This window comes from Oryx dammah, unplaced genomic scaffold (genome assembly GCF_014754425.2).
Source record: "Oryx dammah isolate SB20612 unplaced genomic scaffold, SCBI_Odam_1.1 HiC_scaffold_23, whole genome shotgun sequence".
Classification (NCBI taxonomy): domain Eukaryota; kingdom Metazoa; phylum Chordata; class Mammalia; order Artiodactyla; family Bovidae; genus Oryx; species Oryx dammah.
The window spans coordinates 112,641,875-112,750,316 of record NW_024070207.1 but is presented as its reverse complement, the minus strand read 5'-3'; the positions used below and the strand labels follow the sequence as shown (position 1 = coordinate 112,750,316).

The 108,442-nt window shown below is 39.4% G+C and overlaps 3 protein-coding genes and 1 pseudogene across 4 annotated transcripts in view; 3 read left to right on the top strand and 1 right to left on the bottom strand.

Annotated features, from left to right (window-relative positions):
* The first annotated feature begins 9,004 nt into the window (after positions 1-9,004).
* Positions 9,005-54,990, top strand: MBTPS2 (membrane bound transcription factor peptidase, site 2). Of its 2 annotated transcripts, XM_040266663.1 has the most exons (11): positions 9,005-9,210; positions 12,251-12,399; positions 14,237-14,444; positions 24,778-24,881; positions 26,824-26,951; positions 35,747-35,865; positions 36,770-36,950; positions 44,770-44,864; positions 45,218-45,413; positions 50,740-50,815; positions 51,897-54,990. In XM_040266663.1, the coding sequence occupies exons 1-11, from the start codon at positions 9,136-9,138 to the stop codon at positions 52,117-52,119; spliced, it is 1,554 nt and encodes a 517-aa protein (XP_040122597.1). In that variant the 5' UTR covers positions 9,005-9,135; the 3' UTR covers positions 52,120-54,990. The 2 variants fall into 2 exon arrangements, with proteins under 2 accessions (XP_040122597.1, XP_040122598.1); XM_040266664.1 differs by lacking the exons at positions 50,740-50,815; positions 51,897-54,990 and adding an exon at positions 45,836-45,981 and having other exon boundaries at positions 9,007-9,210.
* Positions 16,606-18,740, bottom strand: LOC120882490 (annotated as a pseudogene).
* YY2 (YY2 transcription factor) lies at positions 29,466-31,853 on the top strand. Its single transcript, XM_040266665.1, has one exon. It carries the CDS (start codon positions 30,636-30,638, stop codon positions 31,794-31,796), a length of 1,161 nt encoding a protein of 386 aa, XP_040122599.1. The 5' UTR covers positions 29,466-30,635; the 3' UTR covers positions 31,797-31,853.
* Positions 54,991-108,010: 53,020 nt separating the features above from the next.
* SMS (spermine synthase) overlaps positions 108,011-108,442 on the top strand; it is a 49,474-nt gene continuing 49,042 nt past the window's right edge. Inside the window, exon 1 of the mRNA XM_040266661.1 lies at positions 108,011-108,308. Within this exon, the coding sequence (XP_040122595.1) occupies positions 108,260-108,308 (49 nt within the window). The 5' untranslated portion in view covers positions 108,011-108,259. The remainder of the gene's footprint in view (positions 108,309-108,442) is intronic.

Here is a 108,442-nt window from a genome sequence, read left to right as displayed (position 1 = left end):
TAAGAGATAGTATTTCCTATAATTGGACCTGAAAGATGGTCAGGCGAATAGAGTGAGAAGAATTCAATGAAGGAGGTAGAGAGGTTGCAAGAGAAGAAAGGGGAAAAGTAAGAAAAAAATTGTGAAGGGATTTGGGCTTGACCCTGAGGTCAAGGAAAAGTAGGATTTGTTGTTATTCTCAGTTCTTCACTCCATTCATACTATAGAAGTGACCATGGCTTCACAGTAGGCAGAGTGCACATCTCTGCCTTTGGGTTTAGCAATGTGACTCATTTTGGCCAATGGAAAGTTGGCAGAGAAGGCCAGAGGAAGCTTGAAGGAGCTCATTCAATTGGACTCCCCCTCCTGCGGTCCTGAGATCAGCTAAGAAAAGGATATGCTTTATGTAGTTGCTGCCCCTTCAGCCTGGGCCTTAGGATGACAGATACTTGATGAACTAGACCTAAATCCAACTAGAAGTTTGGGGTCCTACCCAGCTGAATATAGCCTTGGCTAGCTGAACTGCCACCAACCTACAGACCTGAGAGTGTGAAAACATTATTTCTTTTGGTAAGTCACTGAGACTTGGGATTGTTATATGGCAAAACCTGACTAAAATACAAAACAGTGGCACAGTCATAATTATAATTTAGAATGCTCCCTGGCTCCATTATAGAGAAGAGACTAAAGGAGAGAGAACAGGTTAGAAGAGGTGGAGAGACCAGTTGAGAGATGTTTTTGTTAATCCAGAGAGAAATGATGGTGGCCTTGCCTAGGGTGTCAGCAGGAAAGAACAGAGAGAAGCGCTGATAGCTGTTTGATATTCCTTTAGTGCAGTGTTTTTGTTTTATGAGGTTTTTTCTTTCTAACATAAAACCTATTTTCCTCTAATACCATGATAAGCATAATCTCTCTAAGACATTAGAACTCAACAGCCTGTTTAGCAGTTCAGCTTCACTTGTTCATTCGGATATTTATTCTACTGGCTTTTGTTGAATGCCTGCTGTGTGGCAGAATAATAAGATATGACATCCCTGCCATACCAACGCCCACAGTACAGGAAGGCAAGACAGACATATAAACAAGTAATTGCAATAATATGTTGGAAGTACTATAATAAAAGTGAGAATAAAACGTACAGAAACAGGACTTCCTTGATGGTCCAGTGGTTAAGAATCTGCCTCCTAATGCAGGTGATGTGACTTCGATCCCTGGTCAGGGAACTAAGATCCCACATGCTGCAGGGCAACTAAGTCCACACCCCACAACTAGAGAAGCCTGTGGGCCGCAACCAGAGAGAAGCCCACGCTCCGCAATGAAGACCCAGTACAACTAAAAACCAACAAACAACAACAACAAAAAAACCTACAGGAGCATAGAGGCCAGTCCTTTATTAATGTCCCTGGAGTCACTTATATTCATTCATGTGAGCAGGGGGGGTTGTCTCTTATATTCACTAATATATGTCAGATACCTAAAAGAATATGCCTAGCACCCATATTTAGTAGATGATTAATAAATATTTGGGTTTTGTGCTTAGTTTCCCAACTTTGGCTCAAGTTCACCCTCCCATCTCTTTCCAGTCTGGACTACCTCAGATAGCACTCCCGGGAACCCAGGTGGTGGTCAACAGTTTTGAGTAACAAAGAGAGTGTAGGAGGAAGACTGAGAAGACATCACATTGGGCCACCAGGAAACTGCTAGTGAGTTTACATTTTTTAAATTTATTTATTTGCTGTGCCAGGTCTTAGTTGTATCACGTGAGATCTTTCCTTGCAGGGCACAGACTCTAGTGGCACTCCAGCTCAGTAGTTGCTGCACGTGGAACCTGTTGCTCCTCAGCATGAGGAATCTTAGTTCCCCAACAGGGATCAAACCCGCATCCCCCCGCATTGCAAGGCAGAGTCTTAACCAGGGGACCACCAGGAAAGTCCCTGCTGTTGACTTTTGAGGCAGAGTTTTGAGAGAGTGCTGGGATAGGAAACCACACTTCAAGTGTCTACATCCTGCTGCTTGTAGTCTTATGTTCTCCATCAGTAGGGATCAGCATGCTTGCCATATGAACTGTAGATGCTGGAAAGAAGGTACACAGCTGAGAAGGGCTTAATGAATCCACCCTGGTCTAAGTCTGGCTCTTTGTTGTTACCGTCTGTGAACTTTCTCTCAGAGATCCTGATTCACACTAACCACAAGGGACAAAATCATACATACGAATATGCATCATGATTAATTTTTATTGAGAAATAATAACTATTTTGTGGACTTGTTTTTTCTTAACTGTCTGATCAGTATACTTTTTCCTTTAAACAAGCTACATGGTGTGTCTATTTATCAGAAGGTGGCTTGAGGTATATGGAATTGGAGCAAAGAAAGAGAGTTTAAATACAATTAGGTTTTCCTAACCTGATTTAATTTCATGAAGTGTCAGGCCTCTTGGGGGTATTTATTGAAACTTCCAGAACTGAAGGTGTACTGAGAGTACACAGGCTGCGGCTGGCCTGAAGGCACGGTGGGCTACTCATTCTGAACACTGCTAGCCAGAAAGAGCTGGGTCATGTAGTTAGCATGCTTCATTTAGTCAGTTTTAGAGACTGTCTCCTCACGACAGTGTATTAAAAGGTACTGCCCATATCTCCCTGCTCACCCTGTTTTTTTCTAGGGCTCCATTGCTGGCCACCCTTCTTTTTTTTTAATGTGTTTATTTTTCATTGAAGGATAATTGTTTTACAATATTGTGTTGGTTTCTGCCATATATCAACTTAAATCAACCATAGTTATACATATGTCCCCTCCCTCCACCCTTATTTCTGATTCACACTTGGGTCTCTATGAAGCCTCTGTAGGGAATTCACTCCATCAAGGCCCTGGGGCCTTCCCATGTGGAATGCTTCAATACAAAAGAGTAGAATAGGTGGATAAAATTTGTTAAAAGGAAAAAACAGCAAGCGAAGCAGTGCTAAATAAATGAAAATTTTGCTGGCTCTTCTTATAAAGCTGGATGTAGTACTATAAGGCTGGCACACTGCTTTTTTAAATTTGTTTATTTATTTATTGGCTGTGCTCCCTCAGATTCTTATAGCTTATGGAGGCTGCCTTCTCCAAGTGGATTCAAAGGTGTACCCCTGACCCACGAATTTGCTTCCTGGGACTAGAGTTAACAGGAGACTCTATTTCACATCCTGGCCCCAGCACATAATTGAGTTACTGCCTTGTTTGAGGTTTTGCTTACAAGGAATACTTTTTTGCTATTTCTCTTGAACTTTGGAGTTGACGCAGATTAGGGGCTGGCATTCAGCCATTACCTATAGATACTACCAGGCCAAGTAGCCAGTACCTCCATGGGAATATGAGTTCATAGGCCAAAATAACCAGATATCTGAAGAAGATAGATACCTCAGAAGGAAAATGACAAACAGGAAACCAATGCCGAAGGTCATGCAGTGCACCCCGGCCTCAGGCACTCCCACTCTGACTTTGCAACCCCATGGACTGCAGCACGCCAGGCTTCTGTGTCTTTCACTATCTCCCAGAGTTTGCTCAAATTCATGTCCACTGAGTCAGTGATGCCATCCAACCATCTCATCCTCTGTCACCCTCTTCTCCTTCTGCCTTCCATCTTTCCCAGCATCAGGGTCATTTCCAATGAGTCTGCTCTTCACATCGGGTGGCCAAAGTATTGGAGCTTCAACTTCAGCATCAATCCATCCCATGAATATTCAAGGTTGATTTCCTTTAGGATGGACTGCTTTGATCTCCTTGCTGTCCAAGGGACTCTCAAGAGTCTTCTCCAGCACCAAGTCTAACAATATGGTAAATTCAGCTCTGCTTCTGTTCAATTGTTGAGAGATTGTTGTTTCACACAGCTCTCAACATACTGCATTCTGATTGAAGAACTATTCACAGGATGGAAAATTGGTTTCAAAACATGTCAATTGTTATGGATAATAGAACAAAGATGGTAAAGGCTCAGTGATTTAGGGATCATAAGCATACAATGTCTTGTTCATATACCCTTCAGTAATGTAATCCAAAAGCAATTATAACTGTCTGTAAGCAGAAAGATAGTGGGCCACTACATCATACTTCAAAGACAAAAATGCATGATGTCCAAAGGTTTTAGAATAACTTTGTCATATATTTAACAAGATGTTTTAAAGAAGATGGAATAGCAGCTACTAAATGTATGAAAGCCATCTAGAACAAAACCAAAATAACATGCTTTTTAGGTGAAAACAAGGTATCTTATTAAAACTGCTTGCAGAGAAAATACTTTGTGGAACCTGAGGCAGTTCAGTCCAGTTCAGTCACTCAATCGTGTCCAACTCTTTGCAACCCCATGGACTGTAGCATGCCAGGCTTCCCTGTCCATCACCAACTCCTGGAGCCTACTCAAACTCATGTCCATCGAGTCGGTGATGCCATCCAACCATCTCATCCTCTGTTGTCCCCTTCTCCTCCCACCTTCAATCCTTCCCAGAATCAGGGTCTTTTCCAATGAAAAAGACCCCTTTTCTTCACATCATGTGGCCAAAGTATTGGAGTTTCAGCTTCAGCATCAGTCCTTCCAATGAATATTCAGGACTGATCTCCTTTAGGACTGACTGGTTTGATCTCCTTGCAGTCCAAGGGGTTCTCAAGAGTCTTCTCCAACACCACAGTTCAAAAGCATCCATTCTTTGGTGCTCAGCTTTCTTCACGGTCCAACTCTCACATCCATACATGACTAGTGGAAAAAACATAGCTTTGACTAGACAGACCTTTGTTGGCAAAGTAATGTCTCTGCTTTTTAATATGCTGTCTAGGTTGGTCATAACTTTTCTTCCAAGAAGCAAGTGTCTTTTAATTTCATGGCTGCAGTCACCATCTGCAGTGATTTTGGAACCCAAGAAAATAAAGTCTCTCACTGTTTCCAGTGTTTCCCCATCTATTTGCCATGAAGTGATGGGACCAGATGCCATGATCTTAGTTTTCTAAATGTTGAGTTTTAAGCCAACTTTTTCACTCTCCTCTTTCACTTTCATCAAGAGGCTCTTTAGTTCTTCTTCACTTTCTGCCCTAAAAGGGTGGTGTCATCTGTACATCTGAGGTTATTGATATTTCTCCCAGCAATCTTGATTCCAGCTTGTGCTTCATCCAGCCTGGCATTTCACATGATGTACTCTGCATATAAGTTAAATAAGCAGGGTGACAACATACAGCCTTGACGTACTCCTTTCCTGATTTGGAACCAGTCTGTTCTAACTGTCCAGTTCTAACTGTTGCTTCTTGACCTGCTTACAGATTTCTCAGGAGGCAGGTCAGGTGGTCTGGTATTCCCATCTCTTGAAGAATTTTCCAGTTTGTTGTGATCCACACAGTCAAAGGCTTTGGCATAGTCAATAAAGCAGAAGTAGATGTTTTTCTGGAACGCTCTTGCTTTTTCGATGATCCAACAGATGTTGGCAATTTGATCTCTGATTCCTTTGCCTTTTCTAAATCCAGCTTGAACATCTGGAAGTTCATGGTTCACATACTGTTGAAGCCTGACTCGGAGAATTTTGAGCATTACTTTGCTAGCGTGTGAGATGAGTGCAGTTGTGCGGTAGTTTGAACATTCTTTGGTATTGCCTTTCTTTGGGATTGGAATGAAAACTGACCTTTTCCAGGAACCTGAGGCAGAAGTAATCAAATCGACCTTTTCAGAGTACAAGTATTTCTTACACGGTAGTGATTGAAAAGATTCTATTATTCTACTCCAGGAAGATGCTGATATTAGTCTACATGAAACAAAACTGAAACAGAGAATGAAAAACCCAGATGACTGGTTTATTGAAAGCCAATTGTATGAAAGAGAGCATCTACTTATGTGGTAGGTGACACTCATGTATATTCCAGGTATATTCTTCTCTACTTCTAGGTATACAGAGGATTATACTCCTTCTGCCCTTTAAGTGAGACAAATCTATTTGACTACTTTAGGTTCATGAAACAGAAATGGAAGTAATGTGTGCATGTCTGGTCATAGGATTTTTCTGCCAGTGATGAACACTCTAGTCCTCTTTCTCTGCTGCATTAAATCCTGAGCCTCACTTTGAGAACTGGGCATGATAAAATGGAATCTGCATCAGTCTACCAATTCATGTTGGATATGTAGCACAAACAAAAAAAAAATCTTTGTCATTTTAAGCCAATGGGATTTTAGGGCTGGTTTCCCAAGCTTATCTTGGCTGATATAAGTTAGTGTCATAAATGTAGAGTATAATGACCCAAGAAGTTGATGAGAAATAAATATTCTTGAAGGGAACACCAAACTCTAAAAATCTGAATACTTATATTTAACAACAAAATTGTAGTATTTTAAAATTAGTATTATCTAATATTTATAGTTCATGTTGATCCTGGTATCTCAGAAGTTTATTATATGATAGTGATATTCTGCTTCAGCCAAATACTGATTTTTAACATGTAGCTGTTTTTTTTCAGGGGGGTGGGATCAAATCCACGCCCCTTGCAGTGGAAGTGTGGCGTCTTAACCACTGGACAGCCATGGAAGTCCCTAATATGTAGCTATTTTCCATTCAGCCAAAATGTATACTTGGTGCCCCTCTAAAAATATACACTATATAAAATGATATGAGTAAAAGCCTGACTGTGCATTCTTTAAGACAGTTACTTGACAGAAACCTGAAACTATTTGTAAAGTAGATCACATTTATTCTAAGGAGAATACCTTGATCTTCTGGAATACAGATGGTTTTTACTGCCACCTTGCATCCTCTATCTTGTCTTTTCTGCTGCCACCAGCTGCCTTCCATGACTGATAAATTCCAGAAACCAGCAGGATTCTATTCAGTGTTTTGTTTTGACTGCTGGATCCCTAATGTGAACATCAAGTCAGTTGAATAAGTAAAAATTTAGGTTGGGAACAGAAAAACACAATCAACTCATTTCCTACATATTTTGGATAATCAGATAGCCACAAAGTATCTGGTTTTTTTCCCAGCAAGTGGTCCAGACAAGGCTTTAGGCTAACAAAAGAGAAGTACTTTAATTCTTAATTTTCTCATCATAGGAAAAAACAGTTAAAAACTACAGTCCTTATACAAAAGCAAACAAAAGTCAGTTCAAATACAATAGTGTAGCAATAGTCTTAGTGTAGTTTTAAGCTTCAATAACTTCAGAAGTACAAACTCTATGAACTTACACATAACATCACTTGAAAAATAAAATTATTTAAATTTCTTTCATGTTTCTTTGGTCTCAGAAATTTTTGAACAGTAAATATAATTCAGTTTTTTGTTTCAGTCAATGTTTGCCTTCCTCTGAACTAAAAAATTTGAAATTTAAAATTATTCAAAATTCTCCAAGTTAAATAACTGTAAAAGAAATATAAATAAATTTTCAAGTGATGCTTTTTCAAGTTTGTAGCATTTATACTTCTGAAATTGTCAAAACCTAAAACTGCATAAAGACTTTTGAGATACCTGTACATGGAAAACTGTGACATCACAGGGTGCTTGAATATAAACTTTTATAATTATACTCAGCTTTGTTTGGCTCAGAGGTTAACGCCTCTGCCTGAAATGTGGGAGACCTGGGTTTGATCCCTGGGTCCGGAAGATCCCCTGGAGAAGGAAATGGCAACCCACTCCAGTATTCTTGCCTGGAGAATCCCATGGACGGAGGAGCCTGGTGGACTACAGTTCACGGGGTGGCAAAGAATTGGACACGACTGAGTGACTTCACTTGTTCAAAATAAATTGAAACATTTTATAACAACATATATGCAAGAAGATGTAAAACTGAGTCATAAGGTTTCTTGAAGCTTGGAAGAAATGGTGCTAAATTATTAAAGCTTTAGGGAAAGTATGAAAGAGTGAGGCAAATGAGTAGCAGTATCTCTTATACAGGTTTCTTGTATTCACTATATTTTTACTTTGCAAGAGGCTGAGGGGGCATTTTTATTTGGAATTCTTAAGATGGTATTCTCAATATTTCGGTATTATTATTACTATTGCTGCTGATGCTTTTCCAGAGAGCTAAAACAAGTTTAACTTTTAAAGGCTTGGGCATTAGAAGAATGCAAACACACACACACACACAAACCCACAACTCCATAAATATTAGTTTTCCTTCCCATTAGAAATCATCTAGTTGACTGGTTCTCAATCTTGCCTGCAAAGTAGAATGACCTGTTTAAAAAACACGGGGGCTTGGGTCCCATTCTGAGATTCTGATTCAATTGGTCTAAGCTACAGAACGGGCATCAGGAATTTTTAAAGTTCCCTGGTGATCCTAATGTTACAGCCAAGGTTGAGAACCACTGCTCTAGGGCAATATATAATCAGGTACATGTCAACATACAAAAATATGTAAGAGTGTTTAGAGATTTTTTTTAACGTAGCACCAATCTCAAATTTTATAATGGAAAAGGTTGAGAAATGAACCTAAAGCTCAAAAACATGTTGAACAAAATAAGCCAGACACAAAAGAGTACTTATTGTATGATTCTATTTACACAAAGTTTTTACAAAGAAAACGGGGGGGGGGGGGTAGGAATGGGCGGAGGACGAGAGGGTTAACTGAGAATCGAGAGAAGAAAATTCCCGAGATGGAAACGTTCTCTATTTTGATTAGGGTACATGGAAGTTATCAAAACTCAGCGAAACAGTTGAAATCTGTATTGTGTTTTTTCTATGTGTAAATAACGTTTCAATAAAAAGAACGATTGAACATAATTAATTTAAATCTGGATACCTAAGACAGTCTGAGTGGCGGAGACGATTATTATTTCGGATGACCCCAAACTCTCACTAGATTAAAAGCAACTACACACCCCAGACCAGAACCAGAGAGAATGGAGACCAGACAGCAGGGAGGGCCAAAGACTAACAAATCGCTAGAGGGCTCAAAGCCGTAAGCTAGCTGATGCCTAGACTGTTGGCGCCCAAGTGTTCCGCGAAAATAAGCCCCCGCGCACTTTTCCGGTGCGAGCATTGCGGGCCGAGTGTCCCACCAGAAGGATCCGGAAGGAAACGAGGCCACTACGAGAAGGGAACCCGTGGCAGCTTGGTCCCTGCTCAGATGCTGCGGCTGTAGGCGCCGCGCGGTCAGCTGGTTGCAGCTCGCAGGGAGGACGCCGGCGCTCGCCTTCCCTGCGCTGCCCCCGCCGCTGCCATGATTCCGGTATCGCTGGTGGTAGTGGTGGTGGGCGGCTGGACTGCCGTCTACCTGACCGACTTGGTGTTGAAGGTGAGGGCCTCGGGCCTAAGGCCCAAGCCCGTGGTGCTCAGGGTCAGGGCGCGGGACCCGAGGTCTTTTTCCCTGCCCTGTGCCTCCCGGAACGGAAGCCGTGCGGCCCGTGTCCACTTGCGGCCTTCCGCGTGGCGCGCGGTCCGGTGGAGTAAATAAAGCACGGCTGGCTGCGGGAAGGGAGTGGCGACCGGCGCGGCAGCCGCGGTCGCATTGCGGGGCTCCCTAGGCCCCGCAGCCTTCGGGGCCTGCCCGGGAGGCGCCGGTAGTGGGCTCAGGAGGGCTCGCCAAACCCCACCACACTGCCCCTGAGAGGAAAATAAAATGTCTGCCTGAGAAAGGCATTGTTTGCCCTCGTTGTCTTTAAGATCGCGACTCTCCAGAGAGTCTGGTAAATCAAGGTGTGATTTACATCAGTGGTTTCAGACTTTAAAGTGCGTACGATCGTCTGCAGTTCCGGTTAAAAAGCACATTCTGATTCAGCAGATCTAGGCCGGGGGCCTAAGATTCTGCATTTCTAACCCGTTCCTTACTGCTGCCAATGCCGCTAGATAACTGACCGCACTTACAAGCAGCGAGGATTTAGATAACTATTAACTACTCGAATTCTACTTTGTATCTTAGACGCCGTTTCTTCACGCTAACCTCCCCACTCCGCCGCCGCCCCGCCACTTAATACCCGTCCCCCTCCGCAGCCACAGACCGCTCGTACGCAGCCCATTCTTAAGTTACTTGGGTATCGGATATTAATTGTCTGACCACAGACTTCAAGCAGCCCTTTGAAGTTGCATATTGGGGGTGGGGGTATTGTATGCGAGGAATGAAATCATGTAACTTCTCTAATATTTAATGAAAGTTCCAATTATGACTAGTTCTAACCTTCATGTTATGAATACCGTTTTAAATAGAATACTGTAGTTTAGTGTGTTTTAAGTTTAATGTTAGAATGAAATGATACTTAATGTTACTTTGTTGCATTTAAACTTGCAAAGTGTGTTAGCCACTCAGTTATGTCTGACTAATGTAGCCCGCCAGGCTCTTCTGTCCATGAAATTCCCCAGGCAAGAATACTGGAGTGAGTAGCCATTCCCTTCTCTAGGGGATCGTCCCCACCCAGGGATCAAACCTGAGTCTCCCGCATTGCAGGTAGATTCTTTACCATCTGAGCCACCAGGGAAACAAAACTTGCAAAGTGTAAAGATAATACAGTAGAATCCTTAGAGCACGGGGCTGGGCTTTGCCACTTCCTAACCATTGTGACCTTGGGCAAAAATTCTCTCTGTTCCTCTATTTAAAATAGGTGTAATAGTTGTAAAGACTTCCTGATATTGTAGAGAGGATTATGTTATTCATCCACATAGAGCCCATTGCCACTCAAGCTGAGATTCAAGGACTGGCAGCACTTGCATCATCTGGGAATTTGTCAGAAATGTAGACTCTCAGGCCTCATTCCTGACCCACAGGATCAGAATCTGCATCCTTGTAAGATCCCCAGGTGCTTCCTCTGCACACATTTGGCATAGTGCTTAGCATGTCATAAGCATGCCAGTGCTTATTTACACAGTGATTTTGTTGTTTGGAAAAAACAAACACATGATTTCATGTTGCATATGTGACAGAAATCCAAAATAAAAGTAAATTTTTCAAACCTTTATAGTCTAGTCCAGTGTATGAGGTGATCAGGATGTCACTTTAAGTTCAGTAACAGCCCTTAACTCCCTAAGAAAGCACTATTCCTTGAGCAGAAGTCCTAACTCTCATTCAAAGTATCTGCCTGGGGAATGGAGAAATCTTGGGTTTTAGGAGCCTGCACCTTTAGCTTCTCTGCTCCCAGCTTGGTCTGCTGTTTTACCCATAGTTTGTCTAGGATTTCCTCAGTAGACACTTGGAGGGGTGTGTCACTCTCCGTTTCCAAGTCCTAGAAAATAAACAGGTTTAAAACTTCACCTGAAGATTGAGAGCAGAGAACATGGATCCAAAGGCAAACAGATACCTATATTCACACTCAGATCATATTTTATGACTGATAAGACTGAAATATCCTCTAGAGACAGAAATTTCTCAAATGGATGGGCATCTATATGACAAAATACTTATCATATTACTGTAACAGATAAGAGGTCAGTAGCAGTGTATATAAAGCAGCCCTATATTGTCCCAAATCCTACATTACTCAAGGACCTCAAACGTTCCTAATGATAAAACTGTTTGTTGAGCTGCATATAAGCAGCTGTCTCCCCAACCCCAAAGAATGTTAAGGAATTGCTGAGATTAAGATGACTTTAGATAAATTTTGTATTTTTACATGGTCAAATCCAGGCTAAGTTCTTAGGGTTGTTGCTCAAGAGAGTATAGAAAGCACTGATTCCAAATAACCTGTCCCCTCTGTTGGATCGGCTGGGGTCTTTTTAAATTATAACATAAGACCTCTTGCTGTGTAACAAGGCTTTTAGACCTGTGCTGTCCTATGTGGTAGCCATTAACTACATGTGGCCATCTAGCATTTGAAATGGGGCTAGTCCGAACTGAGATATGCTCTTAAGTGTAAACTTGACATTGAATTTCAAAGACTGAGTGCATAAATATGTAAGAAAACAAATAGAATGTGAAATATTTCTATAATTATATTGATTATATTTTGAATGATAATATCTTGGTTATTTTTAGTTAAAAATACTTTAAAATTAATCTGTTTCTATTTGCCTTTTAAATTTTCTTGGCTACTGGAAAATTTTAAATTGCACATGTGACTTGCACTTGTAGCTCACATTATATTTCTTTTGGACAGTGCTGTTCTAAGCAAACATTTTTTGCCCATGGGCCGTAGTTTGCCGGACCCTGAGCTCAGCAGACCAGCTAGTCCAAGACTTACACATTAATAGCCTGAAAAAAATAGATAAATGTAAAGCTTTAAAAGTTATAAACATTTGATTAGTCACTATCTTGCTTTCCTGTAGAAAAGCTTCTTTTTTAAATTTTTCTTAAACATTATAAATTGTTCTTCAAATTGAGTGATGTGGAACTTTTCTTTCTCTCTCAGTCATCTGTATATTTTAAGCATTCTTATGAAGACTGGCTGGAAAACAACGGATTGAGCATCTCCCCTTTTCACATAAGATGGCAGACTGCTGTTTTCAATCGTGCCTTTTATAGTTGGGGACGGCGGAAAGCAAGGATACTTTACCAGTGGTATTCTTCATTTTCTCTTTATTGGTTTAAATTAGTAATTGTGATCCTGAGAAATACATGTTAAATGAATTGTTTCCATCGTTCTCAGTTTACTGAGTTTTAAAATGTTGTCCATCTGTCTTGATCTGGGTGGTGGACACATGGGTGTACGTACATACATAAAAATTCAGTGAGCTGTACACTTCAGACTTACACATTTTACCATGAAAGTTATACATCAATGGAAAGGCAAAACACATACGGAGCATTTTCCACCAGGAAAACAATCTTAGAGAATTCTCTCCTCCATCATCACACGTAGAAACAAGGGTTGTGAGAGTAATAGGGCTTCCAAAAGTCTGCAGGCTTTCCTCTGTACTTCGTCTGTGATACCCATCCAGAGGAAGGATATTCAAAATATTTATCCTCCTGTAAGGCATATGCACAAACCAACGCCAGCCAGATTGCCGCAGCAGGGTCCTGGACTCCCTGGCTATGCTAGGCCTATCCCTTTAATTTAAAATATTTAAAAAATCATAGTTTATAGTGTTTATGGTTAGGGGATTTATAATGCTCTCTGGGACACCCTAGAGACTGACAGTTTCTGTAGCTGAAGAATTTTTAGTATGAGAGTAGAGGGCCTTTGTCTAAATTCCTTTTTGTTAAAAATTTAGCTCCAGCTGGAGTAGAACTAAATATCAATAATGAGGTCATCAAAAAGCAGAAAATGCAAGAGCAAATCAAAGCAGACAAAACAGAAATAATAAAGAGCAGAAATCAGTGAAATAGAAAGTATACAGTAGAGAAAATCAACAAAGCCAAAAGCTGATTCTTTGAAAAAATTAGTAAAATTGATAAACCCGTACCATGACTGATCCACAGAAAAAGAAAACAACTAAAAATCAGAATTGGAGGAAGAAATATTACTATAGATTCTGAGACTCTTTTATTTATTTTGACTGTTCTACACAACTTGTGGGATTTTATTAATAGTTCCCCAAGCAGAGATTGAACCCAGGCCCTTAGCAATGACAGCATGGAGTGAGACTCATTTTGAAAGATGAAGGTATTGTGAACAGTTCTATACATATAAATTTGACAATTTAAATGAAATGGACAAGTTCCTTGAAAAAACACAGCTTATCAAAAAGTTAGAAAATGTAATAGATTATTCCCAACTATAGAAGAATGACTTGTAATTATTAACAGTAGAAGAAACTGTTCTTAAGTTGTAAAACATTACTATTTTAAGCCCATGACAAAATTCAACTAAAATAAAATCCAAACAGTAGAATCAGTAGATAAAAAAGAATGGATTTCTATAATGTCAAAGATCTTTCATAACTATGTGAGAATAAGATAAAAACAATGCTATGTAAATGAGAAAAACAATATGATTGGGAACAACATTCAGCCTCTTCAGTTATGTGCCATGCTGTGCCTGCTTAGTCGCGTCCCCAACTCTTCACGACCCCATGGACTGTAGGCCATCAGGCCCCTCTGTCCATGGGGATTCTCCAGACAAGAATACCGGAGTGGGTTGCCATGCCCTTCTCTACGGAATCTTCCTGACCCAGGGATTGACTCCACGTCTCCTGTATGACAGGTGGAATTTTTACCACTGAGCCACCAGGGAAGCCCCCTTCAGTTATGAGAGAATTGTAAATTAGAACTGCTTAAAGAGCCAAGTACCTGTGCTTCAGTCAAGTATCTGAAGTTCAGGTAGGAAAACAAAGCAAGAGTTATTGACATTTTTAGACATTGTTTTGAAGCTATGAAATGTGGCTGGTTAACATATTTTTTAGTCCGTGGATTGTGAGGGACTGTACATTTATGTAATTTTTTTTCCTCTTGACAGGTTCAATTTTGGAATGGTGTTTGGCGTAATTGCCATGTTCAGCTCTTTTTTTCTTCTGGGGAAAACGCTGATACAGACTTTAGGCCAAATGATGGCTGACTCTTATTCCTCCTCCTCCTCCTCTTCCCATTCTTCCTCTTCTTCCTCTTCTTCCTCCTCTTCCTCCTCCTCTTCCTCACTTTACAATGAACAGGTGCTCCAAGTTGTGGTAAGTGCCTTATGACTGCTCTAAGTAGCTTTGTTGAAACATAGATATAATATATTTCTTCTGGATAGCATAATTCCTATCCATAATATAGTGAAAATATATCAAAAGTCTTACAATCTCTCAAATTAGTTGCTTAAACAAAATCATTAGTGAGAATATACCAAAGAATTGGGGAAGAGTAGGAATAGTAATAATAGAACAAATGAACTAGCACCAAGACTGTGAACAATTACACAAGTATTAGATTTAATTCATGTTTTTTTCCCAGGGCAGATTTGTTTTTTTAATTGAAATATAGTTGCCATACAATACTATATAAGTTATAGGCCTGCAATACAGTGATTCACAATTTTTAAAAGTTGTAATCCATTTATGCTGCTGCTGCTAAGTCGCTTCAGTCATGTCCAACTCTGTGCGACTCCATAGATGGCAGCCCACTAGGCTCCCCCGTCCCTGGGATTCTCCAGGCAAGAACACTGGAGTGGGTTGCCATTTCCTTCTCCATTTATAGTTATTATAAAATATCAACTGTATTCCCTGTGTTGTAAATCATATCCTTGTAGCTTATTTTATACCTAGTTAGTAATTCATGTTGTCTTCTTGAAGTGTTGAATAATTGTTACCGTCAAGGAATAAGCATACTGATTTAAAGTCTCTTTAATGTAGAAATAAATTGCATCTTAATCCTGTGCAAAGTGTTCCCCTTTACTCTTCATGGCTTTCAGACTGTAAGCAATAATATCCTTTTAATTAAAGGTAAAAGACCTTTTGAATGATCACTGTGATTTCTTGATGTGAAGAATAATATACTGAGTTGTACTTCTTTGACTGTAAGCTACTTATTATAATTCCCACTTTAAAGAACATGTGTAGACCTATACCCTATCAATTCATGTTTCCAGAGTTTGAAAGGGTACTTTACCACCAAATACCTTTTATTTTAAATTTTTTTCATTAACAGTTTCCATTTCCATGAATCATGGATGTTACATTTTTAATGTAACAGACTGTTGCTGCTGCTGCTAAGTCACTTCAGTCATGTCCGACTCTGTGCGAACCCATAGATGGCAGCCCACCAGGCTCCGCCATCCCTGGGATTCTCCAGGCAAGAACACTGAAGTAATTAGTGACTTTTAAAAATTGAAGTATAGTTGATTTACAATTGTGTTAGTTTCAGGTGTACAGCATAGTGATTCAGTATTTTATTCTCATAGCAATCTAGGAGTAAGTATTGTTGTTATCCCTGATTCACAGATGAGAAAATCGAGGCACAGAGCTGTTAAGTCACTTGCCTGTGGTCACAGCTAGTAAATGATGGTTCCATCATTCTCTACCAATAATTTCTCAAGGAACTATAAAGTAACTTTTACTTGTATCTAAGAGATATATGGTGGAAGGTATAACGTATAGGAGCTAAGATGAGATATAGAGGCAGGGTCTGGTTTATGAAGGGCCATTCTAAAAAGTTTTTATTTTATCTGTATATAACAAGTCTATGCAAAATGGACTGGAGTAAGGTTTCACTGGAGATGAGGAGGCCATTTGAGAGGGCATTCGGAATAATTCATGTCAGAAGTTATAAAGATCTAAACTGAATTAATGATAAGAAGAATTAAGAGCTGGATTCAAGGGATCTTCTGAAGTGGAGTTCTCAGACCTCAGTGATTAAGTGAATGTGAGGCTGGAGGGAGAAGAAGGAGTTGAGGATGACTCTCAGGCTACATGATTGGTTATTGTTTGCCAAGGAAGAGGATAGTAGAGAAAGAAGCAAGCTTAGAGGAAATATGATCACTGGCCTATGACTGCTAGGATTAGAATAGGAAAAGGTTTTTTGTTTTTTGTTTTTCCTGCGGCTTTTTAGTTTTATTTTAGTTTAACGAGTTTTTTTTCTGGGGGGGGGGTGTTTGTTTGTTTTAAAAGATATTTATTCAGCATCATAATCAGACTATTACATTAGGCAATCAATAGCTTGGGTACAAAAAAAACTATGTTAAAACTCTTTATTGAAATACTTTACACTTCTCACAGATTAGAAACTAAAATAGTTTGTGCAATTAGTCACAAATACAGTCCTCGAGGTTTTCTTTTTTGCCCATACACATGAGCATTGTCTAAAACATGTCTTCTTCGAATCAGCAGGCCCCTGCCACCACTGTGCTTGACTGAGTTTACAAATCTGTTGTAACTTGTAGCTTCCTGGTCACTTCACTGGCTCTCCTCTCCTGCTAAGCTTTGTTTCCTGGCAGTAATTAAAACCTCCCACTGCCATAGCTACTGCTGCTGCAGGAACCACTATAGCCACCTTGGTTTCATGGTTTGGCAAATTATTGGCCTCTACCACCATAGGGGCCAGAACTTCTGCCTCCAAAGTTTCCTCCTTTCGTGGGTCCAAACTTTGAAGATTGATTGCTGTAATTGCCAGAATCATCATAGCTTCCGCCACCTCCAAATTGCTTCCATCATTACCAAATCCATTATAGCCATTCTCACAGCCACCGTATCTATCACCACCATGGCTGCCACTGAAGCCACCTCAACCACTGACATTTCCTCCACAACCAAAGTTGACATTCCCACCAAAACCACCTCCATGACTACCACTAAAGTTTCCAGAACCACATCTACGTCTTTGGCTGGATGAAGCACTAACCATCTCTTGCTTAGATATGGTTTTCCTTATTTCACAGTTGTGGCCATTCACAGTGTGGTATTTCTGAATGACAATCTTGTCTACGGAGTCATGGTCATCAAAGGTTACAGAAGGCATTCTTTTTGCTGTTGCCTCAGTCACTTTTTTCCTCCCATACTGTTCAAAATAACATGTTAGGCACTGTTTTCATTATCTTCTTTAATGCCACCAACAAAAATCTTTTTCACAGTTAAGTGGGCACCAGGTCTTTGAGAATCTTCTCTTGAGACAGCCCTCTTTGGTTCCACAACTCTTCCACCCACCTTGTGTGGTCTTACGTTCATAATCAAATCCACCTCCTCCACTGTGGTGTACGTGACAAACCCAAAACCTCTGGAGTGCTTGGTGTGTGGACCCCTCCTTACCACACAGTCTGAGTGTCCTCCAAAGCTCAGAATGGCTCCTCAGACTCACATTTGGTTGTTTCAAAGCTCAGACCTCTGATGAAGAGCTTCCACAGGCTTTCTGGGCTCTTTGATAGACTCCAACTTAGACTTGACTGTAGTGGAGGAGACTTCAGTGATGCTTATGTGGCATCATCCACAGGAACAAAGAAGCTAACAAGCTTTTTAAATTAATTTTTTATTTGATAAATTTGACATATTATAATTTGTAAATTTAAGGTATACACCATGTTACTTTCATACATTTATTTATTGTAATATTGCCATTGGAGCAATATCTATTAGATTATATTATTATAGTATAGTATTGTTGATTTTACTCTTTATACTGTACATTAGATCTCTGTGGCTTATTTGCCACTCATTACAACTTTGTACCCTTAAACGCTCATTCTTATCAGCACCCCCTATCTTCTGGTAACCACCATTTTATGCTCTTTTTTTTCTTTTTAACAGATTGGACTTTTTTAGATTCCATATGTAAGTGATACCATTTAGTACTTATTTTTCTCTGACTTATCTCACTTAGCATCATGTGGTCAAGGTCTATCCATGTTGTTGCAAATGGCAGGATAGCTTCCCTTCTCATACATGAATAATATTCTATTATGTATGTATATTGCTACATTGTTTTCATCCATTCATCTATTGGTGGTCATTTGGGTCATTTCCATAATCTTTGCTATTGTGATAAACATCAGTTCAGTTCAGTCACTCGGTTGTGTCTCACTCTTTGCGGCCCCATGGACTGTAGCACGCCAGGCTTCCCTGTCCATCACCAACTCCTGGAGTTTACTCAGACTCATGTCCATCAAGTCTGTGATGCCATCCAACCATCTCATCCTCCGTTGTCCCCTTCTCCTGCCTTCAGTTTTTCACAGCATCAGGGTCTTTTCAAATGAGTCAGTTCTTCACATCAGGTGGCCAAAGTGATAAACATAGATATGCATATACCTCGTCAAAATATTTTCATTTCCTTTGGGTGTATACCCAGAAGTAGAATTGATTGATCATATGTTAGATCTATTTTAACTTTTTGAGGAACCTCCATATTGTTTTCCATAGTGGTTGGACTAATTTATATTTCCACCAACAGTGCATTAGGGTTCCTTTTTCACCACATCCTTGCCAACACATGTGTTGTGTCTTCTTTCTTTTTTTTTTAAAAATTTATTTGGCTGTGCTAGTTCTTACCTGAGGCATGCAGGATCTTAGTTTCTGCTTGCGGGATCTAGTTTCCTGATCAGGCATCAAACCCAGAACCCCTGCACTGGGAGCACCAGGGAAATCCTTCTCTGCTTGATGATAGCCATTCTAACAGGTGTGAGGTGTTATCTCACTGTGGTTTTGATTGGCATGTTCCTGATGATTAGTAATGTTTAACATTTTTTCATGTGTCTTTTGGCCATTTTGAGATCTTCTTTGGAACTAGTTAATCAGATTGTTGAGGAAGGGGTTGTTTTTGTTAGTTGTTTATATATTTTGGATATTAACCCCTTATCCAGTACATGGTTTGCAGAAATTTTCTCACATTCTGTGGGCTGCCATTGATTGTTTCTTTAACTATACAGGAGCTTTTGAGTTTAACATAATCTCATTTGTTGATTTTTACTTTTATTGTTTGTGCTTTTGGTGTCATGTCCAAAAAAAGTCATTACCTGAATGGCAAAGTGATATTTAGAGGAGAAATTATTTCTTTTGTTTTCTTTTCTGCTTATTCATAGAGCTCACAAAATATTGACTCTGTTAGGAGAGCCATGCATTGGAGCCATTAAGAAGTCCACTGCCCTCTGTGTATCTACCTGGCATGTTTTTGTTTAGGTTTGTTATATCTCCTGACTTTGATATGAGCGCTTGTAGCTCAAAGAACTAACTTTCTGTTTATTCTGTAATTATCTATGGCCTCATTCAGTATTAATTCCCAAAAACCTGACACTCTATGTTATTGAGAGATCAGTATTCTGGTACATTTAATGCCCTGTGTGATCATGGCTGAGACAGATGGGCAGTCAAGTACCACTGCCAGCAAATAAGACCTACCATCTGTTGGTATAGTCAGATACTCAAATCCTTACCTTATTTCATTATTAAACCCACTGACGTAATAAGGAAAAGGAATCAATATCCTATTGGATCAAGCCTACTGATATATTTGAAATAAAGGTAAGATAACCTGAATAATTTATGATATAGAGGAAATGTATGAGAATCTTAAGTACATCAATTTAGAGAGGTATCAGAGATAAGGAAAGTATAGGTCTGAATGGACAGATACCTGGCAACATGGGAAAGGAGCAGATATGTAGAAAAAGGTACACTGATGTTGGCCTTGGAGTACACAGTGAAGCAGGGCAAGGGCTAATAAAGTTTTGCCAAGAGAATGCATTGGTCATAGCAAACACCCTCTTCCAACAACACAAGAGAAGACTCTACACATGGACATCACCAGATGGTCAATACTGAAATCAGATTGATTATATTCTTTGCAGCCAAAGATGGAGAAACTCTATACAGTCAGAAAAACAAGACCAGGAACTGATTGTGGCTCAGATCATGAACTCCTTATTGCCAAATACAGACTTAAATTGAAGAAAGTAGGGAAAACCACTAGACCATTCAGGTATGACCTAAATCAAATCCCTTACGATTATACAATGGAAGTGACAAACAGATTCAAGGGATTAGATCTGATAGACAGAGTGCCTGAAGAACTATGGATGGAAGTTTATGACATTGTATAGGAGGCAGTGATCAAGACCATCCCCAAGAAAAAGAAATGCAAAAAGGCAAAATGGCTGTTTGAGGAGGTCTTACAAATAGCTGAGAAAAGAAGAGAAGTGAAAGGCAAAGAAAAAAAGGAAAGATATACCCATTTGAATGCAGAATTCCAAAGAATAGCAAAGAGAGATAAAAAAAAAGCCTTCATCAGTGATCAGTGCAAAGAAATAGAGGACAACAATAGAATGGGAAAGACTAGTGATCTCTTCAAGAAACTTAGAGATACTAGGAGAACTTTTCATGCAAAGATGGGCAGGTCCTTGATGCATGCCCAAGGACAGAAATGGTATGGACCTAACAGAAGCAGAAGATATTAAGAAGAGTTGGCAAGAATACACAAAAGAACTATTCAAAAAATATCTTCACGACCCAGATAATCACGATGGTGTGATCACTCACCTAGAGCCAGACATCCTGGAATGCAGAATCAAGTGGGCCTTAGGAACCATCACTAAGAACAAAGCTAGTGGAGGTGATGGAATTCCAGTTGAGCTATTTCAAATCCTGAAAGATAATGCTGTGAAAGTGCTGCGCTCAATATGCCAACAAATTTGGAAAACTCAGCAGTGGCCACAGGACTGGAAAAGGTCAGTTTTCATTCCAATCCCAAAGAAAGGCAATGCCAAAGAATGCTCAAACTACCACACAATTGCACTCATCTCACACTCTAGCAAAGTAATGTTCAAAATTCTCCAATCCAGGCTTCAACAGTATGTGAACTGAGAACTTCCAGATATTCAAGCTGGATTTAGAAAAGGGAAAGGAACCAGAGATCAAATTGCCAATATCCGTTTGCTGGATAATAGAAAAAGCAAGAGAGTTCCAGATAAATGTCTACTTCTACTTCATTGACTATGCCAAAGCCTTTACTGTGTGGATCCCAACAAACTGGAAAATTCTTAAAGAGATGGAAATACAAGACCAACTGACCTGCCTTCTGAGAAATATGTATGCAGGTCAAGAAGCAACAGTTAGAACTGGACATGGAACAACAGACTGGTTCCAAATTCGGAAAGGAGTACGTCAGGGCTGTATATTGTCACCCTGCTTATTTAACTTATATGCAGAGTACATCATGAGAAATGCCAGGTTGGACGAAGCACAAGCTGGAATCAAGATTGCCAGGAGAAATATCAATAACCTCAGATATGCAGATGACACCACCCTTATGGCAGAAAGCGAAGAACTAAAGAGGCTCTTGATGAAAGTGAAAGAAGAGAGTGAAAAACTGGCTTAAAACTCAACATTTAGAAAACTAAGATCATGGCATCTGGTTCCATCACTTCATGGCAAATAGATGGGGAACAATGGAAACAGTGAGAAACTTTCTTTGGGCTCCAAAATCACTGCAGATGGTGACTGTAGCCATGAAAGTAAAAGATGCTTGCTCCTTGGAAGAAAAGTTTTGACCAACCTAGACAGCATATTAAAAAGCAGAGACATTACTTTGCCAACAAAGGTCTGTCTAGTCAAAGCTACAGTTTTTCCAGTAGTCATGTATGGATTGAGAGTTGGGCTATAAAGAAAGCTGAGCGCGGAAGAATTGATGTTTTTGAACTGTAGTGTTGGAGAAGACTCTTGAAAGTCACTTGGACAGCAAGGAGATCCAACCAGTCCATCCTAAAGGAAATCAGTCCTGAATATTCATTGGAAGGACTGATGCTGAAGCTGAAACTCCAGTACTTTGGCCACCTGATGCAAAGAACTGACTCATGAAAAGACTCTGATGCTGGGAAAGATTGATGGCGGGAAGAGAAGAGGACAACAGAGGATGAGATGGTTGGACGGCATCACCGACTCAATGGACATGAGTTTGAGTAAATTCTGTGAGTTGGTGACGAACAGGGAGGCCTGGCGTGCCACAGTCCATGGCCTTGCAAACAGTCATTCAAGACTGAGCGACTGAACTGATGTTCTTGAAAAGAGCTGCTTAATAGGGTCTGAGTAGAGAGAACTTCAGATAATGAGCATCATAAAAATGTACATATCCTCTGACCATTTATTTCCACCTCTGGAACTCTAGGTTAAGGAAATAATTCCAAATTATAGAAAAAGTAGTATTTATTAAGCTTTTTATCCTAACCTTTATGAAGAATTGGAAACAACCACAATACATAATTGAGGATTACTAAAATTATGGGATTGTCATTCAGGGTAATTTTATGAGTACATTTAAAATGATGACTACGAAAGCTAGTTTCTTAACTAGAGAAAGGACTCTTAGAATCAATGAATTTAGAAAGCAGTCCAAGCAGCATGGTTTGAATCTCTTCTTCAGTTACTAAAAAAGGCTTCAAAGTGAAATTCCTTTGTTATACACAAAAAGAAACTGTAATTGAATTAAAATTAAACTGTGAAATTAAAAAAGACCTTGAAAGGAGAAAACTCAAGTTTCTGTTTATAGGAACACAGAATGAGAAAGACATGCATAAAATTAATGGCAAAACCATGACTATAGCTAAATTTGACTACATAAAAATTTTTATGTATAAAAAACCAAAAGCAAAGTAAAAAGACAAAAAACGTGGGACTACATCTATGGCATGAATCACGGAAAACAGATGATTGATAATTTTAAGTGATCTTACAGTCAATAAGAAAACACAATACTCTAAGGAGAAAAAGAAAATGGACAAGTCAGGAGTAGGCTACTCAAAAAAGATCTCCCAGTGGTCAAAAAGTAGGGGAATGGGTGTTCAACTTAATAAGCATCAAAGAAATAGAAATCAAACAATGGGATGCTTTTTATTCCTCTGAAATTGCAGATTTGAATAAAATGAGTTTGCCCAAGGTTATGGAAGGGTCTGCTTTTGGAGAGCAGTTTGATCTGTGTCAAAATTTTTAAAGTATAATTGTTTTTATTACCTCTCTGTTAGGCATGATGTAAATGGTAGACAAGGATTATTTCTTGCAATCCTCAGAATCACCCTTTTAAGTAAATAACATGGTTATTTCCATATTAATGATGTAGAAATTGAAGTGTTGGAAGAATAATCCAAACTTCTTCAAGGTTCCTTATATAGTATAATGGAGCCAGAACATCAGACACACCTGATGTTGTCCCCAGAGTGTGAACCAACATGCTTGCCTAACAGTTTATCCCCTAGATATTTATGTATCTAAGACGGAATATGTTTATCACAGTATTTTGTAAGAGCAGAAACCTTTCAAAACAATTGAAATGCCCAACAGTCTACTCCATGGAATACAGTGCAGGTATTAAAAATCATATTGAACCAGAAAATATTCATGGGAAAATGTTTGTAATACTATTAAGTGAAAGGGGCAGATTTCAAAACCTTGTTTATAATAAAAATATAGTTTTTAAAGACGGAGAAGCTCTTTTGCTGACGGAGAAGTCAGCAAAAATAAGACCGGGAACTGAGTGTGGTTCAGATCATTTTCTCAGTCAGCGGCAAAGAATTGATGCTTTTGAACTGTGGTGTTGGAGAAGACTCTTGAGAGTCCCTTGGACAGCAAGATCAAACCAGCCCATCCTAAAGGAAATCAGTCCTGAATATTCATTGGAAGGACTGATGCTGAAGCTGAAACTCCAATACTTTGGCCATCTGATGTGAAGAACTGACTCACCGGAAAAGACCCTGATGCTGGAAAAGATTGAAGGCGGGAGGAGAAGGGGACCACAGAGGATGAGATGGTTGGATGGTGTCACCGACTCAATGGACATGAGTTTGGGTAAACTCTGGGAGTTGGTGACGGACAGGGAAGCCTGGCGTGCCACAGTCCATGGGGTCGCAAAGACTCAGACATGACTGAGCGACTGAACTGAACTGACTGATGTTCCATATGGCTTTCTTTTTGCATTAAACTTCAATTTTAATATATTTATGTGTCATTTTGATAGTGCTTTTCTCACCAATGTACTAGACAAACTGATGAAATAGAAAAAATGAAGGGGGTGGTGCTCCTACACCAATAAGGCACTTTTATTATGCTCCCTTTAATGATCAACTCTCATATAACTTGATAGTAGTAAAATGAAACTGACTGAGGAGGGGGTGGAGACTTCCTGTATCACTCACATAAGTACTTGAAACCTTGCAATAACACTTTGGCGGAAGGACTGGGAATTGTAACAAGAATTCCCACATCGGGCTTCCAGCCCTGAAGGATGAATCAGCTGCTGACTCCTTCACTGTCCCTCTGACTTTCCTGGCACTCTGCCAGGTTCCCTAATTCTTTCCCGTGGTAAAGAGTTTGGGAAGCTAATATTTCAATGTTTTAATCTAGTGTTTCCTATTCGCTTTAGATTGATGTTCTTAGTTTAAAAAAAAATGGTGTTTTTATTTTTATTGTGATGGAAATGGAGAAGTGGACAGTCAGTGTTTATATAACTTTTAGCTTACAGAACATTGGATTTGGAAGTTTAGATGTTAGTACAGAGTGAACATCCAGGTCTCTTGGTGCCCAAGTGTGTATTTCTCGTTGTTTCTATGAACAGGTTCCTGGCATTAATTTACCTGTCAACCAACTGACCTATTTCTTCGCTGCAGTCCTCATTAGCGGTGTTGTACATGAAATTGGACATGGAATAGCAGCTATTAGGTAATATTTCCCTCTTTCTCTATATATATACAGGATGCAAAAAAAAGCATTTCATTTAGAAGGACTTATTACTAAAATCTGGGACTTCCCAGGTGGTGCTAATGGTAAAGAACCCACCTGCCAATGCAGGAGAAATAAGAGACACGGGTTTGATCCCTGGGTTGGGAAGATCCTCTGGAGTAGGAAAAGGCAACTCACTCCAGTATTCTTGCCTGGAGAATTCCATGGACAGAGGAGCCTGACATACTACAGTCCATGGAGTCACAAAGAGTCGGGCATGACTGAAGCAACTTATCATGCACACATTACTAAAATCTGCTACATTTGCTACTTTTTTCTTTCTGTGACTACTGCCCAGTGCATATCCACCATTATTACTTTAAGCTACCTTCTCTTCTATAGACATTAATATATTGATGAATATGCTTAGTTAATTGTGCACATCTATAATCTGGGTCTTTCTATCCTTTGTCCTTTGCCAGCATGGTTATATCCTCATGGTGCATCACTATTTTCATCCAATCCCGAAACCTAATCTTTATATTCATCATTGGATCGGAATGATAACCACTGCAGTCAAATCCCACCCACCTGCCTTCTTAGTACTTACTTTGGTTCATCATCTGAAATACTTTCCTACTTCTACTCATGGCCTCTGCTGCCTACAGCAAGAACACTGAAAGCTCTGGGTTTGTTAACAAATATCATAGCCTGTCTAGAAAACCAAGTGGGAAAAGATAAGGGAGGATGAGACCTGGGACTTGCTTCAAGTATCATGCCCTGTTCTTGTCTTGACTCTCCAAGTATATCATTGTAATTATACCTGAGCATTTTAAAGTCTCCAAATGTGTGAAATTGTGGTAGGGGAGAGAGTGAGTCACAACTCCCCTTTATTCCTGATAATGAACACACATACTGATGTGAATGTGTTTCATCCTTTGGGTGTGTGGACCACATAAAAAGTTTTAAAGGAGAAGATTTAATCATTTCTTATTACTTTCCAGTTGCTTATGAAAAGAGTCTGTTGACTCTCATCTTGACAGAGAGTCTTGACCCTCATCTTGACAGAGCATATACTGTTACACAGGTGTGCCATGTAGTGGTTTAAATGGGCGGCTAGTTTTTTTTCTCTCTTTCATCTTTGCTTCCTCTTCTTTAGCTCTGTAGCTTTGAGGGTTTTACATAGAAAAGTATTGTTATTAACAGTTTAATAATTCATAATGTGTTTGTGAAATAGTATGGGTAATTTTTTATAAAATCCCAGTTGCTGAGAAAAAGTGAATTTTACAGTCATCTTAGATATTTAATGCTAGGTGACAGCACAAAATATTTAGATGATGCTTTTTGTCAGAGTAGCTGTGTGGTCTTATGAGGCTTTTAAATGTAATTCCATTTTTAGAGAATGAGTTGATAAACAGTTCTCTTGAGGACAATCTGAGCATTATGTATTTTAAAATGTACTTAACATTAATTCAGCAAGAATACATTTAGATAAAATGCCATCTTTACAATAGCTAAGACAAATATAAATATTTAAATTATTTATTAATATTTGAATTCTATTTTCTACCATCTCCTTCCCTGAAAATAATTCAGTAAACCATAAAAATTTTTTTTTAAGTTTCTCATAGAAATACTATTGCTTTGTATTTGTGACTAATTTTAAGTTATTTGCTCAGCATATTGGTTTCTAAAAATTTTGAAGTTATAAGTCTATTTCAGAATGCCCTGTTTTACAAAACATAATTTCACTGATAACTAAATCTGTATGCTATTATAAAACTATGATATACATGTATATCATATATAATTCTTTGTCCAGAGAGACTTGTATTTTAAATAAGAATTTGAATCACATTGGGGCGTTTTATGATTACATGCATTATTAATTTGAAAAGTGTGATACTAGTAGTAAATTCCTTTTTCTTATGTGATTTCTTAGGGAACAAGTTCGATTTAATGGCTTTGGGATTTTTCTCTTCATTATTTATCCTGGAGCATTTGTTGATCTGTTCACCACTCATTTGCAACTTATATCACCAGTCCAGCAGCTAAGGATATTTTGTGCAGGTAAAAGATTTAAATTTCTTTATATATCTGTGTGTTATTAGTGGTTTTATGGAAAGTACTCACATCACAAATGAAAACATCTCACTTTGTGGTTGATAAACTCAGATTATAAGACTTTAAGTTTGAAGTAGTAGAGCAAAATAATTTACATTCCAGTTTTTTTCCCATTTTTTAACATGAGTTATTTTTAAAAGATTAAAAGTAAAATGAGCAGAGCATACCATGAAAATATGGCTAAAGCATTGAAGTAGACATGTTCAGTTCAGTTCAGTCACTCAGTCGTGTCTGGACTCTTTGCGACCCCATGAACCACAGCATGCCAGGCCTCCTGTCCATCACCAACTCCCGGAGTCCACCCAAACCCATGTCCATTGAGTCTGTGATACCATCCAACCATCTCATCCGAAGTAGACATGGGAGGTCACTAAATAATCATAAGCAGTATAATCCATGATGAAAATGTAATCATGCGTCTTACTGAATAAAGTAACAAATCATCAAAACAAAAATAGAAAAAAGTACCAGGAAAAAACACAAATGTAATAAAGGAGGCTTGTCTCTCAGCAGATGGCAGTTATGTACAAAAAAGTCTTTATCGTTGAAGCTCTGATTACTAAGATAAAAGTCAATAGTAATGTCAAACGCTATACCATGACAGTTTATTTTCAAGTGCCCAGGAAACTAATAAAAATTGGCCAGTTAAATTCAAAATCATAATTGCAGTATTTTTTAAAATGGTAATGAAGTAATGTGTAAAGTTTTGCTAAAATGAAAAGTCACTACCTTAGGTAATTGTTATGAAATAAGAAATGAAAGTAAATCAGTTAAGTAGTCAACTAAAGAAATGAGAAAAGAACTATGAAATAGGTAAGAATTGATGTAATTAGTATAGATAGATAGATACAGTTGGTCAATCATGTCCAACTCTTTGCGACCCCATGGACTGTAGCCTGCCAGGCTCCTCTGTCCGTGGAATTCTCCAGGCAAGAATACTATATCAGTTCAGTTCAGTTGCTCAATTGTGTCTGATTATTTGCGACCCCATGGACTGCAGCATGCCAGGCTTTCCTGCCCATCACCAACTCCCAGAGCCTGCTCAAACTCATGTCCATCAAGTCAGTGATGCCATCCAACCATCTCATCCTCTGTCGTCCCCTTCTCCTCCTGCCTTCAGTCTTTCCCAGTATCAGGGTCTTTTCCAATGAGTCAGTTCTTCACATGAGGTAGCCAAAGTATTGGAGTTTCAGCTTCAGCATTAGTCCTTCCAATGAATATTCAGGACTGATTTTCTTTAGGATGAACTGGTTCAATCTCCTTGCAATCCAAGGAGCAAGCATCTTTTAATTTCATGGCTGCAGTCACCATCTTCAGTGATACGGAGCCCAGGAAAATAAAGTCTGTCACTGTTTGAATTGTTTCCCCATCTTTTCACCATGAAGTGATGGGACCAAAGGATTCTCAAGAGCCTTCTCCAACACCACAGTTCAAAAGCATCAATTCTTCAGCGCTCAACTTTATAGTCCAACTCTCACATCCATACATGACTACTGGAAAAACCATAGCTTTGACCAGATGGACCTTTATCTGCTAAGAATACTACAGTGGGTAGCCATTCCCTTCTCCTGGGGATCTTAGCAACCCAGGGATCAAACCCCAGTCACCTGCATTGCAGACAGATTCTTTACCATCTGAGCCATTAGGGAAGCCCCATAATCAGTATGAAAATACACAAAAAGTGTAATAAATTAGAAAAAAACTTTTAAATTTAAGAGTTCTTGGAAGAACAAAGAAAGATTAAGCAATAGAGAAAACATTTATACAGAATTAGTGAGATTGGGGAATGACAACTGATACAGAGAAATTTTAAACAATTATAAAAGTGTTCTTTGTTCATCTCTGTAAAAAATTTTCACAAACCAGGATAATTATTTTTTAAATAGCCTAAATTAACCCCAGCAGAGATAGAAATATATATATAAATAGGATGATTCAGTTCAGTTCAGTTCAGTTGCTCAGTCGTGTCCAACTATTTGCGACCCCATGCATCACAGCACGCCAGGCCTCCCTGTCCATCACCAACTCCTGGAGTTCACTCAGACTCACATCCATTGAGTCAGTGATGCCATCCAGCCATCTCATCCTTGGTCGTCCCCTTCTTCTCCTGCCCCCAATGCCTCCCAGCATCAAAGTCTTTTCCAATGAGTCAACTCTTTGCATGAGGTGGCCAAAGTACTGGAGTTTCAGCTTTAGCATCATTCCTTCCAAAGAAATCCCAGGATTGATCTCCTTCAGAATGGACTGGTTGGATCTCCTTGCAGTCCAAGGGGCTCTCAAGAGTCTTCTCCAACACCACAGTTCAAAAGCATCAATTCTTCGGCGCTCAGCTTTCTTCACAGTCCGACACTCACATCCATACGTGACTACTGGAAAAACCATAGCCTTAACTAGATGGACCTTAGTTGGCAAAGTAATGTCTCTGCTTTTGAATATGCTATCTAGCTTGGTCATAACTTTTGTTCCAAGGAGTAAGCGTCTTTTAATTTCATGGCTGCAATAGGATGATTACCACAGAAGAAATTAAAGAAGTTGAAGAATGGTCCTGAAAGGTCAATATGTAGAATTATTTCAAATCTTGAAGAAAATATTTTTCTTTTCAATTCCAATTTAGCATAAACTTTCCAGATTACATATAGAAGGAAACCAAGAATTTTTTTAAAGTCGGTGTACTAACACTGCTGTATCCTGTAAAGCACACAAAAAAATTCTATAGACAGTTGGTGTATCTAAACAACACAAAGATGGCTTAACATTAGGAAACGTTATATGTGAATGTGGTAAACACTGATTACCCTTAAGGGAAAAATATCACCTTAGCAGATATTGAAATGGGTATTTAATAAAATTCAACATCCATTAATGCTTAAAAAACAAAAATCTTTCGTAAAAGTGGAAATAGTTGGATATTTACTAATGGTATAAAACTTAAAAGCATTTCTATTAAAGCACTGGTCTCTAACCTTTTGGGAACCAGGGACCAGTTTTGTGGAAGACAAAAACCAGGGGTTGAAGGGTGGATATGGTTCAAATGGTAATGTAATGTAAGTGATGGACCAGTGCTAGTCTATGGCCCAGCACCTTGTATTAAAGGAAAAGACGGGCATTCCCACTATCACTGATACTGTTAAACGGTCTATAAATGTGGGTCAGTGCAACTAAATTTAAAAAAGCATAAATATTAGAAAAGGATAGGTCTTCTCCTCCCCCCCACCCACCCCCGCCATACTCATACAGGTGGTGGGGTAGAAGGGGAAGGACAATTAAAATCAATGAAAATGAAACAGAAAAAATTATGCAGAGCCTGGTTGCTATACTCAAAAGAAACACTTGCTTAGCACATGTACCGGGGCGGGAGAGATGGCGCACGTGCGAGCGTACAGCTGTGGGCACGTACTGGATTGTAGGCACGTACAACTGGGGGGCGCCTCAGCGTAGAAGCGCCTGTGCAAGGTGCCCCAAAGCGCATGCGTGCTGCCCACCCAGGAGCACTTGCGCCTCTTCCGTCTCGTGCTCTGCAACCACGCACACTTTCTTGCACAGCACACGGTTTTCTCCTTTCAGCTTTTTTTTTCCGCGGCCTTTTGGTCACCAATCCGCTGATTAGTAGCCTCTGAAGAGCCCTCAGCCATGGACTCCCACGAGTCATTCTACCTCACAGACGACCTGGAGTTGTATCCGGAGATTGTGGGGCTGCAGCAGATACAGGTGGCGCCCGTCTCTGAGGAGAGCCTCTATGAGGAGACCCCCGCTGAGGAGAGCGTCTCTGTGGAGACCATGGGGACGGAGGCGATCAACGAATACAAGGATGTCGCCAGCAATTGGTTCCACGGTGGCCACAACTATCCACCTCTGATTGCGCTGCAGCCTCTTTTTACAAACAACCCAGCCCAAGGGGATTGTGACCAAGAAGTCATGGTGCAGACGCAGGAGGAGGTGGTGACCTGCTCCCAAACCGAAAGCCTTCAGGCCAGTGACCAGACTATCATCCCAGGCCTCGACGACAGCTACTTTGAGCAGACCTTGGCTCCTCTGTCAGGCTCCACGTCTTCCTTAGCCTGCAACCGCACCAAGAAGCCCAGCAGCCACGGCCAGAAACGTGACCAGAAACGCAACGGTAAGAAGGGTTACCCGGGCGGTGAGGCGATGGCGGGAAGCAGCTCCGGGGCAGGCCCCAAGAAGTGGGAGCAGAAGCAGGTCCCGATCCAAACCCTAGAGGGTCAGTTCTCTGTCACCATGTGGTCTGCAGCCAATAAGAAAGACCCTGAGGCTGGACAGACTGAGAACTCAGTTCCTGATTATTCAGAGTACTCAACGGGTAAGAGGCTGCCTCCTGAGGGAATTCCTGGCATTGATCTCTCAGATCCCAAACAACTGGCCGAATTTACTAAAATGAAACCTGAAAAACCCAAAGATGATGTGCCGAAAACAGTAGCTTGTCCTCACACAGGCTGCTTGAAGATGTTAAGGGATAAAGCTGCTTTGAAAAAACATATGCACACCCATGGTCCCAGAGTTCATGTCTGTGCAGAATGTGGCAGAGCTTTTGTTGAGAGCTCAAAATTGAAACGGCATCAACTGGTGCATACTGGAGAGAAGCCATTTCAGTGCACCTTTGAAGGCTGCGGAAAACGCTTTTCCCTAGATTTCAACCTGCGTACCCACGTGCGAATCCATACCGGAGATAGGCCCTACGTGTGCCCGTTCAGTTGTTGTAATAGAAGGTTTTCTCAGTCAACTAACCTGAAATCTCATATCTTAACACATACTAAGAATAAAAATAACCAGTAACAAGAAGGGAGGACTCTTCCCAGGCTCAGAAAGCATCTTCCAGTTGTGTAATTGAAATTGAATATACCTCTCTTTCGTATACTGTTTCTAGAAAAGAATTTTGTGACTAAAAAAAAAAGACTAAAAAAAAAAAAAAAGAATTTTCTGACTGACTCCAATATATCTAAGGGTTAAGTTTTGATAGATTTAGTAAAAATAAAAGGTTAAAAAAAAAGAAAAAAAGTAATTCTTCATATAACATTGTTAAGAAGTTTTGTCTTGTTCTGTAGTATTGTCTTGTTCTGTAATACCATTTGAAAAATAGGATTTTGTAATGCTTGCTCGTGAATCTCACATCAAAAGACTGCTCTTTAAAAAAAAAAAGACTGTTCTTTATCCAACTGTGATAAAAATGGGACTTTTCACACTACTTTAAAAATGAAGTTTTGCCTATTGTTTCAATTTTTGAAGTTCTGTATTTTCTAAATGTTCATGTTTATACTTTTTAAGAATATGTTTAGTACTAAAAAAAAGAATATGCTTAGTAGTTCTGTGTATGGTTTTTCTGGAAGTAGATAACTTTGCTTGCAGGTTTTCTTTAAATGAGTGAGCAGTTACATGTATATATAACGTTTTACAGTTTAAAAAAACTTATATAGGTTTTGTTTGCTATCTTAATTTTGGTTGTATTCTTTGACGTTAATGCATGTTATATAACAGTGTTTTAACTGCATTGAATTAGTAGTTTTGAATATTAGATAAGTTGTAGTAGTCAGTTTAAACCTGTTTTAGTCTTTAGTCTCCCCCCGCACCCCAAATACTGCCAGGTGCTGTTGTTTAGTCCTTTCTTTGCCTGTTCAGTTAGGGAGTGGTGCTCGGCTGTGGAATACATTGTGTATGTAATGACTTTTACCATTTGGCATGTAAATCCTTTATAATAGACAAAAAATAAAATACCTGTTCTAAAGAAAAAAACTTGTCTTTATAAGTATTGTAGCCAGAAAATAGAGAAAATGGGGAGGGTGCTAGTGGCATCTGGTGGGTGGGTAGAGGCCAGGGTTGCTGCTAAACATTTTACAATGCACAGGTCAGTCCCCTACAGCAAAGAATTATCTGGCCCCAAATGCCAGTAGTGCCACTGTTGAGAAACCTTGCTCTAGAGAAAGTAAAAACTGTAACAAAATTCATTTGGTGCACTGAAAAGCAAATCATTAATGAAAGAGGTTGTTTAAATAAAGGAAATAAAGGTACCCACATTGCAACTTAGCAATCATTGGCAAATGTGAAATCTAGCAGGGTGGTCTGGTACCAGCTGCATCCCTGATAAGAGATAGGAGGCTCCCCAGAGGGTCAAAGAATCAGTGTGTCTATGTGCCCCTCTGAGTGTTGCTTGGATGAGAAGAGCCAGGTTTCTATGGTGGGGTCATCCTGGTAAAGAAGAGGTAGGGTATAACATTTAGGCAGTTCTGTTGGACTGTACCATCGTGAGTAGTTGAGGAGAAAGCTGAATATAGCACATGGGAGTGGTGGCAAATCTAACCAGTGGGGATGGATTTTGTAAAATTGTGAGACTAGTGACAGGGTGTGGAGTGATGGGAGGGGTGGAATAGCTGTATTCCTAGATTAGTTTCACTAGAGTAAATTCCAATGGGTCAAAAAATCAGAGGGTTTTTTTTGTTTTTTTTGGTCTTAATTTTGTTTTTTTAATTAACCTCCAATTAAAATAAATAAATTTATATTTTTAAAAAAAGGAGCCTGAAAAAAAAAGATCTATGAAAGCAATACAAGAGAACACAGATCTTCTATAATCTTGAACTGGGAAAAACTTAATACAAAGGAGCCATTTGACCACACCAAAATTTAAAATATATGCATAGGCAAAACTATAAACCTAGCCAAACAAACTGGAGGGAATTATCAAAATACCTCATATAGAAGACCAAATTCCTCAATGTATGTATTACAAATAATAACAACATATAAATAAAAACATAAATAAACAATATAATAACATAAAAACAAATAACATAAAAATAACATTTTTTTAAAATTCAAAAAATGCAAACTGACAATGGATAAAAGTAAGCAATTCTCAAAAAGCAATATAACCATTTAATAACCATGAAAAACGTACAAACTCATTCATATTTAAAGAAATAGAAATAAAGACAAAGATTTTACTTTTCACCTGGCAGATAACAGTCTAAAATGATGATGGTGTTGTTTAGAGTTGTTTAGAGGGTGGGGAAACATGACAATTATAAGAATATAATGCAGACTTGGAGGTTCACTTTAATGCATATATTTTTGACCCAACAATTCCATTTTTGTGTAATTGTCCATACCTTCAGAGATGTGATCTTAATCAGATGCATAACATCGTGAGCAAAGTTGTTGCAACACTGTATGAAAAAGTTAAGACAGCCTAAGTGATCATTAGTAGGGAACCTTATTAATAAGTCAATATGTTTTTTAAAAAATAGATTACTCTGTAGTGGATATAAGGAATAAGTTAGATATGAATGTGCAGATAAGGGAAAAGTCAAAAGTATGTAAATGAGAAAGCAAAACACAATTTCAGATAAATAGCTGGATACCATTGGTGTTTTTAAAAGATCTCTCTGTGTATAAAACAAAAAGGATTCTTTACCCAATTATGTCTTGGGCTAGAGGAACATCTTGCAGTGTTGTGGTACATGAAAAATATATTATTAGCTAGAAATCTGGCTGCTGTAATACCTAAAAATAACAGTGACTTAAACACTCATAAAATATTAGAAATATAAGTAGTTCAATGCTGATAATGGTAATTCTATGATCTGGAGGACTGAAGCGCTTTCTGTCTTAGCTTTACAATTTCCAGCGTGCAGCTTCTATGTCGTAGACTCAAGTTTAGCTCCATTATAGCTACATTACAGCCAGTAAGACAGTCCCCTTCACCTCTGCTCGCATCCTTTTGCTGAAGTATATGGCCACAGTCCCCTTAGATCTGGGCGATGTCTTTAAGTTACATTTCTGTCATTACAGGACACTGGTGCTGTCAGCCTCCTAGGATGTTTGGAATGTGTGGGGTGGGGGACATTGGTTGGTTGTCTCGGTGACATATATATGATATATATCCTGTATTGTAAGCGGCAAGACCTGTACCCCTAAGAATCACACTGCCCAGAGAGCTGGTATTTCCTCCACCCTCCCCATAAGAAAAACTGTACTAGAGAGCAAGGATTGGTATGGGAGGGGCTGTTACCTGGTGGTATGCTACTGAATGTTTAGCATACAGCCCTGGAGGAAAGGGTAGAGAGCTCTGATAAACCAGTATTTGCTCCTGTCTGTAGTATAAATACTCCCACCATGGCCAATTTGAAGGCACCAACTGGTGCCTCCTGGTGGAGGAATTGGTTAAAGAGGCCCAGTCAGCTGTAGCAAGCTGGTAGGAGCAGGTTCCAGCGCAACATTCAGTTCACCTATCTCTATAGAGATGGTGCAGATAGTTTATAGTCTTGATGTAAGATACATACCCCAGTTCAGCAAGAATGTTTTTTACTGCATCATAACTTTTATTTGATAGTTCTGAAATACCTTTCAAACATCACAAGTATGTTTAAATGAATACATAACATTTTCTGAAAAAAAGCTATGGTAAGTAAAAGATACTCTATTCACTATATACACATACACACCCTTTCACATATATAATAAATATATATATATTGGGAGAGAATGGAGACTCTAACAGCATTAAATCATTAGCCTGTGGTCTTCCTAGTGCTGTAGTAACATAGTCATTTTAGATGTCAATATTTGAAATGAAAGAAGCCTATAACTGAACATGTCTTCTGTACTAATAAATTGATCTATCTGCCTCACAGCTTCTTTTGGTGACTTTCCTAATATATCAGAATGCCGAGGTGTAATGAAATACAACTACCCTGCCCCTGGTTGAACTTATTCTTTTTGTTCCCTCTTTTCAGGTATCTGGCATAATTTCATCCTTGCACTCCTGGGTATTTTAGCTCTTATTCTCCTTCCTGTAATTCTCTTGCCGTTTTACTACACTGGAGTTGGGGTGCTTATCACTGAAGTTGCTGAGGTAAATGATAAGATTGTCTAGGGTATTCCACCAGATTTTGTGAAGTACCACTTAGCATTTTATGTCAGGAACTTTTATTCAAATTCCTCTCGTGTACAGAATGTTCAGTTTTTCCTAAAGAAATTACAGTAATCCTTTCAAATGGAAGAAATAGTTTTGTGAAACACACTGGCTCTTTTAAAATACTGAAAATTGTTTCTGTTCTGAGTTACAAGAATGATATCAAGATTTTCTACCTGTAATTTGTTGATAAAATGCTCATTTACCTTTACTATTTGTTTCATAATTGTGCTTTTGAGTCAAATGTCTTTACTCCTAAGAAGTAAGAAAGATGAAACCTAAGCTAGCCAGCCAGAACATTTCATGGGAGTTTTAAGTTATTAATGTCTTCAACTCTGTCTTTCACTCCCTTAGACTACTATGATGGTATCAAGTCGTCTCTTCGCACTTTGGGAAGAGAAAAATTACCTTTGTGAGCAACTGACTCACATACTGATGTGCTGACAGTATTGTCTGCATATTTGGGACTGTGTTTAGATAAGGTCTTGTCTTATCATTTTCTCCCTTGGTGATATAGGAAAATGAAGGCATTCTGGCAACCACTTTCACAAAAAATTTTAATTAGCAGCTTGGGAAAAACTGTCAGTTTAATCTTAACTGTTGGTGAGTGAGGTTTGTTTGTTTTTTCAGTTGCAAAAAATTCAAAGTCTTAGTGAAGTATGAAAAGTATAATAGTTGGGTTTTATTTTGTTATTTTTCTAGGACTATATATCATGGATTCAAAGCTGGATGATTTTTGCATTATTCAAAACTTTCTCCTTAATTCAGTGTCTTTATTATTTCCTCAGATTAATCATAGCTTGTCTTCACACATTTTCTGATTTGGTTCTGCCCTCTTACCAAGGACTCACCTGCAATTGGACCCAGAGGCCTTTTTGTGGGAGACCTTGTCACCCACCTACAGGATTGTCCTGTTACCAATGTACAAGACTGGAATGAATGTCTGGATACCATCACCTATGAGCCCCAAATTGGTTACTGTATAAGTGCATCAACTTTGCAGCAGTTGAGCTTCCCAGTTAGAGGTATGTATATTTTCTCAGTATGATATAATTTAGGACTGCAAGCAGCAGTCCTTGCCATTCGTTAATTCTTAGATTATGTGTATAGATTTATTTTGTTCTAACTTCCTTAAAACAAATCAGTAAAGTAATAATAGGCCTAAACGAGTAAACATCCTTCTTGGTAAGTTAGATAATAATATGTATGTTTTGTCTATTATATTTTGTTGTTGAACTAACAAATTTCATCTTTGATTTTCAGAACTCTAGGATCTAATTCAGCATTTAGATAACACTTGTGTTTAGTCAGCATTCAAGCTCAAACATAACCAATTAACTAAATTCCAGGGATTAAATACCCTTGTGCTATGTGGATGGTGGCATGTCCAAAGTTATTTGGGATAGGATTTTTTTGTGTGGCAGGCGTCCAGAGAAAATCATCTTGATGTCCAGAAATACTTCCTGAAGTCAGATCTGTTGTTCTGTTTTGGAGGCAGCAGAGTGAAGCAAGTTTACCTTCAGAAGCTGCCAAATGTATTTTCAGCTCTTCCATCTCTGGAAAATCAGTCTCCCAACTCTTAATACAAAACCCTGGGGGTCCAAATTATTGAAAGTGTTGGAAAGTGCAAACTATACTCACATTTTTAAATCAAGAAATTCCTGAGTACTTTTATATATCTACTGGGGTTAAGAAATATGATTAATTATTAAAAATAGTTTTATTAAAGTACCATGTGTAAAGTGGCAAAGTAGTAAGAACTGGTTTAAATTTTTTTTCATATGTAATCTTCCATGAATAACCTATTATTTAAGATTAATTTTTATTTGTTTGGCACACTGGGTCTTAGTTGTGGCACACAATATCTTTATTTGCTGCGTGCAAACTCAGTTGGAGCATGTGGGATCTAGCTTCCCCACCAGAGATTGAACTTGGGACCCCTTCATTGGGAGCTTGGGGTCTTAGCCACTGAAACACCAAGGAAGTCCCTCTAACTCATTTTTAAGAGCTCTTTTTATTGCAAAAACTTTTCACACATAAATAAATGTCAAGAAAGTAGTATAGGGAATTCCCTGGGGTCCAGTGGTTAGGACTCTATGCATTCACTGCCGAGGATGTGGGTTCAATCCCTGCTGGGGAAACTAAGATCCTGCATGTCATGCCGTGCGGCCAAAAAGAAAGAGGCAGAGTAATATAAATGAAACCTCATGCATCCTTCTCCCAGCTTCAGCAATTATCAACACTTTGCCAACTTTTTCATCCAGCCTGTCCACCTTAAAAGGAAATATTTGAAAGCACATTCCAGGTATCCTGTGATTTCACTCATAAACCTCAGCATATCTTTAATAGATGATGACCTTTTAGACATGACCACAGTACTATTATCACATCTAACAAAATTAACAATAATTCCTAATATCTAATTGGTATTCACTCTTCCCTGTTTTTTTTTTTCTTTTTTACAGTTGGTTTCAGTTGGATGGTATGTCTTTTAACAATTCCCTCTGACACTGTTTTAAAAAAATCATCTGTTAAAGAAACTGAGTCATTTGTTTTGTCAAATTTATCATTAACATGTTGAAGTATCCCCCACATTTCCTATAGGTGGTAGTTAGGTCTAGAGACTTGATTAGATTCAGCATCCACTTTTGACAAGGGCAAAAATACCTAGGTAGCACTCAGTACTTCAAATTGCATCTCATGCTTTTCCATGTATTGTATCTTTTCAAATAGGTATATAATCCACAGTATCTTCTTCTATAAGAGAAGAATCCATTATTTCATACTTAAGTCCTTTATCATTTTCAAGTTTGTCTAAATTTGGTATAACTAGTATTGAATTACCAAAGCCAAAATGACATTGTTATCAAATAAAATTTCTCTCCAATAAAATCATTTTATTTAGGATATCTATGTTTCAATGTTTATAGTTAGTCTTTTCCTGGCAAACAGAATGGAAGTGAAATTTTTCTTGAAATACTCCAGAATTCTTTCCTTATTAACTTTTTGAGTATTTCACTATTATGGATCCTGTGCTACATTTTGGAGGTATTTACTTAAAAACCCAAAGCAGGTATTACTCTTACCACACTCCCACACTAATAAAAAAAAAAAATCAATCCCCAAATAATAGTTCTTCAGTATATATTTCATCTCCTTAGAAGTGACTGCATTAGGATACTTGTTGATTTTATATTGTGACTATATCTGATAAACCTGTACCTTCATTTAATCATTTTTTAATGGAGTGCCTATACTTAGCCAGACTGCAGAAATCTTAATGACTGTAAATATAACTTAAAATAATATACTAGATTAATTTAAATGACAGGCTTGGACATTTAAGAAAGCTACGGATTGATATTGTTTTACATGTATCTAGGTACATTTGTTTGGAGAAGGCAATGGCACCCCACTCCGGTACTCTTGCCTGGAAAATCCCATGGACAGAGGAGCCTGGTAGGCTGCAGTCCATGTCCGCAAAGAGTCAGACACGACTGAGCGACTTCACTTTCACTTTTCACTTTCATGCATTGGAGAAGGAAATGGCAACCCACTCCAGTGTTCTTGCTTGGAGAATCCCAGGGACAGCGGAGCCTGGTGGGCTTTCGTCTATGGGGTCACACAGAGTCGGACATGACTGAAGCGACTTAGCAGCAGCAGCCACAGGTACATTTGTTACCGTACATTATAATTGAGAGCATAAATATAGCCAAATATGGTAATATAAGGTAACCTATAATCCAAAAATAATTGATACTCAATTTAGAATAAAATTAGGTAAGCACAATTAAAATTTTAAGAATTTATACCACTTCAAAACAGTAAAGCCACTTTGAAAAGATCTGACCCTGAAAGTGCCCATAAGCTGTCCCAGCCAATCATTTCTGGCCTTATTTCATACCCTGACTTTCCTAGGTGTATTATTAGATTTGTAAAGCTATTCCCTAAGATATTAAGCATACTAGATGTTCTCCTTTAAATGTTAACAGGTGGATTTCTGGCAAATTTTTAAAAATGTGGTAAATCTACATGAAATGACCATTCATTTTATGAAATTGTTGGGACCTTCTGTTTTTCTTCTGTCGATTCTTTCCTTTTTTAAACATTAACCTGCTAACCTAGGAGCGGCATCAACAGAGCCAAGGCTGGTTTTATTCTACGTCTGCCCTTAGTGCATGGAGTAAGCCTAATGAGCTTGTCCCACACTCCTTGGAGATTGAATGGTCTTTCCAGGAAGCCCAGAAAGAACGCTGGGTGAGGGCTTGGAGACCTTTGTACCTAGAATAGATCTCTCCTTTCATTCTGAGTCAGAACAGAACAAACTTTTTCCCTATTCATATTCAAACCTCTGCTTAATTTAGGATTGCCATGTATCCATATGCCATTAGTTCCATTTGAACGGAACTGAAAGTTACAGACAAGAACTAGTTTGGTTCTTTTAGGGGGACATATTTTTGGCCTCACTGCATGGCATGTTAGTTCCACAAGCAGGACTCATATCTGCACCATCTGCAGTAGAAGCACAGAGTCTTAACCACTGGACCACCAGGGAAGTCCCTTTGGACTATTTTCTAACAAGTAGCTTGCATTCTCTTTCTTTAGTTTGAGGGGACACTTCATATATGCCTAAAGCTAAGTTCCTTTTTTCTTTTTTGTAAGTGTTGTCTTGAGGATTTGAGCTGCATTTTTTAAAAGTGTGAGATTGAATACTAAAGGCAACTACTACCTAAAATTAATCTGTGAGCCCAGACTCCTGCAGCCTCTTTGAATAACCTATATTCCTGTTCAGAGGAGGTGAGGGCATATACGTATAACTGCCTGGCAAAGGGAGTGTTGTCCTGTATTATGCATCTTTAACTGGAGTGAGGAAAGACCATTCCTGACCTGGTTTAAGGTAATGTAAGGAAAACTCTGGAAATCTTTTCCATACAGTTTGAGTACCCAGACTGTTTTTATGCCCAAATCTCTCATGTTCAGAGAAAAAGTGTGTGTTCTCCCATTGTGAGTATCAAGGTAGGGTCAAGGTTTCTTTGCTCTTATCCATTGAAAAGAGAGAGAGTGTGTGTGTGTGTGTTTATAATTTTTTAAACTGTTTTTTACTAGGTGATACTGGTATAAATTCTACTATAAAACCAAAAATAAATAGGTTTGCCTGCCTATATTGAAACTCTAGTTACACTTAAATATTTATTAAACTAGGGTAAGAAAATTGTTCGGTTCATTTTAGTGATGTAGAAAGTAGTGAAGACTGAACTATAGACTGGAAAAGTTTCTTCCTTCCAACCTTATTCTAAAATAACCTCTGGTTTAGATCATCCTTTGAAGACTAGACTATATCTACAAGTATCTTAGGGTACATTCAAAATATATAGGTTCTCCCTGTAGTGGAATTGTGAAACTAATCTGGTCTTAATTTTCCTAGTTGTTTCTCCATCTGGGAAGATTTAAGGGACAATTCTAATCTCCTAGAGTTAAATTGAAGCCAAGAAAGCTTCTGGGACTTCCCATTGCATTCTCTCTTTTTTTTTGGCTGCACAGCTTATGGAATCTTAGTTCCCCAGTCAGGGATCGAACCTGAGCCGCCCGCAATGGAAGCACGGAATCTTAACCACTGGACCACCAAGGAAGTCCCCCCACTGCAATCTTGAATATGTCTTCCAATGTAGAATTGGATCAGTCTCTCGTGTTGATGTGTGCATGCATGCTCAGTGGTGTCTGACTCTTTGCGACCCCATGGAGTATAACCTGCCAGGCTCTTCTGTCCATGGGAGTTCCCAGACAAGAATACTGGAGTGGGTTGCCATTTCCTTCTCCAGGGGATCTTCCCAACCCAGGGATCGTACCCATGTCTCCTGCTTAGCAAGCAGGTTCTTTACCACTAAGCCACCTGGGAGGCCCCTCATGTTGATAGCAGTATAGTAATGTGAAAATTACCTTTGGCATCCCTGTCGTATAGGTTAAGAATTGAGTCACAGAAATTAAGTGACTTGTCCTTTAATGTGATCCAGTAGAAAAGATTGTAACATAAAAAATATTTTTAAACATATATATTTTTTAAATTGATAAACAGAAATGTCACAGTTTACTTCTCACATGATAACAAAATATTAAACTCTTTAAATGGAAAGTTCCATATTTCAGGAGGTACTTCATCTTGTCAGGGCAGCCACAGCCATTGATTTGTGTTTTGATTGGATTAATCACCATAGGAAGAAGCCATAACCCAGAGGTCACATATTAGTGATACGGTAGAGGCCAAATCCAGCCTTGGCACATGTGTATGATTTGACTTGCCTGGCAGTCCAGTGGTTAAGACTCCACACTACCACTGCAGGGGGCGTGGCTTCAATCCCTGGTCAGGGAACTAAGATCTCACATGCCTTGAAGCCCAGCCAAAAAAAAGAAAGTTTCTCATGAGAGTCCAGACTTTGTATTTATCTTGAAATAAAATGGATCATCTCTTGACCCTCCCAAGTCAAGTGGCCTGGCTGCTTACGCTACTTAGCATAGGGTATGTATTCTCTAATTCATCACAGTCCCCACCATTTCCAATTTCCAATTTTTCTAATTTCCAATTTTTTCCATATACTATCCACTTTAAGCTTTTTATTAGACATGCCATATCAACAGTGATATCAAATTATTGACTTTCAATCCTCTGTTGCTGACACTCCTCCATGAAAAGCTAAGTATCAAGCATCAGAGGTAAATTTTTAAAAATCATTACTGATATAAAGGCAAGTAGCATAGAACATCATCTATGTATTCAGTGCATATTGAGCTATCCACCTTACATAAAATACTGAGAAACCTTTCCTTCATAGACCTTACAGTCTAATCGAAGAAATAGACCATGTCCACATGACAGTACAAAGTTAAATATAAGGAATGATGAGAGATATTGGGAGTTGTGAGAGCTGATGACAGTTGGTCTTGACTGAAAAGATGAGGACATGTTTCATCGCAGCAACTCTTAAGCTGGTCCTCAACAGTGAGTTTAATTTCAAGAGACTGTTATAAATGAATCTTGGCACCACAGATCAGGGAACTGCTAATGATTTGGTTCAGTAAGAGAAGAGTATGAGATAAGGTGATTTAAAAAAAAAAGTAGAAATCTTTGTTTTAGGCTATGAAGGGCTTTATTTGGAAGCAATGCAGGGTCTTTGAAAATTTAAATTATTAAATAAAAGAGCTACATTCTCAGAGTTTTACATTGGAAGGTTAATCTGAAGCATTCAGTATCTAGGACAAGTTTATAAATGAGGTAGGTGGTAAAATAGATGCATTAAAATTCTCTTCAAATGGGTCAAGTGAGAAAGAATTGAAGTCTACCCTTTAGTGGGAATAGATAAAGAGAAGAATAATGAGGTAAATATTGGTGTGACTTGGCAACTGATTAGAGAGCATACTGAGGACTTTCGCCTGGATTGATTTCTCTTTTTAATTCTAAACACCTTTTTACCTTAGAGTTTACCATTAGGGCTGATGAGTGATTATAGGCACGAGTTTGTGCCATTAGCTGCTCATAGTTTGGTTTCATATTTTAAATATGACTCATCACCCAGAATTTAAATACCCATTCAGTTATGGTAAGAAAACAAAGCAAAACCACCCGCACAGCCAGCCATTGCAGAGGAGAAATTGGTGCATCTGTTAGTTTACTTCACCTGTGTTTTGCTCTTCATGTTGGCAGTAATTTGTGTTTAAGGAGATCCAATCTAATCAAATAATCTAGAAAAGAAAGATTTAAAAACAAAAAATCTTTGCCTGAAATAAAAATCCTTATAAAGTCAGATTGCGTATCAACAACCATTTTCATGCTGCTGCTGCTGCTGCTGCTAAGTCACTTCAGTCGTGTCCAACTCTGTGCGACCCCAGAGATGGCAGCCCACCAGGCTTCTCTGTCCATGAGATTCTCCAGGCAAAAATACTGAAGTGGGTTGCCATTTTCTTCTCCAGGGGATCATCCCCACCCAGGGATCGAACCCATGTCTCCTGCATTGCAGGCAAATTCTTTACCACTGAGCCACCTGGGGAGCCCTTGATTGGTCCTTGCCACACATCAGTTTTGCTCTACAAGTTTGATGTGCTGAATGCAGGAAACCTTCCAAAATAAATGGCTAGGGAAAAAAATTTTGTCCCAGCTGTATGAGTGATTTAACTTCCTTATTCTCCCCTAGATACAGTGAAGCAGTCTACCAAAGAACTTGAAAAAATAAATGACTAATGGGAATAGTTGCCTTTTTCCATTGCCTTCCATGAATAACTGGGTCACTAGTATGCAAGCAAATATGTGCACATTTGTGTGGTCAAATTGGACTGCCCCAGTTCTGTGGGGGAAACCTGAAGATAAGCCTGGAGGTGGAATAGATATTTGATATGATAGAGATGTCCTTCAGGATGAGAGTCTCTTAGGCATCCTCTTGCTCACTCTGCTAACACCACAGTGCAGGAGTTCTATAGTGATACTGGATCAACAGCATTAGGTCATCTAAAAGTAGCTCATTAAGTATTTGTGCTTGACCAGCTGGAGTTACTGCAAAACCTACTGAGACCCTGGCACTCCAGCTTTCTGAGTGGGTAAGTTTATGTGAAGACAACTAAGCTGTGGTCATTGCTACTTCTTGATTCAACTTGGATGTATCTCTTTTTGTAATGTAAAATCAAACTCTGCAGCAAGTAGCCAGCAATCTGAACTGTCAGTTATACAGTTGTTTCTGAGTTCATATGCATTTTGCTTAATTCTTTTTGTCTTGGAAGCAAAATTCTTATTACAAATGTACTTCTGTGCATTGTGTACTTCTTTTAATAACAGATTTTAATAAACCATTTCTCTTTAAGCGTACAAACGGCTAGACGGTTCGACTGAATGCTGTAACAATCACAGCCTTACAGATGTTTGCTTTTCCTATAGAAATAATTTTAATAAGCGTTTGGTAAGTTGTCTTTGAAACAGTCTTCATTGCCTGATATAATTATATAATCATGTAGAACTGAAATGGAATCCTTGAAAACAGTGCTCTTTTGGTTTATACCATTTTATTAAGATCTCTACATTTCACATGTCATATTTTATCTGAGAATCTTTAAAATGTTTATACTAATAATATCTTATTTGGCCAGAGTAGAATAATCTAATTTATAGTAGATATACATGAATGGTATTTCCTTTATTGAACTTCATTCCTAATATGTTTGGTGACATGAAAGATACTGAAAGAATTTCACTTGGTGTTTTGCTTGTTAATGAATCATTTTTAGTATTGACTAATTGATGTTCTGTCCCTAGCATACATGTCTACCTGCCCGGAAAGCAGTTGAAGCCACCCAAGTCTGTAGAACCAATAAAGACTGTAAGAAAAGCTCAAGTTCAAGTTTCTGTATAATACCTTCTTTGGAAACTCATACACGCTTAATAAAAGTGAAACACCCACCTCAAATTGATATGTTATATGTAGGACATCCGCTGCACCTTCACTACACAGGTGGGTTTTATTGTGGTAGACCCTCAGAATATCGCTATGATGGCCTATATTTTCACTGGTAGAGACTCAGTACATACCTTGCATTAATTTCATTTGTTTGATCACTTTTTAAAATCTTGTTAACTTGTTCTTAAGCATTAAATGAAATTTAAGCAGTAGGAAAATAATCTGAATTTATAAAGCAAGATAGAGCTTAACCCCATGTCTACTTATGGAGAAAGACATATTTTTTCTTCACTACCATTTATGTTCAAGTTACATAGATGACCTCTCAGATATTCTCTGAGTGCTTATTAAATTTCTCCAAGCTCCCAAATCAGTAGCAAGAGTAGCATATGCCAGAGAATGCCAGTAATCATAGTGATAATGATGACAAAGTAATTTGTGAATAACACATGAATTTTATATGAATATAATTTCAGAATCAGACCAGCGTAAATGCTTTAACAGTGGCAACATGATTGGATTAAACATATAGCTTGTCCATATGGCACAAGATCATACAGAAGAACTATGCAAAAAAGATCCTAATGACCCAGATAACCACGATGCTGTGATCACTCATCTAGAGCCAGACATCCTGGAGTGCAAAGTCAAGTGGCGGTGATGGAATTCCAGCTGAGCTATTTCAAATCCTAAAAGATGATGCTGTGAAAGTGCTGCACTCAATACACCAGCAAGTTTGGAAAACTCAGCAGTGGCCACAGGACTGGAAGAGGTCAGTTTTCATTCCAATCCCAAAGAAAGGTAATGCCAAAGGATGTTCAAACTACTGCACATTTGCACTCATCTCACACGCTAGCAAAGTAATGCTCAAAATTCTCCAAGCCAGGCTTCAACAGTACATGAACCAAGAACTTCCAGATGTTCAAGCTGGATTGAGAAAAGGCAGAGGAACCAGAGATCAAATTGCCAACATCTGTGGGATAATAGAAAAAGCAAGAGAGTTCCAGAAAAACATCTGCTTCATTGACTACACCAAAGCCCTTGACTGTGTGGATCACAACAAACTGTGGAAAAGTCTTCAAGAGATAGTAATACCAGACCACCTTACCTGCCTCCTGAGAAACGTGTATGCAGATCAAGAAGCAACAGTTAGAACCGGGCATGGAAAAATGGACTGGTTCCAACTTGGGAAAGGAGTATGTCAAGGCTGTATATTCTCATCCTGCTTGTTTAACTTTTATGCAGAGTACATCATGTGAAATGCTGGGCTGGATGAAGCACAAGCTGGAATCAGGATTGCAGGGAGAAATATCAACAATCTCAAATATGCAGATGATACCACCCTTATGGCAGAAAGGGAAGAGGAACTGAAGAGCCTCTTGATGAGAGTGAATGAGGAGAGTGAAATAGCTGGCTTAAAATGCAACATTCCAAAAATGAAGATCATGGCATCCGGTCCCACCACTTCATGGCAAATAGATGGGGAAACAATGGAAGCAGTGACAGACTTTATTTTGGGGGGCTCCAAAATCACTGCAGATGGTGACTATAGCCATGAAAATAAAAGACGCTTGCTCCTTGGAAGAAAAGCTATGACAAGCCCAGACAGCGTAGCAGAGACAACACTTTGCCAACAAAGGTCCGTATAGTCAAGGCTGTGGTTTTTCCAGTAGTCATGAATGCATGTGAGAGTTGGACCATAAAGAAAGCTGAGCACCAAAGAATTGATGTTTTTGAATAGTGGTGTTGGAGAAGACTCTTGAGAGTCCCTTGGACTGCAAGCATGGAATACCAGTTGAGCTATTTCAAATCCTGAAAGATGACACTGTGAAAGTGCTGCATTCAATATGCCAGCAAATTTGGAAAACTCAGCAGTGGCCACAAGACTATAAAAGTTCAGTTTTCATTCCAATCCCAAAGAAAGGCAATGCCAAAGAATGCTCAAACTACCACACAATTGCACTCATCTCACATGCTAGATGGTGATTGTAGCCATGAAATTAAAAGACGCTTACTCCTTGGAAGAAAAGTTATGACCAACCTAGATAGCATATTAAGAAGCAGAGATATTACTTTGCCAACAAAGGTCCATCTAGTTAAGGCTGTGGTTTTTCCAGTGGTCATGTATGGATGTGAGAGTTGGACTGTGAAGAAAGCTGAGCACCAAAGAATTGAAGCTTTGGAACTGTGGTGTTGGAGAAGACTCTTGAGAGTCCCTTGGACTGCAAGGAGGTCCAACCAGTCCTTCCTGAAGGAGATCAGTCCTGGGGGTTCATTGGAAGGACTGATGCTAAAGCTGAAACTCCAGTACTTTGGCCACCTCACGCGAAGAGTTGACTCATTGGAAAAGACTCTGATGCTGGGAGGGATTGGGGGCAGGAGGAGAAGGGGACAACAGAGGATGAGATGGTTAGATGGCATCACCAACTCGATGGACATGTGTTTAAGTGAACTCTGGGAGTTGGTGATGGACAGGGAGGCCTGGCGTGCTGCGATTCATGGGGTCGCAAAGAGTCGGACACGACTGAGCAACTGAACTGAACTCCTTGGAAGGAAAGTTATGACCAACCTAGACAGCATATTAAAAAGCAGAGACATTACTTTGCCAACAAAGGTCCGTCTAGTCAAGGCTATGGTTTTTCCAGTGGTCATGTATGAATGTGAGAGTTGAACTGTGAAGAAAGCTGAGCGCCGAAGAATTGATGCTTTTGAACTTTGGTGTTGGAGAAGATTCTTGAGAGTCCCTTGGACTGCAAAGAGATCCAACCAGTCCATCTTAAAGAGATCAGTCCTGGGTGTTCATTGGAAGGACTGATGCTGAAGCTGAAACTCCAATACTTTGACCACCTGATGCAAAGAGCTGACTCATTTGAAAAGACCCTGATGCTGGGAAAGATTGGGGGCAGGAGGAGAAGGGGACAACAGAGGATGAGATGGTTAGATGGCGTCACCGACTCAATGGACATTGGTTTGGGTGGACTCTGGGAGTTGGTGATGGACAGGGAGGCCTGCCATGCTGTGGTTCATGGGGTTGCAAAGAGTCAGACACGACTGAGCGACTGATCTGAACTAACTGAACTGGACTGCGAGGAGATCCAACCAGTCCATCCTAAGGGAAATCAGTCCAGAATATTCATTTGAAGGGCTGATGCTGATGCTAAAGCTCTAATATTATGGCCATCTGATGCAAAGAACTGACTCATTTGAAAAGACCCTGATGCTGGGAAGGATTGAAGGCAGGAGGAGAAGGGGACGACAGAGGATGAGATGGTTGGATGGCATCACCAACTTTATGGACATATGAGTTTGAGCAAGCTCCAAGAGTTGGTGATGGACAGGGAAGCCTGGCGTGCTGCAGTCCATGGGGTTGCAAAGAGTCGGACATGACTGAGCAACTGAACTGAACCAAGATCATACAGTCTAACTTATTTTGGTGTATAAGATTTTATATGTTCCCTTTTTAATAACTTTTACTGAAATATAATTCACATATCATATGATTTACCCTTTTAAAATATACAATTCAGTAGTGTTTAATATTGGAGAAGGTATTGGCAACTCACTCTTGTACTCTTGCCTGGAAAATCCCGTGGATGGAGGAGCCTGGTAGGCTGCAGTCCATGAGGTCTCTAAGAGTCGGACACGACTGAGCAACTTCACTTTCACTTTTCACTTTCATGCATTGGAGAAGGAAATGGCAACCCACTCCAGTGTTCTTGCTTGGAGAATCCCAGGGATGGGGGAACCTGGTGGGCTGCCATCTATGGGGGTCACACAGAGTCAGATACGATTGAAGCGACTTAGCAGCAGTGTTTAATATATTCAGAGTTGTGGAACCATCACCACAATCTAGTTCCAGTATTTTTTCATCACTCCAAAAAAAGCCTATACCCATTAGGAACCTATTCTACTTCTCAACACCCACCTACCCCATCCCTTGGCAACCATTTAATCTATTTTCTGTTTCTGTAAATTTGCCTGTTTCCACACATTTCCTATAAATAGAATATTTTGTGATTGGCTTCTTCCCCTTAGCATAGTGTTTTCAAGGTCTGTCCATGTTGTAGTTTGTATTGGCGCATCATTCCTTTTTTATGGTGAAGTAATATTCCATATTGAAAAGCAGAGACATTATTTTGCCAACAAAGGTCCGTCTAGTTAAGGCTATGGTTTTTTCAGTGGTCATGTATGAATGTGAGAGTTGGACTGTGAAGAAAGCTGAGCACCAAAGAATTGATGCTTTTGAACTGTGGTGTTGGAGAAGACTCTTGAGAGTCCCTTGGACTGCACGGAGGTCCAACCAGTCCATTCTGAAGGAGATCAACCCTGGGTGTTCATTGGAAGGACTGATGCTAAAGCTGAAACTCCAGTACTTTGGCTACCTCATGCAAAGAGTTGACTCATTGGAAAGGACCCTGATGCTGGGAGGGATTGGGGGCAGGAGGAAAAGGGGACAACAGAGGATGAGATGGCTGGATGGCATCACTGACTCAATGGATGTGAGTCTGAGTGAACTCCAGGAGTTGGTGATGGACAGGGAGGCCTGGCGTGCTGCGATTCATGGGGTTGCAAAAGTCGGACATGACTGAGCGACTGAACTGAACTGAACTATTCCATTGTATGGATATATTAGTTTTTCTGTGTTTATTCATCAATTGATGGACATGTGGGTTTTATGTTACTCTTTAAAAGGCTCTCTCATTGCTCTGTAGTCATATCCTAAGATACAGCTTGGGTCATTCTTCTCATTTATTGTTTTAACACTAGGTGTCTCTGGAGTACAGATATTATATACATCCTCAACAAATATAGAAATAACCCTCTTCAAGGTAATTTTCAAGAAATGTGTGCTATGAGTTCTATTTAATTATAACACAGTTTTTAAGTGTTTTAACAAAAACAGAGTAATGGAATCCACAAAGTGAAGGAAATATTAAAAATCCCCTAGTATTAATCCTTGTTTTAGCAATGAAGAAAACACTGAGACCAAAAAAGTTTAAGTTGCATAATAGTTGGCGTGAACATGATTTTAAGGTTATACCTCTTTGAAAAGATAAGGACTCTTGATATAAATTCTAGTGTAAAGTCATTCTCTGTATTTGGTAGTTATAGTTGGTATATAATCAGTTTTTATTCTAGTCTCACCTCATAAATGTACATTGAGACATGAATTTCTGTATCCCACTCTTTTTATTAGCTGCTCTAGAATTGTTAATTTACTTTTATAGTTGGGCCATCAAGCCTGTCTGCATATGTTTGGGTAGGGCTTTCTCAAATCAGTTTAATAGGCTAGTCCAGTCTATACCCACATAGTAAAATTCATTATTCTGTTGCTTACCTGTATAAATAATATTAATTATTTCTTATTTTTCTTTTTTAGTGAGCATCACCAGTTTTATCCCACGTTTCAAGTTTCTAAGCATAGATCTGCCTGTGGTTGTGGAGACATTTGTCAAGTATCCTTTCTGATGTGAAAGATATTTTAAAAGTGTGCTACTTGGAACTTGATCGGTTTTATCTTGACTAGAGAGCTTGAATAGACCTTACAGGTATCAGTCTACTGCTAACACATAAAAAAATGGACTTTAGAGTTGAGAAAGATCAGATTGTATCTAGGAAGTCAAAGAAGAGAGATTGATTGGGAAGAGAGAAAGGTTAAGGTGTGGAAGGGAAAGAACCTAGAAGACAAATTGAGAGTTGAAGTTTAGAGGTCTAAAACCTTTGAGTATGTTTATAAAGGATGAAGTCTTCAGCTACTAAATGAGGTGATGTGTTCCACCCCTCCTGAGCCTGTTGACTGACCAAATGGAGGAATGCCTAAGGGACATCAAACTGATTTCCACTACTGAAACAGCACTCCACAGAATCTCATGTGTTCTTTAGCATATTATGTTTGCATATAAAGAGATTTTTAATTGGTTATTATATAGAATTTGAATATATTTGAACAGTTTGAAAAGGTTATTTTTGTCACTTTTATATCTTTAATTTCTTCCTTTAATGATTTGCAAAAAAAAAAGAGACAGAAAGTAAATGAGCAAATATTCGTTAACAAATGAGTTACTGAAAAAAGGATACAGTCAAAATTGTACCTTGTAGACTGCAGCTTTATCTCAGAGATAGTTACACTATGACCTTACAGATGATAATAAAATAGAGTTCAAGGGACTAAAATCTTAATAAATCTAAGCTATACTTTGTGAGGATTGAAGAGGAATTTTCCCTCATTTCTTATTCTTTCCATATTCCTTTCTCTTGTATCATTAAAGAGAAAAAAATCTTTCAAGGAATTCGTTACAGACTGCCTTAGTTTACAGGTGGTTGGCCTTCATTTTTTTAACTTTGAAATAATACAAATCATTTATTTTAAATAGAGATCTAAGAAGCAATAGCATTTACTGGTGGGCAGAGATTTTTAAAAAGGAGGGAAGTCACCTGTAATCTCAAATCCACTCCTCGTAAAATACACACTTCTGACTCCTAGAAATGGCTTTGCATGCAGACCTCACAGTAGGCTCCTTAACTGATTGCAACCAGGTACCTGATTTCCCTCTCGGGAGCTCTGGCAATTGTTAATGCAGTGCCCTGCTTTGCTTTGGACGGACAGTGGATTTTAAACTCTTTCCTAGATGCTACTCTTACCTCAGTGATTGGAGACAATGATGTCAAAGATCTGATAGGATTTTTCATCTTGCTTGGTGGCAGTGTACTTTTGGCTGCCAATGTGACCCTGGGCCTCTGGATGGTTACAGCACGGTAATATTTGGATTCATCTGATAGAATCTCTGAGTTACAATATATAATACTGAAAACCTTACTTGGTATGAAATAAAAAGTGATTCCTTAAAATTGCATTTTAGCCAACAACTTTAAGTTCTTTATTCAGCATATCCAAACTCTGGGATGGGGGAGAAACAGAAGAAATGAAAGACATACTCCATGATTAGTTTTACAGACTGAACCTACAAACTTCAGATGTTTGTGGAACAATTGAAACAAGTGCAAATTCATGTTAAACCATTTTTGTGTGGCTATATACTGTATTGAAATACTGTGAAGGAAAACAATTGGGTAGGATTAATTGAGAAAAAACTTCCTGAAAAAGCATCATTAATCCAGATTTGAAGAAGACCAGACTTTGGCCAAGTGGGAAGGTGAGCATTTTCTTGGTCTATATTTCTTGTCTTTAATCTTGTTGGAAAGTATTTTAAAATTCAGTGGTATGTTGGTGGCTCAGATGTTAAAGAATTCGCCTGCAATGCTGGAGACCTGGGTTCAATCCCCGGGTCAGGAAGATCTCTTGGAGAAGGGAAAGGCTACCCACTCCAGTATTCTTGCCTGAGAAATCCCATGGACAGAGGATCCTGGCGGGCTACAGTCCATGGGGTTGCAATGAGTCAGACACGACTGAGCAACTAACACACGCATTGTTTTGTACTCTTGACAACTGAGGTCTGATTACAATTAATAAGATTCTATAAAAGAAACTGCCAATGCAAAAGGGAACATCTTTGTTAAATGATCCCAGTAAATGAACACCTCGGAAGTAGACTCTAATATCATGAGACATGTCTTGCCACCCAAGAGTTGCCTCTTTGATAATATGCCCCCATACCCTCATAAAGCAGCAGCAGCCTTGACATTCAGAATGAGCTGTAGGAAGTACCTCCTACCTGCAGCATGTGAGCTTGAAACAGTTAGGGGTGAACCTCAAAACTGAGCCAACTGGCTCTTGCGGCAGATCACAAGACAGATCACAGAACCTTCTGCAGTCCTGGTTACCTTTCTCTACGAGCTTCAAAGCTTGGAACTGCTCCAGAATAGACATTTTCTCTTGTGCTGCTGGGGCTACCTTGGACCTAGCTCCTAGGCCCCTGTCTTCAAGAAGCAATTACTCTAAGCCATGAAGCATACTCAGTCCTCACCAGTGTCTTCCATGTTTCTCTGTGTTGGGGAATTAAATACGTAGTTCTTCCTTTCTGCCTTTCCCCTAAGCTACCTCTGTGGGTCCACAAAAGACTTGGTAGTAGAGTGAGAATGGCTACGTGTGAAAACAAATGTGGATTTGCTGGAGCCTGGTAACTGACTCGAGCCCCAAAGAGCCCTGCCTAGTTTGAGATCTTTCAGACTGGTGATGCAGCCCTGGAGGATCTAGGAAGTCAATAGGCCAGTGTGAAGCTATTGGTATTAAAGCTATATGAGCATGCTGTTTCTTTGATGAAAAATCTGTGCTCTCATATACTCAAAAACATCAATAGCCATATATCCAACTTTTTCACTAAGTGAGATATTCATGGGGTTCACCTCTTTCAGATTCCTGAGTTGCTCTTAGGCAATAAAACTTTTTAATCATTTTTAAGGAAACTTTAGATTGCGTTATAAATCTGCCTGCCTTCTTGAAGAGAAGTTGTATATTGAATATAATTTTAATATTTTTAAATGACCTCTATTACCACTACTTAAAAACTGTACAAATTATTGGTTTATCCTAGGGAAAAAGCATTTGTTCTATTCTCAGGCAGACAGTCTTTCAGGATTAAAGTATATTAGCAGAGTAATGCACAGACCTATTCAGGTAATAAAGCTTGGGGACTATCATGAAATATTTATATTATTGATTTGATTACATGAACTGAGCAGTTTACTAGTGGAATTGCTATATACATGCAGATCATTTAAAAAAAAAATTTAATAGATGAAATCTTACTCATAAACTCCTTTCTCTGGATGAAAAAAAAAAAGCACATCATTTTCTTATGGCTTTTAAACACCTTGGTCTTCTGCTCCATCGGGTCAGAATTTGGGAACAGTCTTTTAGGATATTGAGCAGTTCAGTCCTGTTTTTACAGAAATAGCCTCATTGTGTAAGAAAGGAAATGTTATGTGTTGTCTCTTCAGCCTCATTGTGGGCACTTCTAGAGCAAGGACCATGTCATACTCATCTCTCAATCCCTGGCACAATGCATGAGACATCAAAACTACTTAATAAATGTGGTTGAATGAATGATGTTTAGTGTTATTTATGGATTAGAAAAGCATGTTTCTATTTAAGTAAGCTGTAAAAAGTGTTATTGAATATTTTGTGTAAATATATGTTAACATAAAAAAATAGCTTGGAAGATCTTTGTGTCCCTGGTTGATTATCATCTTTATGAATATAGTTCATTTTGGTTTCTGTAGAGCCATTTAAAAAATGAATTATTTTAAGGATTTGAAGAAAGTGTTGTGTTGTCACTTGTTCAACAGTAAAACTGTATTTTCAGTGTTCCTACTCTGCATTGTCTGCATTTTTGAGGGTTGTTTTTAATCACTTAAAACCTGTAAAGAATGTATATATCCTTTTCAGCATCTCTGTTTGAAAAGACATGCAGTTAAACTTGACCTTTTGATAATTGCTCTTATAGGTCATCTGTTTTAATGGTAAATTGTTTAAACAAGGGCTTCATGGGTATGTGGCTCTTAGTCATCAGTTTGTCCTGTGGTATTTATTGAATGTCCACATACTAGTCATACACAGGTATTTTTTTCTATAAATCTTACAACTGAGTTTAACTTGAAGATACCATAGTTGCTGGCATTCAATGTTTAGCAATAAAAATAAATGTGTACCAGCATTCTATGTTTTATCATCTATGTGTTGTCTTTTTTTTTAATTTGTATTCTTTTCTGTCAAAATTGTTCCAGTACAATCTTAGATGTTTTAAAGTTCTTGATTCTAAACGCACCTCAGTTTTCACTTAAGCAATCATATATGAAAGTTGTTGACAGATCACAGAAGTCTTTTTAACGTGAAATCCCTGTGCTCTCACTACTGTTTTCGAAATGGCTTATTCATGGATGAGGAAAGAAGACTATCATGTTTCATTACTGTCTGGCAGAAGTCTTCTCTAAGTTAGGCGATATTTTTAGGAATTCATGAAAAGAAGTGTTTTAACTATGATATTTGGTTCTTCTTCACTTTTTGCCCTGGTGCTTCCTACCATGTCCACAGAGCCAACCTCCCAGACAAACACACACTCGCACACTCTCTCTCTCCTCTTCCCTCTCTTCCTCTCATTTTTTGGCTTCTGCTGCTAAGTCGCTTCAGTCGTGTCTGACTCTGTGTGACCCCATAGACGGCAGCCCACCAGGCTCCCCCATCCCTGGGATTCTCCAGGCAAGAACGCTGGAGTAGGTTGCCTTTTCCTTCTCCAATGCATGAAAGTGAAAGTGAAGTCACTCAGTCGTGTCCGACCCCTAGCGACCCCATAGACTGCAGCCTTCCAGGCTCCTCCGTCCATGGGATTTGCCAGGCAAGAGTACTGGAGTGGGGTGCCATTGCCTTCTCCGATTGTTTGGTTACTAAGGGCCAAAAAATAGCCTGGGGATTTAACCCACTTTCTGATTGGTCAGCCCTCATTTCACTCCTCTTCGCCTCTGATCCCATTATGCTACAGTGAAGAGCCACAAGACTAGATGATTGATTATATATCAGCTTTACTGAGATATTATTAAACACTATAAAGTTCAGCTGTTTAAAGCATACAATTCAATGTAGACCAATTTCCTTTTAATAACTCATCAAATAATACTATACATATGCTTTAGTATAATCTAACTTTTTAAGTACTTGAACATGTGATCAAAGACAGGAAGGAAAAAAAACTTTATTTCACAGCTATGTGAATTCTGGGAATGATTTTCACCATTGGAATAGAATTGGGTAACAAATTTATTTTTAAGGTAAAGCATATGGATATGCTTATTGAAACAGTAGACCTTTTAAAATCAGCACATATGCAAGCTACTCTTGCTGTTTAGGCCATGCTAATTTGAATAATCCATTGTATATTTTATCAGACCATGGCAAATGAATTCAATGAGGGGAAGGCCTCTTATTTCAGAACGTAATGCTACAATAGGTTATATTCAGGGTGGAGGTAGAAAAAGTAGCTAAAGGAAGTTACGGTTCTAATTACCAACCAGGTTATATTGTGTAGTTTGATTTCCCATTACAGAAAGAAAAAAATACCCTTATATCTTAATTTTATTTAGCTAAAGCTCAATGGATATTCAATAAATGTCCCTTCTTATTATCTGAGTGTTTCTCAGACTTTTGTACTTAAGTGCTCTTTACACTGTAGAGGTGGGAAAACCCTGAAGTATCTGAGTATAACCTTGTAATTGGCTCTCCATCCTATAAAATTGAATCTCACTTTATGTTACCTTTTTTTTTTTAAATTTGACTTTGCTGGCACGTGTGATCTAGTTCCCCAACCAGGGTTAGAACCTGGGCCCTGCTTTGGGAGCATGGAGTCTTAGCCACTGGACTACCAGGGAAATCCCTCAATTTATTTTAACTTCTTGTGAATTTTACATTCCATTAATCAGGCATCAGGAAGCCAATCCTCCTCTTAAAGATATGAAACTCTAAACTGTAAAAGAATTAGATGCTAAGAATATTAAGATTTTCTTCATGTCTAAAACACATTGATAGACAGATTCCTGGCAGTCCAGGGGTTAGGACTTGGCACTTTGACTTCCATGGCCCAGGTACAACCCCTGGATCTGGGAGCTAAGACCCTGCAAGCCATGCAGTGCAACTAAAGAAATAAATAAAACACATTGGTAGAAAGTAGTTTATAACAGCTGGTCTGTAAACTAGTGACAGTCTGTGTTGGTGTCCTTGGATCCATAGTGAAATAAAGATAATGTGTATGTTGTTAAAACGTTACCTGCTGTCCTTTATCAAAGAGCTCTCCTTTATTTGGGGTATGGAAATACAATAATTTCACTTAGCATTTAATGGCTCTCTGTAACTGACACACATTCATTGGCAAGGTGTGAGGCTTTCTTGTTTACCTACATCTTCACCTCCTCCTGAATTATCTGACTTTCATGTTCTGTCAAATCCCTTGATGCAAAATGGCATTTCCTTTAAATTTACATTTCTCATATTATTAATAATGTTGCACATCTATATTTGCTTAGACATTTGGATTTTTCATTCTGCTAATTGCTTATTGTTATCCTTCATTCAGTTTTCCATCGAGCATCCTAAATTTTTCTTATTGATCCATAGTAACTTCTTATACAGTCTACATTATACAGTCTACAGAGTACAGCTTGAAAGCCAAATCCTGCTCACCAGCTATTTTTATAAATAAGTTTCTATTGAAACACAACCATATTCTTTCAGTTTTGTATGGTCTATGGCTGCTTTCATGCTATAACAACAGAGTTGAACGGGTGCAGTAGAGACCATATGGCCCATAAAACCTAAAATATTTGCTATTTACAGAATAACCCATGTTCTAGATATTAACTCTTGTCCATTTCAGATGTTACAAATAATTTTTCCTAGTCTACCACCCATCTGTAAATTTTTATTTATGAGATCCTTTGTTGAACAAGGATTTTTCAGTTCAGTTCAGTCGCTCAGTCGTGTCCGACTCTTTGCGACCCCATGAATCGCAGCACGCCAGGCCTCCCTGTCCATCACCAACTTCCGGAGTTCACTCAGACTCATGTCCATCGAGTCAGTGATGCCATCCAGGCATCTCATCCTCTGTCGGCCCCTTCTCCTCCTGCCCCCAATCCCTCCTAGCATCAGAGTCTTTTCCAATGAGTCAACTCTTCGCATGAGGTGGCCAAAGTACTGGAGTTTCAGCTTTAGCATCATTCCTTCCAAAGAAATCCCAGGGTTGATCTCCTTCAGAATGGACTGGTTGGATCTCCTTGCAGTCCAAGGGACTCTCAAGAGTCTTCTCCAACACCACAGTTCAAAAGCATCAATTCTTCGGTGCTCAGCCTTCTTCACAGTCCAACTCTCACATCCATACGTGACTACTGGAAAAACCATAGCCTTAACTAGATGGACCTTAGTTGGCAAAGTAATGTCTCCACTTTTCAATATGCTATCTAGGTTGGTCATTACTTTTCTTCCAAGGAGTAAGCGTCTTTTAATTTCATGGTTGCAATCACCATCTGCAGTGATTTTGGAGCACAAAACAATGAAGTCTGACACTGTTTCCACTGTTTCCCCATCTATTTCCCATGAAGTGATGGGACCAGATGCCATGATCTTAGTTTTCTGAATGTTGAGCTTTAAGCCAACTTTTTCACTCTGCTCTTTCACTTTCATCAAGAGGCTTTTTAGTTCCTCTTCACTTTCTGCCTTAAGGGTGGTGTCATCTGCATATCTGAGGTTATTGATGTTTCTCCCGGCAATCTTGATTCCAGCTTGTGCTTTTTCCAGCCCAGCGTTTCTCATGATGTACTCTGCATATAAGTTAAATAAGCAGGGTGACAATATGCAGCCTTGACATACTCCTTTTCCTATTTGGAACCAGTCTGTTGTTCCATGTCCAGTTCTAACTGTTGCTTCCTGGCCTGCATACAAATTTCTCAAGAGGCGGGTCAGTTTGATGTAAAGTCTATTAATTTCTTGATTCATTGTTTGTATTTTGTGAGTCTTACTTACAAAGTTCTGTCCTGTCCCAAAGTCATAGCAATATCCTATACTTTCTTCTCTGTGCTTTAGAGTTGTACTTTCACAATGTGATCTTTAATTTCTAAAATATATGGTTTGAAGTAGGAAAGCCAGGTTTATTTTTCTGTATAAAATGAACTGTCTTTAAAATAGATGTAATAATATTTTCTTTATAAGATGTTAAATAAAACAGTTTACATAAAGTTCTGCATATGGTGCCTAACATGCTCAAGTTACTGCTATGTACGTAAACTACTTTCAGAATGCAGAATTATTACATAAATTTGCCCTCATATCTCAGTCCACACTAGCATTAGATCTTGCCTCCTTTTGATCTGCCATTTTGGTTTCCAGTGCCTTCGAGCTAGCTCTGGTTGTCCAGAGTATATCCTCAGGACTTGCCCCTTTTAAACATTTCTTCTCCCAATCAAAATGGACCTAATATCATATTTAAGATGTTAACTAAGGATTTTGTTCACTGAAACTATTTAAAATAACCTGTGTTCATGGGTATATTCATATGATGATAGTAACACGGACATTTAAATCTGGTCTTACCCAAACTCTCTTAACTCAAAAGAAGGCACTATGATGGACCAATACAAGAGAGAATTCGGGGTAGAATAGACCTTGAGGACTAAATCAGATAATATAAAGCTGTACAAAGTCTGGGATATTGCATTTCAAAATAAGCTTTTTTAACAAGTTAATTTACACTTTTTTGGTTAGAAAAGATGCCAAACTACTTTTTAAAATTTGTTTTTAAATTGGAGTATCATTCCTTTCACAGTGATTTGTAAACTTTTTTTTAATGTCTGTTTTTTTGTAGAAATTTTAATCCACATCCTTTGCCCATATTTCCCTGCAGTGATTATCACCTTCTTATTGCTTCTCATCATTCAAGACTCACATTTTCACAAAGGGTTTGCAAATATATTGGACCGTCTCTTGACTTCTTTTACAGGTCCTTGACTTTCATACTTTATTCCTTCATTCTTTCTTCCCTTTCACTCACTTTGTTTCCATCCTCTAATGGCTTCTAGTTTTCTTCCTAGGCCTTATGTGTCACCAGAAATCTATAGTGGGAGGTAGCACTTAGCAATGTACAGAACATTCACTTCTCCAGTTCAGGCCATCCCCTTTTCTGTTACGGAAATACCTGGGAAAAAGAGGTTGGTAATTAGGAGTTTACTTTGGGAGTATAGAAATAGAACAGAAGGAGATAGATAGTGTAACTTGGGGGCCTTTATAGACTATTTCTTACCAGGAAAGAAATGTAAGTTCATTATAGAAAATATGTTAAATGAAAGTAAATTTCTTGAAAAAAATATCATGTATTGTAATTAGTAAACTGCTTTTTAAACTTTACAATGTATTACAAGCATTTTTAAATATTATTAATATTCTGCTGCTGCTGCTGCTAAGTCACTTCAGTTGTGTCCGACCCTGTGTGACCCCATAGACAGCAGCCCACCAGGCTCCTAGTGTTGTTTTAATGGATATATAATATTCCAGTGTTAAATATGCCATAAATCAATCAGCAACCCCTATTATTTCCAATTTTGTGATATTATAAACAAAGCTGTGAGGAATATCCTTATAACTAAAACTTTCTGTATATCTATGATTTTGTATAATTCCAGAAATTTTCAAGATAATACTGAAAAGAAAGATTGTGATCTTGAAATTGAACAAAGTTTTATATGTACATATTGCCTTGTTGCATTTACATTCTTCTGTGTTAATTGAGTAAGGAAAAAAGGCATCTCATTTTAATTCACATTTCTTTGCCTGTAAAAGAGGTTAAACAGTTTTAAATGGCCATTGTATTATTTTTATTTATCCCCATCCTTTGCCCATTTTGCATGGAGGTGATTATTGTCTTCTTACTGCTTTTCCTCGTAAGCTCAGCTCCACCATTTGATTTGTTACATGTAAATATATTAAAACATCATTTAAATATAATGCTTATTGTTTTCACCTATTATAGTCTGTCAGTCTTTGCCTTATGCTTTCCACTTTTGACAATGTGTTTTGAAAGTCTTCTCAAGATTTTATAAATATTCATAAATGTTTTCTTGCAATAATTTTATGATTTCATTTTTCAAGCATTCACATTGTTGATCTACATGCAGTATATTTTGATGTTGATGCAAAGTAGGCATATAACTTTGTGATTTGCTATCTCCAAATGATTAACCAGTCATCTCAAAAGAGATGGTTTAGTCTTAGATTTCTCATACCAGCCAAGAAAAAGCATAAACTTATATCTTTTAGAAAGAATAGATATAATAAGTGAAATTATCTCTCATTTGATAAATAATTTTTATTATATAGGAGGCAATTATTTATTTTTTTCTCAATTCAGTAATATAAAACTGAGTATATTTCATGTTTTAATTGATAAAATAATTAATTTTCCTTAAGATAAGTTTTTACTTTTATTGAAATAGTATTTCTCATTTCTAAACAATATAAATTAGCAGTCTGGAGATAATTCTTATATATATCATTGTCTAAAGGTACTGTTTTCATCACATTCTTAATTAATATTTTTTATTTTTGCTTCTTAAATTTTCTAACTTTAATTCCTTTCTGTGGAATTTTAAGTATTAGTCTTTAAAGGTTAAAAACAAAATCTGTCTTTGAAATAAATGTCCTGATTTTAAAGTAGGTATCTTATCTTTATCTGTTTTAGTTATGTAATGATTAAGTATGGAATACTGCATTTCTTGATTACTTGTTCATATATATGCATTAATTTTAATCATAATTTAAAATCAGGAAAATAAGAGGTTAGGATACTATGAATTTGTGTTTTATATCTTACAAAAATTGAACTTTTTCTATTCATAATAAATGATCATTTTAAAAGACGCTGGTTAAGTGTGCTTTTTTCCCCCATTTAAAATCATCATGGGAAAAGATGGGATCCAGAGCACAAGTGAAACAGCAAGAGGGATGCCCTTTGTCAAAGGGGAGAAAGAAGAAATATGGGTCTGTTAGGGGAACCATTGACTGAAACCGCCTGTGCTGGGCAGGCACCATAATAAACACTTGTATGAGTTATCTTACAACAGGACGTCCTGGTAAGGAATGCAGAACTAATAAGCTACCAGCAACCGAAAGAATTCAGGAAAGCCCAGAAGAAGAGAGGAGACTCCAGTCATGTGTCCTACCAACCTCCAGAATCCTTCTCACTGGCATCCATCTTGGCAGAGTGATTAGGTGAAAGTCCACACTCTCCTTATCATATTTCTAAGACTTGGCCTCTGCTAACCTGAATCTCTTGCCACCCCATGCCTACAACACAGGAGTATTCAGAACATTCTTACTGCTTTAAAAATAAATGGTGTTATAAAAGAGAAAAATTGTCTTACTGTAGAATCCCCAGAGCCCAGAACATAGTAGGTATGCAATATTTCTTAAATGAAGGAAATAACATATGCATCAGTTATAGTAAGTGCAGAATGAGGATGAACAAGAAAAATGGAACATTTTAAATCCAATAAGCATCTATTAGAGTAGCATATTTACAAAAGTCACTCTAAAATCTGGCAAGTTAAAAAACCAACTATAATGATCTTAGAAGCATATTTCAGCCAGGACATAGTAACGTCACTTGCTTACTGTCAATATCTTAGCATTTTCTTTGACTTATTTTTTGTAGATGAAGATTAATTGCTAATGGGATCCTTTTCATCCAAAGAGCTGAACATTCCAGTCTAAAATAAGCACACTTGCTTATTTTTTGTCTGAGAACTGTGATTCTGGAAGCTGTAGAAAGTTACAAAAATGGTAATATCTTGCTAAGCTTGTTTTGTGGCCTAAGAGCTTAGCTTGGTCGCTGAAAGGATGGACACTTCAAAATATGGCTGGAATAGAAATGTAGGTTAAATTCCATTTGCAACCAGGAACCTACTAACCTGCTAACCAGTCTTCAGGGAAATTACAGTGGCCATTATAAGGAATGTTCCAAATACGTAAGATCATTTTTAAAGTGACTTAAAAGCAAGAGTTCTCAAACAGATGAAATGGAATATCGATTTTGAGTAATATGCAGAAGGCTCTAAACGTTTTCAAAATTCCAAACTTGATATTCAGAGCCTGCTAGGGATGTTTTTAATGCCTTCTCTCCTTAGCTAAAGCAAAACCTTGTACCCAGAAGGAAAGATGCAAATTAGAGAAAAGGTAGTTAGAGCAGGTTAGCCTCTTTATCATTCAGGCTGCCTTCCTCCCGAAGTTTACAATTCACCTGCTGTTTACTCTTTGCCAATTCCCCAGGCCTCACCTAGTCCTCTCAAAATACGGAAAAGAACCAGTACATTGGAAACAAAATTGACCTACACTTAATCTATGCCTTTGTGATGTAGATTTTCTACCCCCATCTTCTTCAGCACCATTGTTTGAAATGAAAACTTTAGGAAGAAGTTTCTCATCGAAATGAAGAAAAAATAAAACAGGAGGTACTTGGTAATTGGGCTAAAGAGAAATTTTGAAAATCCTCCACAGATATTAGTAACTGTAACTTCTCTGTTTACATCTGTCTGTATATATCTACACATACACATATATATAGATACATAGTAAATTAATTTATTAACCCATTCATCTGGAGCCCCTTCTCCAGGAGAAGCAATAAGCCGCTAGCTTAAAGATTTCACATTCAGGAACCTTTATCCTCTAAAATGACTTTCTTCCTAAGAAAAAGGACACATAAATTTGTTGCCAAACTTAGAAGTATGTCTCACAGTGGGCATTTTAAGACTACATCTATATAGTAAATGTGTGATGTTTTTCTATCTCTCAATGGTATTGCCAAACTTAATTTGTAAGAGCTCTATTTAGTTGGTTTGAAGCCAAGAACTTGAAAGGATTGGTCAGTAACAGAAAATAACCCAAATGCTTTTCAAGTTCAAGTAATCTGGGATAATCTCTGGTAAATAAAAGTAGTTTAAGTTCATTGGTTTAGTTAACATATGTCTTTAAAGTTATCAACACTAAATATAATGCCAACAACCAAATTTTATTCTACCTGGTCTTATTAGTCAAATAACTTCATGTTATCTCTGTTATGGAATTTGTCAACAAAAATAACTTGGAATTATGGCTGATTTTTGTCTAATGTCCCATGAAGTTTTGGTAGGTAATCTAAACATAGTCAGGAGTGTTATCCGAAAAACTGGATTTGCTTCTTGGTTAGTGTCAAGCCAAAAGACATAACCAAGCCAAAGAGCAGAGAAAGGAAGGATTTATTACTTGCAGTAAGTAAGGGTACAGGCATATTCGTGAAGGGGCTTGAGTCAAGGAGAATTCAGCATAAAACTGGGACAGAAGAAAGAGTCCAAGCTTTATAGGTGGTTGAAGTCATGAGGGTCAGTAAAGGTCAATTATCATCATCCCTTAGGTTCCATTTGATCTAGTGGTTGGGTGCTTCAGGGTAGTCTTTACCATTGAAGCAGAACTAGGAGTCTTCACAACCAATTTCTTATCTTTGCTATTTTCATTTCTCTTCTCTGGTGACAGTTTGTTCTTCTATTCTCTTAAGATCATTGTTACTGAGACCTGTTCAAGAACAAGCATTGGGGATGACTTCAGCAAAAATGGCTTCTCTTTTGTCAAGAAAGCCATGCCTGGTTTTCTTTCTCTGTGGACTCCATACCCTATCTGCTTAGAGGAGTAAATGATTTAGATAAGTGTAAGTAGGATAAGTTTATAGTTAAACTTTTTAGAAACAATTATATTTTCAGTTCAGTTCAGTTTAGTTGCTCAGTCATGTCCGACTCTTTGCAACCCCATGAACTGCAGCACGCCAGGCCTCCCTGTCCATCACCAACTCCCAGAGTCCACCCAAACCCATGTCCATTGAGTCAGTGATGCTATCCAGCCATCTCATCCTCTGTCGTCCCCTGCTCCTCCTGCCCTCAATCTTTCCCAGCATCAGGGTCTTTTCAAATGAGTCAGCTCTTCGTATCAGGTGGCCAAAGTATTGGAGTTTCAGCTTCAAAATCAGTCCTACCAATGAACACCCAGGACTGATCTCCTTTAGGATGTACTGGTTGGATCTCCTTGCAGTCCAAGGGACTCTCAAGAGTCTTCTCCAACACCACAATTCAAGAGCATCAGTTCTTCAGCACTCAGCTTTCTTTATAGTTCCAACTCTCACATCCATCATGACCACTGGAAAAACCATAGTCTTGACTAGACGGACCTTTGTCGAGAAAGTAACATCTGCTTTTTAATATGCTGTCTAGGTTGGTCATAACTTTCCTTCCAAGGGGTAAGCGTCTTTTAATTTCATGGCTGCGATCACCATCTGCAGTGATTTTGGAGCCCAGAAAAATAAAGTCAGCCACTGTTTCCCCATCTATTTGCCATGAAATGATGGGACCAGATGCCATGATCTTAGTTTTCTGAATGTTGAGCTTTAAGCCAACTTTTTCACTCTCCTCTTTCACTTTCATCAAGATGCTCTTTAGTTCTTCTTCACTTTCTGCCATAAGGGTGGTGTCATCTGCATATCTGAGGTTATTGATATTTCTCCTGGCAATCTTGATTCCAGCTTGTGGTTCCTCCAGCCCAGCGTTTCTCATGATGTGCTTAAAAATAACATCCAAAATCTTTTTGGTAACTTGAACCTTTTTCATTGTGTTAAATTAACTGATAGAAGTTTATTAATTATCTAGATTATTTCCAAATAAAATAATGAAACATTAATTACTGAATTTCTGTTTCTGAAAAACTAAAGATGAAAATTGAATCTCTTTGTAAACATATTTGGTGCCAAGCTGAGAAATTTTCTATGAGAAAGCACGTGTTTCAAGAAATTATAGTAAAAATAAAAATTAAAAAAAAAAAAGAAATTATAATAAGTATTTATGTAAGTTTGCCTATCTTCATAATGCTAATATAAAGGATAGTTCATAATTGCTTACTTATTTTTTGGTAGAAATTAAGGTTTCTAAGGGTTAAGAATTCTAATTAATATACACAATGAAACTATTAGAAATAATAAAGGAAACAACTCTTTATGAAAGGAAAGTACTGTGTGCTTTTGGTTATAAAAAAGTATGAGGAAGAATTTTGTTAAGGGAAATGAGAATTTTGTTTAAACTAGAGCTTCTGGTTATGAAGGACAAACTAAATGTATGCAAAATGTTGAAGAGAGGAAAGAAGAAAATTTTGCCTTCTGTAATCAAGCTGGCTAAAACAATAAATACTGTAAGAATGCTAAAAGTAAGATTTAGTATCAATAGTATATAAAACTAAAACCAGGCTTTCTTTCATATGCTAAAAGGACAAAGTGTTATTGGACCATTGGTGTGCTCTTGATAAGAAATTGTAAAAAAAAAAAGATTTTGGTTACCTTTTCAGTGATCTGCCTGGAAAACAAAAATTCTGTTTTATCAGAATGATTTGCTGTTTCCTGTGTTCATCAGCTTTTTGATTACTTATGAAAACCAAGTCCTAAGTTTTGCTAATAGATAATTAAGTATTAAGTTTCATAATGATCTGTGATCCTATTAAGGCAAGTGTTCTAAAACTGTTTTTAAAAAAAATAAATAAATAAAAAAATAAAACTGTTTTTAAAATATTTTTTTATAAACTTCCCCAAATCAAATTCCAAATGAAGTCTTTTGACCACAAACCAACTTTGAAATTTTCCAGAGGGCCCTTAGGACATTTCAAAATTTTGTTAAACTCCTAAGTTGGCTTCAGTCATGTCCAACTCTTTGCAACCCCATGGACCGTAGCCTGCGAGGCTCTTCTGTCCATGGGATTCTCTAGGTAAGAATACTGGAGTGGGCTGCCATTTCCTTCTCCAGGAGATCTTCCCAACCCAGGGATCGAACCCACATCTCTTACATCTCCTGCATTGGCAGGAGGGTTCTTTACCACTAGTGCCAACTAATTAGGCTTATTTGATATATTAAACTACATGGGAAACATTGTCAAGTCAGAAGTAGTACTGAGCTTTCTTTATGTTGTACAGGGATATCAGTGTTCTAGAAATTTTGTGAGATTTCTAGAAATCTGATATATCCTGGTATAAAGTAACTTTTAATCCTAGTCATTATCTTAAAATATTGTATGATGTCCTCTGTGACCCCAATCAGAAATGGACAAGTAAGTGATCTTATTGCTATTCTCTTACCTCCTGAAATTGCTGCTGTCAAAATTGAGGCTCATACTAAAAAGACTGAACCTCATTACCAGAGCATTGCGATAACTGACTTTCATGCAAAGGCAGCAGCAACAGAATCTAAAAAGATTTTGGCACATGTGGATGCAGTCCAATCTCCTTCTGCAAAAAATGATCCCTTATTGCCATATTTTTGTCATTCTGGTCTCCTCGTAACGGCAGCAGTCTGCTCCTGAATCAGAGAAACTAATATGAGTAAACAATAGCTGTGAATTAAACAAACAGTCAGGGTTATGGGAAAACAAAGACAGCCACTTGCTTCCTCCTGGCTCCCTGGCAAACCAGACATTTTGGTTTTTGCATTCTTTCATCCACCGTAGTGCATGCAAGAAAAATTATTTTTGTACCTACAAGCCTCAGATCTCCTCCCACTAGACCTTTTAAACACCTGCAAGGGGACTTTTTTCAACTGTCACTTACTGTGGGTTACCAATATGTTTTTGTTATTGTATGTATGTTTTCTGGATGGTTGAAGCTTCTCACTTGCTGTTAGGGTAATGCTCTGACAGTAGCAAAGAAACTATTAGAAAATGTGTTTACCACTCGGGGTATACCTTCCACAGTCTCCAACGATAAAGTCACTGGGCAAATCGTACAGGCCTTAACAAAACTTAGCAAGCTTCTTGGAATTATCCCTTTCCCTATCACTTGAAATTATCAGGCAAAGTTGACAGAACTAATGGAAAAGCTGGATTCATCAGAATAAGAATTAATAACATGAAACTTAATGATGAGGATAGTTATAATTTTTATGACTGTGTTAAAATATTGCTGGTCCTGCAATGTTTTTTCCAGGTTTAAAGATATATTTTCTCTTAAGCTACTCAACAATTAGGTAAGATATACTTTTCTAAGCAAATATGAACTACTTACGTTTTCTCCCTACCCAGTCACTCCAGAATTCAGAAACTCTCAAAGAGTATTCTTATTTTCATACAAGATGACACAATAGTGTACAATTGGAAACAGTACCTACACTTTGACTATAATGGTATTACAGGTAAAGCGTGAGACTTCTTACAAAAAATTCCAGCAAAGTCATCTTAAAAAGAACTTAAATATCAGTCACTTTTCTTGTTTACTTTACTTACATAATCAGGCAAAGTTTATTACAAGCAGGTTAGTTTACTGTGATGATCTTTGGGGGGAAAATGGGGGTAATTGTAGGAAGAAAAATCATGTTTATACCCATGTAGAAATTAGATTTCAGTCCTGTTAGCTGTCTTTGAGATTTTGTTATATATGTAAACTGAACTGGATCCTGAATTCTTCTGATTTCCTCAAATATCTGGCTACAACTCACCAAACTAGCTTTTCCAGTTTTCTCTTGCCCTTCTAATTTAGAATCACTAAGAACAAAGACTGCCCTTGAATCTGCTTGGAAGGGACTATATCATATCTGCTTCACTACTCAAATGGCAGTCAAACTTCAGGGACTTGAGCCTTGGACACATCTCACAGCTGAAGAAGACCCTACCTGATAGCTGGTCCTCTGCAAACGTTGGAGAACTCCAAGTGAGATCTATGAGGTTGAGAAGTAGCTGATAGTGATGTGGACTGCTTCTTCCCAAGATGCCAGATGAAGACTTCATGCTTTAACTAAACATGAAAGTGTTCTTCTCTTTCTTCCCTTTACTCTGGCATTGGCCTGGAAAGATAATGCCGTTATCTGTATCTCCCAGGTCATTGTTAAGGGGAGAGTGAACCTCTGGAATTTGGAATGACTTTTTATTTCGGGCTAGGAGAATCTTTTCCCACATGAGTTAAAAACCTGAGTGACCTCTGAATCTAACTGCTAAATGCAGAAGTCCCTGTGAATGAATCCATTAAGGGTATTTTGTTAACAGGAATGGTTTGTGCCCACAAGTCTCATCTTGGTCTGTGATAGTTATCATCCTTGGGCCTATGAATACCTGAATGGTTGTACACAGCTGGGCTATGCCTCTGGGTTATCTGACTGTGCCTTTGTCTTAGCTAAAATGGACCTACCTTTAACTCTTAAAAGTGTTGTAGAATTCACTGCTAAAACACTGGCTGCCCAACAAATTCCTTAGGTTCACTGTCCAAGATTGTTTTTATAATAGAAAAACCCTTGATTATCTTTTAGCTAAGCAAGGAGGTGTCTGTGCTGTGGCCAGTATTGTTATTCCCAAACTGAGTTCACCTCTTGGTGGGTGTCGTCCAAAAAAAAAACAAAGATCCAGGAGAAGGTGGTGACGCCGAAAACTCAGCCTCTGTGCACCAAGGCCAAATCAAATCTTGGAGACGAGGTTTTGGGTGAAGTAGAAAAGAATAGCTTCATTGCTTTGCCAGGCAGGCAAAGGGGGTCACAGTGGGCTAATGCCCTCAAACCTATGTCCCAGGGAGTTCCCTGGCAGTCCAGTGGTTAGGACTTGGTGCTTTCACTGCTGTGGGCCCGGTCCAGTGCCCTGTCAGGGGAACTGTAATCAAACAAGCTGTGCAGCATGACCAAACGGAAAAAAAATTAAAAACAAAACTGTGTCCTAACAAGAGAGGATTTGGTGAGGAATTTTATAGCCATGGTTCAAGGGCGGGATTGCTGATAAGGAGCAGTGTGTGTGCAGAGCCTGCATTCCTTTACTCGGGCAGGTAGTCTCCTGATTAGCATCTGCGTATCCTACTCTCTGGATGGGGAGTTCTTCATCACGTGACTTCTGACAGGTTTTCATTCTGTAGAAAAGCTCAAATATATTGTTACGTGTATCCCTTGAGGTGCAAGCGGGACCCTGGCCCAGGGCTGCACTACTGGTTCTTGACTGCTCCCCCCTTGTCTGGGCATTCCCTCACTTATTAGCAACTGTTTGACTCTGCCCTTCGGCCTCAGGTCAAGGATGCTGAAGTCTATTCCGTACAAATAAGAAATGGGGCACACAGAAAAGGCTTCCCTGGCCAGGAGCCCTGTTCAGTTTTAGAAGGAGTTGTTACTTGCACCAAATAAGCAGAACCCTGGGGATCTTTTCCAAAGCAGTGTCTCCGCAAACACCAAAATTGAAGAAGTTTAAAGCTAAGGGTACATGCATACTCATGAAGTGGCTTGAGCAGAGGAAAAGTCAGCATAATATTAGAGCAAAGGTTGACAGTCAAAGCTTTAGTTGATTGACATTCTGAGGGTCAAAAAATGTCACATCTTCATTCCATCCTTCACCTGGCTGGGGGCCTTTGTTCCCACAGAACTCAAAGATATGTATCAGGTTGTTATGTATATCCCTTAAGGCAAAACTAGTACTCTGTTTTATGTCTGAACTTTTTTTTTTTTTTTTTTTTGGCTGCACCAGGTCTGGGTCTTAGTTACAGCACTTGAGATTTTCTATCTTTGTTATGGCATGTAGGGTCTTTAGTTACGGCATGAGGGATCTTTAATTGCAGCTTGCAAGCTCTTATTTGAGGCATGTGGGATCTAGTTTCCTGACCAGAGATCGAACCCAGGCTTCCTGCATCGGCGGGAGCTTGAATCTTAGCCACTGGACCACCAGGGAAGTCCGTAAACTATTGTTTCTTGACTATTTTTCCTTTGTTCCTGCATTCCCTTACTTTCCCTTAAGATCATTAATTACGAGGTCTGTTCAAGGGCAAGCTTTGTAGCCAGGCTTAGATCACAAAATGGCTTAGGCCAAAAATGGCTTCTCTTATGTCAAGAAAGTCATGCCTGATTCTCTTTCTCTGGGGACCGCCTACCCTATCTACATGTACCTTGTCCACTTTAAAGAAATAAAATGCACAGTCTGTAAGTTGAGAATTAAGTTTTATTCCATGGACTTTCTGAACTTAAACTCGGAAAATAGCCTCTCAGCACTGAAAGACTGCTCTGAAGAGGTTAAGGGAGCAGCCAGAATATATAGGAGTTTTTGCAACAAAAAAACCAGGTAGGCAGAATATCAAAAGATTGCTGTTTATTAAAGAAAACTAGACATCCTAAGTTAACAAATTTAGCATTTTTCTACGTAGGGGAAGATGAATGAGTCTGGGCTCTTTGAAATCATTCCTTTGGTATACACCTTAACTATCTAGGGCCAGTATCTTGCTTTCCTCCCTCCTGAATCCCCTCAGGGTACACAGTCCAAGTGGCTGTCGTGGCTGTTGTTGCCTGGGTGGCCTCAATATCCTTTGTTTACTGATAAGGCAGGCAACATTCTTGTTTGTTTGTTTGTTTTTTGGAATGATAATAACTGTTTAATCCAGGAACTGAGTGTCTGGATTCATTATATTTAGTTCATTCTTCTTTCCTGTGAGAATCTGAAATTTTTCACAATAAAAAGTTTGGGAAGTTCAAAAGCAATGTGATATCCTAAATTGGATCCTTAGAATTTTAAAAAAGGTGCATAAGTGGAAAAACTGATGAACTCTGAGAAAAGTCTGAGATTTAGTTCATAGCAATGTACCAGTGTGGGGCTTCCCAGGTAACCTCAGTGGTAAAGAATTCACCTGCCAAGCAGGAGATGGGGGTTTGATCCCTGGGTTGAGAAGGCCCTCTGCAGAAGGAAATGGCAACCCACTCCAGTATTCTTTCCTAGAGAATCCCATGGACAGAGGAACCTGGTAGGCTACTGTACATGGGGTCGCAAAAGAGTTAGACATGACTGAAGTGACTGAGAACACACCAGTGCTCATCTCCGAGCTTTAACAGATGTACCTTGGTTAGGAAATGTTCAGAGGAAACTGTGTAAAGGGTATATGGGCATTCTCTGTGCTAGCTTTGCCGGTACTCTGCAAACCTAAAATTATTCCAAAGTCAAAAGGTTAATTTTTTAAGTTAGGTAGGAAACAACCAAGGAGGAAAAAAAGGCAAACATTGCAAAGCACCCAAACATACTTGTAAAAGTCTTCACAGAATCGCCCCTTGTGATCCTGCCTAATTGAGGCTTGGTTTATTTCAGGAAATTCATCAAGAGATTTTGCATCATAAAAAGTCCTAGAAAACAGGACTACTGTCACTTCATGATTGCAGTTCTTCTCCTTCCACTTGATAAAGAGATCAGCAAGGAAACCATTCACAGATTTCTCAAAATATAGATCCCCATAAATATCAAAATTCCACATTTCACAGCTCATCTGAATAAACATGTAAACCATAGCTGATGTAGAAGGGAACACCACCCTGGTATCTTCGCTGATAAAACCACACATGACCTTCTCATTCTTGACCCACAGCTCACCAGCCTGTGCCCTGATGCCAGCAAATTCCACCTTCTTAGTGATATAGGCACATGTGCTGACCAAACTTTTCTTTAGTCACCACATATCCCCATGGCCAATATATTGATCCTTAAAGGTTAATTTCACAAGGTCAAGGGTCACATCCTTAGGGTCTACAACATTCACATACACATATTAATGAGGTCTTAGCCGGAACACCTAAGTCACGGTCTGGTCCACATTGACAGTTTCTTTCTGCAAATCCTCCTTAAGTGACTTGACCTGCAAAAGCAGAGGGCTGTACTCATTGTTGGGGTGGGCAGTCTCCACCATGTCTCCAAGCTTGATGTGCAGAAATACTTTGGGGTTCACAACTAGCTCATTGTCACTGCTCCCGAAGCCCTTCTTGTGGATGACGAGTGTGCAGACCTTTGTTGTTCTCATCCTGTGCTGTTTCCTTCAGCTGTTCCAAGTTTGGGGGAGAGAAGTCATCTTGCCTTCCCGCAGCTCCGGAGCCCTTCCCGTTTGAGGCCAGGGCTCTGACGGCCGGACCCTGCCCGGGTCCCCGCGCCTCCTCTGGGCGTCCCTCCTGCGCCCGCAGAGTCCGCGAGGATCCCGTGCCGGATCTCCAGGCGCTGGCCGGCCCTCCCGGCCACAGAGCGCTCACCTGAGAACCTGTGATGCTCCGGTGGCCGCAGGCGACATTCTCTGTGCACAACCCGCATCACTATTTGCGGGAAAGTTGGAATTCAATTATGTAAGATCACTGAAGAAGCCATGTGTCATAAAACGGGGTCTTTCGATGGAGTCTTTCTTTGGTTTGGGCCTTGGCGATATCGGTGAAAAACGTTGCCTCAAGCCATCAGCCATTTCTGCTGCCCCTGAATATGAGTGAGCCTGAGGGAACTCAGGATGGAGACGAATGGGTTGCCCACTGCCAAGCCGTCAGCCATTGCAACCACCCCCAGTGGTGCGCCCCGAAGGGACTCAGGTTGGAAACAGGGTACTGGCCCTAGAGAGCTGAGGTGCATAGCAAAGGAAAAAATTCAAAGAGCCCAGGCTCTTGCATCATCCCATATATAAAAGCACTAAAATAAAATGCATTAACTTAAGATTTCTGGCTTTCTTTAACAGTAATCTTTTGATGTCCTAACTACCTGGTTTTTATTGCAAAAACTCCCACACATTCTGGCTGCTCCCTTACCTCTTGGGAGCAGTCCCTTAGAGCTACCTGAGAGGCTGCCTCTAGAGCTTGGGGCCCTCAGAAAAATCAGCCATATAAAACGTAATTCTCAGCTTTTAGGCTGTACATTTTTTTCCCCTCCCAGTCAACAGGGACTATGGCTCCAAAGTAAACTTCAAATATTGGAAATTATCCTGCTTATGGTTAACTTCCCTCATAGCTCTGTCGGTAAAGAATCTGCTTGCAATGCAGGAGACCCTGGTTTGATTCCTGGGTCGGGAAGATCCCCTGGAGAAGGAAATGGCAATCCACTCCAGTATTCTTGCCTGGAGAATTCCGTGGACAGAGGAGCCTGGCGGGCTACACTCAGTCCATGGGGTCAAAAGAGTTCGACACGACTTAGCAACTAAACGACCAACAACCAATGGTTATCGTAATGATTTGCTTGGCATTGTGTCCTCTCAAAAGCTTCAAATGCATGTTCACAGCCACAGACCACCAGGCAAATGATCCTCCTATGGTAGGACTGTCAAGGAGGGGATGAAGAGAATGACCAGTTTAAGGATTATGACCTGTGACTGTCACGGGGATTAAACAGAAAGTCATGACCTGTGGGTCATCAAGGATCAACAAAGCTGTGGGAACTACAGAGTGGAAGCTGAGAATGGTGCTGATGCCTTAAATTTTGATCACTGTTAGGCTGAGTTTGATGAAAAGGGAATTGTTAGAAGAAATAATTAGACCCAAATGGAATCCTTTGCTGCCAGGGACAACAGCAGACCAAGTCTTACTTGCAGTTTCAACCTCTCCCAGAAATGTGACCAGATGATCTGAAATTTCTTGATCAATAGTAGTGAAGTAATCTTCATGATAAAGACTGCTGCTGTTCCCTCCCCCCTCCTCCAAAAGATGAGGGCCTGGCCTGAAACAATCCTTTCTTTTCTTTTGTTAATACCTTCTTGTCCCACCCTCCTTCTACCTATAAAAACCTTCCATTTTGTACAACCCTTCAGATTGCCCTTCTGTTTACTAGATGTGATGCTGCCAGATTCATGAATCATTGAGTACAGTCAATTAGATCTTCAAATTCACTCAGTTGAATTTCGTTATTTAACAGAGCTTAAATGAAGCCTTCCTTCCTGGAACTCCCTCTTTAAAAATATTGTTGTTTATCTAGTTTTTCTGGATATGAACCCGAACTTTACTAGGATTGTAAAAATTCCTCCCCACAGTGTGGACTATAGATGTGCATTCGATGTAAATTCTGTGGCTATTAAAAAAAACTACCCAACAACCAAAATAGGGGAATGGATAGATTAAATTATGTTCACATAAGGCTATTAAAATTGTTTTTGTAGCACATGTGGTAACACAGGGAAGTATTTCATTAAAAAAGAGAGCAGGATATGTGGCCACTTAAAAAATCTTTGGTGCCTCAGTGTTTTCCTACACATAGAATAAGCACCTACTTTGCTTGTAGAGATAATGTGAAAACATTTCACTTGGAAAGAAAGTTACTACCCAAATCTAAGATCTGATTTAAGAGAGAAGGTACAGAACACCAAGTTCATGTTAACCTTCCTGGTGCTTATAATTTAAATGTCTTTTTTTTTTTTTACTTGAAAGTTAGCAACCCATTCTTATGTCTTTGAAAGTCTGACCTAGAACACGAGAAGGAAATTTGTTTTCTTTTTAAGAACTGGCTCATTGGAAAAGACCCTGATGCTGGGAAAGATTGAAGGCAGGAGGAGAAGGGGACAGCAGAGGATGAGATGGTTGGATGGCATCACTGTCTCGATGGACATGAGTTTGAGCAAGCTCCGGGAATCGGTGATGGACAGGAAAGCCTGGCATGCTGTAGTCCATGGGGTCACAAAGAGTCAGACACATGTGGTAATATGGGGAAGCATTTCATTAAAAAAGAGAACAGGATATGAAACTTTGTTCACTGCATGACTATATTTAGCATAAGAAAAGAAATCAAGCAAAATCCTATAAAAATCATATAATCAAAGCTGCTTACCCAGAAATTCTACTACTATTTCTTTTTTAACATTTATTTATTTGGTTGCACCTGGTCCTAGCTGTAGCACTTGTGATCTTTGATCTTCATTGCAGCATGTGGGATCTAGTTCCTGGACCAGGGATCAAACCCAGGCCCCCTGTGTTGGAAGCATGGAGGGGAATTATTGCAGGACCTTTGGAAATCCTAGAAATTTTACTTCTAAGAGACAATCCTAGGGAAATGATTGGCTGTAACAAAATTAATCAGCATGCAAAAAAAGAAACAACTTTAATGGTTGTTTAGTGAAAAAGTAGAAACAACACAGATGCCCAACAACTCAAACATAAAGGATTAGTGAAGTTAATTATGGTACAAATATATAATAGAAAAATGAGCAACCAATAAAATGATGTAGAATAATGTTTATTGACTTAACAGTATGTTCACAATATATTAGGTGAAAAAAAATGCTGGTTAAAAGGACTGCATACATTAAAAGCCCCTTAAAAGAATAGGAAGAGATAAGAATGCCTGTATGCATAAATACAAGTCTATAAGAATATTTTCCCCAAAGATGGCTGGTTATCTTTGAATGGTGGGATTATAGTATGGTTTTATGAAAACTTTGCTTATAGAGATTTTTCATATTCCTATAGTTAATTTATAATTACAGTGGTTGTACTTCTGGCACCTTCTACTGGAGTCTGTGGCCAACTTGGTCTTATTAAGATAGAAGCATTGAAGAAAGTGCACAGATGTGTCAGGTGGAGGCCAGAAATCGCAAGTGAATAGGACAAGGTCTTTGTGAAATAAAAAAATAGTAATGCATTTGTTAATTGTGTATGGCAGAAAGAGGATAGAAAGCATGCCATACACATATAGGAGGCAACCTTTCAGATTTACTCAAGAGGACTCAACTAGGTTAGAAAAGTAGTGTATTCCTCAAAGTCTGCTCTGATGTACCATACAAGCTCCCCCTTGTAAGTAGAAGTGGGGAGGGAGGGACAAGATCAAGTCCAATTTATTAACCTCAGTTCAATCCCATAATTTAAAATGTCGTTGTAGGTAAAAGCCTCTACTTGGATGACTTAGCTAAGTGCTCAGTAAGATTTACGCCCCTCTCTCTGCTCCTCTCCTAGAAGGCATCTGGGTGTTTGAGGGAGGGACGTGGCTTCCTTGACCTTAATGTGGCAAAGGGTAGATGTTAATCCTGCCAAGGAAGAGCAGGCTCCAGACCCCGCGCCTCTTCCTGTCCTCTGCTTGCCCAGCAACCTTGCTAACAGACCTCCCGCCCTAGTACTTCAACCTGGAACAAGGAGCTCAAGACAGTCGCGCCATGCCCTGTGATCTCTCTCCCAGACTGCCCTGCCCCTTTCTTTTCCCTACAAGTAAGCCCAGAAGGATTGGGGGGATACTTTTCCCCCTTCTTTTCTTTGCAGCCTGGGAAGTCTTCCTTTTATTCTGCACACAGAGCCTATGCATTAAAAAGGAAGCTTTGTTATTTAGAAATCCCCTTCTCCAAAAAGCCTGGGCTTTCTGTACATCGTCTTATTAAAAAGAGGTCAAGAAAACCAGCTTTGAAATTCAAAGCTGCTGAATGGCCACTCTGTTCTGGGCAGCACCTGTCTGTCCTGTCTTTCCTGGAACAATAAGCTTGATGACTTTGTCAGAAGGCTACTACGAAATAGGATTTAAGGGGGGGATCAAAATGCATTGGTTTAATTCTTATAAAATGTGTCAACTGAAAAACTAGTCACAACCTGAAAGTAGAGAGTTATTTTATTTGGTGGGAATGTTAAGAACTCCAAGCCCGGGAGGCAGCATGTCAGTTGCCCTGACAAAGGGAGTCAGGCTATATACAAGTTTGCAACAAAGGGGGCAGGCAGTCTAAACATCAAAGATTATTGTTAAGTAGTAAGGAAAATCAAATATCAAGCTAAGGAATTTAAAGTTCTTCTATGTATGGGAAGATGCAAGTCTCTGGGCTCACTTTATAAGCACCTCAGCTATCTGAGGCCAAATCCTGGTTCTGTACCATCTGAGCCACCAGGGAAGCCCCTAAATCCTGTTTCTTGATTGCTTACATCCTTAATTCCTTGTTCACCATAAGGAATGGCAAGTGTGGCGGTTGGTTACTTCTTGCACTCCCCCACTCCCCCAGCTCCTCAGTAATCACTTTGGGGGTGGGAGTGGCAGTATCTGCTGGATCGTAGGCAGTGTGTTCCCATTTTGGAGTCCTCATTCACATTTGGAGGCCCAATATCGTTGATGGCTATGACATTTCTTGCCCACCGATGTGGCAGGAAATATTTCATTTCAGAAATGCAATCCCTTGAGAGGTGAAATTAGATGAGCTAAAGTAATGAGATTCATTTTCTTGGATGTCTTCTGAGATGCATCTCTTTCACCATAGAGACAAAGTGTAATTTTAAAAGACCTGACCCTGATGAAAATATAGAGTGAATACTTGTTATGGGGTTATGCTTTAATGGAGAAACCAGCAGGATAGTAAATCTGGTACAAAAGAGGATTCAGAACAGAGAGATGTATATGTTCAAAAACAAAAAGAATGCTAAAATAAGTTTCCTAAACTAGAAGGACAATAGAACCATAATCTTTGGGACTGTCACTTCTGCACAGAAATCTTTTGCATCTCTACTGCACAAAAATCTACAAGTTAACTGTGTCTGAGCCTTAATCAAGCCACAGGGCATTCCCATGGAGAACTGAATCCTTGGGTGGGCCTGTTAGAGAAAGAACTTTAAATGAAGCTTCAGTCTCACGTTGAAAGGACAAGCAGTCATCCTTTTGCTTTGTTTTCAAGTGATAGGTAATTTTTTCTTAATAAGGTCAAATACTGCATACATCTCACCCTCCTTAACAGACACGAACCTGGTCTGGTGAGAGCTAATGGAACAAACAGCCATGAATGAATTTATAAAGAGCCTACAAAAATAAAAGATAGGTGTTAGGAAGTCTGGGTTCTGCTTTAGAAACACAAGTTTATCTTTAAGAACCTAGAATTGTGATGTTGCTCCAAACCTATAGTTTTACAGATATTTTATTACAAAGTACCCTTTCTGTTTTTAGATTCATATCTAGATTTAATTAGGCCTAAATGATTCCATTACCAAAGCAGATTAATCTGATTAAATGAAACCATAAGGGCACGTGATAATTTTTTAGTCATCTTGCTTTATGTATGTCATCACAGCCCATGAAATGTATGCTGGTCTATTAGGTTACTGAACCAACAAACATTATTTCATGGGTAAGGGATATTCAGAGTTGGTTTAACTTTAAGGAATTTAGCCCAGTTCACATTTAAACCACTCTCCAACTGATAATAGTTTCCAAAACATTTCTGATTTTTAAGAAGCTCATAACAGCTCATTTGTAATACCATCCTCCATATCCAGATGGTTTTTTAAGCATCCTATTAAAGAAAAATAAAAGAAAACAAATATTATAAACAAACAAAGCCAGCTCTGAGTAGCAGTTTCCCCATGGAATTTCATTTTCTGAGAGTAAGATCATCTGATTAAAAAGCTCAAATTCTCTGAAACTTTCTATTGAAGTCTATGGCGTGTAATATGAGTACATTTCCATAGCAAGGTTATTCAGCTGTGGAAAACACAATAACTCACTTAAAGCTTTTCCTTTAAAAGTTGATGAAAGCTAAGACAGCACATGTTGGTGCAGAAATGAGAAATATAAAGGTGTTTGTCACTGGCTACTTGGCTGTGTTTTTTTTCCCACTGCAAGAAAGCAAAAACAAACATTTGGGAAGGCATTGGAACTCAAAAGCATGACCAAAACTAAGAAACTTAAGTAACTGTGTCACAGAAACATGGGAACACAGATTCTGTTGGCTAATCCAAATAGATAATTAATCGTGTTCTTGACGTGTGGAATGCAGATTCGCCTGCTATTTGCAGAGACTAGCAATCAGGCTTTCTTGAACACTGGTGCCTGGAGTGGTTGAGAAATTCTAAGTCAGAGATTCCAAAATCTGCAGATTCTGGGGCCAGTAAACTTTGAAAACAACATTGAAAGCTAACATGGTGTTAACTTCTTATTTTGCCAAAAAAAAAAATAATACTTGGGGGAGGGGAAACCTTTTTATTTACAAGTGCTGTCATTTCATGGAAGATAGGCCTTCACAAGCTAGTTCATAGTTGGATTCATCAGTGAATTTGGGGTCCAGGTATCTTTGGGTAACTTCTTTCTCAAACCTTCCATTAGCGACTAACAGGTACATTGGAGTACATGTCATCCATGACCCATCAAAACGAATCCTACTCAAAATGATCAAAATGAGACAGGTGATTGTGACAGGATTAGACTTTTTCTCCAGATAGACTTGGTTCTTGAGAGTTTTTCTTTAGGATCCTCTTATCTTAAGGAGGATTTTTTCAAAAGGTGAGGAGGTAGGAGATTTAAACATTGACCAAATTCTGCCCTGCCTAACATTTATTTATTTATTTATGAAAGAAATGGGAAATTTTATTCGAGCCAAATTTGTTTAAGGATTATAACCCAGGAAGAGCATATCAGAAAGTTCTGAGAACTGTTCCCCTTACCTGCCTGGTAAACAAGAATCAAATCAATTCCTTGAATGCCTGTTACTAAGAATGTTGGGCTAAGCTTTGGGGCAAAGTTTCTCAAACTTAAGTCTACATAATTACAGCCTGAGAACCTATCAAAATAGCAGATTTCTAGGTTTCAGTGTCATAGGCTGTGAATGACATCGATATGGCAGCACCAGAATCTCAGTTTTTAGCAAGCAGAATGTAATTGTTATGCACACACTCCATGGACCCCCGCTTCTTGAGAAACATTGTTCTAGGAGCTATAGGGAAATAACACTTCCAGTTTCAGTAATGGCACACATATATAACTTATTAAACGACAAAACAGATACAAAGGGATTCCACTAGGCAAATCAAAATGATCATTGACTGTGTGAAACAATTATTATTATGTTCTGTGGGGATAGATAGATGGATATTTAAATGACAATACCGTAAAGGTTTAGGAGGGCTTTAAGTGGTATTAAATGTTCTAAATTTCTCACATTTGGAGGAGAGGAAAGATACCAGTGAACATTAGATATTTATGAGTAAAGAATACATGCTGTAATTCTGGAATAAATATCAAAAGAATAAAAGAAGAGTACATGATTTGTAAGCTAAAAGAGAGTTTTTTAAATGAATGATAAGGAGACTTCCCTGGCAGTCAGTGGTTAGGACTTTACCTTCCACTGCAGAGGATCCAAGTCCAATCCCTAGTTGGGGAACTAAGATCCTGCATGCCTCTCATCCAAAATAACAAAACAGAAAACAGAAACAATATTGTAACAAATTCAATACAAGACTTAAAAAATGGTCCACATAAAAAATCTTTTAAAAAGTGAGTGATAAAAATGATCAACCCAAGAGGAGGCATGGGGAATAAAATGAAAGAGGAACACAGGACAGGCAGGAAAAGAGATATATATAATAAGACAGTAGATTTAAACAAAAATGTATCAGTAATTATGTTGAATGTAAGTGAACTGAATTCTCCCCCCTCCCCCCTTTTTTGATCCATATATTTGTTTTCAGATTCTTTTCCCATATAGATTATAACAGAGTACTGAGTAGAGTTCCTGGTGCTATACAGTCAGTCCTTGTTGATTATCTATTTTATGTATACTAAAGTGTATATGTTGATCCCAACCTAATTTACTCCCCCATACCTTTCACCTTTAGTAACCATAAGTTTGTTTTCTAAGTCTGTGAGTCTGATTCTGTTTTGTAAATAAGTCAATTAGTATCATTCTTTCAGATTTCATACATAAGTGATATCATATGATATTTGTCTGATTTACTCAATTTTCCAGTGAAAAAAACAAAGGTTGTGAGATTGAAAATAAGCAAACAAAACCCAGCTATATGTTATTTAAGGGATACATTTAAAACATAAGAATAAAAACAGGTAGAAAGAAAAGAAATGACATGTACCCCACAATTGCTAACTAAAAGAAAGCTGATATAGGTATTAATCTCACCAAGGTACTCTGTACATCCCACTTTAGGTATGATCATGGAAAACACTGGACAAGGACAAAGCCAAAGTTCAGAGAGGACCAGGTGCAGAGACTTCTTCCAAGAGAACAGACCCGAGTCCTGACGCGAGAACTTCTTCACTCAGAGGCAGGGAATGTGTACTTCTTGTCCAACATGGTTCATTTTTCCTATGCACCAATGATTGCTAAGTGCTGTCCTTTCTTCTCTTTTCCAAATGGAAGTTTTCATTTTAGATAATTTGTTTTGTTCCACATTACATACTGAAAGTTGAGTAGTAGTGGGGGAGTAATGTCCTGGTATTAGACAGATAGCTGGAGTTAGACTCAGTGGAGAAGGCTGCCCATTACCCAGAGATATTAGACTTTATTTTGTACTCAGTGAGTGGATTGTACCTTGGATTATTTTCTGAGGGAAGGGGCAAATGTATTTTATGGCTGGAAATAAGAGTGTGCATGGATTTAGATGGCCAGGGGTTTAGAAGTGTCAGTTTGCTAATTATTCGTGGTGTCTATTTTCCCTTTCTGCGTTTCAGTAATAGAGCCTTTCTGAGTATGAGCTTACCACACAACTGCCCAGCAACATGCTACATTTCCCGTCTCCCTCAAAGGTAGGTGCGGTCACGTGATCAAGTTTGGGCAAAGGGATGTGAGCAGAAGTGATGTGTATTACCTCTATAAAGATGAAGCTGCTTGCCCTGATTTTTTTCCCCCACCAATTGGGAAATGGTGGTGATTGGAACAATCGCTTCAGTGGTAACAGAGATGCTGAAAGGGACAGAACTGCCCACCAGCTCAGGTTCCTGTATGTTGTGGAACAGAGCTGTCCTGTAGCCCTGGACTGTTATATAAGAAAGAATGAAAGGCCTATCATATGTAAGCTATTGTACTTTGGGGTTCCTTTGCTACAGCAACTTTACCTATACCCTAACTAATACAGAGTTGTGTTATGAAGTAAGAAAGGGGAGTTAGAAAGGTGGGAGTGAGGAGGAAGCAATTGTTTTGAGCCTTAAAAACAAGCCCAGGCATCATGATTGGAGAGACTTGGAAAGGTCTGAAGAGAGACCAGGCAGATGGTGGTGCCATGATGCAGCTGCCTTAGCTACCTTGTGTGATGTTTATAATTCTGTATCTCTAGGCACACCTTTCCCAAGAATTCCATGACCACGTTTCCAAGGGCTGGCCAGAATTTCTCCCTGGAGGTCAAATAGGCTCCTCAGACTCAGCCTTTCAAAGCTTCATTTTCTTCCTGTTTAAGCTGGGATGTTTGTTAAGAAAGTTTTGTATATATATGTGAAAGATGTTTTATATATATATGTTAATGTTTTATTTATATATATATATCTCCTGTGATAAACTATAATGGAAAAGAATATCAGAAAGAATTTACATATGTATAACTGAATCACTTTGCTGTACAGCAGAAATTACCACAACATTGTAAATCAACTATACTTCTATAAAATAAATTAAAAAATAAATTTTATTCTTTTCAACATCAGCCTTCACCAGGTTGTCCTCACTAGAAACTAAGGTTGCCCTGGATTCCTCCTTTGCCACCACACCCAGTTTCTCATAAAGATCTGCTACTTCCATGCTTTGCTTTCATTTTTATATTCCCATGGCCAGTGCCTTGATTCAGATCTCCATGATCTCTTACCTCAAATGTTGCAGTAGCCTTGTTTATAACTTATCCCTCTGATTTCGATTTCTCCCACGCTTCACATTCCTCTCGGGGCTGTTTTTCTAAAACACATACCTGACTATGTCATGTCACCTGTCTATACACTTTCCTTCCATTTCTTATAAGCCAAGGAGACCAGACTTGGTGCAAATCTGGTCTCATTTGATCTCCGATCAAGCCCCTCAGTGTGCTGTGGATCCTGAGCACACTGGGTGTTGGCAGCGTCCTCTCTGCCTGTAATGTCTTAGTCTTCTCTTCACAGACTCCTACTCAGCCTTTGAAGCTCAGCTTAAATATGACTCATGAGAAAATTTTCCCAGAATTCTCTTCCTTAGTTGCTTAGTTATCCCCCCCACAACATTTAATAAGTGAATGAATGAAATAAAGTTTGAATACTAAGAAGTAAATCCCAAAGAATACACCCTGAAGAAAGGCAGAAATTTTCAGAAGTATAGAATTTTACTGTATTTTATACACATAGTAAAAGGAACTTAAAGATTTTTAAAATTAATTTTTATTGGAGTATAGTTGACTTATAATGTGTTACTTTCTGCTGTACAGCAAAGTGAGTCAATTATACATATATCCACTCTTTTTTTTTTTTTTTTTCTTTTTGGCCACACTATGAGGCATGCAGGATCTTAGTTCCCTAACCAGGTATCAAACTCATGCCCCCTGCAGTGGAAGCACAGAGTCTTAGCCTCTGAACTGCCAGGAAAGTCCTATCCATTTTTTTGTAGATTCTATTCCCATGTACATCAGTACAGAGTATTGAGTAGAGTTCCTTGTGCTGTACAGTAAGTCTTTATTAGTTATTTATTTCAATATAGTATTGTCTATATGTCAATTCCAATCTCCCAATTTATCCCTCCCCCTCACCCCTGTGAATCTATAGATTTTAAAGCTCATCTAAATGTGTTTATAGATGAGGTTCAGAGAACTTAAATGACTTTCCCAGGATCAGACAGCAGAACTGGGAACAAGACATGGATTTCCTGGTTCTGTTTCTGGTCTTGTTTTTCTACATTTTGCCATGAAAGTCCTAGAGAATAATTTTAATAGAAGGGTTTGTCTGGAAGGTTAAATTTAAAATGTAGAAGTTTTAGCCTGAGGTTGCACTTTAAATCACATATGGAATGATCAAAATGTCACTGTAATTTTGTCATGGCAATGATTATCTAAGTTGTGAGTCATTTTCCAAGAATCATTTTCAGTAGAGATCTTGCATATGTACCAATGTGCATGTTGAAAGCCAGAGAACATTCAGTCCAGGGGCTCTACATGTTTTTTTTTCCAACCCAGGGGCCCTTTCAGTCTGACTTCTCAGAATAATGTTTCTGAATGCATAAAACTTTGTACACAGGAATACAAAGGAAAACTACATCAAAAATGTGATTATCAAATTATTAAATATCATACATGTATGATAGATGTACTTCTTTATTCAATCTATTAAATAACAAGATCTAGGAGCAGTCTAAGAACTACCCATGATTTTGAAGTGGCCATGAGTGTAAGTGATATTTCAAGGCATCTGTGACAACTGTCATGTGATAGGAAAATACTTGTGATATCTATTGGTGACAAGTCACAGGTCCTTCCAACACAACTGTGCTTTGGTACTTATAATCGCAGTTGAAGGAAACCCTTAACGTTTGTTGGAGATCATTGAAAGTGAATCTTTTTCTCTCTCAAGTTTACTGATCTGCTAAACCCCAGGTTGAGAAAGCCTGGGTTAATATACTCTCTTCATTTTAAAGGTGAGGAATCTTTTATGTGAAATGTGTAAGATAAGTTCAAATAAAATTAATTCAAAGAAAATCACTGATGGTGTCTGTGCAACTGGCCTCTCTCTACTTAGCTGATCTCCCTCAGGGAGCGTGGGCTTAAAAGCATCTTGGAAAAGGGAAGTTGCTTTCAAACCATTTCTGCCTTCTGCTCTGTGTTCCTGGTCCCTAAGGCTCTCTTGGGGCAAAGGCCCTTGGGGAGGGGAGATATGAGAACCACAGGCAAATTAGTATCGCAATAAATTATCCTGCCACCATGCTAAGAACAAGAAGAAAGGTGACATAATTAATTTTTGAATAAATGCCAACAATATGTATCCAAGTAGTATGTACAAATATGGGAATCAAGTTGTATACCTGAAATTCATCTAATGTTGTATGTCAATTATACTTCAAAACTTAAAAAACGAAGAATGTGACTGTAGGTTTAAGATACGAATTCATCTGAATTATATTCTGTTTTTTCGTTGTTTTGTTATTTTTGTTTCCAGTTTGTTTTACTGACACATGGGCGCTCAGGCCTTGGCCCTGCTGGAAGTACTCGTACAGCCTTTGCTTCTGCCGCTGCTTCTGGGCCTTCAGGTCTTCGTGCTTGTTGAGCCGTTGGCATGTGCCACGTGTTTTCTTGGGCTGAAGATCCAGGGGCTTGTTCCTCTTGCCTGTATAGAATTTCCTGAGGTTCATTCTGAGTCTGGTTAATGACAGTGAGTACAGGCAATGGATTTGCCAACAACTTGAATCTTAGCGAGTTTGGAAACTGTGCCACCTGTCACTTTAGCCACACATCTGGGACAGCTCTACTTTCAACTTCGTCCTCAGCTCTTTCAGTAACTCCTTTCTTTTTCCAGGAAGGTCTCAAGCCTTAATCTTGGCCAGGGCTGTATAGTCTGCCTCTGTCACTTTCTCAGAGGGAAAGAGCTCTGTTTTTGTTTTTATTTATTTAGTTTTTAATTTTGGCCACGCTGCCCAGCATGTGGGATCCTAGTTCCCCAATCAGGGAATCAAACCTGCACCCCCTGCATTGGCAAAGTGGAGTTGTAACCACTCGAATGCCAGAGAAGCCCCTATTCTGGTTGTTTTTAATTTGACTTTTAAAAAACATACATTTTGTAGGGTGTGGAGTAAGGCTCTAAAATATTTTGAAACCAAATAATTAACTAAATATGTCAAAAATTTACTGAGTTCGTGTCACTACCATTGAATTATGGTGCCTCCTTTATCATGTATTAGATTATTACATGTACTAGTGTCTACTTCTTGAGAATATAAATTTTAAATTCTTGTGCCACTCCACTCATGTGCTATACTGGCTCATTTAATTACATCTCTGAAATTTGTGGTATTTGAAAAATAGTAACAATAGCAAAAAAAGCAATAATACAAAAAAGTGTTCAAAAATGCCTGTTAAAGAACAGAATGCCCAACCTTGAATTGAACTGATATTGTCCAGAGGTCCTGAGCAGCTGAATCTTTCGAACCTTTCTAAGTGTGACCCATGGTAAGAAATAGATTCTTTTTATTTGAATTCATCACAAGCATACACGTCTACACATATATGCAATTCAAACAAAACTTTCTCCAGACAGACATCTCTTAATAAGTGATGGGGCCCGCTGATATTTCTTATTCTATGCCATTTCAGTCCATTCAAAGAAATGCTGGCCAGTGATCTGCTGTTTGTGACAAAGGAATGAGCTGAAACAGTTTGATAAACATTGGACTGGATGAATTCCAAGGACTCTTGAACTCTGAGATTCTATGATTTATTTGTGGATCATATAAATAGTACAGTATTAGGGAGGGCAGATGTTTTCAAGACATGCTCTTATTTTATTTTTATCTCCAACTCTTTATTTTGGAAAATTTCAGAACTACAGAAAAGTTGAAAGAATAGTTCAATAAATGCCCTTTACCATTTACCAAGATTGGCAGTTTTTTTTTTTAAACCACATTTGCTCCTCTGTCCAAATACATACACACACAAACATACACATATCTTAAGTCTGTTCTTTTTCCTTTTTCTCTGAACTTTTTATTTATACATTCCTTTCTATTTATTGATTTCTTTTGGGCCTCCTTGGGTCTTCGTTGCTGCACACAGGCTTTCTCTAGTTGCAGGGAGTGAGGGCTACTCTAGTTGTGGAGGCTCTAGGGCTCGTGGCATGTGGAATCCTCCTGGACCAGGGATTGAACCCATATCACCTGCATTGGAATGTGGGTGCTTAACCACTCGACCACAGGGAAGTCCTGTTCTTTTTTTAATTTGAATTATAGTTGATTTACAATATTGCGCTAGTTTCAGGTGTACAGCATAGTGAGTTTTTTTCAGATTATATCCCATTGTAGGTTATCGCAAGATAATGGATATAATTCCCTATGCTGTACAGTAAACCTTTGTTGCTTATCTATTTTATATATAGCAGTTTTTAATCTGTTAATCCCATTTTCCTAATTTGTCCCACCCCCATAAGTTTATGGGCTTCCCAGGTAGCTTAATGGAGAAGGAAATGGCAACCCACCCCAGTATTCTTGCCTGGGAAATCCCATGGACAGAGGAGCCTGGCAGGCTACAGTCCATGGGGTCACAAAGAGTCAGACATGGCTTAGCTACTAAACAACAACATGAATATATTCTTCTTACTTTTGCTGAACCATTTGAAAATAAGTTGCAGACATTCTGATACCATATCCTGAAATATAGTGCTTCATTCAGCTTATATCTCTGAGAATAGGGATACTTTCCTCTAAAGTCACAATATTATCATATCCAGGAAATTTAACATTAATGCAACTAGTGTACAGACCACATTCCCCAATTATCCCCCAGATGTCACTTTTTTTTGGCTGCACTGAGTCTTCATTGCTATGTGCAGGCTTTTCTCTAGCTGTGGCGAGCGGGGGCTACTCCTCTAGGCACAGTGCACAGACTTCTCACTGCGATGGCGTCTCATACTGCAGAGCTCGGGCTCAGAGTGTGGACTCAGTAGTTGTGGGGTACAGACTTAGTTGCGCATGTGGGATCTCCTGGACCAGGGCTTGAACCTGTGTCTCCTGCATTGGTAGGCGGATTCTTAACCACTGGACCACCAGGGGAGTCCCTCCCCAGATGTCACTTTTACAGCTATTTTTCTCCCAGGATCCAATCAAGGACCTTGCAGTGACTCTCCCATATGAGACCCTATGAAAGAACTACTCAACTAAGCCCAGTCAACCTACAAGACAACTAAAGATTATAATGTACTTAAAAATTTTTTATTGACCTAATTTCAGATTTACAGAAAAGTTTCAAGAATAGTACAAAGAATTCCCAGCTATCAAGTCCCCAAATGCTTTACTATATTTGCTTAATTCTTCTCTCAGTTTCTATCATCTAGCACTCTCTATATTTCTCTCCCTAGTTTTTTTTTCCCTCAACTGTGTAAGAGTAAGTAGCAGTATGATTCTCCTTTACCCTTAAATATTTCAGTGTTTCCTAAAAATGAATTATCTTATGTAATCATGTTCGTTGTTAAGTCGCTAAGTTGTGTCTGACTCTTTGCAACCCATGGACTGTAGCCTCTGTCCTTCACTATTTCCTAGAGTTTGCTCAAACTCATGTCCATTAAGTTGGTGATGCTAACTAACCATCTCATCCACTGTAACCATATAAAACTGTAAAAAGCAGTTATGTGACACTGATGTAATACTACAGCCTGATTTATATACCTGATTAAGATTTCACCAATTGTCTCCATGACGACTTTATAGCAAAAAGCAAACAGAAAAACCCCAGAAAATTCCAAGATAATGTGCTGTTTTCAGCTATCATGTAGAGTTAGTCCCCTTTAATCTGGAAGACTTCCTGAGGTATTCTCTGTATTTTGTAACACTGACATTTTTAAAAGAACACACTCCAGTTATTTTGTAGATGCTCCTTCCCTTGGAGTTTGTGCACTGTTCCTCATTGTTAGATTCAGATCATGCTTTTGGGGCCAGAACACTTCAGGAGTGATACTGAGTTCTTCTCAGGGCATCCTACCTGGAAGCACATCCTATCGACTAGACCTGTTACTGAGAATGTTAATTTTGATTGTTGGGTTAAGCTGGCACCTGCCAGTAACTATAAAGTTACTGCTTTCCTCTTTGTAATAAATATATTTCTTCTGAAGAGATGCTTTAAGACTCTGTAACTATCCTGTTACCACTTCAAATGTCACCTACTGGGTTTAGCACACATTGATAATTATTGTCTGAATCAGCTATTATTATGATACTGGCCAAATGGTGATTTTTATATTTTCATTATTCCTTCTACATTTATTATCTGACTTTCTACTGTAAGAATGATCTTTCTTTTATTTATTTACTTGCTTGTTTGTTCATTCAGTTAAGTGTGGACTCATGGATCCTTACTTTATTCAATAAATTATAACTCTTAATGTTATTATTTACGTTTATGCACAAATCGTTCCAGAGTTAGCCAGCAGGATTTCTTCAAGCTGGCTTCTGTGAACTTTTAACATGAGCTCTCTTTTACTTTTTAGCACAGATAATCTGCATTCAGTTTGTATTCTCCTTACTCCAGTCATTTCTCCAAGGATTCCTTGTTCCTTTTAGTGGAGACTATTATTTGAAAGCTATGATCTAGGTACTAGGTATGTTTATTGTTACTGGAATCATTACTTCTAGACCATCTCAGCAGACAGAGATGAGAAACAGATGTATAAATGTAATGAATACATATACACAGTCACACACAACTATATCCACTTCTGTATCGATCTATCTGATATCTCTACTTCCCATCCAACACAGCAATGTTCAGTCGACTCCTCCCTCTTTTCCATAATTGTGGAAACAGAAAAACCTGGATCCCATTATGCAGAATATATTTATTTATTGGCTTAATCATAGAAAGTAGTTTCAGAATTGTGAACTTTTCCCTATCTAAAAGAAAAACTTTCTTACTAGAGAGTTCAGTATTTGTTTAGAGTTTTTTCTCTTTAGCCTGAGGGCATGTGGTGCAAATTCTGTGTCTCAAAGTTACTAGGATTAATACTCCCTCCCCAATGTTATTATGTTATTTACTTGAAAAATGCTTTGGTTCATTGGTTTCTGTTTGTATTCAATTTTAAGGTCCCCCTCAATTGTTATTTTAAGCCACTAACTTCTGAGGTGGTTTACCAGGCAGCAGTGGATAACCCAGACACCCATGGCATCATATCATAGGTATAAGATGTCGGTTTGCCCTATTAGCAGTGATGAAAAGTTGTATCATTTGGCTAAAATCTTGTCTACCCAATTGCTTCATTATAATTAATAAGTAATCTGTGGGGTGTCTCATCATTTTTCTTCAATAACTCTTGCCACACGGATTTAAGACCACCATAACAGTAATAATCAAGGGACTCTACTTCAGAGTTACAGTTTTCTCTGTGGAAATATGTGCCTTAATGTCATTGGAATACAGACAGAAGGTGAGCTCTGGTAACTGATTGCCCAGAGAGTGGGCTCCACGGCTGGCTTAAAAAGGTAGAAATCCAGGTGTGATGAAAACATTTGATTCTATTTGTAGTTCAACAGAGTCTGTGCTTAAAACAAACTCTGTGTAGGTTTGCCAACTGCTGATTCTGACCCCAAATCATGAGATTTGGAGAAAGAAGAAAAGCAAAGAGCAGTCTTTTTATTTTAAGCTGTCAAAATGGAGTTAGGATCTGGTGCCCACCGAGAGAAAGTCTATTAAGGACCTTCTTTCTCTTTCACAGCAATGCAGTTGTTTCCTAGTCAGGATGAACATCCCACTGTACAAAACTAGTTGGGCCTACGTTGCCTTCTTGGTTCCATGTCTCTTCATTTCTGCTTTTGTGTGCTAAGTTGCTTCAGTTGTGTCCAACTCTTTGTGACCCTCTGGCCCGTAGCCCACAGGGCTTCTCTGTCCATGGCATTCTCCAGGCAAGAATACTGGAGTGGATTGCCATGCCCTCCTCCAGAGGATCTTCCTGACCCAAGTGTGGAACCCATGTCTCTTAATTCTCCTGCATCGGCAGGTGGATTCTTTACCACCAGCACTACCTGGGGAGCCCCTGATGTAAATGTAAATATGTTTGTAGTTGTATTTATTTTATAAGGCATTGTCAAAATATTCACAATTTAAGCACACTGAATAGGGAAGGGCAAAAAAAGCACAGCATCTCAAAAAGCAGCCAAAAGAACCTAACATAGTTATAGAAAAGACAGAGAATTAATTGCACAGGCTCAGTACCATTGCCATCATCATCATTTTTAAAAGGAGCCCTTGAATTGGGACTTTCCTGGTGGTCCAGCGCTTAAGAATCCACCTGCTAATGCAGGGAACATGGATTCAATTCCTAGTCCAGGAAGATTCCACATGCCACAGGGCAGCTGAGCTCATGTGCCACAGCTATCGAAACCCATGCTCTACAACAAGGGAAACCACCACAATGAGAAGTCCACGTACTGCAACTAGGGAGTAACCCCTGCTCGCCACAATTAGAGAAACCTGGAGCAAAGTAATGAGGACCAAGCACAGCCAAAACTAAATAAATACATTTTTAAAAAAAGGTGGTACTTGGGACTTCCCTGGTGGTCCCGTGGCTAAGACTCCGCCCTCCTAATACAGGGGGCTCAGGTTTGTTCCTTGGTCAGGAAACTTAGATCCCACATGCAACTAAGACCTGGTGCAGCCAAATAAATATATATATATTTTTAAAGTGATACTTGAATTAACTGACAAGTACCTAGGATTACCGGTGTTGCTAAACTGAGGTAAGAAAAAGCCTCCTGCAGTGAACCTGTGTTAAAATTATAAAATACTTTGAAATTTCTCTTTGTATAGACTGTAGTTTTAAAAAGGAAGACAAAAAAATATTTTATTTTCTATTATTACATTTTTCTGGCCTTGCTGCATGTGGGATCCTAGTTCCTGGATCAGGGATCAAAGCACACCCCCTGCAGTGAAATCGTGGAGTCTTAACCACTGGACCACTAGGGAAGTCCAAGAAAAAACATTTTAAAATCAGGTATGACCCATAGGTAATGGTAAACATCTTTGTTTATATCTTTACTGTTTTTCTAGAATGTATATACTTAAAAATATATGAAAATAGGACTGATCTGTATTTTCTTTTGTAACCTATTTTTTTCTCACTTAACAATACTTTATGATCATCTTTCTACATCATCACATATTCTCCTAGGATATGAAATTGAAGGGTACCACTATATGGAAAGAATGTTGGAATAAAATTGCTGACTAAACTACAAAGTTAGATATAAATGCAACTATTAGTGTTATTTTTATTGGGCAGAAATTCTTTGCAATTGTACTGGACCAAAATATATATAGTTTACTCACAAAGGTGGCGCTAGTGGTAAAGAACCCACCTGCCAAAGCAGGAGATATAAGAGACGCAGGTTTGATCCCTGGGTCGGGAAGATCCCCTGGAGGAGGAAATGGCAGCCCACTCCGGTATTCTTGCCTGGAGAATCCCATGGACAGAGGAGCCTGGCGGGCTATAGTCCATAGGGGTGCAAAGAGTCAGACACGACTAAAGTGACTTAACACGCATGCACTCACAGTCTTACCAATCTTTTGTTCAAGTTAACATGTAAATATGTAACTTCATAGAGTCTGGACCCTCAGTTCAGTTCAGTTCAGTCACTCAGTCGTGTCCGACTCTTTGCGACCCTACGAATCGCAGCACGCCAGGCCTCCCTGTCCATCACCAACTCCCGGAGTTCACCCAAACCCACGTCCATCAAGTTGGTGATGGATCCTAATCAATAGTAATTAATAAGTCAAAGTCACATTTTTCTTTGGCTACTGAGCACCTGACGGGGTAGTGTGACTGACCAGGAAACTGAAGTTTTAGTTTTTTAAAAACATTTTACTCAGCTTTAATTTAAATTTAACACTGAAGCAATGTAAAATATTTTCCCATTAAATTCAACTTGGTTTCAGTAGGACTACATTTCACTTTGTTACATCAGGTGAATATTACTGTACTGAATTCTGAGAATTGTCTCCAATATTGCATGTAAATTCATCATACAACTAGTTAGTGTTAATGAATGGAATCCATTTAAATTATTTTTTCTACATATTAAGTTTACACTGAAATGTATTTATTTGAATATTTTACATAGACAGCACTGCTTACAGTGACACCTTTGTGAAATACTTATACTTTAGAAGATAATGTAATTAAGCTATTTTAAAATAAAAAATAGTATGGACTTAGCCCTGGGTGTTCTTTGGAAGGAATGATGCTAAGCTGAAACTCCAGTGTTTTGGCCACCTCATGTGAAGAGTTGACTCATTGTATTAGTCTAGGGTATACAGTACAGTACTTCAGTTTTTTTTTCTCATAATACTCCATTATAGGTTATTATAAGATAATAAATATAATTCCCTGTTGTTGTTTAGACGCTAAGTTGTGTCTGACTCTTTCACAACCCTATAGACTGTAGTCTTCCAGGCTCCTCTGTCCATGGGATTTTCCAGGCAAGAATACTGGAGTGGGTTGCCATTTTCCTTCTCCAGGGGATCTTAGCAACCTAGGGATCGAACCCACCTCTCTTGTGTCTCTTGCATCAGCAAGTGGATTCTTTTCCCACTGAGCCACCAGGGAAGCCCATAATTCCCTGTACTATACAGACTCTTTGGAAAAGACTCTGATGCTGGGAGGGATTGGGGGCAGGAGGAGAAGGGGACGACAGAGGATGAGATGGCTGGATGGCATCACTGACTCGATGGACGTGAGTCTGAGTGACCTCTGGCAGCTGATGATGGACAGGGAGGCCTGGTGTGCTGTGATTCATGGGGTCGCAAAGAGTCGGACACGACTGAGCGACTGAACTCAATTGAATTTTTAAATTTAGAACAAAGATATACTACTGAGGCAGAATTTAATGGGAACGTGGATACTAGCATTAGTACCAGAAGAGGAAAGAAAAACAAATTAGAAGAGGGTATTTCATGTAAATTTCATGTAGTTTGCTGCAGCAGACTAAGATTTAAAAGCTGTTTATTATGTAAAAATTGTTTAAAGATAGTAAAGTGGATAGTATTAAGAGACATTTTCAGTAAGTATAGAGTGAGTTGGATGGGAGCAGTCCATAGTCCAAAAAGAGTCAATAAAATTAGTTGCCTGCATTCAAAATGAGTGTCCAATAAAAACTGTTTAAAAAAATGATCACAGACTCTGAACTTGTAACTTTGGCCAGCTATTTTTTTTTAAATGTTGGTTAGCTTTATAATGGGTTGGATTCTTACACGTGAAAGAAAACAGTTTTAGATACTGATAGTAAAATAAATTATTTCTGTTATGGAAATTCTGTTTTAAAAATATAAAAGGAAGACTGAAAAAGATATTCTGAAAAAAAAGAGAATGATCTTCAATTAAACTGTAAAATAATTGTCTGTAGAATACAAGAGCTTTCTAACAGTACCCAAGATTAATTGATTCAAAAATTGGAAATATTGCAAGTACTTTTCTTTAGTTTTCGATGATTCATGTGATACAGGACATGTCTTATTAATACTTTGGGTGTGTTTTGTCTCACAGTACTGTTGTATTTGTAAAAAAAAAAAAACCAATTCGTAGCCTAAAAAATTGTGGCATAGATATTTTTGAATCTTTTACATCTGTCAAAGAAGAAATTCAGTTAAATATGAAAAAAATATATCAGTACTCCAGCTGTTAGGTCAAAATTTTGGATCTCTTGGAATTTTAAAAACAAGAGACTGATGTTTTTCTGGTGACTTCATATCAGTGTATGATACATACTGAAAATATTTGTGCTCCATTCTCTGAAACAGACTCTATGAAAAGCATCATGGATACAGTTGTTACAATTGTTCAGCATATACATGCAAATGCTGTGACTCATCACCAGTTCATGGAAGTGTTGAAAGAAGTAGATAGTAAATTTAATGGTCTTGTATTTATTACCAATGCTTCTTGCTTGAGCCACAAAGGGTTTTATAAAGTTTTACTGTGCTGTTAACTCCAATTCAAGATTTTCTTGAAACGAAAGTAGTTCTTGCCAAATATTCATTAGCAATAATTAAGAAAAGGCAATGTGTCTTACATGTTTTCTCATGGATTTCACACTGCATATGAACAAGATAAATTTGAAAGTCCAAGGAAAAGCTTATGATTTAGCTAGACAGGTATAAGAATTTATGGTAAAGTGGAAATTTTTTCATGGTTCAAAGCATTAACAGTAATTTTATACACTTTTCCAACATGAATCAACGTATAGAAGATTTTAATTGTAATAGCATTCTGTAAATAGACTGTAAATACTAGAAGAAAATTTGAATAATGCCTCATTTATATTGACAAATGTAGAATTGCTTCCTAAAAAGCACAGTACCCCTTGGGTTTAACGTTAAGAATACTAAGTTAAAAAAAAAAAAAGGAATACCAAGTTGACACAAATTAGTGCATTTGCTTAACTTGGACAGATGTGGTTTTGAAATTGACATGCTTTAACTTTAAAGTCAAATCAATTCTTAAATAAACTAGTTCTATCAGGGCAGATGCAAATGTTGAAGGAAAATGATTTTTGGTACTCTTTTCCAACATATTGAAAGGATAATATTTTGGATATATTGGGTAAAGTGATATGCATTATTAACATCTATTTTTCTAGTTTCCTTTTATTTATTTCTTATTATGGCTACTAGCAAATTTTAAATCGCATATGCGGCTCCCCTGGACAGCACTGCTCGGAATTAGGTAACACAGTCTTACTTATCTGACATCCTCCAGTATGACATTGAAAGAGCACAGGATGGTTATTTTATTATTTGATAAGTAATCTTATTCCCAAATTTTGGATAATTTTTCTTAACATTATTGGGTCATGAGAGACCTTGACATGTCTGAGACTTGCAGTAACTCACCAGGTTTTGAGCCTGTGTCTTTGGAAGAATGATAGCAGTTGAGTCAAAAAAGGAAGTCTACAGCCAGACTGTAAGAAGTCCTTTTCTTTTTTTCTTTAAATTTCTTTGGCTGTGCCAGTTGTGGCATGTGGGATCTAGTTCCACCGACCAGGAAGCGAACCGAGCTTCCTGCATTCGGAGCACAGAGTCTTAGCCAATGGACCACCAAGGAAGTCCTTGGGAGAAATCTTTAAGCATTTGATCTTTAGTCTGTAGGCAATTGGCAGCCATTGAAGAGTTTTAGCAAAGGGTTTTTTTTTTTCATCATTAGATTTGTATTCCAGAAAGGTAACTGTTGAAGCCTGTGGGGCACGGTTTGCAAGAAGCCAGTTATTACTATGCCAAATAGAAAGAATAAAGACTCAAATGTAGGTAATTGGGAATAAGGGGTAGGGGAAACGATGAGATTGATTTAAGAAAAATTTGGAGATTTGTACAGTGTGGGAAGTGAAGGTAAAGAGTCAAGAATGAGTCTGAAGTTTTTGATGTGCTCCGCTCAGTGAATGGTGATGGTACAGACCATCACTATTTTCTGACATGTAAATACCTCAAGATTGCGATTACTTGAGAAAGATCAAGTTGGGGAGGAAGGTCAAGAGTTCAGTTTGGTCATTTGACTTTGACTCTGTAAGGTGTCGGAGAAGGCGATGGCACCCCACTCCAGTACTCTTGCCTGGAAAATCTCATGGACAGAGGAGCCTGGTGGGCTGCCGTCTATGGGGTCACACAGAGTCGGACACGACTGAAGCGACTTAGCAGCAGCAGCTGTAAGGTGTGAACATAACCAGTAGACATGTCCAAAGCTCGAGGGAAAAGGTGGGAGCTAGGAATGGAGATTTAGCAATTTTCTGCATCTAGGTGGCTAGAATTGTAGGAGTAGATGGGATAACCTTGATAAAGAAGTTCTCCACCTTGGCTGTACCTTACAATCACTCAGAGGGACTGAAAAATCCCAATGCCCAGGCCATATCACCAACCAATCAAATCAGGGATGAGACCCAGGCATGATAACTTTTTTTAATTTCCCAGGTGATTCTGTTCCCAATGAAAGGCTCTTGTCTCAGAAAAAATTCAGAAATGAGACAGGGAGGTCAGGTAAGTTAGTAAAGTGAGGATTTAAGTGATAGTACGCTCTGGAGACGAGAGGGGGCAGTTTCAGGAGAATAGCTGCCCTGAGTTTCTTTGGCAAGCTGGTTATGTGGGGTGTACAAATGAAGGGGTGGAATATTCATTGGGGAGGGTGAGTTTGGGGGGGTCATAGTCCCTGATTTTCATCCCGTCGCCACCTTCCCAAGGGGAGGAGGGATTTTTGTCCTTATTTTGCTTTAATTGGAAGTGTCATGGCCTTGGTGCATGATGGGTACTTCTTATCTGCAAGGCTAAGTATATTGTAATGATAACATAAGAGCAAAAGTCAATGTTCAGATGCTGGAGATTCTCACCTTTGCCCACCTTTCTTTGTCTGCCTCCAGGGCACTTTGCACGCCCTAAATGAGTGCTTTCCTGTAGTCTGGAGGTCTTGCTTTTCTTTTCTGCCCATGGACCCCTGCTGTTTACAAGTTTCCTGCCATCTGCCTCATGCACCCCTTTCTCTGCTCATACCTAGCTGCCTGCCTCCTGTAACAATTCTCATATGCAGCCAAGTTTGAGAACCAACTTCAGGGTAAGGAAAGAAGATATGCCAAGGTAGAACCCTGAGGAAACTCAACATGTAGAGAGACAACAGAGAGCAGGGCAAAGAAGTAGTGGAAACCCAAGAAGTAGTGGAGTAATGTCATGGAAACTATGGGAAAAGGAGGTTTCAACAATATGGAATAATTTCAAGGAATAAAAGAATCAAGAGGAACTTCCTTGGTGGTCCAGTGGCTAAGTCTCCACGCTCCCAATGCAGGGGGCCTGGTGTTTGATTCCTGGTCAGGGAACTAAATCCCACAAGCTGAAACTAAGAGCCAATGCAGCCAAATAAATAAATATTGAAAAATAAAAAACCAGCGAAAAATGAAAAAAGATTGTCAAATAAGGTGGAAGCCCAATCATGTTGGGGGAAACAGTCCTATAATGATATGCATGTGTGTGCACGCACAGACCAGTCAGCACCGACATGAGGTTTTCCCCATTATCCTGAGTAACAAGTGGGAAGGACCAGAAGAGGCAAAAGGCTAGATTGATCCAGGGTTGGGAGTTTGCAGGGACAAAGTACAAGGGCTTAAGAGGTTGAGGATTTGATGACTAACCATAAAAAGAGAATAAGGAAATAAAGTGAGTGATACGGTGAAGGGAAATTGGGTGGTTTGGGGACTGAAGGTCTTGATATGATCAAATAATGGGTACAGCACATATATTGGGAGTACCCAATGGCCTTTCTATGAAGCTGCTTCCTCCTCCTGCCCCACCCCAAGTATCCGGAATTACTGGAGTTGAGATTAAGGAATTGAGGCAGGGCGGGGGCTGAATCTTCCACAGAGAAGCCAAAACTCCACCCAGGATGAGGCAGCATGGCATTGAGGTCACACAGGTGTCAAAGCTGTCAGTGAAGGTGAGCTGAGGCCTGGAGGCCTGGTAGAGAGTGACTAGTGATAAGGCACGTATCTCCTAGGTTGTTGTTCTTTCATTAACTCTGGGAACAGTGGGTTGCAAGTATCAAAAAGGCCCCCTTCCTGTTTTTCTCAACCCTGCACTTTAAAAGGCAGACTGTTTGTTTCCCTGAAGTCAAGCTTGTCTATTACTGAGAGATTTAAACATGTCTTAAATGCTGCTGTGTCATATATAATTCAGGAGCATTGCTTTTCTTTTTTCCTTCTTTTTATATTCTTACATTTTTTACACATTCAATGTTTTTGGTAACTTTTCATTTTGATATAATTTTAAATGCATGCACTAAAAAGCTGTAAAAAGAGTACAAAGAATTCTTTTATACCCTTTATCCAGATTCAACCATTGTTGATATTTTGCTCCATTTATTTCTCAGTCACTCTCTTTCTCTATTTTTATGTTCATGTTTTTGTTTTCCCGCAAACCACTGGTTAGCTGGAGACCTTATAGCCCTTTACTCAAAATGGTTCGGTCTGTAATTCCTAAGAACAAGGACATTCTCTTTTGCAACCACAGTACACTGATCAAAGTCAGGAAATTGACCACCGTGATAAAGCTGTGGTTCAATCCACAGTCCTTGTTTCACTTTTGTTAGTTGTCCTAGTAGTGTCTCCTATTTCTATTTTTCTTTCCTGGTCCAAGATCTAGTCCAGACTAACAAATTGTGATTTAGTGGTCTGGTCTTCTTAGTTTCTTTTCATGTGGAACTGTTCCTCAACTTGACTTTGTATTTCTTGACCTTGACATTTTTTGAAGAATATAAGTCATTCATTTTGTGGAAGGTCCCTTAGTTTTAGTTTATCTGATGTTTCTTCATGAGTAGATTAGATTCATTTTTGGCAAAAAAGACCATAGTAAGGATGTTGGGTTCTTCTCAGTACATCCCAGCGGGAGGCATATGATGTTGGTTTGGCCCAATTGGAGATCTTACCGTTGTTTTATAACAGCAATGGAAGGTTTTTTGAGCTTTATTTTTCCCATTTGGCAGGCATCTCACATTGCAGTATGATTTTCTATTTTGCACAAGCATGATAATGTGAAGTTTCTGAATTAGTTTTGATTAATTGCAAATAACCAAAGCACAATAACCTGTTTTTTTCTTAAAGGAAGCAAGTTTAAAATAATGCCCATTCATTTTTACTTGTGAAGTTTTAATGACAACTGGTATACTTAGATCAAAAAAAATATACTTAGACCCAGCAGGCAGGAGTGGGAGCAATAATATATATATATATATATATATATATATATATATACTATTTCAGACAATAATGAGAAAACTATATATTTGTAAATCTATTTTTTAAATATTAATTTATCCTTAAAGTCCAAGACCTTTATGATTAACAAGGCACTATACCACGTAATATACTGTAAAACCAGAAGAAACCCCTATGGCATACTGGAGAGAAGTGAATTATTTTTGTAGCATGGATCTTAACAGTAACTGCTGCATAATGATTTTAGGCAGATTCTCAGAGCCTGACAGAGGGGAGTCATGGGACTGGTTGTGCCAAGGGGAAGAAGCTGAAAACTGAGCCAAAGAAGATTTTAAAATAAGAGCTGTGTCAACATGCATAAATTCACTTGCTTTGAAGAAGCTGTAATGGGATCCAGGAACAGGAAAAAAGAATATTTATTGTTTTGCCTTTGCATGCCAAAATGTAATCTCTCCTTTTCTTCTCTCCTTTCCTTAAAACAACAATTATCTGCATGTAGAATGAGTGAGTTTTAAAAGAACCATTCAGTGCTCTTTTCTGCTCTCACTTCCAGTACTGAGAGGCAATACCATAGACTAGAAGTCTCCTGACTTTGGAGTCAGACTGACTCCATGCACTTGGCCTCAGTGTCTGCCTTTATTTTTCATTTTTATATTTTAATAACAATCTATTTTATGTATTGGCCATACCACAGGGAATGTGAAACTTTCCTAGCCAAGGATCAAATCCATACCCGTTGCAGTGGAAGCACAGAGTCTTAACCACTGGATCACCAGGGAAGTCCCAGTGTCTCTGTCTTTAAACAGAGGATAAACCTTGTTGGGTTGCAAAGATTAGAAATGACATATGCTTCCCTGGTAGCTCAGATGATAAAGAATCTGCCTGCAGTACAGGAGACCTGGGTTTGATCCCTGGGTTGGGAAGATCCCCTGGAGAAGGGAATGGCAACCCGCTCCAGTATTCTTGCCTGGAGAATCCTATGGACAGAGGCGCCTGGCGGGCAACAGTCCATGGGGTTGCAAAAATTCGGACACGACTGAGCGATCCAAACTTGAATGAGAAAGAACCTACAGTACTTTACAAATACTATGGTCCATAGTGGACATTCAATAACGGAAGCTGCACACAGAACAATGGAGTTTAAAGAAAAGAACCGTGGCCTGGGAACTGGGGCACCAGAGTCCTGTTACCTGAAAACTAAGTTGATCTCTTGGTGGGTGTCAAGTCAAAAGACACAACCAAGCCAGAGATCGATTAGGAGGAGGAAGGAGTCATTTTTGCAGCAAGTAAGGAGAACACCCACCCGGGATCTTTCCCAAAGCAGTATCTCCCCAAAGACCAAACTGGGGAAGTTTTAAACTAAGGGTACATGCATATTTGTGAACTGGGCAGAGAAGAATTCAGCATACCATTGGGGCAAGGGTTGACAGAGTTCAAGCTTTAGGTGACTGAAGTCTTAAGGATCAGAAAAGGTCAACATCCTCATTCCATCCTCCACCTGGCTGCGGTCGTTAGTTCCCACAGAACTCAGAGATAATGTTTCAGATTGTTGCATATATCCCTTAAGGAGGAAGTGGGACTCTGTTTTATTGCTGAGCTATTGTTTCTTGACTGATTTTCCTTTGTTCCTGCATCCCCTCACTTCCCTTGCAATCGTTAATTACTGAGGCCTGTTCAAGGGCAAGCACTGTGGCCAGGCTTAGATCACAAAATGGCTTAGGCCAAAAATGACTTCTCCCCTTTCAAGAAAGCCATGCCTGGTTCTCTTTCTCTGGGGACCCTATCCTATCTGCTTACAGTCCTGTCCCTGAGCCTTCATCTCACTAACAAGCATGTAAACTTGGGCTGTGCTTTTTCTGGATTGTTGTCTCATTGGAGAAGTGATGGCTTGGAGAGAAACACAGGTCTAGTTGGAGGAGCACTAGCATGCTGCCACTGATGCAAGCTGGAAAGTTCTTCACTGGAGAGCTGACCAATGAGCTGTGGGAACACAGGTGAAGAAGCAAACGAGCACTCAGCTCTGCCTGGATCAGGGGTGGCATTTGAGCTGGCCCTTGAATGCTCATGTGTGGGCTTTTCCACTGGAGAAAGGAGGTGTTTCAGGTGAGGACAAAGACTCAAACGCCCAGCAGATGAAAGGGCATGGTGCTGCAAAATGGTGGCTTATGTCCAATCCCAGTGCAGTCAGCTTCTGGGACTATCTCTGACTGCTGAGTTGTAGCAAATACATTTAAGATAAGTGGACCCTCTGTGAGCTTTGCAAATTTTTTACCTCTCCTCTAGGGAAATGGTAACTGAAATGGGAGTTGCCCTCTAAACTCCCAGGTACTCACCATTTGGACTGGGGCAAAGGAAACTACCAATTAAACATTAGTCTTAACTCACTAATAACTGATCATTGCATGGGGTGTTCTATGTGCCAGGCACTGTTAAAGTGCTATTATACTTCTACTAATTTATTTAATCCTCAGAACAATCATGTGAAAGAGATGCTGTTGCAATACCTCCTTCATAGTTGAAGAAACTTAGAAAGATTAGATCATTTGCCATAGGTCACCTGCAAGCAAATGGAAGAATCAAAATTAGGATCCAGGGTGATTGACAAAGGCTTTGATCCTAACCATTCTGCAAGCTACCTCCCTAAGGACAGAGGAAGCAAGGAATCAATATGATAGAATAGTATATATCTATTGTTTATCACAATTTTTTTATTGAAGTATAGTTGTTTTACAACAGAAATGTATTATATATACGTAACTAGTGCTAACAGTTGAGAATTTAGTTACATCTTTGAATATAGCTGTGTGGAGTAGGAAATGGCAACCCACTCCAGTATTCTTGCCTGGGAAATCCCATGGACAGAGGAGCCTGGCGGGCTACAGTCCATGGGGTTGCAAAGAGTCGGACACAACTGAGCAACTAAGCAGGCACTGAGTATAGCTGTAGTGAATGCTGCATTCAGATGAGAAGCCAGGGCATTACTTTTGGGACCAAAACATGTTGTATTATTTTCTTTGTAACAATTTTGATTGTGTCATTATTTGAGCATCGGCACTTAGGTAATGCCTTACAACAGTTTAGTCTCCCCTCCCCATAAGGCGTCATTCTTTGCTGGAAATGAGAGGAAAGGAGGAAATGGGATGGGTTGGACAGCATCTCTTTTCTTTTTTTTTTTTTCCAGATGGCAATTTAAGTATTTATTTATTTATGGCTACACCAGCAAGGCATACAGGATCTTAGTTCCCTGACCATGGGTTGAACTTGTGCCTCCTTCAGTGGAAACGCAGAATCTTAACAGCTGGACCACCAGGGAAGTCCCTGGATAGCATTTCACTTGCAGCAATGAGCACTTTGTAAAGAGTCTCAAGGAGGTTCTCTTTAAAAAGTTTGGCCCTATGTGTCTTCTCCAGGCTGAGCGATTGAGCCTCAGGCTTCCAATTTTCCCTCTAAGTCAGGCTTTCCCAAACTGGAGTAACGCTGTGGGGTGGTAGAGGGGAAGAGGAGGCACAGAGAGGTTGATGAACCTGTCCACTGTCACACAGCTAGTAGGAGGTTTGGTAGGAATTCACCCTGGAAATTGTTTTGTAGAGATAGGCGATGGCTCCAGAGAGGAGGGAGACAGGATACCTTCTCCAATCGCATACTCTGTAACGGAGAGGGAGCGTCTGCTGGTGGGAGGTGGGCAGACTTATGTCCCTCAGCTTTGGGGAGTTGTAAGAAAAATGAGGATGCTTTGAGACAACCGGCAGGATGATCAGAGGCAGCACCATGAAGGGGTGAATAGCCAGACTCTGGAGCCACCTGCCTGGGTTCGAGTCTTGGGCCCAGCACTTATAGCTACAGAACCTCTTTGTGTCTCAGTTAACCCATCAGTAAAATGGGGATAATTGTACCTACCTCTTAAGGCTGTTGTAAAGATTCAATAACTTAGCATTTGAGGCTGAAGGATGCTCTTCTCTGGGAAAACCACAACCGTGAGGCTGGTTTCACAGCAGCCTTCAATTCTGCTCCATTTTGCAAACACCCCACTTTCTCACTTCAACTCCACTCCATCAGGCATTTACTTAAAATTTGCTATGGGTGATGTAGTTCACTTAATAAAAATTTCTACAGAGCTTTACCTTACAAATTTGGTTTAGTCTTTTTTTTTTTTTAATTGAAGTAAAATGTACATAACATGGAATTAGCCATTTTACAGTGAAAAACTCACTGGCATTTAGTACATTTACAATTTGGGCACTTGTATGTAATTGCAAGACATTTTCATCCCCCGCCAAAGGAAACCCCGCACCCATTAAACAGGCACTTCCCTTCCCTCCTTCCCCCAGCCCTTGGCAAGCACTAGCCCTGTTTCTGTCTGTATGGATTTACCTATTCTGGACACCTCAAGTGGAATCATACAGTGTTTGTCCTTTTGTGACTGGCACCTTCCACTTAGCATAATGTTTTCAAGGTTCATTTGTGTTGTGCCATTTATCAGTACTTCATTCCTTTTGTATGGCTGAATAGTATTTTGTTTATCCATTCATCTGTTGATGGAAATTGGGTCGTTTCCACCTTTTGGCTATTGTAAATGGTGCTGCTGTAAACACTCGTGTACAAGTTTCTGTTTGAACACCTGTTTTTCCATTCTCTTGGGTATATATACCAAGAGTGGAATTGCTGGGTTGCATGGTAACTATGTGTAGCGTTTTGAGAAATCACCCAACTGTCTTCCACAATGACTCTGCCATTTTACACTCCCACCAGCAATTCCTCCACATCCTTGTCAACACTTGCTATTTTCTGGCTTTTGAATGTCTTTATTTACTTGTATCAGAGCCATCCTTGTGGGTTTATCTACTGGGGTTCACAATGCTTTGGGATCTGGCAGTGTCACACTTCACTTTACATTGGACTCTCCTGGGTTTTTATATATTTATTTTAATAACCCAATGCCTGAGCTGCAGGCTCAGGGAGCAGCAAGAGCTTCTAAAGTCCCCTAGGTGATTCCAGTGTACAGCCAAGTTGAGAATCATTGTATCAAGGATTCCAGGCCCCTCTCGGGCATATACTCTTTAATCAGAAATTTAAATCATGTTTAACTAGCTAGGCAAGGCCCACATTCATCTGAGAAATGGTGGGGGAGTGATCCAGATTTCTGTCAGCCATTGTAACCCTAACAGCTAAGGCCAGTTCTTCTTTTTTCATTTTTAAGAAAGGAAGTGATTTCACCACAGCTGTACACAGGAGGGAGGGAGGCAGAATGTCTCCAAGGGTCCCAAGTGAACTGGTGAAAAAGCAAAAAACAAAACAGTAAAACAAAGGGCTACTGGGTAGCACTCCCTGCCGGTCCCCTACCTCTCTTCACAAGGAAGGTTTGGACTGTAGCCCAATAGGTGGCCTCTGGGTTCTTACAGCCCGAGGAGGTGTCCAGTTAGCACCCCCACTTCCCTGCCACCACCACTGCCTTCTCCTTTTTAACACAGTTCTTTTCTGTTTTCGATTTTATTCTTCCCAGAAGGTAGTTACTGTTATTAACTGTGCAGAATAGTGTGGTTCCTCTGAGGCTTTAAAAACTGTTGCAGACGTGCAAGTTGGCATGACTGCCAATAAGCAGATGGACCCCTGCAACATGAGTTTTGGATGAGAGAAGTGTCTCACAGTAGGTAGCATTTTGCTAAGAGAGTCACCTGCAGTTTTTTTCCTCTAAGTACTGACTTAATCTTATTGTCACCATCTTCCACCCACCACCACTGCGGCGCCTCCCCACCCCACCCCGTAGCAACACCTGCAGGGGAATAGCCTGTAGCAGTGGGGCCTGGCTTGAGTTCTCTGGGGAACGCTGAAGGAAGCTGGGCATTGCTCTGGACTGAGTGCTGTCAGGAAGCAGGGTTGAGTCCTGATGGGGTGTCTTAGTAACTTTACAGAGAAGGGGGAAGACCAGACTAAGGCTGGGATTGGTGAAGAAGCCAAAGTCGCTCCTAGGAGCCAGGACCCAGGGACGTTGGGTGATTTTGGTGGTTTGGACAAGTTCCTGCTCCGTGTTCTCACAAGATTCCAGAGTGGTTCTGTTTTGGTTCAGTCCCATCTTGAACTCAGAGTGGCCTTGTCTGATGTTGGAGTTCTGGGGAATTGTTTGTGTTCAACAGGAGAGTGCCTGACCAGCTTTTGTCAGATACCAGGCGTTGCTTTTCCATCTCAGGACTCCTTTGGGCCAAGAATAGATGAGGGCAGTCAAGAGGACATTAATCCATGATGTCTACATTTTTACCATTGCCAAGATTTTGTTGATGATGAGGAAGTTGCTTCGAAAATGCAGGCTGGAGTTGGGTAAGTCTCTTCTGCTTTTTTAAAATTTATTTATTTAAAATGGCTGTACTGGGTCAGATTGTTGTAGTATGTGGGCTCTTTAGTCATGGCATGTGGGATCTAGTTCTCTAATGCAGGGAACCCAGGTCCCCTGCACTGGGGAACTAGATGCCACACCCCAGCCACTGGACCACCATGGAAGTCCTTCTTCTGCTTTTTTGTTGCAGGATAAGTTGCTGAATTCTCTGATGTGACCACAGTTGCACAGAAGACATCAATCAACTCTAACACAAACAGTTCCCACAAACAAAGTGATTATTCGTCCTCTAACAGGCCTTGAAGCGAAGGGCCTAGATTATAAAACCCAGGCAAGCAGAACACCTTCCAGAATCCAGATAGGTGCTCACAGCCCAGTTGGAGTTATTTAAAAAGGCCTCAAGCCTTTGATTCCTGTCCATGTCCTACCTTTAACAATCTTGCCAGGATCCTGTCGTTGGTAGGTGATACAGGCATTGTAAACATGCTTAAAATTACCCCATAGTAATGCTGGCTCCATTTCAAGGCCCATTTATCTCTGATGCTATGCTAACATTATGAAGCGTTTCTGTTAAACTCCGCTTTTGTTGTGGCTGTCTGATGAGTTGATGGCAGAGTGTCTTGATTTTCCTCTCTGTCTGTTTTCCACCTGCAGAGTCAAGGCCCGGCACTAGCTCTGGCCGCTGTCAGCTGTCCTGCCAAGACAAAAGCTGTTAAGCAGGACCGGCTACATAATTTGTAGGCCCAGTGCAAAATGAAAACAAGGGGCCACTCGTTCAAGATTTATGAACAATTTCAAGACAGTGAGAGCAGAAAGTTAAACCAAGTACAGGACCCTTCTGAGCCTGAGGAGGCCTGTCAGAGCCCTGGTGCCCCTGCAACATGGCAGACAAGGACAACTGGGTTCCCAGGGCCCTAACTCCAGAGGAATGGCCAGAACTGGAGAACATTCCAGGAAGCAAACAGGAGCTGCAATCTGAAGATTAGAGACTGAAGGCCAAGATAGCAGAATAGCTCCTGAAATTGAGGACCCTGGGATCCACAGAAGAAAGCAAACCGTTCAGGGCAACAAACAGGTGGCCTGGGCAGGAGAAAATCAATGTGGGGGCTGAAAGCAGATCCAGTTCAGGATGGTCTATTGAAGGCCACTGATAAAGAAATTGGCCCAGTTCTTGACCAAAGGTGAAGGACTTGGCAAAATAGCCAATAGGGCGTGTTTGCAGAAGAGAAGAGTTTAATATCTAAGTTCGCCCTGGGCTTGTAACAAGGAGGTAGAGTTCACTGATCTAGACTTTGTCCGGCCATTTCAGCAATTCCTGAGAAACTTGGGAACGCAGGGAGAGGCACTTAGGACTGATGTGATGATGGAGGCCTTTGCCCAGTGATAGTGTCATCAAGAAGGCTTTAGTGCCCAGATACTGATGTCCTCTCCTTTGCACATCTTGTTGAATACCAGCCAGAACCCCGAAGTCATAGAGAAGCCCGCAGCAGAAAGGTTCACTGCCATGAACAGAGCCAGCCATCAGTGATGGACGAGCAACTCTAGAAGCTGTAATTTCTCAAATTAACATTAACCACGTTGGCCTCTCACTTGCTTCTTCCCGGTGCCCATTTTTCACAAAAAAACGTAGGTAACTAACATGTAATACCCAAGAGCTTTCTATTCGGTGCTGAAATGCAGAGCCGGCCCCGGCTGATGATAATGGAAATGACAATTCTAATGGATTAAATTGTAGCATTTGAAGAGTTAAGAAAAAGGCGGCAGTGCTTTTAGACTCCAGGGTGGATCCAAGCATTTCATTTTCTTGGCTTGGCCAGGAAATCAGAGGGGCCTGGGCTTGGGGGCCTGTCTGGGGGAAGTGCGGGGGGTGGGCCCCCCGGAAGTCGTGCTGCGCGGTTTAAACCTAAGGTGACCTAACGGACGGCGGGAGCGCCCGCCCGATCCTCGGCGCGGGGCGCGGCCATTGGTGACGCACGCCGGGGAGCACGGCGCCCACGTTTCCACCATTGCCTTCGCGCGGCCTCACACCCGGCGCTCCGAGTCCCGGGCTGCGGTCGTCCTCTCTTCTTCCCTCCCAGAGGCGGGCCCGACCCCGCCCCCGGCGCCCCGGGTGGCTCCCGGCGGCCCCTCCCACCTCCTACCCTCGGCCTCCCCGGCGCGGCGCACTCCCCGCCGGCCGCAGCCTGACACGCCGCGCGGCCCCCCCAGTCTCCCCGGCCGTCTCCCCCAGGCATGGCCCAGGGCCTCGCCTCACTATGGCAGCAGCACGGCACAGCACCCTCGACTTCATGCTCGGCGCCAAAGGTGAGGGCGCGCGCCCGCCACCTGCCCTGTCGCTCCCGCCGCCGAGCGAGCTGGGGCCGGCGGGGCCGGGCGGGGCGCGCGCCGCGGGCCGAACAATGCGGACGGCCGCGCGGCCCCGGCTCCGGCGCGGGCGT

Bases quoted from the DNA above. Each gene is read 5' to 3' on its own strand.
- MBTPS2 (XM_040266663.1), top strand. From the start codon at position 9,136: ATGATTCCGGTATCGCTGGTGGTAGTGGTGGTGGGCGGCTGGACTGCC. The intron at 12,400-14,236 runs GTATTCTTCATT...TCCTCTTGACAG, and splicing joins GCAAGGATACTTTACCAGTG to GTTCAATTTTGGAATGGTGT. The intron at 26,952-35,746 runs GTAAAAGATTTA...CCCTCTTTTCAG, and splicing joins GCTAAGGATATTTTGTGCAG to GTATCTGGCATAATTTCATC.
- YY2 (XM_040266665.1), top strand. From the start codon at position 30,636: ATGGACTCCCACGAGTCATTCTACCTCACAGACGACCTGGAGTTGTAT.